The sequence below is a fragment of the Lontra canadensis genome, unplaced genomic scaffold (genome assembly GCF_010015895.1).
Source record: "Lontra canadensis isolate GAN:19392208 unplaced genomic scaffold, GSC_riverotter_1.0 scaffold12, whole genome shotgun sequence".
Lineage (NCBI taxonomy): Eukaryota > Metazoa > Chordata > Mammalia > Carnivora > Mustelidae > Lontra > Lontra canadensis.
In genome coordinates, this window is record NW_022631006.1 from 5,215,272 (window position 1) to 5,359,450 (window position 144,179).

Below are 144,179 nucleotides of genomic sequence, written 5' to 3' on the forward strand. Positions count from 1 at the left end.
TGATTATATCAAGGTACAGAATAATATATATAGTATGAACACATGTGAAAATAGTATTTTTTGTGTGTGTCTGTGCAAAAAAAAATTTCATATTTGCACATCAAAATAGATACCTGTAAGATGTAGCTTTGAAAGAACCCAATCTGGTAAAGAAAGAGGAGTTTTTGCTTTTCACTTAATGCCCTTCTTTTGGATTTTTATAGTTTGTTCCTTCCCCACCTGGAGCTTGACATTGCCCCCCTACCTCCCAAAAATCAGTCTGGAACTCTCTCTCCTGCTGTGATCAGGCTTTCCTAGATCTGAGGGTCTCATGAATGATAGAGTACACTTCCATTTGTTGACAATTCATTTTATGGCTTTGGAAAAGTCACCAACCTTTTCTGGGTCTCTGATCTTCAGTAGATTATCACAAAAAAAATATCTCTTTCAGCTCTAGGCTTGATTCCAATTCTATAGCAAAAACTAGAAAGGGCTATGCTGGGATGATAAGACTTTAATTTCAGAGGCAAAACAAGTTTTGGTTTCCAATAAATAACATAAAATGGATTCCTGAAACATAAGTGTGTTTATAAGTGAAGCCTGATCACACGTGATCAAAAACCAGTAAAAATACAGATTTGGAAAATTTTTGTACAAAAAACACAATTTTGACTGAATTTTGCTTTTGTTGTTAATCTTCTATGAATTCATAATTTGTCTTTCATTTTTATTTTTCTTATTTTCAAGGAGGACTTTACTGCCTCATGTTCACTTCTCAGAAAATCTGATCAAAATTTGCTGCTACCATCCGGGTGCAGATGCGTCTTACACCCACTAGGGGTCAGACTACTACATTAATACAAACCAATCCCAACTTGAAAAGTGGTAATAATTGGTTGAGAGCTATCCCAACTTATTTTCCTGCACAAGGACAGAAGACTGGCCGTTTAAATTAAACATTACATAAAGAAGATAATGAGAAAGAATACATTTGACAAGAAAGATTTGGAAAGTTGAAACTATCATATATAATAAATATAATATATTAAAGAAGTTTCATCCTTAATAAAAATTTCAATTATTCAACTTGCTCATTCTGGTTGGCAAGATATTGCTCTGGTCTAAGTGGGCTCAGATTGGGGGATTAATCATTGAACCGGGCAAATGCTACGAGAGCAGAAACAACTGAAATTATTAAACTGTCAGAAAAAAAGAAGAAATCCTCATTTTTAAAGGATGAACTGCATGATTAGCAGAGGATTGAGACAGATGGGAGAAACATTTTTCTAGTAGATTTCATCCATGACAATAATAAATCTGAGTCATCCTACAGCAGTGAACGCACTCAGAGAGATGGGCAGAGGCCCGACTGGGCCCCTGCTCAGTCTCAGCTCTGCCACTGCCTGGCCCTCTGTCTTGAGCAAGCAACTCATCTTCCCTTGGTCTCACTAAGGCATCTTCAGAATAGAGAAGTAAAAGTGCATGACTTATAGGGAAAGTTCAAGCCCTAAATTAAACAGATTATTAACCATATTGCCAAACAGAAGATAAGAAAGAGGGAAACGTACCAAAGTCTAAAAATGGAAGGTGTTAACTGTCAAGATAGATTACTATCAATTGTCATCATTAAAAACATAGAACAAACTGAGATTTCTAGATCATATTCATTGTCGGAGTTAACATAAGAAACAAAAAGTCAAATTCCACTTCATTTACATTTTGGGTGACAGTATCCTAAAGTAAGGGGTAACAGTGTGTATGGGAAAATCTATGCAGATCATTGTCTGGAATGATAAACAGGCAATTAAAAAGTACAAATATGTTGGAGTGTGGTAGAACTGGATGGCTATGGGGGGTTGCTATAAGAATATGAGGTATATTTCTTTTTTTTTTTAAGATTTTATTTATTTATTTGACAGACAGAGATCACAAGTAGGCAGAGAGGCAGGCAGAGAGAGGAGGAAGCAGGATCCCTGCCGAGCAGAGAGCCCGATGCAGGGCTTGATCCCAGGACCCCGGGATCATGACCTGAGCCAAAGACAGAGGCTTTAACCCACTGAGCCACCCAGGTGCCCCAGGTATATATTCATATGTTTGTTGTATCTTTACCCATGTGAATATATCATCTGTTAACATTTTTTAATTTAAGAACTTCATGGATAGGACAAAAATGTGTGTCAATATAAAAACAAACATAACCGAAAGTTAAAATACCCCATGATTTGAATGGAGATTAATAATGATATTATAAGGGGTACCTGGGTGGCTCAGTGGGTTAAAGCCTCTGCCTTTGGCTCGGGTCATGATCCCAGGGTCCTGGCATCGAGCCCCACATCGGGCTCTCTGCTCAGCAGAGAGCCTGTTTCCTCCTCTCTCTGCCTGCCTCTCTGCCTACTTGTGATCTGTCTGTCAAATAAATAAATAAATCTTAAAAAAAAAAAAAGAATGATATTATAAGTTGGCAACATAAGTTGGCAATAAAAGAATGATATTGTGTTCTAAAGGGGCTGCATTAAATTGGCCACGTCGAAATGGCTGTGTCCAAAGGTTCTGTCCAGCAGTTGGGTCACCTGGATCCCGAACCCTCACTGAGCTATTTGTCCCTTACCTTGTCTCTCCAGGGAGGCTCTGAATCAAGACAAGTAACATTCCATTTTCCTTCTTTCTTTACACAGCACACACTTACACACACACATTTCTTAGCAAAGTTTTAATGTATATTAACCTACACAAATAAACAATGGAGAGGGTCACAAATGAGTTAAAGAGCTAAACACTGAATCCCAGACTTCTTAATATACAGGTTTAATGCAATTCCAATCTAAATTCCAGCAAGATAACTTACAAATATAGACAAGATTATTCTAAAATTTATATGGAAAGGCAAAGGAACTACAATAGCTAAAGCAATTTTGAATATAAAGAAGAATGTAGGAGAAATCAGTCTACTTGATTTCAACTTCTATATAACTACAGTGATCAAGAGTATACAGTATGATGTAGAAACAGACACACCAGTCACTGGAATAGAATGGGGAACCCAGAAATAGAATCACACAAATATTTCCAATTTATTTCTGACAAAGGTACAAAAGCAAGTCAGTAGAGGAAAGATCACCTTTTTCAAAAAAACAATGCTGAACAACTGGACTCTCATAGACCAAAAAGATGAACCTTAACCCAAACACATTAAACAAAAAGGAGCTCAAAATGTATAAATGGCTTAAACGAATATATAAAACACAAAACTTCTAGAAAAAAAAAAAACCACACAAGAGAAACTCTTCGGGATCTAGGACTAAGCAAAGAGTTCTTAAGGTCAATACCAAAAGCTCAATCCATAAAATAAAAGCACTGATACTGGACTTCATCAAAATTCAAATGATCGCCTTGTGGAAGACACTTTTAAAAGGATTAAGAGACAAGCTACAGAGTGAGAGAAAATACTCACAAACCATGTACTTGACAAAGGACTAGTGTCTACAATAAATAAACAACTCTCAAAACTAAACAAGAAAACAACCCGATCAGACAGCAGGTGTAGACATGAACAGTCATGTTACTGAAGAGGCTACATGAATGGCAAATAAGCACACAAGAAGATATTTCACATCACCACCCATTACAGAAATGCAAATTAAAACCTCGGTAAGATATCATTACTCACCCATCAGAAAGGCTGAAACAAAAAATTGTGACAACACCAAATGCAGACAAGAATGTGGAGGGATCAGATCACTCAGACATTGCCGGTGAGAATGTAAAATGCGAAAACCACTCTGGAGAACAGTTTGGCCGTTTCTTAAAACAAACACACAATTAGCATACAGTCCAAAAATTGTACTCTCAGGCTGTTAGCCCAAAGTAAAGAAAACTTATATTCACACAAAAGCCTGTACAAGAATGTTCTTAGCTACTTTATTTGTAATAGCCTAAAACTAAGCACAGCCCAGACATCCTTCATTTAATGGATTGTTCTACAAACTCTGGTACATTCATCTCATGCAATACCACACAGTAATAAAAAGGAATGTTACAGAAATAAATAAATAGATAGATAGATAAATAAATGTAACAGTTTGGATGCACCTTCAGAGAATTGTGCCCAGACAAAAAAAGCCAGTCCCAAAGGTTACATACATAGAATAGGGTAGGGATGGTGGGGGAAGAAAGCAAGCCTGTCCATAAAAGGGCAACACAAGAATCCTGTGGTGATGAGAACCTTCCCTACCTTGACTATATCGATATCAATATCCTGGTTGTCACATGGTACCACAGTTCTGCGATTGTTGTGGGTTAGTTACCATTGAGAGCAAATGGATAAAAGGTATATAGGATTTGTCTGCCTTATTTCTTGCACCTGTATGTGAACGTATAATAATCTCAAAATGGTAAGTTCAGATTAATAAATATGTATACATATATGTGTGTGTGTTTACATACACACATACAAACCATGGCCATTACAGAAATACCATTACAGAAATAAGGAACTTTAGCAGTTATGTATATTTTTTCCTTACAGGTTATGGATGAATTATTCAGCTATTATCTATAATTTCAAAATTTATACTCTCTCTGCTTTGCGTTTTCAGGACTGGGAATCTACAGACCACATTTCTGCTTTTTTAGCTTCTTCCCTCTGAAGGCACCAAAAGGAGACAACACAAGGAGACCAAACGCTGTAGAAGGAAGAGATGTGTTCCTTCCCATGTGCCTCCTGTGGGCTTCCTCCCCCTGTCATGTCCCTCCAAGCATCATACAAGAACATGTCTTCCTCCCCTGAGTGGAGAAGTCCTTCTAGCACTTGAATCTAATTGCCTTTTTCCACACTTGCAAACCAGTGGCACAGAACAAATGTCAGCAAACGTTTGATTTTAAGTCTTGTCAGACAGTGAATATTTGACATTTTGCTGGGCGCGCAGTGTTTGTAGCCACTATCCAACTTGGCCATTGTTGCATGACACCAACTACAGACAATACATAAACGAATGAGTGTGGCAAGTGTCACTTTACTCGTGGACACTGAAATTTGCATACCACATCATTTTCATGGGTCACGAAATAGTATCACTGTTCTGAGTTGAATTGTGTACCCATAAAGATAGGCAGAAGTCCTAACCACCCCACCCCCACTCCTGTACCTATGCATGTGATCTTATCCGGAAGTAAGGTCTTTGCAGATGTAATCAAGTTAAGGTAAGGTCACGAGTTTGGGCTTTAATCTAACAGGACTGTCATTCTTCTAAAAAGAGGCAAACATCTTGTAAAGATGCAGACACAGAGAAAGAATAGTATGTTACATAATCACCAGCCAAGGAGGCCAAGGGTTGTTGGGCACCATGGGAGGCTAGAAAGAAGAGAGAACCATCCCAACCAGACTCTCAGGGAGCACAGACCTGCTGACAATTTGATTTTGGATTTCTGGGCTCCAGAACTGCATAAGCATACATTTCTATGGTTTTAAGCCACCTAGTTTGTGACACTTTATTACGGTGGCCTTGGGAAAACAGTACAATTATTCTTTCCATTTTTATTTTTTTTCAACCATTTAAACATGTACGAACCATTCTTAACTCGAGAGCCATACAAAAAACAGACTGCGGGCTGAATTTGGCCTATGAGCTATAGTTGGCAGACCTCTGTCATGGAGTCTTCCTCACCCCCCAGATCTCAAGGCCAGCCACGCAGTGCCCCCTACAGGTATGTTTCAGCTCCACACTACTAAATTTTTTTTTTTTAAGGATTTTTATTTATTTATTTCAGAGAGAGAGACACAGCAAGAGAGGGAATACAAGCAGGGGAAATGGGGAAGAGAGAAGCAGGCTTCCCGTCGAACAGAGAGCCCGATGCGGGGCTCGATCCCAGAACTCTGGGATCATGACCTGAGCGGAAGGCAGACGCTTAACGACTGGGCCACCCAGGCACCCCACACACTACTAAATTTTAATTAACTCCAACCTCATTCCTTTCTCCTCCGCTCTTAAGGGAGGGCAGCTGTTTTCTGTAATTGCTGGCACGATACCTTGCTCTTCTCCTTTCCCTCTTCAGTTACCTAGTTAATAATTTTTTTTAAGATTTTATTTATTTATTTGAGAGAGAGAGAGAACACAAGTAAGAGGAGCGGCAGGCAGAGGGAGAGGAAGAAGCAGATTCCCTGCTGAGGATGGAGATTGATTGAGGCTCCATCCCAGGACTCCAGGATCATGATGTGAGCTGAAGGCAGACATTTAACTGACTGAGTCACCCGGGTGCCCCTCTAGTTAATAATTTTACTTCTAGTTAACAATTATTTATATTAGGCTCTCTCTGTTACGATAACTGTATGATTTCTATCTCTTGACTGGACGCTGACTGCTATAATTTCCTTTTTAAGAAATGCTTTGAGATTTTGTGTGAAGTGTATTGACCTTCAAGGTTTTTTGGATGTCTTGGTAATTATTAAATTTAATTTTAGGTAATTAAGGCAACTCTTCGCAGGGGTGGAGTTTCTGACATAAAAATTGCATACCTTATTTGTCATAAACTTTAATTAATAATCATTTTTGCTTAATAGACATTCTTGTGAGGATCCCTCAAGTGCTTCAGAAAAACTAAGGAAATGATACTATGTTACACTAAAGAAAGAATGAAGCAGCCAATGTCCCATAAAGTCTAGTATGCACCTGCCGTTGGCCCCCAGCAATCCCATCTTACATATTTACCCAAGAGAAACAAAAGCATGTGTTTATGAAAAGGCTTATAAAATGTTCACAGCAGCCTATTCATAACAGCCAAAATCTGGCAACAACCCAACTGTCTACTAACAGGATAATGGATAAATAAATTGAGGCATATCTATATAATGAACTAATGTATGCAGAAAAACATGGATAAATCCCAAAAACCATTATGTTAAACAAAAGAGACAAGACACAAAAGGGTATTTGTGATCTCGTTTATAAATCTAAGAACAGTCAAGACTAAGGAAGGAAGGCAGGGAGGGAAGGGAGATCTAAAAACAGTTAAGACTAATCTATGATGATAGAAATCAGAAGAATGGTGCCTTGGAGCAGAAGGATGTTGACTAGAAAGAGGGAGGAGGAAGAAATCAGAGAGGGAGACAACCCATGAGAGACTCTGGACTCCAGGAAACAAACTGAGGGTTACAAAAGGGAGGGGACCGGGGGGAAGGGGTAGCCTGGCCATGGGTATGAAGGAGGGCACATGTTGTGATGAGCACTGGGTGTATTATGTTACAATGAATCATTGAACAATACATCAAAAAACTAATGATGTACTACATGTTGGCTAACGGAACATAATAAAAAAAAAAGAGACAGGAGGGAATTGGGGGAGTGATAGAAATAGGTCTTGATTGGGGTCAAAGTTACAGAGGCTGATACATTTGTCAAAGCTCATTGATCAGCACCCTTAATGTACATTCTACTTTATGGAAATTTTACTTAAAATTTTCAAGAATAAATAAAAGAAAAAATTAGTCTCCAATTTTCAAACTTGAAATCCATAGAATAACCTTGAAAATCATAGTCTATAAACTTTTAGAAGGCAAACACAAAAATGACCATGTTTATTTTACATATATTTTAACATGATATGACACATATCTTGACCTACTAAACATTAATGTTAGAAGCGTGAGCATTTTCAAACATATGAGGAAGGCATAGATTTCAAATGAAATCTGTGTACGTAATTCAGGTTTGACCTCCCAACCCTCCCTCCCTCCCTTCCTTCTGTCTTTTCTCCCCTTCCTCCCTCTCTCTCACTTTGAGTCTTCAGAAGCAAATTTATTCTAAAATTAATGAAACCTGTACCTCATTGCTCATGCTCCCATAAAGCTCAGGAAGGAGCCCTTACAATGTGTGGCCATAGTCGTATGTCTTTGTAAAATTTCATGAAAATTAAAAAATTAATCATAATGGGTTAAAACCTGTCTCTTTCCATTTTGCCTTTTCCCTGGGTCACATATCCCTCTATATCAAGTTTGTGGGAGTGGCTGCTGACATCCTGGGGATTCATTTGAGTTGGGAATATATATATATATATTGGAGTTGGGAATATATTAAATTAGGATTTCGTGTGACATTGTAAGGACCTATTTAGCCAGAGCAATCCCATCCGGTTAAACAACGACTTTGTTGTTTATACAGTAAAACTTAATCTGTCCCTGCGCCCCCTCTCCCCCAGGGGACTTACTTAAAAACAAGTCCCAGAAACCAGTCCGAGGTAACAAAGCCCAAATACAAGGGTGGGTCAGGCCAGGTGGAGGTATTCAATCAGTGGGGGCACATACTGTCTCCCTAGCAACCAAGGAGTATGGGTCCTGCCCTTTGGGCACCTTTTGGGTGCCAATTCTGACCAAGGTGATAGGCTAGTTCAAATATCTACTAGGGTAAATTGTAATTCAATTGGTCACTTACGTGTGACCTAGCATGACTGTGCAGCTTTCTCTGTGTATTACAATCTCATTGGTCACCTGTGCGTGACCAGGCCCAACCACATGGCCTTTGCCCTTAAAGGCTAGTCTGTAAAGCAGAAAGAGGTCACCTCTTTGCAAGAGATGGCCCTGGTCGGTCAGTTTGATTCTCAATGCTTGGCGCGAAATAAAGCTTTGCTTGACCTTCGCTTTGTATCAGTCTCGCGCCTTTGACCATGGACCCAACAACATATATATTTATGTTGTTTACAGTCACTTCTTTGTATAATTAGTTGCCAACCATCTCATATAGGAACGACTTCCTGGAGCATGTCTACTACTCACCTTGCCAGTTTGCTCTGAAATCAGAGATTTAGGCGCAAAGGTCACAGTGCAGTATGAATGCGTTCTGAGGCAGCCAACACTAGTGAATAGTAGAAAAGAGTGAAATATGCCAAAGTGGAGGCTGGTCTATGAAAATTCTTTCAATCCTCATACATACAAATCCGGCAATAAAAGAACTGTTACCAACAACTAGTCAAAACAGAAGCCTTTCTTGTTGGGAATGTATTTGATAATGCAGCGTATACAATTATAAGTATATGATTTATACAATTTTGTTCTTTCTGGTGGAAATCGCTTGACCTGTTATTTATTTGAATTTGTGTATTTGTAAAATGCAAAGCTATAAAAGCGTTAAAATATTGAATGTATTTGCATGTGAAGTTCATATTTTGTGCATTCTAATACTACCAATAATAAGTTTTAACTTTTAAATCATCCAGGTAGAAGAAAGTCTTATTTCTTATTTAGGAAATAATTCTTATTCTTATGAGAATTACAAAGTTATCCTATAAAGAGATGATCAAAAATATACAGCCAAGAAAATGTAGAAGAAAGGTTTTTTTCAGGCTATTAACTAATCAAATTGGACTTTGTGATGTTTGTGGTATTTGTCTATATTTTAAAAATTGGAACGTCTTATTTCTTTTCTCATTTTAAATAAACATGCATTTTTTAAAATTTAGATTTTTTTTTTTAATTTTGTTTATTTATTTATTTGACAGACAGAGATCACAAGTAGGCAGAGAGGCAGGCAGAGAGAGAGAGGAGGAAGCAGGCGCCCCTGCTGAGCAGAGAGCCCGATGTGGGGCTCGATCCCAGGACCCTGGGATCATGACCTGAGCCAAAGGCAGAGGCTTTAACCCACTGAGCCACCCAGGTGCCCCCAAAATTTAGATATTTTAAAGCAGGCCGCCAAATTTTATAAGCTTCAGGCCCCACCTTAGTTTACCCCCAGATGGGGTAACCAAAAAAATGTAAACCTTCTAAAAAGAAAAACATAATTAAATAAAACCAATTAAACCAAGCAAACAAGGAAATAAAGATGTAGAGGAATAAACAATCAATGAACTACAGCCCTAAGGGCAATCAGGAACTGAAGCATTCCACACCCCTGTTCCAAGTAGTATTTGCTTTCTCTTTATACCCTGTTACTTAGCCATAATTCCTTCCTTTATGATCTCAAACCCCGGTAACAAAAAAACCTTAAAAACTTAAATATGCTACAAAAGATGTTAAAGGATTTTTTTTTTTTGTCTCACCCAATTTTGGTTCCCAACAATCATCAGCTACATAAAATAATTCAATGAAAGATAGTATTCTCTTGAGGAAAAAAAGTCAATTTTAACATTTTTCATCAACCTGAAAATTATCTAAATGGCATCAATAATGTAATTTAACTTGCTCATAAAATACTGCCTATCTCAGAAAGCGTGGGGTCATATGTTCAGACTGACCCAATTTAAGAATTTTTAGACCCCACATAGTCAATTTCAAGTTGAAATGTGGCCCAAACTGGATGGCTACTTTCTTAAATCTAGCCCGCAGATATCAAGAGTAAACTTCTCCTGGGTCCAGTGGTGCAACATTTGTTTTTTGTTATGTATGGCTGGGGGGGTTTGGCAGTGGAGATGCAGGGCCTCCGATGAGCATGAAGCCCGTCCCAGGCTCCATCCCTGGATTGCTGGGATCATGCCCTGAGCCAAAGAAAGACGCTTAACCAACTGAGCTACCCAGGGGCCCCTCCCCCCGTTTTTAAATTCCAACCTTAATACTATTAATTACATAAATAACACATTGTTCTAGTTGTATTATTAAAAAAACTCAGAATAAATTTAAAATAATCTAAGTGCTCATTAATAAAAGAGTTGATGACACAATTATGGAAACATGCAGCTCTTCTTTCTTATTTTAATGAGGTACATTTAAACAATGGCAGGAAAATTTTTTCTAGGTATATTATTAAGTTACAATAATAACTTATGTAATAAATTATATATTATATAAAATACTGTAATAATGTAATGTATAATATGGTATATTGTGTATTATATTACATACACCTATATGTAAATGTAACATAATATATAAAATATAAATTATAATAAGAGTAGTATAGGAAGTCACATAAAGGCAGAATACGATCACAAATTTCAAAAATCTATAAATATGTGTAAGAAAATTGAACTTATATAAATATTATCAAATGAATAGAGAAAAGATCCAGAAAGATCCATCTATATTATTGAAGTGGTTAACTGGAAAGGAATGTTAAAAAGAGGGTATATGTAAGAGGATTTGTGTTTGAATTTTATAATCATAATCCTTATTTTTAGAACAATGCTTGATAGAACAAAGATACTCAATAAATAGTTGATGAATGAATTAACAACCAATTAATGAATTAATGGATTCTATAACTTTAAAACAAAAAAATAAAATGTAGGAAAACACAAATAAGTAAAAACAAATGGAAACCACCTCTATTCCATTTTGATAGGTATTTATATACCAATATATTTATCTTTCTTTTAAAATAGTATATGAAGGGATGCCTGGGTCGCTCAGTTGGTTAAGTCACTGCCTTCAGCTTAGGTCATGATCCCAGGGTCCTGGGATTGAGTCCTTCATCAGGCTCCTTGCTCAGCAGGGAGCCTGCTTCTCCCTCTGCCTCTACCTGCCACTCCACCTGCTTGCATTCTCTCTCTCTCTCTCTGACAAATAAATAAATAAATAAAATCTTAAAAAAAAAAAAGTATGTGAAAACAATACAAAGCATTTTTAAATTTTTTTTCAATAAAAAATACCCAGGCATCTTTCCATACCAATAAATATATACCTAAATAATTTCTAATGGCTACATTCTATTCAACCATTCATAGTTTTTATCACAAAATTACTTTAGTTCCTTAATTTAAATGCTAGTGATGTTCATTCATTTATTCAATGCATAGTTACTGAGAATCTATGATATTTCAGGCAGGCAGGAACCCAACCAGGCACAGGGGATATGATAGTGGGAAAAAACGTCCTCATGGCAACTTGAGTCTGTGAAGGGGGAAAGAAGCATATGAATAAATACAAAGATAAATACATGGTCTTAAGATATAAGACACTCTGTAGAAAAAAGATGCTGTGCATACAAACAGAATGGGAGAATTAAGTTGAGATCGAAGAATCCAGTGATTTCTCTTCGGGAGTATGCACTTAAAGCTAAGCTTGCAGAATGGGTTGAAGTTAGCCCAGCAAGGAGAGCAGAGAGCATCACAGGCCGTGAGGGAAAGAATCAGGCAAGAGTATTCCAGAACTGAAGGGACCTCATAATTAGGGGAGGGGGGGCACTGGGTTAGACTTCGGTGTAGAACTCTGAATTTGTGTTCAAAGTGCAAAGGTGAGACCCTCAAAAAGGTTTGCTTTTAGGTTTGGGGGTTTCGTTTGGCTACCCCTCCTCCCATTGATGCATCTAGATCAAGAGTTTCTCTGAAGTTCATTAACCACTGAGAGGAGAATGAATTGGAGGAACAGGAGTGAAAGTACACAGATAAAAAAGCACAACATGAGGGTCACCAGGCCTGGAATCAGATGTTCAAGGAGCAAGAACAGCAGTTGTTGCCAAGTGATTTGACAAAGGAAGATGGCGGGCAAAGAGAGCGGAAAGTGTCTTTAAACAGCAGAGTCCACACGTTTCACACGTGTTTTCAGGGTCTCTGTAGAGCCCCCAGGTTGAAAACCACAGAGTAGGCCAGGTCACCCTCCCCAGCTGTTGCTTTCTTCCAGAAGCAATGTTGGAGAGCCTCCAACCATTTACCACAGCTTCTGTAACCCACTCTTGTTCTTACTGTTCCTCTTGTCCCCGCTCCCATCCCCTCAGAAGACACAGGGACCCTAGGAGCCATGGGAAAGAGAACCCTTCAATATTATAACTAATCCACTTTCTCTGTGCATCTACATACTCATTAAAAAAAGAGGAGGGCTGGGGACAAGATAGTCTAGACCTCGGCACAGTTTACATGATTATTAGATCATCCTGGTACATTTGTATTCTGAGCCCAGAACGAGTCCCGGGAGCTGAAAAAAGCCAAGGAAGTGCTGTTTCCTTACCAGGAAACCTTCAGAATGAACTGGTACAGGCTGGCGAGGGATGGAATGCATGCCTCTCCATTCCCCTCGGGTTGACTTTCCTTGTCTGGCCCTTTACTGTGGCACTTCTCTAGAGCTAAAAATAGGTGAGCAAACATGCCAACAATAATTGAGTCTGCTTTCCTCCATCTCCAGGGGATGGGAGCCTGATAGGAAGCCAAAAGTATTAACTTCTGAACAGAGAGAGTTTTGTGGCTTATTTTTGAATAGATTCCCCACCAGTCTTTTATGTATTTTTTTTTCAGTCTTTGATACTAAAGACAGAAATGTCATTTCTCTGACCCAGGTAAATATTTTACCATATGTGTTTACAACATCCTATACATATCAGAAAAGAGGACACATCTTTTGCCTGAAGGAACAAGGGAAATAGCAGCTCAGTTTCTAGCGACCTAAAGAATTGGATCTCTGTGTATTTTCTGCCATGAAGTTTAAAGGAAAGGGTTCTACCACAAATCCAAAGTCTCTCCTTCACTGAAATGAAGTGCTCTTCCTTTGGCTGTTCTAAGACTTCGCCTTCTCTGAGCTCATTCAGCCTTCATACGCTCCCTATGATATTAGGTATCGTGAACCATGTTATGTGGGAGGCCCTGGCTTTGCAAGATCCTGGAGGGCAGGTATCACCTCTTACACTTATCTCTGTTCCCCAAAAGACCCGTGCAGTGCTTGACAGATCATAAAACTCCTCAAATTGAGGGGAGGCAGGGCAGATAGGAGGGTAGATTCTTAAAAAAAAAAAAAAAAAAAAAAAAAAAAAGAGGATGGGGGAAGCTCCAGAAAAACAAGAACACTTTACATGTTTATTAGATCATCCTTATACATTTGTATTCTGAGGTCGAAAGCCTAAATGTGGTGTAATCATTAATATTTGTCAGGAACCCCTTGGCCAAACTCTGGCTCTGGATTTGTCTGGATGGGAGATAATGAAGCCTCCATCCCCAAGGAGGGTACAGCACCTGAGAAGTCATTTGAATCCCTTATCCCACCAAGCCCTGCCTGGGGTGGATAAAGATACAGACACCCTGAGGAACTCCGGGTCCCACAGAGGGCCTGGCCTTCCCTCAAAAGCTGACACAGAAAACCAGAGCTGTTGTGCCTGGTTCACTCCATCTAACTTCACCAAGTTCATCTTAACTGGTCAGACCACCACAACCCAGTCAGCTTCTCCTCACAGGAGCAGGCCCAGACCCGGACAGCCGTGTTCATGGTGCGGTAACGCCCACGGTCAAAATATGAGAACCCCATGAGCTCAGCCCCACACCAGCCTCGCCTGGAAGGGCACCAGAGGAACCACAATATTAGGAAGACATGTTACAGTGAGATGTGAGGAATGTGAAATACCCAGCAGCTTCATGTTGAGGAATCGTGAAGAAACTGATGGTGTTTAGCCAAGAAGAGAGAAGCCATGGTAGCTGTCTTGTACAATTTGAAGGAAGGAGTTATATGAATGAAATCAACCATTCTAAAGCCAACCAGATGGCAGGATTAGAAGCCGTGAGTAAAGCTCATATAAGGCAGATGTCTTCGTCTGGGTTCCTTACAGAGCAGACTTTAAGGAAAAGCTTAGGTATTGCTGATTTAGGGGTGCAATCTCAGAGGGGAAAAAAAAAGTAAAGGAAAAGATGCATGAGGGAGAACAAAACAATAGTCTGTTACTAAGCTGCACACAACTTCCCCCCAAACACAGCTGGTCACACAGGACGTTTCTGGTGAGGTGACAGGAGAAGGCAAGGTACTATGGAGCTTAGTACAGCAGGAAGTGCTAGCAATGTAGCTTCTGGATCCTTCCTGGCTCTTGTCTCTCCCCACATGGTATAAATGCCCCTACACCTCTTAGTTATCATCCTCTGCCCCCTCGAGGGACACCAGAGAGTTAGACTTCCCAAGAGTGCGGTGAGATGTGATCAGGGCCCTAGAGCAGCTGCAGCTTTGACACAGGAAGTGTGAGAAAGGCTGCGCCACCGGCCAGGCCTCACTTGGGGGAGGTCACAGATGGCTGGAATGAGCAGCCCAGGGCTAGGGACAGGCAGGCTGGCCCACAGTCCACACCAGAGCAGCAGAGTTTTGTCCCATGTTATTTTCGGATACCCACGACCATCCAATAATGGAAAAGCCCAGGGCTTCTCAAACATCAACTGGTTATGATTACCTCCAGATTTTGTCAAATGAAGGTTCTCATTCAGCAAGTCTGGTGTGAGGCCTCAGATTTATTTATTTATTTTGGAGAGCGTGTGCACGCAAGTGGGGGGAGGGGCAGAGGGAGAGACTCTCCAGCAGATTCCCAGCTGTGCACAGAGTTCCAGGCAGGGCTCCATCTCACAACTCTGAGATCATGACCTGACCAGAAACCAAGAGCTGGATGCTCCCCTGAAGGTGTCACCCAGGTCCCCCATCTGGCATTTCTAGCTAACTTACAGCCCACACCCTGCTGCTGCTCCCGAGACGCGCTCTGAATGTTAAGTGGAGGGCCTGTACCACGCAGTAGTGTTTCCCATCTCCAGGTGTGTTTCAGCAGACCCTGCACTGATTGGTCTCCTGTCACAAAAGTCAGGGATTTTGCAGAAAGTTCTGTCTGGGGTGAAAGATGGAAGCACGTGACCACTCCAGAACCTTCCAAGTGTAAGTACTGACTTACCTTCCAAAACCTGATAAATACCAAACTGATGAGGAAGGATAAAAGAGTTAACAAAGAAGTGCCTCACTCTGACCTTACTCCCTGCTCACTTTTCAGCGACTCCTTCTCAGACCCAGAGCACAATGAGGCCAGACCCTGTCAGAAGGTTCGAGCTTTGCCTAATGACAACTGACCAGGAACAGCTGTGATTCAGTCTGCAGCAACATGACTGCTGCTCTTTTCAATGCCTCCTTTCCAATATCCATCTTCACACACAAGAAACTCCAGGAGTAAATGCAGAGATGTTAAAAGGTATAGATAGGACATCTAGAATCATTAGAGACTCTCTCCTCCAGAGATTCCTAGAAACAGAATTAAATTTCAAGGGGCGCCTGGGTGGCTCAGTGGGTTAAAGCCTCTGCCTTCAGCTCAGGTCATGATCCCAGGTCCTGGGATCAAGCCCCATATTAGCCTCTCTGCTCAGCGGGGAGCCTGCTTCCTCTTCTCTCTCTGCCTGTTTCTCTGCCTACTTGTGATCTCTGTCTGTCAAATAAATAAATAATTAAAATCTTTAAAAAAAATTAAATCTCAAGCAGAAATGCAATCATTTCACTTCATTCCCTGATGAATAAAAACAGAAACAAAATCTCCTCAATCCAGAAATGTAGGGAATGGGAGTTTCTAGACAACTGAGTTTTCTAGAGAGACAATATCGACTTTTAAGAATTACCTACTTTTTTATTCTAAGTGTTCATAACCACTTAGAACTGCTTTACAAATTTGAATTACAGATGGTTACTACTCATTACTTTTCAATTTCTCAAATTCTTGTATTGTCTCCTACCAGAATGCAGGGCATCAGCCTCTTTAAGCCTCTCCACGTACACACCGTCCCCAAGTGCTAGGGCTTCCAAGTCTGGAGAGATCTTGCCACTCAGGTTTCTCCGCTCACGCAAGACTGGAGTCTGATCAGACCATAACTGCCATTACTCCTCTCTGCCACATGGTGGCACTGTTGAAGACGGGTTCCACCCAGTGAGCATGTCCACTGCTGCAAAGAGCCTTTGCTGGCAGAGACCCCTATAAAGATTTCCGTGGTTCCCTAAGGAAGGAGCTCTCCAGCTCCTGGTGCTAAGCTCAGCCACACAGTCGCAGCCCTTTGCTCCTTGCTCTTTCTCATGACACACACCCACTTACCAGGACGCTAGCCAGAGTCCAGGGATGCTTTTACAGGGACAAATTCCAACATCCACTACCTTGCAAATCCAGAATCCTTTCCTCTCCCCCGCAAAGAGGGATGTACAGTTACCATTTAAGTTCTCACAAGACAAAAGGTCTTATTCCACCCCCTCTCTCTTGCACAATCTACACCAACCTTTCTTAGGAAATCAAAGTCTCTTATTCACTTCCTTGACTTCTTAGACAAGATATACTGAATGAGATTTAACTCCGTATTCATGTCTCAAGGCCACCATCATGAACATCATGATTTGGTTTGACTTGGGTTAGTATTTTTTATTTTAAGGTGAGTATACAAGTGCCTTTTACAATAGGAAAATTAGAGGTTTGCAGAGCTTCATTTGACTTAACTTTTATCACGGAGTAGTATCTGGGAGAGACTATCTCTAACTCAGAGCCATGTTCTTTTCTCACCACATGGCTTCCCTGCCTCCCCACCCAGGGCTCTCTGACACTGGCCATCATGCTTCTCCTCAACCTTAGTCTCCTAAATTTTTTTGACATGCATATCTTTATGCTCCGGCCAAATTTACTACCTTTTCTCCCAAGTGAGCTATACTTTCCCATCTCTATGCCTTTGCTCATGTTTCCATTTTCCTGAATTGCTTTTTAGTTCAGCTCTGCCTTTTGAAACTGCGACCAGAGCCAACCCACACGTTAACCCCTTCTTTGAGTCTTTTAAAATCCTTCCCACCAAATGTGATCTCTTCATTTGCACCCCCAGAGCATCTTATGTGTATTTTCCTTTAGTAATTCCATTCCTACATTGCAGACATTGCAGGACATCTAAATGTATCTCTTTCATTTTTTTCTTGCAGCATGTAGAATGGCCTCTTATATTTGTAAGCATTTAATAAATTCATGTTGAATGGAATTTCATTCCCAAAAGCATCCCTAAATTTTTAGTAAAATTCTCCCTCCAACATGAACTTGTTCCCATGCAGTGCCAATTCCCAGGAATATTCACTATAAAAAAGGAAATACAAAACAGGAAGTATAGGATAATACTGAGGGCATTTTTTATAGCTTGCAAATTTCCAAATGGTACAAGGACTAGGAACTTCTGCTGACACACATGTTCAGTGACCTCACAGCATAGAGGAAAGTCATCCATTCCCATAACTGAGAAGGACAAGTGGGCAAATGTGGAAGCTGAGAATAGGGATGTCATTGCATAGAGCTGGTCACACTCTCTTCCCTTGGGTACCATGATGCCATGCTCACTTTGCTCTCCTGATATCTCACTGATCCCAGCCCTCCACCCTAAATATCCTAGTGCCTGAGCCCCAGGACTTGGTCTCACCTCTTCTATTATTCTCTCTATACACCTTCTCCCTTGGAGGCTGACTTTTGCCACTTGAGCAATTTACAATCCACTGGAACTGACTAATGAGGGTGGTGGGGGAGACAGGGACTGGCAATGCCATTCTTCCATCATAACATATTTTCAGCTTTTAACATTGGCAGTGACTTGCAGACTGTGAGTAACAAATAGCCATGAGTGGATAGAACCAGAACTTTGTATTTAGGTGCCTCCTGGGACATGTGATAATTTGCAAGACTGGTAGATAAAATCAAGCACATGCTTGCTTGAGTGGTATTTAAAAAAAAAAAATCCAACCACCCTGAACCAATGTCTCTCTTTCTGCTTTTCTTGATGGTAATCAGAAAACTCTTAGGCTTAGACCTCACAAGGCAAGTCACTGTTTGCTTACACAGCCTAAATGTTTTGTCCTTTGGGGCCCTTTTGAACATAAAGAGATTCAAAAATGCAATAGGCCTGAGTACTCATTTATTGTACCACCGCAAATTTGAACCCTGCCACTCAAAACACATAGACCATTGATGGCTGTGTATTCTTCTACTGTGGAAGGAGTGGCTAGGTCTCTGGTAAAAAGCCAGAAAAGTTTCCCCTAGGATACATAAATGCTGGTATGCATGTGTGTTTGAGTGTGTGTGTGTGTGTGTGTGTGTGTGTGAGGGTGTTTGTGCCTGTATGTATGTGTGTGAATGTGTACATACGTGATGTGTATGAAGCTCTCTCCTTACCCAGTTCATCCCCTGAGTCTTTGGCTGCATTCAACTACATTCTCCAGGGGTAGCTACTAAATCAACTAACTTTCTTCTATGCAATGTACCCAAAAAGCCTGTGAATACATAGGTTGGTGAGGACCTTTCCCAATTTTTAGGTCTGTGAGCGGATTTTCTGGTCATTGTGAGAATTTTTTAAATGCTACTGAATAGAAGACAAATGTTGAGGGAAAAAAACAACAACAAAAATTAGTTTCTATATAGAAGCATATTTAAGTCATTTTAGAAACTGTCTTTAAAACCTGAAACCCAGAAGGAACAAGATGGCAGAGGAGTAGAGACCAAAATATCATCAGGTCCCAGGAGTTCAGCTAGATAGTTATCAAACTATTCTAAACACCTACAAACTCAACAGGATATCAAACAGAAGAAGAGCAGCAAGTCTAGGAACAGAAAATCGACCAATTTCCAAAAGGTAGGACATGCAGCGAAGCAAATCTGAAGCAATGGGAAGATAGACCATGGAGGGAAGGGCCAGCTCCTGGCAAGTGAGAGAGCAGCAGAGCACAAAATCAGAACTTTTAGAAGTCTGCTCCACTGAGGGACGTTGCTCCAGAGGCTAAGAAGGGGGGTGGAGCCCTCACAGGGACACTGTAGTCTTAGGACCTGTGGGGACACAAAAAGACCAGGGGGTATCTGAGTGTGGCAGATGTCCCAGGTATCAGAGCAGGGAAGCTGGCTTCAGAGAGAGAGCCAACGCATGAGCTCTCAGCTCAGGGTTACCTTAAACGATGATCCAAGGCACAGTTGGGCCACTGCTCTTCAAGCAAGGACCCCACAAGTGGCAGACCCAGAGAGACCCCCTCCTTCCTCCTCTGGGAAGAGCAGCATGGGAGCACATTGTAGGAATCTGCTAGGCTTGGAGACTCAAACAGGGCTGTGTGCCAGAGATAGAAACTGCCGGTCACAGGTCAGGTGAGCTTAGAGTGCAGCCAGAGACCAGGGAGACAGGAAGGATTGACTGCTTTTTCTCTGAGGGTGCACTGAGGAGTAGGGCCCTGAGCTCTCAGCTCCTCTGGGCTGGAGATTGGGAGCCGCCATTTTCATTCCCGTCCTCCAGAGCTGTATGGAAAGCATTCAGGGAACAAAAGCTCCTGAGAGTGGAACCCAAGCAGATTTCTCAGCCTGGCCCCTACCTAGGGCAGTGCAATTCCGCCTGGGGCAAAGACATTTGAGAGTCACCACAACAAGCACCTCTCCCAGAAGATCAGCAAGAACATCCAGCCAAGACCAAGCTGACCAAGCTCCCCAATCAAGGAGAAGAGCATAAATCCAGAGCTAGGGGAAAGCAACACATAGAATTCATGACTTTTTCCCCATGATTCTTTAGTCTTCCAAAGTTAAATTTCTTTAATTTTATTTTTTATTCTATTTTTTATTTTCCTCTTTCCTATTTTAACATTTTTAACTATTTTATCTTATCAATGCCTCTTTAAAAATCTTTTTAAATTTTCATTGTTATAGTCATATTCTATCACTTCATTGTATTTAACCTTATTTTTTGTACACATATAGGTTTTTCTTTAAAATTTTGGAATACAATTTCTTCTAAAAGATCAAAATACACCCTAAATCTAGTGCATGGCTCTGTTCTAGTCTCCAGCCTGATCACAGTCTTTTTTTTTTCTTTTTTCAACCAACTTCTTATATTATCAATTCCCTTTTTAGAATCTTTTTTAATTTTCACCTTTACAGGTGTATTCCATCCCTTCATCATGTTTACGTATATATATATACATATATATATGGTTTTCTTTCTTTAAAATTTTGGGAGGTAGTTTCATCTAATACACCAAAATACACCCAAAATCAAGTGTGTGGCTCTATTTTATTCACCAGTCTAATATATATATATATTTTTTCTCCCCCCCCCCCAGTTCTGGGTCTCTTCTGATTTGTTTGGTGTATATTTTTCCGGGGTCACTGTTACCATTTCGGTATTTTATTCTCTCATTCATCTATTCTTACCTGGATAAAATGCCCAACGCAGAAAAACTCACCACAAAAAAAGAAAAAAAAAAAAGAGAGAGAGAGAGAGAACTAGAGGCAGTACCAATGGCTAGGGACCTAATCAGTATGGACATTAGTAATACATCAGAACTAGAGTTCAGAATGATGGTTATCAAGGTGTTAGCTGGGCTCAAAAAAAGCATGGAAGATATTAGATAATTCCTTTCTGGAGAAATAAAATCCCTTTCTGGAGAAAAAAAGAACTAAAACATAACCAAGTTGAAATTTAAAAAGCTATTAATGAGGTGCAATCAAAGATAGAGGTTCTTAAGGCTAGGATAAATGAGGCAGAAGAGAGATTCAGTTATATAGAAGACCAAATGATGGGAATAAAGAAGCTGAGCAAAAGAGAGACAAACAACTACTGGACCATGAGGGGAGAATTCGAGAGATAAGTGATACCATAAGACAAAACAATATTAGAATAATTGAGGTCCCAGAAGAAGAAGAAAGGGGGGGGGGGAGGAAGTATACTGGAGCAAATTATAGCAGAGAATTTCCCTAATCTGGCAAAGGGAACAAGCATCAAAATCCAGGAGGCACAGAGAGCTCCCCTCGAAATCAATAAAATAGGTCCGCACCCCATCATCTAATAGTAAAACTTACAAGTCTCAACGACAAAGAGAAAATCCTGAAAGCAGCTTGGAACAAGAGGTCTGTAACATACAATGGTAGAAATACTAGATTGGCAGCAGACTTATCCACAGAGACCTGGCAGGCCAGAAAGGACTGACAGAATATATTCAGACCACTAATTGAGAAAAATATGCAGACAAGAATACTACACCCAGCTACACTGTCATTGAAAATAGAAGGAGAGATCAAAAAGCTTCCAGGACAAAAACTAAAAGAATTTGCAAACACCAAACCAGCCCTACAGGAAATATTGAAAGGGGTCCTCTAAGCAAAGAGAGAGCCTAAAAGGAACAGACCGGAAAGGAACAGAGACAATATACAGTAATAGTCACCTTACAGGCAATAATGGCACTAAATTCATATCTTTCAGTACTTACCCTGAATGTAAATGAGTTAAATGCCCCAGTCAAAAGACACAGGGTATCTGAATGGATAAAAAATAAGACCTATAGATATGCTGTCTACAAGAAACTCATTTTAGACCCAAAGACACCTCCAGATTCAAAGTGAGGGAGTGGAACACAATTTACCATGCTAATAGACATCAAAAGAAAGCCGGGGTGGCAATCCTTATATCAGATAAATTAGATTTTAAGCCAAAGACCATAATAAGAGATGAGGAAGGACACTACATCATACTTAAAGGGTCTGTCCAAGAAGATGATCTAACAACTGTAAATGTAAATGCCCCTAATGTGGGAGCAGCCAATTATATCCACCAATTAATAACAAAATCAAGATAATCAAAAATAATACAATAATAGCAGGGGATTTTAACACCCCTTCACTGAAATGGACAGATCATCTAAGCAAAAGATCAACAAGTAAATAAAGGCTTTAAATGACACACTGTACCAGATGGACATCACAGGTATATTTAGAACATTCCATATCAAAGCAACAGAATACGCATTCTTATCTAGTGCACATGGAACATTCTCCAGAATAGATCACATCCTGGGTCACAAATCGGGTCTCAACTGGTACCAAAAGACTGGGATCATTCCCTGCATATTTTCAGACCAAAATGCTCTGAAAATAGAACTCAATCACAAGAAGAAAGTTGGAAAGACCTCAAATACATGGAGGCTAAAGAGCATCCTACTAAAGAAAGAATGGGCCAACCAAGAAGTTAAAGAAGAATTTTAAAAATTCGTGGAAACAAAACTGCTCAAAATCCTTGGGACACAACAAAGGTGGTCCTGAGAGGAAAGTATGTAAAAATACAAGACTTTTTTAAGAAACAAGAAAGGTGTCAAGTACACAACCTAACCCTACACCTAAAAGAGCCAGAGAAAGAACAGCAAAGAAAGCCTAAACCCCCTGGGAGAAGAGAAATAATAAAGATCAGAGCAGAAATCAATGAAATAGAAACCAAAAGAACAGTAGAACAAATCAGCAAAACTATGAGCTGGTTCTTTGAAACAATTAATGAGATTGATAAGCCCCTGGACAGACTTATCCAAAAGAAAAGAGAAAGGATCCAAATTAATAAAATCCTGAAAAAGCAGGAGAGATCACAACCAACACCAAAGAAATACAAACAATTATAAGAACATATTATGAGCAACTATACACCAGAAAATTTGACATTCTGGAAGAAATGGATGCACTCCTAGAGACATATAAACTACCAAAATGGAACCAGGAGGAAATAGAAAACCTGAACAGACTCATAACCAGTAAGGAGATTGAAGCAGTCATCAAAAATCTTCCAACAAACAAGAGCCCAAGGCCAGACAGCTTCCCAGGGGAATTCTACCAAACATTTAATGAAGAATTAATACGTATTCTCCTGAAACTGTTCCAAAAAATAGAAATGGAAGGAAAACTTCCAAACTCATTTTATGAGGCCAGAATTACCTGTATTCCAAAACCAGACAGAGACCCCATCAAAAAGGAGAATTACAGACCAATATCCTTGATGAACACAGATGCAAAAATCCTCACCAAAATACTAACCAATAGGATCCAACAGTACATTAAAAGAATTATTCACCACGACTAAGTGGGATTTATCCATGGGCTGCATGGTTGGTTCAACATCTGCACATCAATCAACATGATACAATATATGAATAAAAGAAAGAACAAGAAACATATGATACTCTCAATAGATGCTGAAAAGGCATTTGACAAAGTACAGCATCCTTTCTTGATCAAAACTCTTCAAAGTGTAGGGATAGAGGGTACATACCTCAATATCATCAAAGCCATCTATGAAAAACCCATAGCGAATATCATTCTCAATGGAGAAAAACTGAGAGCTTTTCCCCTAAGGTCAGGAACACGACAGGGTTGTCCACCATCACCAATGCTATTCAACATATTACTAGAAGTCCTAGCCTCAGCAATCAGACAACAAAAAGAAATTAAAGGCATCCAAATCAGCAAAGAAGAAGTCAAACTCTCACTCTTTACAGATGATATGATACTTTATGTGGAAAACCCAAAAGACTCCACTCCAAATCTGCTAGAACTTATACAGGAATTCAGTAAAGAGTCAGGATATAAAATCAATGTACAGAAATCAGTTGCATTTCTATACACCAACAGCAAGACAGAAGAAAGAAAAATTAAGGAGTTGATCCCATTTATAATTGCAGCCAAAACTGTAAGATACCTAGGAATAAACCTAACCAAAGAGGCAAAGAATCTGTACTCAGAAAACTATAAAGTACTCATGAAAGAAACTGAGCAAGACACCAAGACATGGAAAAATGTTCCATGCTCATTGATTGGGAGAACAAATATTGTGAAAATGTCTATGCTACCTAAAGCAATCTACACATTTAATGCAATCCTTATCAAAATACCATCAATGTTTTTCAAAAAAAATATGGAATAAATAATCCTAAAATTTATATGGAACCAGAAAAGACCCTGAATAGCTAGAGAAATGTTGAAAAAGAAAACCAAAGTTGGTGGCATCACAATTCCAGACTTCAACCTCTATTACAAAGCTATAATCATCAAGACAGTATGATACTGGCACAAAAACAGACATGTAGATCAATGGAACAGAATAGAAAGCCCAGAAATGGACCCTCAACTCTATGGTCAACTTAGCTTTGACAAAGCAGGAAAGAATGTCCGATGGAAAAAAAGACAGTCTCTTCAACAAATGGTGTTGGGAAAATTGGACAGTCACATACACAAGAATGAACCTGGACCATTTCCTTACACTGCACACAAAAATAGACTAAAAATGGATGAAAGACCTTAATGTGAGACAGGAATCCATCAAAATCCTTGAGGAGAACACAGGTAGCAACCTCTTCGATCTCAGCCCCAGCAACTTCTTCTTTCAAATATTGTCAAAAGGGAAGGAGGGGCAAAAATGAGCTATTGGGACTTCATCATGCTCAAAAGCTTTTGCACAGCAAAGGAAACAGTTAACAAAACCAAAAGACAACTGACAAAATGGGAGAAGATATTTGCAAATGACACATCAGATAAAGGGCTAGTACCCAAAATCTATAAAGAACTTATCAAACTCAACACCTAAAGAACAAATAATCCAATCAAGAAATGGGCAGATGACATGAACAGATACTTCTGCAAAGAAGACATCCAAATGGCCAACAGACACATGAAAAAGTGCTCAACACCACTCACCATCAGGGAAATACAAATCAAAACTACAGTGAGATATGGTTTTGAGCCACAGTCAGAATGGCTGAAGGTAACAAGTCAGGAAATGACAGATGTTGGCAAGGATGTGGAGAAAGTAGAACTCTCCTACACTGTTGGTGGGAATGCAAGCTGCTTCAGCCACTCTGGAAAACAGTATGGAGGTTCCTCAAAATGTTGAAAATAGAGCTACCCTACGATCCAGCAATTGCACTACTGGGTATTTTCCCCAAAGATACAAATGTAGGGATCCAAAGGGGCAAGTGCACCCCAATGTTTATAGCAGCAATGTCCACAATAGCCAAACTATGGAAAGAACCTAGATGTCCATCAGCAGATGAATGGATAAAGAAGATGTGGTATATATATACAATGAAATACTCAGTAGTCATCAAAAGAAACAAAATCTTGCCATTTGCAATGATGTAGATGGAACTAGAGGGTATTATGCTAAGTGAAATAAGACAATCAGAAAAAGGCAATTATTGCATGATCTCTCTGATATGAGGAATTTGAGAGGCAGAGCGGGGGGTCGTGGGAGGTAGAGAGGGAAAAAAATGAAACAAGATGGGATCGAGGGGGAGACAAACCATAAGAGACTCTTAATCTCAGGAAACAAACTGAGGGTTGCTGGGGGGAGAGGGCTGTGGAGAGGGTGGTTAGATTATGGACATTGGGGAGGGTATGTGCTATGGTGAGTGCTGTGAAATGTGTAAGCCTGATGATTCAGACCTGTACCCCTGGGGCTAATAATGCATTATATGTTAATTAAAAAAAAAACACCTGAAACCCATCAAGAAATTCTTTTTATTTAAATCTTCATAGGAAAGTATGAGTCTTATAAGGCATAAGCATTTTCCTTTCTGAATGAAACTTTGGTTACTGAAGGACCTCTATAGTCTTGAAAAATTGTTCTATCGTGTTGTGAATCTGAAGGACCTCAAGGATTCAGGTTTAGAAGGAAGGAATCAAGCCACATTATCACGGCCAATGGTTCCCTAAACATTTTTAATTACATACCCCATCAAAAATATATCTGAACACTCATGCATACTTATGTATACTTATTTATTTATAAATTATGTACATATATACTACTATAAGACTATCATATTAACTATAAAATAAAATAGAGATATGAGTTAATCTCCAAAATAGTTAGAGAATGAAATAAAATAAACATCATGATTTATTTTACTTATTAAGGGTACAAAAAACCTTTCTGCCCCTCCTAGAATCTCATAGTAGTATTGTTGGTGATAGCCATGATTGAACACATTTCATTGTTGGTGAACTTTTGGGTTGTATTCCTGTGCTGATGCTCAGTTTCAAAGGTCTTTCTAGTGTTAATACCTTCTCAGTGTCATTAACTCACACCTCAAGGCATCATACCTAATGACAGAGGCCCACTGCTAACTGAAACTGGATGCGAATCTGTTCGTCAGCTCAGGCTGCCACAATGAAGTACCACAGACTGGGAGCCTTCAACCACAGGAATTTATTTTCTCACAGTTCTGGAGGCTGGAAGTCCGAGATTGATGAAGGTGTTGGCAGGATTGGCTCCCTCTCAGAGCTGTGAAGGAAGAATCTTTTCTGGGCCTCTCTCCTTGGCTGGTAAGGGGCCATATTCTTCCTGTGTCTTCACATGGTCCTCCCTCTATGCATATTTCTGTATCCAAATTTCCTCTTTTTATAAGAACACCAGTCATATTGAATAGAGCCCACCCCAATGACCTCATTTTAACTTAATTAACTCTGTAAAGATCTTATCTCCAGCAAGGTTATGTTGTGAGGTATTGGGGGTTAGGAGGTCAACCAAATGAACTGGGAGATGGGGGAAGATGCTGAAGTCACAATCAGCCCATAGCAAAATCCATATTTCAAGTAGTTTTGTTCATAATTTTGAAGTTATGGGTCAACTTCATGTCAGAGGGATCTGTTCTGTGATTGGCCTTGAATTATTGCCTAATACTACCTTTATTACAAGGTTTTTACAACATAAATCTTTTAAGACACTTGTTCACTTAATCAAGCCCACAGAAACTGCAATTCATCACAAGATGCTGGAAAAAAAAACTAATGAATGGTACCCACGCTATGCGACCAGTACCCTTCCCTCATGATACCCTTACCAGCTGATAGCTAGACCAGTTAAAGTCACTCCTAATTTCTTTATTGTCTGGAGTAGAACTCCAACTCATTCATTTCAATATATCAAGTAAATATCTGATTCTTTTTTTTAAGATTTTATTTATTTATTGGACAGAGAGAGAGCACAAGCAGGGGAAAGGGGCAGAGGGAGAGGGTAAAGCAAGGTCCCTACTGAGCAAGGAGCCCAAGGTAAGACTCAATCCCAGGACCCTGGGATCATGACCTGAGCTGAAGGCAGACACCACCCAGATGCCTCAAATATCTAGGTTCTAATATCTTTTTCCAGTGTGCCAATGCATTGTCTTGTAGTTATGCTCACTCTCCAAGGGAGAACTCTGATCTGGACCATACTTTGGAGAAACTACCCACATATATTCAAATTTAGACTGGCAAAGTAATTTGTAAGAAGGGCCCCTGACTATGAAGTAGGCTGTAAAATCACACTCACTCCAAAGGGCCCATAGATAAATGGGGCGCCTGGGTGGCTCAGTGGGTAAAGCCTCTGCCTTCGGCTCAGGTCATGGTCTCAGGGTCCTGGGATGGAGCCCCACGTCGGGCTCTCTGCTCAGCAGGGAGCCTGCTTCCCCCCTCTCTCTGCCTGCCTCTCCGCCTACTTGTGATCTCTGTCAAATAAATAAATAAAATCTTAAAAAAAAAAAAAATCAAAGGGCCCATAGGATTCATGGTCGGAATCCTTTTCTCATCATCTCGGATACAGGTATTTAATTTTTCCTCAAGGTTCCAGGCAGCGGCCTGAGAGTAACACAACAGCACCATGCCGGCCCCAAGGATGGTGCTGGGCCATCCACACAGTTAGGAACATTTGTTGAAAATGTCATTCAGCAGCTATGAATACCGACTGAGTCACAGTCTGATGGAATTCATAGAAATAACATAATAGGAACTGTGTTTTCCACAAAAGTCACGAGGCAATAACAACAACAGGAGTTGAGGATGAAAGACACCAAATATTCTGTCCAGTTTGATGAGGCAAACAGACAGGTTAATGCACCTGGTCCACAGGCATCGATCTCAGTGGGGGGAACATAATGGTACCCAACTCCTGAAGAACGGTAGGGGCCACATCTATCATTTATGCCCAGTGTGGCCAAGGGAACTCTAGCCCTGGGGGCCTAAGTGGACCATCGAAAGAGCAACAAGGCAGAGGCCAAATACTCTATGCAGAGGAAATCAAAGGCCTGCCAAAGGTAAAGGAGCCCTCTCCAGGAGAGCAAGTGTCAAGGTGCCCCTGGAGCTCTCGGAGCTGGTGATGCAGCCCGAGTGCAAAAACAGCAGGAAAAGCCAATTAAATGGGGATTGTGTTTGATGTTTTTCATCCTCAAAGTACATTCTAAACTGGCACAAAGTAATTACTTTCTGCCATTCTGGGGAGTAAGGAAATGGCATGGGTGGGCATTACAACGGTATCTAATCAGGATATGACAAAAGCAGAGGAGGCTGGAGCCTGGGCTCTCTGGGACCCAGTGATACTGACCTCATGTGGGCTCCACCTCACTGACCCAATTCCCAAGCACACCATGCTGCCTTGTGTTTTTACAATTTTTATGGATAGTCAAAGGATAAGCCCCTGTCTCTGCTCTGCAAAACTTAAGCCATCTCTTAAGGCACTTTGACTACTGCCTCTCTTGCATATCACAGATTTCTATGACTTTGCACAATGAAGTACAGCAGGATTTTTTTTTCAAATGCCAGCCTCCCTCACTAGACTCTGAATTCATTAAGATCAGGGACCATGTCTAATTTTCATATTTCCAGTGCCAGCACACGTCTTGACACTTACTAGGAACTCTGTAAGTGCTGGGGGTGGCTGGAGGTATGTAATGAATACCGACCTGGTCTGCTGTTGAAAATGGCTCACAGTATAACGCTGTTGTACACAGGGCCTCATGGACTTCTCATAACACGCCTGTGAATTACCAATGTTCTCATTTTTAAAAAGATTTTATTTATTATTTATTTGACAGAGGGAGACACCACGAGAGAGGGAATGCAAGCAGGGGGAGTAGGAGAGGGAGAAGCACTCTTCCTGCTGAGCAGGGAGTCTGATGTGGGACTCATCCCAGGACCCTGAAATCATGACCTGAGCCAAAGGCTGAGGCCCAACAAACTGAGCCACCCAGGTGCCCTGTTCTCATTTTTAAAAAGATAGTAAATGTGTACTCAAAGGAGTGAGTGGCTTGCCCAAGGTTACAGACCTTTCAGCAATAGAAGTAGGACCTCCCCTCTGGTGACTAACATAACATAATAAAAGAAGAAGTTGAAGAAGGAGGACCTCCACCCAGAGTTTCTGATGCAATTCTCATCCAACAACACAACTTAGTGCTGGCCTCAAGTGTGGGGTCTAAAAAGTCCAGAGAAGGCCAGAATGACTTTAGGACTGATTCTGAGAGAAATCATGTGTGAGGTAAATAAATTCTCATTGAGACTTCTGACTTGAAGAATGGCACTGTGTTCCTTCAGCTTATGAATGCCACTTTTGCTTTGAATTTCCTCAAGAAACTATAAAAAGAATAGGTATGAGCCCCTGCCTGCCCAAAGATCATTCCTACACAGTTGCCTGAGTATTCTGGACAGATCACCTTATAGGGGTGAGGGTCCCAAGAGATCTCAAGGAGAGAGACTTTGGAGACAGATGGACCTGGAATGGGATCCTGGTTCCTCTCTCACTGCCTATATTGGGGCTGGGCAAATTCCTGAACGCTGTCACAGCCCAGAGCCTCGTCTGTGAAGTCAGGCTGATGCTAGCTTCTACCTCGTAGGGTTTTTGTGAGAATGAAATGAGGTAAAACCTAATTAGATGGTGACTCGACCACTGTTTCTCAACTTGGAGTCTTAGGGCCTCTGAAGGTTCTCAGATTTTCCCCAAATCCAAAATGCTTATGAGAATGTAATTGTGTGTTTTCATTTTCATGGTAATCTAAAGATAAATATTAATGTAAAATAGTCCGTGTCATCTGGATGAATATGAGTTTCCAATGAGTGCCTCTGTGCTCACGTTTAAAATTGAGGGTATGCCAAGCCAAGGACAAAGGGTGTTACCACACATTGTGCAAGAATTTCGTAGCTACTTGAACAGAGTGATGGGAGACTGAATCATTACATGGCACAGGACTGTTGGAAAGAAAGGCATCCAAATTCCTTGGCTGTGGTAGTCAAGTGCTCAGTTTATGTCACCAATAAATAAACAATTAGCCTTCTTTTGTTAAAGAATACTGTTTTCTTCAGTGTGGAGAGTATATTTTCTAAGTGAGCCAACCTTTCACAGTTTAACACGACTTTATTGTCAAAGTAGCAAAATAATAATAATGAAAATGACTACAATTTATGTAATGTCTGGCAATGATTAAACAGAAAACAGTCATAAGTAAAACAGTTATGACAACACTTTTTGCATTAATACATCCAGCTTTGGCAATTTAAGTTCAACCAGTATCTGCTCTTCAAAGTTATTTATTTGAAATTATCAGTTGTACTTTTGTCTCTATTTAATTTGTAAGGAATGAGGGGGAGGGGGGGTTCATGACTGTATAACACACATATTTGCATACTAGTTTTATATTTTTTTACCTATCTAAGGAATTTTATAATAAAAAGTGTTAAGAGGTATTGCTGGAAATCTGCAAGAATGCATTTCCTTTCAAAGGATTCTGTATATGCCCTGAAATACTCAAGTCAGACATTGAACCAGACAGCTCTTCCGGGTCCAAAAACCTTCTGATCAGAACGCTGATGACTGCAGGGTGCAGGTGGGAGGAAGAGGAACCGTGGGGGGGGACCTCAGATCATTAGAAGACTTCTCATTATAATTACTCTATGGCTTTTCTCTCTGCTTTCCTACATGGAGAAAGAAAAGAAGCAGAGAGATTCTAGATGATCAAAAATGGAATGCTATCATGCAAATTCAAAAACTATAAAGGGAAGCATCTCACACTTGGCACGGCTGGATCTCATCACTCTGAAATTGGTAAATAGGGAAAGAGCTAGTAGTTACTGCTTAGTCCAATAAGCGCGGTTTTGTCTGTGGAGCATTCATCACAAAACTCCCTTTACTATCTGGGAACTGCAGAATCCACACATCTGAGCACATTAACATAGTAACTCTGTTGCCGGAAACTAGCCCCAAAGTGCTTCTAAGTGACCCATATCAGCTCCTTTTTCTCTAAGCCTAAACAATCACAAAGGTATTTATTTTAAAAGTTCCAGGGAGGATGGGGAGGAAATGACTTTTTAAATGAGTAATATTTAGTCAGAGGTTGGCACCCTCTGCCTCTGTCAGTGAGCAGCATGTCTTCCTCCTGCTGACCTTCCCTGCTTCAGAGGTCCTACAGCTCCAGACGGAGGGGCCAGAAGGGACAGTCATCATGTGGCATTGTCTCCACTTCTGTAATCCACTCACTATATTCAAATGTGATCCATTCATGTAAAAATAGGTTTCCAAATTGTTTCCAAAAATAGGTTTCTAATTGACTCAGACACAAAATGCCATCAGTAGATGGTTAGGCGGTTAGGGCCAACCTAAGAGAATTTGTCCCCTGGAGGTTCCCAGGGCCTGGGACTAGCCGAGTGTCCTGCTGGTACTCATGAAGTTGGAAGAAACTTCAGTTGGAAGAAAGGAAGGCAGGGATGAGCAGCGCCCATTCTAAGAGGATACCACCCTTAAAAGGATTTTACACCACCCTGGAAGGAGCCCTCCACCCTTTCCCACGTGATAGAGAAAAGACAAAAACCTGATGGGGTCAGGTGCATGGAGGGTTCATCGATCAAAACAGCCCACCAAAAAGCCCATAAAAACTCCTAGATCTAAAAGCCAAATTGGCAACCCTCTTGGGTCCCCTCCGTCTTTGAGAGCTTAGTACTATCACTTAATAGACTTTGCTCTGCAGCCCACCACTCTTTGTCTGGTCTACCTCTTCATTCTTTGAAGCGGTGTGACCAAGAACTGCAGGCACTGAAGGAATAGAAATCCTACAACAGTACAATACCACGCACACTCTCTTCCTCTCTTTAGTTATAGCGTGAAGGGATCTTCTGAGTGAGTGAGTTATCATGGACCAGAGGAGAGCATCTAAGCCCCAAAGAGCAAATATACAGGATGCCCACAGATACTTGGTGGGAGAGCTTGGCCCAGGAACATCACAGTGACTCACCGCAGCAATCTGGGTATCTTTCTCAAATACATGAACTCAGGGTTTAGACTGAGAGTCAGTTGTGGTAGATGCATCTAGAAGCAGGAGGGCACACCAAGGCAATAACCCCAGCTTTGGTGTGTGAGCAGTTATAAATCTATAGGGTAGATACAATTAGTATTCCTACCTTTCAGACAAGAACACTGAGGCCAACAGAAGTGAGACAAAGCACCCCAGGTCATACAGATAATGAGCCAGAATGCTAACTCCAGCAGCCTTCTTCCAGAACTCCAGCTAAGCCACTTGCCACAGGCAGAGGAAGAGATCAGAGTCAGATTGATAGTATGGCACTGGTGGAAGAAACCAGGAATTTCTGCAGGTGGGCAAACAAAGCGTCAGCATGGGCAGTCACTCCAGATCCTGAATTCCACACCATGCTCTAGACTACCACCCCAGGTCCTGGGATGCCTTGCGGTGACCCAGCAGCTAATCTCAACCATCCTGCTGGGCCCCCTTTCCTGGGTTTCTATGAAGCCTGCTCTCTTATTTACCCCAATATCCTTGTAACCAGCCCTCTGTTGCCTTAGATATAAGCTGGGGGATCTTGCCTCTCCAAAACCCAACACCGAAGTGAGGGTGAAACTGTTACCTAGCAGTGGTTCTCAAACTTCAGTTCCATCCGGACCACCTGGAGGGCTTGTTAAACCCGATAGCTGGTATCCACCCTCTGAGTTACTGATCTACAGGACAGGGATTGGGCCCAAGAATTTGCATGCCTGAAAACTCCCTGATACCGCAGATCCAGAGACCACACAGTGAGAACCACTGATCTAGAGCCTTCCTCCCCAAAATGCGGAGAGCAGTGGAAGCTGCTAGAAATGAGACTTTCAGCACCAACACAATCTTACGGCATCAGAGTCTGCATTCTAACAAGAGCTCAGGCGCTTTCTAAGCTCGTGAAGTTGGAGAACCTTGGCTGGAGCAGCAGTTCTCAAGGGGCCACGTGCCCTGGAAAGCAGCCTGCCACTCTCAAACACCCTGAAGCCCCATCCATGCCCAGAGATGCTGATGTAGCAGGTTGGGCTTGGGCCACCCCATGCTGGGATTCTCATGAGCATCCAAGGTTGTGAGCCATTGATCCAGAGATGCTGTCGTTGGCCAACCCACGGGCATTTTGTCTTGCCCACAACTCATTTACAAAGTCTGTGCTTCCAGAAGGAAAAAGAGTGCTCACTATAATATTTCTTAAACAGACAGAAGAGGAAAGAATGTGGAGATACCTTCATGTCTGAAAGCTGCATTTTGGTTAAGACGGGCCTCAGATTGTAAAGGGTGGAAGAATAAAATGAGACCAACAAAATAAAATCATTTCTAAACCCTGCACTGCCACTGCAGCCGACCAGCTGACCCAGCAGTAAGAAAACACTTCCCAAATGTGTATTTGTTCTCAAGAGAAGGTACCTCACCACTGTCTCTTTTCCCTTTAAAGCACTTTTTCTCCTCTACCTTTTTTGGTTTAGTTTTGTTTTAATAAGATGTGTGACGTTTTTTTCTCCTTTACCTTTTTTGGTTTAGTTTTGTCTTAATAAGATGTGTGACGTTTGGGGCCCCTGAGTGGCTCAGTCAGTTAAGGATCTGCCATAGGCTCAGGTCATGATCCCAAGGTCCTGGGATGGAGCTCCCTGCTCAGTGGAGAGCCTGCTTCCCCCTCTCTCCCAGCTGCTCTGCCAACTTGTGCTCTCTCTCTGTCAAATAAATAAATAAAATCTTTTTTTTTTTAAAGTTAAAATTAAAATAAAATAAAAAAGATGTGGGACTTTAGACAAATTATTTCCAATCCCCTCAAGTTTTTCAACTGAAAAATCGAGGCTGGTCCTTAGCTGATAGCGTGTGAACACTGAATTGGGTTCCATACGATACACCCTGCCTAGCCCTACAGTGAAAGCACAATAAATCATCTACCTTGGAGAACTCCCCAGTTAGGAACGTTGATGTTAGGTAGCTAATGTCCTGTACCACCCTCCTGAGTACCTGCTAATCTCCCTTTAAGAAGAACGTGTCCAGCTTTGCAAGGGAAGCCATGGACACTGCAGAGGGGAAGCTGGTGGGCAGAGGCCGGAAAGCCAGGAACCGAAACAGTGAATCAGAAAGGTTTTCTGAAGCTTCCATGGCCTGTGAGGATGAGCAATGGGCATCTTGCTATAGTCAAAGTATTCAGGACATGAACCCCACTCAGAAAGGGTGAGGTGCAGCCTTTTAAGGATTATTTTATCACCAGGAGAGTGGCGTAGATTTTGAGAAGGCAAATACTTCTACAAAATCTCATGAGAGATCACTTTGGATAGGAAATATGGCAGGGAGAGGGGTTGCAGTGAAAAGCGCAACCCCTTTTTCCAAAGGGTTTCCTCCTAGCTTTTCCCTTATCCTCCTTCGGAGCTCTTGGATGGCTGATATTTAAGAAGGCATGGGTTCCAACAGAAATTTTGTAATGCCTCTGAGCTGACTTGGAGTCAATATATATTGTATACTGATGAGATACCTCGGTAAGTAATTAGCTGTGCACAACTAGTTAATTAAGAGACACTGCAGTACCTTGGCCTCAGGCATTAAACAAGTCTAGCTGATAAGCTAGAGACTGGCAAATGAGAGAATTGACAAGACCCAAGGGGATAATGTGTCACTCACTCAGGAATTTGTTTTTCCAATGGGTACATGGACATAGCCTAGAGGAGATCAGATGGGTGGGCTCTTCTTGAGGCTTAAATATCATCAGGAAAGCAGAGATTTCCTGCTCTTGGAAGATGCAGCAGTAAACAGAGTTCTTCCTAAGTTTCATTCTGTTTTCTCTTTCTGTCAATCTAATACCCAGTTCAGGGACATCAAAAAGGGCATTAAGACTGAGAGAAGCTTAGGGGTGCCATCTGGCAGGGTCACAACTAGCAGAGAGCTTGTGTGGATTTTTTTTTTAAGATTTTATTTATTTATTTGAGAGAGAGAGATAGTACAGAAGAAGAGTGAGAGGGAGAAGTAGACTCCCCACTGAGCAGAGAGCCTGAAGTGGGACTTGAATCCAGGACCCTAGGATCATAACCTGATGCCTAGCCAACTGAGCCTCCCAGGTGCACAAGCTTGTGTGGATTTTTAAAAGGTCACACTTCCTCAGGCCAGGCACAGCCGTTATCCTTGCCCCAACATCCAGCTGGGCAGTGGGACCTGCCTTGGATTCCAGTCACACTTGCCCTTTCAGAACAAACGCACAAACTGCACAGCCACAGGCAGAGCCCCGACCTTCTAGCCCCAGCCCAGATGAATGGAAGACTCGACTTTGGAGAGCAATGCCTCATGGAGAAGGGACTAGGTCATCTTTCACTAGCTTCAACTGGAAGGAACACGCCCAACTAGCAAAAGTCACGTTTGCTAGTTGCCCAAAGTGCAAGAAGCACGGTACCCAGAATGTTAGCAAGTTTCCTCATACCCAGAGACTCCCCACTAAGAGACACTTGTTTCTCTCCAAGCTAAGAATCACCTGCTGGTCAGTGGAGTGGGGAATAGAGGAAATATCAAAATCCGGAAGAGTGCCCCACATGCCCATGTGGAGACTCTGGTAAGTGAGCCCCCACACCACCACCCTAGGACCCCGTACTCTCCCAGACCCTCCCCACATAACTTTCAAGTTCCTATGTAGTAAGGTAGCAATGAAAGAATATATAAATGTGAAATGTAGAAAAAAATGTTTGGAAGTTACAGCTAACCCTCCATGTCAAAACACCAGAACGTATGAGTGGTGTCTCTCTCTGACCCCAGTAGCTTCTAGGCTCTTCCATTAGAGTGGGCTCCATGGACTGCCTGCAGAAGAATCACTTGGGGCACATGTCAAAAATACATCCCCGCTCTACTCCATCAGAATTACCAGGAGCAGAGCTGGAAATCTGCAATTTTTAACAAGATCCCAAGGTGGCTTTTATGTATTCTCAAGTTTGTGAGTGACTAATCTGCTAGGACAGGGAGCTTATATAGGGAGTATTTATTCATCTAATTTGTCTGCTCATGACTTCTTTCACATTTAGAGAGTGGACAGTGAGTCCCTGTTGTCATTTACACAGTGATCTATTAATCTATTAGCCTAAGCCTAGCATAATACAGTTCTAGTTGGCTATGAGGATAGAACAAGCCATCCAGCTTCCAATGGCTGTAAACCACCAATCAAACTCATAAGGCGTCACGCGGCCAGTTCTGCGGCTGCCCTAAAACCAATCATGTCTCAAGCACATGTCTTGTCTTACGTGTCACCACAGCCATTCTGTTTCCTGCTCTTGAGATGGAGCTGAGAAGGAGCTGTTGTTGAAAAGAAGCGGGAGTTGAAGGGGGAACCAATGAGTCAGTCAAATGGTCTCAATTGCCTGGACAGTCCTCTTCCTGGCTACATTCAGAACCATCTTTTGGTGCTCAGTGGGACCACATGAAGCCACAAGGTTCTAAGGGCCTTGGGTCCCACCAGGAAGGACACCTCAAGTAAAGCAGCCAGGGTGTACTAGCGTCCTGTTACTGTTGTACCCAATCACCTCAAATTCGATTTCCTCCCTGTCTTCCTTTTAACCCTTACCCTTTTTTCCAAAGCTAAATGAAAGGAAATCAACTATACATACAATGGGAAGAAAATTAACCTCCCTGTCATTATTTTCTGAGTTTAATTTCATCCATATACTACACGCCAATGACAACTCCTCCGGGGGCATTCATCAAGGAAAAACCTCACGAAAGTTTTGCACGTTATTTCAGCACCTATTATAGAGAATCTTACAGTGTCGTGAACCCACTAAGCATTAAAATGTAAATTGAGAGGAAGAGAAAATATTAAAAAAATAGCTTCAGGGGGAGAAACAGGAGGTCAGTCTGAAGTTCAGATTCAAAGGAATTGCTGGGGAATAGGAAATAACGCTACCAGGAGCTTGGGCTAGAATAACTGGTAGGTGGGAGAAATTAGATGCCTGCTCTGCCAGCTGCAGCCCTGCCTGGAGCGGTTTTTTTGGCTTCCCTAAGTGGAGCAGATTTTAGCCCGTGTCTGTATTTCTGTGGTAGGCGCTGGTACAGAATCACGCATGACCTCAAGTCGCTGTCCTTGGCCTCCGGTTTAGAAAGATAATTGCCTACCATTGACTGTTCCTTACTTTTATTTTATGAATTTATTTTAAATTATAACAGCAATAAATGTTTAATAGATCATCTCAAATTCAAACCACGAAGAAACATGTGAAGAGTGAGGGTCACCTCAACCGTCCCTGCCCCCTTCTACCTCTCTCTCCTTTAAAATAACCACTGTGTGGTATATGGATCCTTGCTGATCTTTCTTCACTCACTGGAGTATATCCTTTTTTGTTGTTTTATTAGTTTGCTTTTGCACTCCTTATATCCTGGATACCCTTCCACATAAGCATAGACCATTCAACCACGTTTTTAATTGGCTTCATCGTACTCATTAGGAGCAAATCTGCTGTAATTTAACTTTTTTTATGGAAGGATATTTACTTGGTTTCAGTTTTTAATTTTTTTAAGATAGTATTTATTAATTTGTGTGAGAGAGAATGAGAGAACAAGTGGTGAGGAAGGGCAGAGGGAGAGGGGGAGAGGGAGAGAGAGAGAGAGAAGCAGACTCCTCACTGAGCAGACAGCTTGATGCTCAGGCTCGATCCCAGGACCCCAAGATCATGACCTGAGCCAAAGGCAGACACTTAACTGACTGAGACACCCAGGCACCCCTCAGCTTTTAATTTTTAAACAGTTCTGGAACAAATGCCATTGTACACATATCCTTGCATACTTACATAGTTATTTCTATAAGGTGAAATTTCTGGGTCAATTTTTAAAAAGGCTGCTAGCTTCCATGCTTACCAACAATGAACTGGAGTTCCATTTTGTCTATACTTTCAAAGACACTGGATATTAAAATATTTCTAATTTATCTCTATCTGATGGCATGAAAATAGCATCTAAAGGTTCATTTGATTTGCTTTTACCTGATCAGTTACAAGATTAAGCATCTTTTCATATTTTACCATAACATTTCCTTTAAGGGTCCTATTAGGGTCCTGAGGACTCTTTGGAAGATGGCTATGGGCACAAGAGAAAGCTCAAGGCTGCCAGGAATTAACCCAGAACGTAGCATGCTAAGTTCCTGGGAATATGGGACAGGACAACCTTCAGACTCCTAATTAGGCAGCGTCCTATCTACCCCCAGGCTTCCTCCTCTCTCTGTGAACTAACAAGAGGCCTATGCAGAACACATCAATCATTCTCATCCTGCAAGCCCTCAAGGTTGGGTCATAGACTTCTCTAACGCTCGCCTACTGGAAGTATAATGGGCAGCAATCCCTGAAAAGCCCCCAAAATGGTAGGAAAGATATCATAAGGATTTTAGAGAGTCAGAACTACATCCTCCACTTAAATTCATGATCTTGGATCAAATCATTAAACCTTCTGCGAAGAGTACTCCCAGGTTTGCTTCAAAAATTAAACAAAGTATATGGAATATTAAATGCTCAGTGAATGTGAGAATCCCTTACCTGTTCTCATCTCCTCTGTCTAGGCCTCTTGAATGCCTGGGGTCTCTCTTCTCACAGGGCACCCAAAGCCAGCTAGCAATCTTGCCCTCTGCTTCAGTCACGGACCGATGCTTGCTTCTTAGTCTCTGTCTGGCCAGCTGATGCCTCTGAAGGCTGGGTTTTATCCTTGCTCTTCTTCCTAATATTTCAAGAGGTTTTTTCTTAAAAAACATTGCTATTCTTCATTGTTCCATCATCACATCCCTAGAGTTTAAAAGCCACATCCCCTTCCTCTGGATTTCAAAGCCTGTGTGAAACTAGAACAGAATTGCCTCTCCCAAGCTTGGATGTGGACTTGACCTTCTATTATGCACCCTCTCCCCCTCATAATTCAGTTTCCACTCAGGTGTCTGTGTCCCCACCCTCCGATCTCAGCTCTTGCTTCCACCCTACCAAAGTTTTCCTTTGCTAGAGCAAAAACACATCCCACTGCAGTTGAACAGGCCCCCCAGGAGTCCGTGCTGATGGCTTATCCAGGTTCTAGCAAATGATGCTATAGAAGAGAAGGAAATAAATTTGCCCCAAGAGAAGGGCATGACTCTCATTCCTATTTCTCTTTCCCACCAACTGACTTTTATAGAGCCCCTCATGGTGCAAGAAGCTCTGCCTTCTCCCCAAACTAGGACAATTGATCAATCTCTACAGAAAATTCTCTGACAAAGCCAACTCGATAACATGGCGCACAATATCCCATTCAGGAAACAATGCACGGGAGTGGAAAACAAAACAATTGCCACTAACACTTCACAGGTTTGGGATCAAGTTAAAACCTTAAAGAACTAATCAAAGCTTTCACCTTTTTTATAATTGCGTTTGGTCCCAATTGTTTAAATTAATTTATTTATTTAAGAGAGAGAAAATGAGAACAATAGCACAAGTGGGGAGAGAGAGAAGCAAATTCCCCGTTGAACAGGGAGCCCCATGCAGGACTTGATCTCAGAACCCTGGGATCATGACCTGAGCTGAAGGTAGATGCTTAACCAACTGAGCCACCCAGGGGCCCCTGATCCTGCTTTTCTTTTTTTTTTTTTTTTCAAGTTATACCTAAGTATTTTTGTGAAACACAAACATCTGATTGCCAAACCCACAGAGATGATGTTAAGCATTCAGTTTTTATACAAATCTTCTGTGGAGATTTGCTACTTAGTTTTATCATTAAGACCATCAGTATGTGTATTAGATAACCATAAAAATAAGGAATGAAAATTTTTATATATTTTACACAATTGCTGTCTGTATGGGTTAGTATATTAGTTCAGCTGTTGCAAAGGAGGCCAAATCATGATGGCTGAAGACAAGACAGAAGGTTCTATCTCCAGTTAAAATTCCATCTGATAGGTGCAGCAGGGAGAAGCTGTACTCCACAAGGTCATCCTGGGACCAAGGCTCCTTCGATCTTATTGTTCTGTTATTACTTAGAGTTTTGTTCTTGTCCTCATGGTCAAAACCAGTTCACCCACTGCTATATCCAGACACTAGCCTTTGGAAAGGAGGAAAGAGGACATAGAGGGCGAACCGCTTTCTTTTAGGAACATAATCTGAAAGCGGCATACATCATTTTTGCTCACATGTCAGGCCAGAGCTTGCTTCTGTGGCCACACCTTGCCAAGGGAAATGGGGAAATGTAATTGTAAGAAATACTACTGAAATTAACATCTAGTATATTAATCTTTATTTGCTTTTCTGGTAATTTCCTTGGGACTTAGTCCTACAGGTAGGATTGTTTTACTTAGAAGATATACCAATTAACTATTTTCTCAGCAGCAAATGAACAGGGTCAAATTTATGCCACTATCACTAGCAATAATTTGACCTTTTTTAATCTTTGCAAATTTGATTGATTGAAAATGGTATGTAATTGTGATTTTAAATTTCATTTTATTATTAGTGTGTTTATTTCATTACCTGTGAATTTTAACAAGTTCCAAATGTCTATCAACTGCTTGTATGTCTTCTCATAAGAATTGTTCTTTGCTCATATATTGTCTCAGGTTATTTTTTTAACTGTAAAACAAGATAATAATATCTGCATAACAGAGTGTGGTAAGGATCAAACTCTGTTTCTCCTACCCCACCTCTTCTTGTTTCTTCCAGGCAAATCCTGCGGCACTGGGCCCAGTCTGTGTTGGGGTCACAGTGGATTGGTCTGAGGAGTCCCATGCATTCTGCCTCACCACCCCATCTTATTTTGTTCACAGCACTGATGATTATCAAAAATGACACTTTTCAGTAGTTTGCTTATTCTTTTTTTTTTTTTTTAATTTTATTTATCTATTTGACAGAGAGAGAGATCACAAGTAGGCAGAGAGGCAGGCAGCGGGGGGGGATCAGGCTCCCCGCTGAGCAAAGAGCCCAATGTGGGGTTCGATCCCAGGACCCTGAGATCATGACCTGAGCTGAAGGCAGAGGCTTAACCCACTGAGCCACCCAGGCACCCCAAGTTTGCTTATTCTTGTCCTTCTCCCTCCACTTACTCCCCAAGCTTCCCTAGTAAAACCAGACCCTAGTTTCTCTTTCTCACTGGTATTTCTCTACCACCAAAACAGCATCTGGCATATAGAGTAGATAATAAATCCTCGCTGGTTAATGAACCTTCTTGTCTCACTGCCAGGGTCTTTGACTATGTTCAGTACTTAGGCACAGTTTATAATAAGCCCTTTTCCAAAGACAAATAAGTCATAGAGCCCCTGCCTGCCCCCTCCTGCCTTCATACACACTGTCATGCTTCCAGCTCTTTCATCTGCCTCAGTCTGTCGTATTTACGATCCCAGCAGAGTGCACCACCACCGATCACACCCTAACATGTCACTGTGCTGACACATCTCGCACAGTTTCTACCAAGACCTCTAGTCTCTAATCAAGAACGAAGAGGAAAGGAAGAAAAGAGGGGGAGAGCCCTGATCAGGCCGCCTAAAAAATACTGTCCTTGGGCAGAAAGAAATGTGGTTGCCTGAATTTTTGGTTGGAATGCCTGAGCTAGGAACAGGCTGTAGGGTAACAGAGAGCTTTTTGCTATCTTCCGCCAGCTGATGTGCACTTTTCCAAAGCAGAGGTTGGAGCAAATAGAGTCCACAGCTGTGGTTCTCAATCCAACACCACTGACGTGGTGGTTTGTGAAAATCCTCCCAGAATCCTGCATATTGTTTTCCTGTACCCTAGTCATAAGGAATATATAATTTTTTAATTTGTTTAAAGATTTTATTTATTTCTTTGAGAGAGAGAGAAGACAAGTGGGGTGGAGGGGCAGAGGGAGAGGGAGAAGCAGACTCCCTGCTGAACAGGGAGCCTGATGCAGGGCTTGATCCCAGGACCCCAAGATGATGACCTGAGCTGAAGGTAGATGCTTAACTGACTGAGTCACCCAGGCACTGCTGTACAATTTTTTTTAACGTACTTGTACATTTTCAAAGGGACTTTCATGGAATGTTGGGGGAGGACAGATAATGTACCTCTAGCATGCCTCTATCTCCATATTAAACCAAAAATCTAGCTAATGTCAAATTTTAAATTCATTTTCTTTCACATGAAGTAAAACACAGGTATTGGACATTTTGGGGGACATCTTATCCTATTTTACTTTTGTTGTCTCAGAATTATGATGATTCTAATATTTTAGAATTAATTTCACTTTAATTAACATACTATTATGGTCTATGGTTATAAGAGTAACCTTTTTTGAGACCAAATAATTAAGTAATTAAATTTCAGAATTTATTTGGCAAATTAAAAAGCAGGGAGGACATATAAACTGTATCTAGAACTTGGACTGAATGTTCTCTAATGACAATAGGAGCTGTATTTCTCAGGGAAAGCATAACCCCAGCTCTCCAATCGCTTAGCCTCTCTCAACCTCTGACTCTTCCTGCATCCCATCAGCATCCTTTGTGAATTGACTGCAAGTCCACTGCAGTAAACCTACTTCAAAATTATATCCTGACCACCCTCAAGCCCAGATCTTCCTATCTGGAAACAAGGGGGAAATGCTCTCTTTCTCCTGTGGCCTTTAAAAGACTCTACTGATGCATGAAAACACCTGTGTGTTACTTTAGAGTTACACGAGCTACATGTTCCCTGGTTTGGGGATTCATTGGTAAGAGCATGAGAATGAGCCAGATAACCAAATCCCCTCCTGTGTCCCATCACAGTACCCCGTCCTAAACATCTACTCGAGGGGGCTGTCTGTTGTGGCTGACATCAGCACGCCTGGAAGTGAAGCTCCTTTAGTCGCCTCCAGATCCAGCCTGGGCTCAACATCTGGGGAACAGGAATATCGCAGCTGAAAATAACGAGGTGGGGAGAGAGATTCACGATGATAAAAAGGTACTGACGTGGCAAGCTAACCAAAATAACCACGGTCAGGGATATGATGAGAAACTGTGGCTCTCTCCAAGTCCTCTTGTCTGTTCCTGTCTGAGGGCTGGCCTCTCATTCTACCTCCACGACCTTCCTAACCTTAACCTTCACGTTCCTCACAGACTGATGAGCTCATACTTCATGCCAGGATATTCTTGGCTAGGAAAACATTAGGAGCTTATAGAAATTAGAACTTATAAAACCTAACTTGTTCAGAGAGCATGCTGACTTGGTCCCTAACAAAAGCATTCTTTATTACCACAGTACCCCAACGGTACACAGATACAGTTGCTTGAAAGGAATAAAACCATAAACATCGATACCCAGCACCTGAAGCATACGTAAAAGTGAAAGAAAATGACATACAAATACACAAAGTGCTAAAGAACCTCTATGGGAAGATGTTTAACAGTTTTCAAAGTCCTCAGTTTATAAAAACCAATTTTTAGAAAGCCTTAGTGCATCCACAAAAGTTTCCGTACCTCGGTAACACCCAACCTGGTAACTAATGAATGTGGAGGATTCAATATAGACAGAACTCTCTTTTGTATTTTCCACAGTATTTTAAAAGACATTAAATCTTAGATGTTCCCAGATTATTCTTCAGAAGAGTTCAAAGAAATGGCTTTGATAAAGACGGCTTTGAATGTGAGCAGATTGTCATTGCTAAGAGGAAATTTGAAACTAGGTTGAGGCAGTGACGGCAAGGAGCCAGTAAGCAAGGTCAGGCTTCAAACGTGGCAAGGAACCTGCCTCAGAGGTGCCTTAGAATGAGAACAAATTGGAAATGTTAAGCCGGCTGCAGAAGCAAGGGCGCTTCCAAGTTATCCTGCAGGACTTGTAGTACCTACGTAGAGATCGATAAGACGGGTTCCTCCAGAGGAGATATGGAGGGGAGATTAAATGATTTTTTTCTCTTGAAGAAGGAGTTTTAGAAACCCCTAGGAAAGGACGTATACTGACCTGAATTTCATTCATAATACTGACCTAACTGTGAGCAAACCACAGATGCACTCTAACAGGCCTTAGAGGCCATGTAGTCAAAGAACCTGTATCAGTGTTTTCCAAAAGCCAGCCTGTGAAAGAGCTCTATCAAGATTAACCAGGGAAGACATTTTTAAATATATAGATTCCTGGGCCACACCATGGAAGCTTCTGATTCCATGGGGCTTCTGACTCAGTTGGTCTAGAATGAAGCCCAAGCATCTCTATTTTAAATGAGCTCCACTGCTGGAAAAGCAGCTTGGAAAGAGAGGGACAGATCAGACTGACAGAGCTCAGGACCTAGGGATCTGGCTCACTGACACCGGACGCAGGTACTTGGTGGGCAGTGGTGGAGTTGCCAGTGAGGAAGTCACACCAAGGGGCTATTGGACAGGGTGTCCCAGTGAGAGGCTTGGGCATGGTGACATGTAGACAGGTAGGTCAGCAGAGGCCAGCAGTTCCATCTAAAAGTCTGAAAGAAGGAGCGGTCACAGCCACAGTCTGGGTTCAAAGAAAGATCCTCAGTCCAGAAAGTTGTCAAGCCCCAAGGACATTATCCATGGAGGGATATAGGCACAGAAGGACCAAAGAGGTACCCAGAGGTGCTCACTTCAGCAGCACATATACAAAGAGGTACCCAGAGGTGGGCAACTCTGAGGTTTGTTAATGAGAATTGAGTAGAATCCCAGTCTCTAGAACTCAGCCAGGAGCAAGGGGAGTTAGTATTTATCAAATGCCTTCCCTTTGGAAAGTATTTTTCACAGGCTGGCTCATTTCCCTTGCATTTTCCTCACACACACAGACTTAACCCAGACCTGATAGTGAGGTACACTTAAAAAGTGACCATGGGTCAATCTTTATCTCCCTGGACCACAACATCATCTTTAAAATGGGTGAAACCATTCTTACTCCACAAAATTTGGAAAGGATAAAATACATCAGTATGGTCTGAAAGGAATTTTGCAGTTTCTAAAAGGAAATCCTAAATTTCCGTTGCACTATTTTGCAAGATGACACGTTCAAAAACCCACCAAGACTTTCTGTATCTGGCTAACTTCCCTTTTAAAGTTCTTCATTAATGAATCACACCCTCTGCGCCATCCACATTTCTCTTGGCTTGTCTAAGCCCTGCACTCCATACCAGCCCACCTAGAGGGGCACTGGGCTCCTTCCTCATCCTCACCAGCATCTAGATTGTTGTTCTCACCCGTATGTCCATCCCTTCCTCCTTCCTTATATAAACGACTAAACTGCATTGAGCACATACACTGTGCTAAGCATGGTATTGAGTATTTTATTGTTATTCATTCTTTGATCAGCTATGATAACTCTATTAGGTAGGTACTATTGTTTTAACCCTTTCACTGACGAGTAAATTGAGGCTTTAAAGTAGAGAAGTAGTGTGCAGAAAATCACATGTAGTAGATGACAGAGCCATGACTCGGACCCAGGTTCCTCTGTGGCCAAAGCCTTTGTATGCTCTTTGCTGTTGACAGAGCCGTCTGTCACTCAAGGCTGATCTCAAATCCCACTTTCTCCATAGAGTGGAGGGCAGCTCTAGGTTTCACTGGATCAAAGGCAACACCAAAAACTTTATTTAAGTACATCGCAGTCTAGAAAATCAGTGAGACCCTTCATTATCCCTTGCAAAAGGTGCCTTCCGGGCAAACAGGAATATGTGATGCTCATAGCATACTTAGCTGGAGTCTTCCCAGTAAGACATCAGCTGAGTCTCATTTATTTTTTTTAAACAGTTAGTCAGAAGCATGAAAACAAATAGTGATACATGCTTTAGGAAAATCACTCTAAACTTTGGTTTTCACAACATTTAAGTGGAGATGGTAACTTAGGACAAGCAAGTCAGTCTGATGAGTACTCATCTGTCTCTGAATCTTCTCTCTCTCTTTCTCTCTCTCTTTCTCTCATATGTCAGGACCTCCCCCCAAGAGGGTTTGAAGAGCCCTGGCCTCACATTCTCTGACTGAGGACTGTCACCACTTACGTATGCTACTCTGGCCCTGATCTTGTACTCAGTTTCAAAAACTAAGAGACAATAGATAAATGGTTAGATAAATGTAGAGATAAGTTTATACAATTATACGATTATGCATAGATCTATGTATCTATATCTATAGAGATCAATTTAGCTATCTATATAAATACATCTGTATGCCAGTCACCTGATAGGTGACTTGGCACAGTTTAACAAACATTTATAAAGGGCCTACTACGTGCCAGCTTCTACATTAAACACTAGGGAAAAAGTCAGAGTAAGATCTGGTTCCTGCCCTCAAATAGTTTATAGTCAATATCACGAATCTAGATGTTACCTCATTTAGTCATTAAAGTAACTCTGTGATTCTGTTATTATTTTAAACAGAATAAAGAGAGACCAGGGACACACTTAGAAATTAAACAATTTGTTGAAGGTTATGCAGATGTAAATAAGTAATAGAAGTCTCTGCCCCCAAAACAAACACGTCTACCCTCAGTCTACTGCCTGAGTCTTTTCCAAGATCTGATCTCCCATTTTGATCCTGTGTCTAGCAGTTCAATCAACCCGTTGACCATCTTGCCTGATTCCTTTTCCAATAACCCTTACCCTTATCTCTGAAGTCCCACACCCAAGTAAGGGGAGCTTTTCCAGGGACTGAAATTCTTCTCCTAAACTCCAGGTGGCGCTTTGCCACTTGTGGTTGTGCTTGCTGGCTGCGGGGGCCCTCCATGTCAGCTGTACTCTTTGTTCAAGAGGGAGAGGCATAATACTCCATAGTGTATATGGACCACATCTTCCTTATCCATTCGTCCGTTGAAGGGCATCGTGGTTCTTTCCACAGTTTGGCGACCGTGGCCATTGCTGCTATAAACATTGGGGTACAGATGGCCCTTCTTTTCACTACATCTCTATCTTTGGGGTAAATAGCCAGTAGTGCAATTGCAGGGTCATAGGGAAGCTCTATTTTTAATTTCTTGAGGAATCTCCACACTGTTTTCCAAAGTGGCTGCACCAATTTGCATTCCCACCAACAGTGTAAGAGGGTTCCCCTTTCTCCACATCCTCTCCAACACATGTTGTTTCCTGTCTTACTAATTTTGGCCATTCTCACTGGTGTAAGGTGATATCTCAATGTGGTTTTAATTTGAATCTCCCTGATGGCAAGTGATGATGAACATTTTTCATGTGTCTGATAGTCATTTGTATGTCTTCATTGGAGAAGTGTCTGTTCGTATCTTCTGCCCATTTTTTTATATGATTGTGGTGAACCATGAGAGACTATGGACTCTGAAAAACAATCTGAGGGTTTTGAAGGGGCGGGGGGTGGGAGGTTGGGGGAACCAGGTGGTGGGTATTAGGGAGGGCACAGATTTCATGGAGCACTGGGTGTGGTGCAAAAACAATGAATACTATTACACTGAAAAGAAATTAAAAAAAAAAAAAAAAAGAGGGAGAGGGTCCCACTGGCCCATCAGGATCCCTCTTATTCCAGTAGTGACCACCCTATGCTCCTAGCTTCAGTTACCTTCAGTTACCTGAATTTGTCCAGTTGTCCGTCTCTCTGCCCTCTGGATATCATGCCCAGTCCTGGGGCCTCATAGCCCTGCCTGGGTGTGCCATAGATAGGCCTTTAGCTCCCCACGTGTGCCCCAGCCCAAGGTGGTTAATCAGCTTATGCCTGGCCACACCCTAAGATAAAACAGGAAGTGCCATAAATGCATTCAGTTTTCCTGCAGCAAAGTTTGTCAATAAGTAACAGTGGATATAAAATGCCAGAAAGGAAAAGGGTTCCATGTCAGAGGAGAGAAGACTGGCAGGCCGGAGGGAATAGTCTGAATCAATCTCACTCCTACACACACACACACACACACACACACACATGCACACACACGCATGCACGCGCACACACACACACACTCTGCCTCTCTTTCACATTCACAAATACAGTTGCACTATCTCACACACACATACGCACCCTCTCTGTCTGTCTCTTTTTCTCAGGATTGCAGTTCTCTGGAACTGAAGGCCAGAGCACAGAGCTCTCACCCAGAGTCACAGGGAAGGGATCAGAGTGACCTTACTCTGAATCTGTTGATACTTAGTGATACTGAAGCCTCAGGGTCCTCACATGCACTGGTCTCCATGAGCACAGGGAGTTGTCAAGGCTTTCTGAGAGGCACAAGGAAGTCAGACTGCAACAGAAAGCATTTCATAGAAGCATTTCTGATAAATTGCCCTCTGAAACCAGGAATATAAATCTCTAAGGAGCCATGTCCTGACTTTTTTTTCCCACTCTAAATATTTATGTAATTTATAGAATTTTTTTTTTAAAGATTTTATTTATTTGTCAGAGAGAGAGGGAGAGAGAGCGAGCACAGGCAGACAGAATGGCAGGCAGAGGCAGAGGGAGAAGCAGGCTCCCTGCAGAGCAAGGAGCCCGATGCGGGACTCGATCCCAGGACGCTGGGATCATGACCTGAGCCGAAGGCAGCTGCTTAATCAACTGAGCCACCCAGGCGTCCCTAATTTATAGAATTTTTAATAAGTATTTTTATGTGTATGTGTTAATTTCGATACTTTTGTGTTATACTAGGAAACGTCCCCAAATTGAATCAACTATGGGCTCTCAGAGCCTAGATCTCCTCCTGGGGAGGAGAATGCTGGTACTGAAGAAGCAAGGAAACTCAAAAATTGTGCGGAGACCCAAAACATCAGAAGGGAAGTCTAAAGTGTCAGTCTACCAGAAGGAACAAAGGCAGTTAGGATAGTACATGTGTGGAGTCTGGGATCCAGAAGTCTAATCCCAAGCAGACAAAGTGAGGATTCAGAGAACTGCCTGAGTAATTGTAGCTTGCTGTGAAGATCCCCCAGTCAGAGCAGAGGCCAATAGGAGCTGACATGGGTAGAATGGTCAGGCAAAGCAGGGTGTCAGGGACCCAATCGAGAACACTAGAGTTGGTGGTGAGGCTGCAGTCCAAGCAGGAGAAACCAGGACATGAGGGCATGTGCGCCATTAGGCAGACAAGGTGGGGGACGGTGGGGAAAAACTGTTGACCAATGGGCACACAGGCTCCATTGGCTCACCTTAAGACACTGTACCCCAATAGTGGAGCTGGGCACCTTACACTCTTTTAGGCTGCATCAGGCATCCCTCAGCAAGAATGCAGTGCTAAATTAGCAGGACTGGGGAAGAGAGGCAATGACAGGCAAGCAAGATGAGCAGTAGAATTTCACTATAGAATGGGGCCTAGATTATGACTCATCTCATAACATTGCTGGGATGATTCGATCAATGCTGTAGTAAAGCATGTAACCTTATTCAATCCCGGAGAAGACTCAGCCTCTCTTGACTATGATGCTACCTTGCATGTAGTCAGCAGAAAAGAAGTTAAAAAGTCTCCTGGTATGAGAGTTGCAAATTCATTCGAGGAAAGAGCCCCTAATTTACTTTAAAAAGAAATCTGCAAAATAATGCAAAAATGCAGTTTATGTTTTTCCTTCCGATTTAATGAATTTCTTGGTAAATTTTTATCTGCTTCCTTGGTTAATGATTGGTTAGTTGTCCCTTATAGTACCACAAGTAGTTTCAGTTTTCCTTATGGTAATGATTACCATTATTGTATTTTCTAAGTTGATATACTCTAATATCACTCTGTTATGTTTCCTAGTGGGAAAAATTAGAAATTTCCTTCCATTTCAAAGCTCACAAGATGTTTGTGAACCTCCCCCCACTGCCCTTCTCCTCAGAATGTGGGATGTCCTGTGAGTTGACTGCTCAGAGATAATGTCTCCAGCCCCTGGTCCGTCACCTAGAGATCCCTCCCTGAGTAGGGCACGTTGATCCCCAGCACTGACACCTGTCTGCTAAGGCCTTTGAAAGTGATCTTATCCTCATCTGAAATGTGAGATTCTAATCCTATCTAATCACAAAAGGTCAGGGCTCAGTCTTCCAACAGAGATGCTTACACCAAAGCAAGAGATATATGGGTAAACTGCCAAAGTATGTTAGAAGGTCAGAATCTGGGATTTTTTATTCTGTTCAGATGCAGACCCTTTTCTTCTGAGGGGAAAACATATTTAATATTATTAAGAAAAATTTCTAGTAACCTGAGTCATGTTCAAACACAGAAAATACTTTGAACCACAAGGTTGCTCTCAGAGAAGAATATTCATCATTGCAGAGGGGGAAAAGGAGTGGGTCATACATTTTTTTTCCCACCCACCCTAGGATCCGCAATTAAGGGAATTAATGTGGTTTGCCTAACCTCCATGACGAAGCAATCCTTGCCTGACCTCTCAAATTACTCTCAGTCTGGAGATTGTAAAACCAGACAGAGTGGTAGTAAATTCTCAAGAGACAGCAAAGGTGCCAATGGGCTCAAGTCTGGAGTCAGCAGTCACTACCTACACTTGCCAGTTCTTGGAGTTATCCTCAGCTGTATCCATGAGCCACAGCAAGATGTTTAAATGTCTCCCATGTTTTTTATTCTACTATTGATAAATTGTATTTCTTTTGAAAAGACAGGAAACATCTCCCCTTGCTCTTACTTATTTAAATGAGAGATATTTGTTACATGGAGAAAAAAACTGCAGGTGAAAACCTGGCTAACCTACCAACACTATATATTGTTTCCTAATATGATTTATAGCATAATACTCAGCATAAATCACAGTCAAAATCAAAAGAGAATCCTAAAGTGCAAAATGAATCCAACTCCATAAAATCAAAGCCAAAGCATTATTCTTTAGTAAGTGTTTACTAAATCCCCCGAAAATGTACATGAAGTGAAAAACTTCAGGAATAAAACAATTGCATTCAGAATTCAGTTTGGTGCTCCGTATTCAGTATATGACAAATTGATCTTTACCAAATTTTTCACCAACAATTGTGATGACCAATGCATGTACAGAGGATCTCAGGTGAAGTCTACACAGGCTTAATATAACTCAGTTAATTCAGTATTATAAATGTCACCACTAATGTCCCAAAATTAAACTGTGCATTCCTCCTTCTTTTTCTAGAAAAACAGGAAATAATAAAAAGAGATTAAATAATTCTCATAATCCTGACTTCTAGAAATGGTCCTCTATACTTAGCTCTTTGGTGGTATCACAAGTAACTCAGATCATACTGTGTATGTTCTGAAATATGCTTTTCCCCCCTCCAATGTTCTAATGTAGGAGAATTGGGATTATTTCTCCAGGTAATGTTAATGACTGTAGAATATTTTAAGGACCGATTATAAATCACCTAACCATTCTCTTACGTGACATTGAGTCCATTTGTAAGTTTCACCAATTTAATGTCATTGTGGACGGATTTTTGTATGCATCCGTGATTCTGTTCTTAAAGGAAATTTCTATAAGTTGATACATCAGAGTTTTCATATTTTTAAAACATCTGCCAAATTTCCTTTCAGGAAGGTAATTCCAGCTAGCTGTGTGTGAGTACCCCCTTTTCTGCAACAGTGCTGACTTTTATTTTTTTATGTTTATTATGGGGCTATAGTTGACACAGTGGTCTATTAGTGCTAGGTGTACAAAGTTTATTCTATTACTATTAATGACTCACTGCTCACCATGATAAATGTAGTTGCCATACATCATAATTAAAATTTTACTATATTCCCTGCACTATACTTTCATCTCCATGACTGACTTATTTCATAGCCGGAAGTTTGTCCCCCTTTATCCACATCACCTATTCTACCCAACTCCCCCCATCCCTACTTCCCCTCTGGCAACCATCAATTTGTTCTCTGTATTTAAAAGTCTGGTTTTTGTTTGTTTGTTTGTTTTGTTTTGTTTTTTAGATTCCACATGTAAGTGAAATCATGTGGTATTGTGTCTTTCTCAGTCCGACTCATTTTATTTAGCATCCTACTCTTGAAGTCCATCCTTGCTGCTGCAAATGGCAAGATTTCATTCTTCTGGATGGCTCAGTAATCTATGAGTGCGAATACCCCACTACTTTGTCCATTCATGTCTTGATTGCCACTTGACTTGCTTCCATATTTGCCTATCATAAATAAAGCTGTAGTACATAGAGGGGTGCCTTCCTTCTTTTTCTAACTGATGTGCCGTCCTACATCCCATTTTATATCTGATCTCAGGATGACATACAAACATAATGAAAGTGAAAACTGAGAACACTGGCAGATGTGTTTCAAAATCTAAATCCAACACAGTGTGGGCAACAAGAACAGAAGAACCTATGCCAGCTGCTCCCCAGGGATCAAGGGGTCAAGAGGTTGTCCTGGCAGCCAGGCCTCCACGTTTGGAGGAGGAAACCAACAGACTGCCATGCCTCCAGGCAACCTGTGCTCTGCTGTGGAGGAAATCCAATCAGGACGTTACCTGATTGGGCACATCGATTTCTGCCCTAATAAGTATAGATTATCTGCCAGGCCAAGGCCTCCTTCTAGGTGCACTACAGAGAAGCCAACAAATGTTCTTCTCACACCAGGCTAGTCGCTTAATAATCAGTGGCCAGGGCAGCCTCTGATTAATACAGTTCAGCCAGTCTGGGCATCTGGTTGGAAAGGCAGGTAAAACTGTTGAAGTTCTTCAGCAACGATTGACTCTGAGATACCAGGGGGAAAAAAGACGTGCTTTTAAAAAAAGAAAAAAAAAATAGGTACAGATAAAATTGTTGGTAGAGGTGACTATCTCTAAGTGTTCATAAAATAGGCAGACCTCCTGCCCCCTTTGAGAACTTTCAGTAGTTGGCTTTGAAATTGGCCCAATTTTTATCTTGGGTTTCTTAGACCTCCATCAGTGAGAATGAATGCTTTTACAAGAACTGGTCCTGCAAGCTTTGGGTAGTTTCAGCCGTAATTTTAGGCAACAAGGAACACATTCCACAATGCCTTGTAGGCGGGAGAGCACCTGACCGTGAGTCACAAGACCCAGGTCTGGCCCCGCCCCCACCAGCCACAATCTTCATCCCACGGTCAATGCCCCTATCTTCAAAATGGGATTGATGGGCTACTCTCTGCCTCATCCAAAGGGAGCATTGAGGGCAAATATTAAAAGAGAGTTCAAATAATTTATAATTCTTGGGAAGTGAGACAAGCACACACTGTTAAGATAGTCAGGGAGCATAGGCTGTTTGCACACAGAGGCAGAGAATGAAGGCAATTAGTCAAACAATTACTGCAAAATCCACACCCCCATCCCACAAAGAAGAGAAAACAATGCACACACACACCATTACCAACACTTATCTCACTAATCTGAGTATTTCAGATAAAAGGGAATTTTTGGCTGCCTGAATTAGGAAGACAGTTCCCTTAAAAATCTCAATTTCACCGGGGCGCCTGGGGCTCTGTTGGTTAAGCATCGGATTCTTGACTTTAGATCAGGTCAGAACCCCTGGGTTATGAGATTGAGCTCTACGTTGGATGGAGTCTGCTTGAGATGCTCTCTCTCTCTCCCTCTGCCCCTCTTCCTGCTCACTCTCTCTCTAAAATAAATAAATAAAATCTTTTTTAAAAAAATCTCAATTTCACATGTGCAGTGATAACATCAATAAAGACAGTATTTTCCTCCTTAGGGAATGAGGTGGCTAGACATATACCCACTTCTTTCCCTTTGAATTTAATTTGAAGGAAGACATGTTCACCCCAATGGAATCTGAAGACTTCAGAAGACCACAAGGACAATCTGGAGTTTAGCTATGGGGTTAAGATTCAGAGTCTTCCAGAAAGTGTCTCTTCAAGGCATCTCTCTAGGGTGACAGACCGAACCTCGAGGATTTCTGGGTGACTCTTGCAAAGCATTATAATTTTGTCCTGTGGCTGTGCTGCCAGGAGACATACATCAAGATTGCAATAAATTGCAATGCCTCGGGCTTAGATAAGCTTTGGGGGTTTTATTGTGGTCATTAGTTTAATTTCTGGAAAGAGTTTCTGAAAGTCCTTCTCAAACCAACAGATAGGATGAGAGAATGATGCACCAGTTTTGCACATTCAATTTAATATTATTTAAAGGGGAAACAGTAGGTAATTCGTTCCCTATGTGCAGAAATGAATCTACATTCCTAATTTTTCAAAGACATTTGTTACATGTATCTGGAATCCCATATTCAATTGTTTCTATAACTCAGGTATGCCATTTAGCATGACAACTTCCTCATCTTTGTAAAGTAGGTCATTTTAATAATGCATAATAGCTATTGAGAATTTTAATTCAAAACCCTTTATTTATGTTTCATCTTTACAGTAGCCTTGAGTGGGAGACAGCCAGCGTTCTATATTTATGACTACAAGATGTTATATGTAACTTCCTGAGTATAACCTAGTTGCCTAGTGAAAAAAAAATTGCTGTTTCTAGACGCACCTTCTGTTAAAGTATCTTATGTCCAGGAGAAATTGACTGAACAAATGTGGCAGTACAAACTTCATACCTACTTACCTACTTGTGCTACTACTTTATAAGTCTTGGGCTCTGAGTGTCACTTTCCATTGCTCCTAGAAGCTGTCACATTCACCACCAAGTGCCATAAAGTTGGGAATCCAAACTAGCTTATAACTTGCTGTGTAAGTCTTACCCCAAACCTGAGTCCAGGTAAGGGCTCCCCCTTTTCCCTCAATGTTCTACTCTTACATCCAAGCAGTGGCTATACCCTTGTCCTGAGAGAAAGACTCCCCTTTCACCTGCTATCTCAGGCCACCCCAGGTAACTAACCCTACATCCACCGCTCCTGCCTTCAGCAGAACCACAATCCCTCTGGGTACTTCCTGGATCCTGATTCAGAGTAAGAGCAACACAATATTACACAGGAAACTATAGCAGCAAGAGAAAAAAATTTGGTCCCCTAGCCTACAGTACCCTGATCTTGCTCAGTAAGGTTTTCTTAAAGATGTAACTTGAAGCATACTAAGAACCCAGTACTGTAATTATGCCTAGAATTCCAGACCAACAACACTGATTTGTTTTAGAGAGTCAAGGAAAAACATGATGCAGGAAGATAGGTCAAAATCAAGGATCTTTTTCAAAAATGTAATGTTCTGGGGGCACCTGCATGACTCAGTTGTTAAATATCTGCCTTCAGCTCAGGTCATGATCTCAGGGTCCTGGGATCAAGCCTCACACTGGGCTCCCTGCTCAGCAGGGAGCCTGCTTCTCCTTCTCCCTCTGCTGCTCCCTGCTTGTGTTCTCTCACTTTCTCTGTCAAATAAATAAATAAAGTCTTTTAAATATATAGATAGCTAGACAGATAGATAGATAGTCAGGTATCTATCTATCTATCTATCTATCTATAATGTTCTGACTCAGAAAGTAAGTCAAAGCAGTATGACTACATATCAGATTCCAACATTTTAAATATTTGTAGGAGACTACCTTCCTGGACCTATGCAAGTCTCCAAATTAAATGTGTAAGTATATATGTAAATAGGGATGTATATGTATATCTTGACCTCTTATCATTGAATAGCAGGTTTAAAAGAGGTCTTAGCACACTGAAGCTTAAATGCTGAACTACATGCCTATTACATCACTATTGGTATTTGCAAGATCTGAGCAAAAGGTGAGGAAAAATTTAATGTGTGTGTGTGTGTGTGTGTGTGTGTGTGTGTGTGTATTATTATAAGATTACTACTGGCCTTACCCAAAAAGATCTATTCTTTTTCTATGTCCTTCCTACCTTTTTTTTTTGGTAAAATTATCCTTTTTTTAAAAAAGATTTTATTTATTTATTTGACAGACAGAGATCACAAGTAGGCAGAGAGGCAGGCAGAGAGAGAGAGGAAGAAGCAGACTCCCTGCTAAGCAGAGAGCCCCATGTGGGGCTTGATCCCAGGACCCTGGAATCATGGCCCAAGCCAAAGGCAGAGGCTTTAACCCACACAGCCATCCAGGCACCCCTAAAATTATCCTTTTTTAAATGAAATGATGATCACAATAGAAAGTTGCTTTGCTCTTTTGTTGTTGCTTGGTTTGTCTGTTTTTTTTTTAAGATTGATTTATTTATTTTAGAGAGAGAGAGCACACATGCATGCAAGCAGGGGAGGGACAGAAGGAGAGGGAGTCTCTCCAGCAGATTCCCCACTGAGCGTGGAGACTGAGGGAGGGCTGGATCCCATAACCCTGAGAACATGACCTGAGCTGAAATCAAGAATCAGACACTCAGTCAACTGAGCCACCCAGGAGCCCCTCTCGTTTTTGTTTTTGTTTTTTTATTTGGCAAAATGAAACGTTGAAAACCCAACATGAGTCTCAAATCTGGGGAGTGACATGGGATGTTACTGAACTTGAAATCCTTAAATCTGGATTGTAAGATCTAGGCAACATATACCAAACTCTGTCTGATGTTTGAATGCCTCTTACTAACTTTCACCCACTAGCCTTTCTTCTAAATTCTGCTGCCATGGAGTCTCACTTGTCCTTCTTCCACATGAAAGCCCTTTATAGAGTTGAAGACTGTTCTTCTTCCCCAAGACCTTTTTCTTCATAAGAAATCTTTTACTGTCTTCAACTATCCTTTTGAGCCAGGCCTCTAAAAAGAGCCTGTGAAAAGGAAGAAAAAACTTGAAAGATATATGTATATACTGTTATCATTAATATGACTATTACCATTGAAGGTAGGAAATCACATCTCTCCTATGTTTTATACATGAGGCAACTGAACCCAATAAGTTAAGAGACTTAACCAATTAAACAGCTTGTAAAAGACATTCAGTACTCAGCCAATCAAACTGTCTTGCCCTTGATAAATATATGCATTAAGACAAAGGACAGACATTGTAGCAGGTATATATAAACGGATTTGACAAACATCTCCACTGTGTAAGCTCTGCCATGCATTACTGTAGCAAACAAGGTTACAGAAAACATGGTAGAGTCCCTCCTGTGATCACAGTCATGACACAGTATATAAATAAAGGAGCAAAGTATGAAAAAGTTTCATGAGAAAATAGAAACAGAAACAACTGACTTCACATGGAAGAGCTGGAAAGGCACAAGAGAGGCCATGACATTAGGACAGGCCTGAAGGATAAGCAGGAGTTTGCCAAGGAGAGTGAACCATTATCTAAGATAATTTACTGCAGTGGGAAGAATGTATTTGGAGGGAAGGTATAATGAGTCCAGTTCCAGAGCTGAAGTGCAGGTAACTTTGAGACATCCAGTGAAGACAGCCAGGAGGCAACTATCCCACGTAAGCAAAATGAAAAAGCAGACCTATGAGGTACATGCACACAGAAAGCTGAACTGGAAAATCTTTTTCACTCTCTACCAAATTGGAAATGCTTTGTATAGATGCTTAGGATGAGTTACTTTTAACTCTGTGATTCCAGAGGGTTTTCTTTCCTTAATCATGGTGCAGAAACTATTATTTATTATTATTTCTAAATTATTATTTACTAATAATAATGGAATGAGAAAGAGAATAAGAAAAATATCCTCCAAAGAGGTGAGTTTCAACAATGTGAGAATAAAGTTATTCAACGTCAAACTATCTTCAACTTAGAGATGCACCGTTAATCTACAGCCAATAGACTCTCAAGTTTAAAGAATATTTACTTAGTTTGCCATAAGAACAGAACTAAAGGGGTAGGCTTAGCTTGAAATTCCTGTTTAAGATTATTTTCATATATGGAAATGACTACTTGATAAGCACACTTATTCAGTTCATCCTAGCAGAGATCGGGGGTTTAGTCTGGAAGCTAACAGATTCAAAGCATGTGTCAGGGATACTGAGATAGGGACTGGCCACATTAACCATGACTATAAAGGCATATGGCTGGTGGACTCAGAAGACTGCTAAGCAGCGTCTCTCTGATAACTGTTCTGTTCAGGCAAAAGGAGCTTATATCAGGGTTCCTCAGTGGTGAGAGCATCTGCATACAACAGGCTGCACTTGCATGAGACAATTCTGGCATGATCTCCTCAACCATGTGGTCACGAAGCCTACCTCTCCCATGAGCCACACACCCCACCCCCCGACCGTCATCATTCACAGATTCCATTCCTGGCATCTCATGGAATGGGAGTTTGGATCTCACCATCTTAGCTTCCAGCTACTCTTAACCACAATGCCAAGCACATAGTAGTAGCTCAATAATCGTTTCTTGTTTGATGGAGGCAGCCCAAAACAAGTACAAATTAAAAAAAAAAAATTGAATCAACACTGCCTAGCAACACGGTGTGCTCCCATGTTACAATACATATTTGGAGGTCTTCGGCAGGCATTGCCCAAGGAAACTTCCTGTAGGTTTTGTTGGCTCCTTCCTTTGTATTTATCTCCTGAAAGTTTCCACTTGGAATTTTGAACAATAAGCTGGGTAGTCAATTTGGTGTATTTTAACCTCTAATACTACATTTAAACTTACTGAACAAAATCATCTCTCTCTGTCCTGAGGCTTCTATTTTGAGTTCTCTTTTGGCACCACTATAGCATGCACTTAAAACTGGGATTTTTTTTTTTTTTTTTTGAGCTTGGATGAGATGCAGAATAATTTTCTCTTATGCATGACTGAGAGGCAAGAAAAATATTTCAGAGAGAGAAAGCTATCTCTAAGGGGTTATAAGAATAATCTGGGATAGGACTGATAGAGAATTTAATTTTAGCAGATTAATATATGAAACAAAATACTAAAATCTCACTCTCATACTTTACGGTGTGTTGCTAATCACCCATAATAGTTCTGATTAATACATATTTTGGTTGCATCTAAAGAATTCTCATCTATGTACCTGCATTATTCTACAAATACAAACTGAATAAGAGTATTTCAGTATGCTGCTGTTCCTAATCTATCCCTCAATCATAGATAGAGCCCAGGAGAAGAGTTCTTTGTAAATACATTCTAATAATGACCATAAAACACTTAATTTAATCACAAAAATTGATATAATTATTTCTGCTGGTGGTTTTTTTCACACATTGATGGCAAGAAAATTAAGGGTCTCCATTAAAAATATAGTGCTTCAAAATAAAAAACCAAGACTTAGATATAACATTCAAGGATATTGTTCTCTTGGGCTATCATTGGTCATCCTCTCTCTAGTTTAATCTGTCTCTCAGCAAAAATGCCAATATTGTTTCAGAGAATATCACACTCAGAAATATTGCTTCGATATATATTGGCAAGAAGCATTGTCTGAGAAGGAAAATCATCTTGTCCCAGAAGCTTGCAGAAATTGTCCAGTGAAAAATAATGAAGTAAATCCAATGTGGCAAACCAAAACAATGAAAGTAAAGACACGTTTTACAAAGGCTTTAGAAATAAATTTGAAGTTTTCCTTTGAAAAATTTTGAGTCCTGCACAGACCCTACTCATCAAAGCAGGGGGAGGGGAGGTAGGAATGTTTCCCCTTGGAATGAAACCTTCTATGTAAAATCTGAGCAATAATTTGTGGTACTGTAGGATAATCCATTCAAAAGCTAATTGTGAAAGCAAGACCATAATTTAAAGAAAATCAATGGAGAGTTTCCCAATTAGCTAATCATGGAGTTGATGTATTCCTTGTTCTTTGTACCACTAAATACAATTGAAAATCTTTGCCTTCTTAGCCTCTGGTCATAGAACTTGCCTTGTTCTTTTCCTTTCTTTCCAATCATGTCTTGGTTCCCTCATCTCTGTGTTGCCTATTAACCTCCTCTAATCATTAACTCATCTCAAGGCCTCGCTAATATACAGTTACAGGAATCACTCTCTTTAATTTTATAATTTTCCACATCAAATCTAATGCCTAAAATCATATAAATCATCTTGTTTTCCTAAAATCTCTCCTGACTGTTGTGGTTCTGGCAAAGGCACATGGACCCTTCTAATCACTCAGACTCCCAACCCCAGGCAAATGATCTTCTCACACTTACACCTCATATGCAATTAGATGCACCCCCCCCAACCCCACCAAGATTCTCTCGCTGTAATATCATCTAACAACCTTTATCTCTGGGAGAGGGAATTTCATGATCAATACATGTATATATATGAATCATTGAAACACACACATACTGCATCTCTAACACACATGTAGACAATACATTTGCCTCTCTATATCTTGTACCCGCCTCTTTATCTTGTTGCTAAGCTCAGTATTAATCTTTACAACATTCCTCAGCTCATCTCACCTGTCCTTAACCTCCCACTTCTCTCTGGCCCATCCTAAGCAGAGAACCTCACTTCCCACTTGACTAAGAAGATTGAAGGCTTCCAGTGTGTGTTCTCCCCCACTTTCATTCTTAAAACCCTCAAAATTCCCCAGAGTCCACAAATATTCTTCCTTCATGTTCTGCCATCGGCCTTGATTTTTGGTCTTTATGCCTGTTCTTGGATTTTGGCCCATCAATTGATTATTTCTATTGCTTTCTGGCAGGCTCTACCTCTTTCTGTGAGAAAAAAAAGAAAAAAAATCTTCGCTTCTAGCTCCAACATTTTCAAGTACTTCATCTGAGAAAACAAACAAACAAACAAAAAGCCTTCTTTAGCTCTGCTAATCTCCCAAACTACCAGACCAAGTCTCCCCTGCCCTCCCATCAGCCTTTACCTCATACCTTCCCCCTGATTCCACAGCACTAGTTTTAGTCTTCGGCTTACTAGTGAAGTTCCTATCTTGAAGATAATCATGTAACTCCTAAAAACAAAACTCAATAATCTTATTATTGTTCTTGGCCTTCTTGGCTTCTTGGATAAATTTGCCATTGCCCAAAACCCCAATTCTCAAAATTTTCTCTTCCCCTGACCTGTCACTCTCCAGTCTTCTTATTTTCTTGACATCTATCAGGTTTTCCTTTTTGGCATGTCTTCCTCTTTCTGTCCCTTAAATATAGATTTTTTTTCTCCCCAAGGTCCCATTGTTAATCCCTTCCCTTCTCTGTCCCTATTCTTTTTCAGGTCAATTTATTGGCTCACATGGACTGGCTAGCAAACTTGTGTAATCTTCTCTCTTGAAATAAGCCAGATTTCTAACCACTTCCCTGACAGCTCTACTTGGTTTTTTGCAGACATCTCAAACTCAACACAGCCAAAATGTAGAATACCATCTTCCCTACAAATTTCCTTTCTTTGCCTGGATTTCCTGTCTTATCAGTTTTCTTCCATACTAAAAAAAAAAAAAAAAAAAAAAATCGTGAGATTGTTCTATTTACCCAACCCTTTCTTTCTTGATATTTTAAGTGATTCTCACTATGGAACTATCTTTTCTTCTTTCTTTCTTTCTTTTCTTCTTTCTTTCCAGCCATCCAAATGCTGTGCAACTTCTCAGACCTAGGTGTCAAGTCCCTACTGTACCACAGCCTGACCACCCCCTCCTTTGACTCCTGCATCACTTATGATGGTCCATTCCTTTGATTGAACATTTAATAACTTATAATTTGCAATTCATTTAGTTCTGCATCATATATTCATTTAACTTTTTATGCATTTATTTCATTTACTCAATTATATTAGAATTTATTTCAAAAGCATGGCTCATTTATTACATTTTCTCAATCTGTCTCCCTCATTCATGTATTCAAGATATATTCATGGGGTATGTACTATATACCAAATATAATTAGATACTGGGAAAAGATAAATATGATGTGTTCCCGGCCATAGAGGTATTTGCCATCTAATGGGAGAGTCAGAAATAGAATAAGTAAGTACAGCAATGTGATGAGTGTTATGTTAGATGTGTGTGCAGTATGCTTTGCGCACCCAAGAAAGAAATGCCTTATAGGATTAAAAATTGTTTCAGATAATGCCACACACATTTATTCTTAAAGGAAGACTAACAGTTAAGAAGGTGGACAATGATGAAAGGGCACTCTAGGCAGAGTAAAGGTAAATACTTAAGTAAATACTTAAGAAAACATACAATTTATTGGTAGGTCACAGGCAACTAGGTATGTAGACTGGGGTAGTGACAGGAATTTGGAAAGACAGGAATCACAAAAGGTTGCAAATATCAAGCTAAGGATTTTGACTCAATCCTGGGGACAATGGGAAGCCATGGAGAGATTTTTAAGTACAACCTTTTAATTCAATCATATATACAGAAAGGTGCATGACTCATATGTCTACAGTTCAATGAATTTTCACAAAGCAAACACACCTGTGTAGACAACACCTAGAGTGAGAAAGAAAACACACCCCAGAACCCATGGAAAGATTTTAGGCAGTAGAAACATAGTATCAGACATTTTTAAAAGATCATTCTGGTGCACTGGAGGAAGAAACTGGCAGAGAGATCATTTAAATGGTAAAAGTAAAAAATTATAGGCTTTGAAGTAATGGCATTGTAAATAGGGAGGAAGGAACATGTTTAAGGGATATTTGAGAGGCACAGTCAGTAAGTTAAGAGGCAGTTTTTTAATAGACCGTTATGTCCATATGGTGCTTACTTTCTGGTTCTTTGGTAAAGACCTTGTTTCGTCCAAAGAGACAGAACTGACAGGATGTGTGCCTTGTGTGTGTAGAAGATATGCATATACAAGATACAGAGAGAGAAAGAGAGATTATAGGGAGTTGGCTCATACAGTCATGTGATTATGGAGTCTGAAAAGTCCCAAGATCTGTAGTCAGCAAGCTGGAGACCCAGAGAACCAATAGTGTAAGTTCTAGTCCAAGTCCAAAGGCCTGAGAACTGGAGAGCCAGATGGTCTAAGTTCCAGTCTCAGAGCAGGCAGGCTGAAGACCCAGGAGACCTAATGTTCCAGTTCGAGTCAAAATGCAGGAAAATACTGATGCTCAGCTCAACAAGTCAGATGGGAGGAATTGCTTTTTACCCAAGGAAGGCTGTTGTTTTGTTCTGTTCATGCCTTCCACCGCATGAGGTCTACCCACGTTAGAGGTGACAATCTGCTTGACCCTGTCCCAATTTAAACATTAATCTCATCCAAAAACAACCTCCCAGACACACCTAGAATGAGGTTTGACCAACTATTTGATACCCCGGGCCCTTGAAAGGGCCACATAAGCTTCATCAGCCCAATTCCCTCTCTGCTAGTTGTTCCTTGAATGAGCACTAGAACTGGACTCTGTGACTTTCTTCTTGCACTGACTCTATTCTGACTTCCTTTCTTTGACATACTCTTTTCTTAGGTGGTCTAGCAGCCCTTTCTTCTCTTCAAAGTAATTTTCAGTAACTCTTTTCTTGTCCGTGTCACATAGATTTATTCTTTTTTTAGCTTAATTATTTCTACATCAGTTCCCATACCTCCCATACTACTTCTATCTGGTATATTTGCCAAATAATATAATAACAATAATATTTATATTTATATTATATAATAAGGGAAAAGCTAGATAGAAAATGCAATAATATAAGGATGAAAGCAGAAGTGGTTTTCATAAGCTATAAATCAGTTTTTAACAACATTTATTTCTATGAATCTGAACACATGAAAATATATTCTATTGCTTCTACTTTATTATTTTTTAATCACTTAAAGCAAACATGCTGTGTTGTACATATAGTGTTCTTTTACATTTTCCCCTCTAGCTTTATTGAAATATACTTGATATATAGCATTATCTAAGTTTAAAGTGTACAAAGTAAAGATTTGATATACGTACCTACTGTGATAGTACTTCTACTTTAATTGTCTGTTTGTCTTTAAATATTGAATTCTTTTAAGCCAAATAAACAGTACATGACCTCAGTTGCTCTCTTTTTATTCATCTAGTTTCAGGAGACTTCTTATTTCTTCCTGGTAAATTTTTACTTTCATGGTGCCTAGAAAAAAGTTCTGGAATGAAACAATCAGTGATGGCCCATTCTGGAACACCATTGTCCTTGGTTGTCTGGCTGCTTATCTGATCACTCTTTTTAGCTTTCTTCCCCACCTCCACCCCCACCCACTCTCTTTCCCACTCCCTAAATATTTATGCTCTGTACTCATCTCTCTTTGGTGTTACCTGTTCTCATTCTTTGGCTCCCCTCAAATAACTAATCGACTCCCATGGCTTCAACCATGTGTTAGTCTGAGAAGCAGAAGCCAAGACTAGAGACAAAGTGAGAAAGGAGCCGGTAGGGGCTGGGAGAGCCACAGGACTACCACACCATTCTGACCCTAAGTGAGAGACCAAAGGAGAGTAAGTCTTAGGCTGCTGTGTGATTCTAAAGAGTATTTGTGAAAGTCACCAGAGAGTCCTCAAACCAAAATCACTTATCAGAGGAGACCCCCATCTCCCTCTGCACAGTGACATGATCGGGTCGTGGCCCATGGGAGTACTGGCCACCATGCAAATACCAGAAGGATTTCATGTATGGCACCTGGAGCCACTGGCCAATTATGCCACCTACAGTGACTTTCCTCCACCACCTCTCAATTCCCAAGCCCTAATAACCAGCCCTAGCTTCTATTCAAAGTTATTATTGATTTTTTTGAATTTTATTATTTTATTATATTTATTTTATTATATTTTATATAGTTTATTATATATAATCTATATCACATAATATATTATATAATGGATGGTATAAATATGATTTTTATATTATATTTATTTCATTATTGAATGTATTATTAAATCATTAGAATAATAATTGGATTGCCACTAATTACTTTCAACTGAGCCCCCATACGAACCTCATTCATGTGTACCGTAAATCTGAGTTCCTATTATAAGCCAGACTCTGTTTTGTTTGAAGAAACTCGTAGAGTAGACAGGGAGATAAACATGTAATAAATAATTACAAGTCATTTGTTTTTTCAGCAGCACTGATTGTGTGCCTATTGTATACCAGGCACTGGGACAAGGGCTGGAGAGACATAACAGTCCATAAAACATGGCCTGTGCCCTAAGGAGCTTACAGTCCATTTGGATAAGTTGAACATATAACCACATAATTACCATACAGTGTAGGACGAAATGGGAAAGGCAAAAATTGACATCTTAAGGTATAACTAGGAGGTATGCAAACCACACGAATAAGGGGAAGAGAGGGTTTTCTAGGCTCTCAGAACAGTGTAAGCAAAGACACATTAACAAGTATAACAACATGGTGCGGGAGAAACTACATGGTCTTATTGTTGTAATTGGCTACTTCAGTAATTTAAGTGAGAAATAATAAATACCTGAGCTAAATGTCTGTGAGATGAATGAAGGTCTATGAAGTGGAGAAAGGAGGTATGGGGAAGATATTTAAGAGACACAGTTGTGGGAATGTGGCGACAGACTGGATATTGGAGGGAAGAAAGGAGTGTTCTCGATCTCAACGAGTCCAACACCTGTCATACTTCAGTACTTCACCTCTCTCTGACATCACCGTTCACAAAAGTGCTCTAGCTGGAAAGCTCAGCCAGATCCTCACGCAGAGCCAGCTAAGCATACAATAAATGCATCCTGAGTAAACTAATTAATATCTGTAATTCCAGAACATGAACTGGCATCACTGCCTGTCTTATCAGCATTCTTAGCATCGACCACAAAATCCATTCTGGCTAATTTAAGCAGAAAAAGGATTTATTAAACAGTATTACGTAGCTCACCAAAAACAAACAAACAAACAAACGGGAGAGCTAGAAAGGCAAGAGGCTAAAATTCCAGGAAGAATGTTCAAGACCATGTCACAGAACTAGTCTGAGGAGCACATGGCGGCTGCCGCGTCCAGTGCTAAGTGTTAAGTGACAAATCTTGACCAGAATGGCTCTCGCAGCCAGCACCAGGGCCGTGTATCAGGCAAGTGGCCTTGCCAACACTGCTGCCACTGCCACCATGAAAAGTGGGCACCACCCATATGGAGCCTGTTTCCCTAGCTGCTCACTGCTGGCATCAAGTCTCGGAAGGTGGAGCCCACTGGGGGAGCCTGGGTCACTCACATGAGTTGTGGCTGCAAGAGAGACTATGGAGTAGGGGGTTCACCTTCAAAGTCAGAATCTCTATGCTAGAAAAATGGGGCTTTTAATGTGGAAAATTCCTCAAACATACGAAGTATTGAAGCTATAAAGGGCAGCCATCTCCATGACGCGCATAATTTCACTTACCTTGTGATTTTACTTAAGAATTAATTTAGGGGTGCCAGGTTGGCTCAGTTGGTTAAGCATCTGCCTTTGGCTCAGGTCATGACTTTAGGGTCTCGGGATCGAGCCCCACTTTGTAGGGCTCCCTGCTCCATGGGAAGTCTGCTTGTCCCTCTGCCCTTCCCCCTCCTCTTGCTTGCTTTCTTTCTCTCTCTCAGAAATAGATTTAAGAAAAAGAATTAATTCATGGGGCGCCTGGGTGGCTCAGTGAGTTAAGCCTTTGCCTCAGGTCATGATCTTAGGGTCCTGGGATCGAGCCCCACATCATGCTCTCTGCTCAGCAGGGGGCCTGCTTCTCCCCCTCCCCCTCTGCCTGCCTCTCTGCCTACTTGTGATCTCTCTCTCTCTGTCAAAGAAAGAAAGAAAGAAAGAAAGAAAGAAAGAAAGAAAGAAAGAAAGAAAGAAAGAGAAAGAAAGAAAGGAAGAAAGAGAATTAATTCCGATCCCTGTTTAGGAAAGGCACCAAGCGGACTGTCCAAAGTGAAAAAGCAACAGTCCCTGTCTTGAAGCACACATTTCAGAAGCTGAGAGCCCCTGAAAGAGGGCGGGACTCTTTTCAGCGCAAACAAAGCCTCACAAGTGTCGGTTGCAACTGCTATGTGATACCGCTTTAAATAAACGGCGAGGCAGGCCTTCTGCAAAATACATTCTCCTTTTCCAGGCTCACCAAGCTGGTTGACAATTGCTTCCATTTAGTGGGTTCCACTTTTATCTTGGATTGGATAATCGTTTGTTTTCTTCTGCCTTCTTCAAATTGAACCATTTGGGAGTGCTGTGTATCATTCTGTCAGCTACCGCTGCTAGTTTTTGAATAAAATTTGCTCAGATGTTTTATAGTCTAAACGAGTGCTTCTAGTAGAGCCCTCTGTGAAGATCGAAATGGTCTGTATCAGTGTTGTCTAATCAGAAGCCACTAACCGCAGGAGACTCCGGAGCCCCTGAAATGGGGCTAGTACCACTGTCGGACCGGAATTCTCATTTTATTTCATTTTAATTCCTCTAAATTGAAATTTGAATAGCCACATATGACTAGTAGCTAGCAAATTGGACAGCATAGGCATAAATCTCAAATGTTCAAAAAATGACTTCAAATATTCAAAAATGATCCTAGGCTCTTCCATCCCCAACATTCTTTCCTTTACTTCTCCTTTTGCAAAGTATCACTATTCCTCCTATTGAGGATTGGGTCATTTTCCTTTTTTAAAAATGTCATTGACGGTCTTGACACAGACTTACATAACTGTCTTCTTTATTGGAGTCTGTCAGAATTGGACACAATCCAAGTATATAAAATCAGGATGATCTAGACAACTGGGTAAAAGCCTCCCTGATCAATCCCAGTCTCCACCAGAAAAAGAATTTAGTGATTAACAGTGAGGTGTGATTAAACAAGCAAATTTTAGGAAAGGACATATATATATCCTTTCCTAAATTACATATATATATATATCTGTTAAAACAATAGAAAGACAGATAATACGTATAAATTACACATGTGTCTTTAAAGTCTAGTTACAGGCAAAATGGACACAATGCTATTACTGCAAATATGTAGCAATTGTAGGATTAGGCAAGAGATCTTAATGAAAATAAATGGATAAAATTAAATCAAACTACTAATAATATATGTTTAAAAGAAAATTGAGGGGCGCCTGTGTCACTCAGTTGGTTAAGCGACTGCCTTCAGTTCAGGTCATGATCCTGGAGTCCCGGGATCGACTCCCGCATCGGGCTCCCAGCTCCACGGGGAGTCTGCTTCTCCCTCTGACCTTCTCCTGGCTCATGCTCTCTCTCATTGTCTCTCTCTCAAATAAATAAATAAAATTTTAAAAAAAAGAATAAAAGAAAATTGAAATCCACCCCAGTGCAAGTCAACACCTCATCAGTATTGAAGCAACTGTCCTACAAAGTAACTCTCACACGCACACGCTCAGCAGGAATCTGCTATACTGCCAAACAATGAACAGCAACCTGACTTCTTAACAGAACACAGATATTATTTCATTTAAAATAATAAAATTGGGGGGCACCTGGGGGGCTCAACCCATTGAGCGTCCAACTCTTGGTTTCAGTTCAGGTCATGGTCTCATAGAGATCACGCTAGATCAAGACCAGCGTCAGGCTCTGTCCTCAGTGCGGAGTGTGCTTGGAGATTCTCTCCCTCTGCCCTTCCCTCAACTCATGCTCGCTCGCTCTCTCTCTCTCTCTCTCTCTCTCAAATAAATAAATAAATCTTTAAAAATTTAAGAGATACAATTACAAAGCATTAGAACTCATCTGAGAGGACAGTCAAATCGAATACAAATATACCATCCCATAAACTGTTCAGCATTCACTCAGAAAAAAGGAAGGGCATGTTTTGTTTTAGATTAGCCCACAGCTCAAAGGACTCTCACACTTTGAGGATCCCTGCCCTAAAGAGGAACATCACTGAATTTACAGTCTTTGTTCTCTGACACCACATTCCCCCATTTGGGCCATGATCTCCCAAATTTAAATACGTAAACAAGGAGATGAGTTACATAACTGAAAGGCAGAAATCTAACTTCTCCTAGTCAACAATATGGACTATTTATAGGCATTCCCCCAGCAAGTCTTTCCAGTGCTTGGAAATAGAGAAGAGTAAACCAATAAATTAATTTTAATGCATCACATTATCTTTGTGAAAATCCTCAGAAAATTTTTGGTGACACATTCCTGACAGATTCTAAGATATGCTGTTCATATAGTACAAAAACATTTATATAAGTAGATTGTAACCTAACACGATATCTATATACAAAAATACGGATATCCACATGTCCAGAGGGACCACTCCTTATACATTCACATCTAACATACCTTCCAGCTTTGGAAGTAGACACAAGCAAATCTTTTGAGCTCCTTTCCCATCTACATTCAGATTCTACCAGTAATCTCCAACAAGAGGCGCATATATACCTGAAGACTCTGTAGAAATTCCATGGAATTTGGGAACAAGATATCAGAACATGTGCTTATATATTTATGAAAAATAAATAGTTTAAGGGTACTAATATTGTCCACACTAGAGCCCTTGCATGCCCTATACATTAGGTGGTCACATGGGTGGGAAGCCGGGAACTCCTGATAATGAAGAACTGGTATTGACAACTTCGCCCAATCTCTGCTTCTAAAATCCTCCAATCAGTTGTAGCTCACATATGTTAAGTGGAATTAAAAGTTATTTTATCTTCATTAGTAGACTCTAAAGCACCAGAGTCTATTCGTAAAAAGCAGCCTCTAAAGCCAAAATGGCTAGTTTCAAATCCTGCTTTTGAACATTTTTTCAACTTGTCTCTGCCATAGTTATCTGTAAAATGGGAATGAAACCTAACTCTGAATGCTGATATGAGATGAACTGAGGTAATATTTGCAAAGGGCTTAAAACAGTTCATGTAAATGGTAAGCACCATATGAATCTCTGTTAGATAAATATGTGCTCAGAAGATGAGAGTTCATGAAAATATACTGCAGAGAGGTTCACTGGTTATCTTATGGCAAAACACTTCAAGTTCTCTGGGGCACTTGGGTGGCTCAGTGGGTTAAAGCCTCTGCCTTCAGCTCAGGTCATGATCCCAGGGTCCTGGGATGGAGCCCCGCATTGGGCTCTCTGCTCAGCAGGGAGCTGCTTCCCCTTCTCTCTCTACCTACTTGTGATCTCTCTGTCAAATAAATAAAGTCTTAAGAAAAAAAAAAAAAACACTTCAAATTCTCGTCAAACTTAAAGAAGAATTTCATAATTTTTAATAGAAAATATATGATCAAAATTTTCTGATTTTTCTGCAATGTCAAGTACCTATCGATAGTAAGCCTCACACAGATATTAAAAGAAAACACACCACACAAATACTGATATGCCCCATCAAGATAAAGGTGGTATTTTAGCATTGAGTAAGAAACCAACTGTTTCTTTCTTAGTGCTACAAAAACACTTCTGAGGGGCACCTGGGTGGCTCAGTGGGTTAAAGCCTCTGCCTTCGGCTCAGGTCATGATCTCAGGGTCCTGGGATTGAGCCCCACATCGGGCTCTCTGCTCAGTGGGGAGCCTGCTTCCCTTCCTCTCTCTCTGCCTCTCTGCCTACCTGTGATCTCTGTCAAATAAATCAATAAAAATCTTAAAAAAAAAAAAAACTTCTGGGTGCCTGAGTGGCTCAGTGGGTTAAGCCGCTGCCTTCGGCTCAGGTCATGATCTCTGGGTCCTGGGATCGAGTCCCGCATGAGGCTCTCTGCTCAGCGGGGAGCCTGCTTCCCTCTCTCTCTGCCTGCCTCTCTGTCTACTTGTGATCTCTCTCTGTCAAATAAATAAATAAAATCTTAAAAAAAAAAAAACTTCTGAAAATGGGTTTAGAAATGTTTGTATCATTGTGTGACTGTGTGAAAACGATATGTCATCCATTAACATTTTTATCTCTTCACACAAAAAACCCCCAGAAACAGAATTTTCTAACTCCTTTAAAAAAAATCTAGAGTTGCATTGCAATTGGGAATTGTTTGAAAAATTATAAATGCAATGAATGTCCTATTTGTACTTTATATTTTTATTCATTTTTAGGTTGTACTTACTTCATCTTTGTCACATTCCTTTCAAATTTTACTTTTATGTTCATTTTATGCTGTTATATTAGGAAGCACATGTATGTAATTTAAAAATAAAGGCTATAGGATGAAAATATTTCTACTGATATGGGTGCATGATAAAGAAAAAAGACTACCATTTCATTCTCTGGAAATGGTTATTGTGACAAAAATTTGTATTGATTGATCTTAATCCTCACAATAACTCTAAGAGATAGGTATATATATCATTCCTATTCTACAGTATAGGAACCTAAAAGTAAACATTAAATAATTTCCTCAGAGCCATAGAGCATGCAAGTGATTGAATCAGGACTGGAAGGCAGTTTGATCTGGCTCCAAGGGCATAATGATGGCCATGCTGCATTGCCATCTTCCTAAATACAGAGCAGAGGGATTACAGTGATATTTTGCACAGCAAAATAACTTGAGAAGAATAATTGCAGAAAATTCAGATTGGTTAACTTAAAGAAAAGTTTTTTTTTAAGATTTTGTTTATTTATTTGACACAGAGAGAGAGAGAGAGATCACAGGTAGGCAGAGATGCAGGCAGAGAGAGAAGGGAAGCAGGCTCCCTGCTGAGCAGAGAGCCTGATGCGAGGCTTGATCCCAGGACCCTGAGACCATGACCTGAGCCGAAGGCAGAGGTTTAACCCTCTCAGCCACCCAGGCACCCCAAGAAAAGATATTTAACCATATTTTGATTACTTATGTACAAGCAGTGTTCAAATTTCGAATGGCTTTTGCTCTAAAGTTGGAAATACAGACTTGCTGGGAATGTAGAAAGCATTTTCTTCTAGAAGCAGGATTCAAGATAGTGGCTGAATTTCTGGACTATACAGAATCCTATTTGCTCATAATAGATCTAAATTACTAGACACTAGCAATGAAAAATAAAACCAAACTTCTGCAATGTCAGCAATTAGACACACACACACACACACACAATCAGAATATTGCCATTTAAAAAAAAATATGTTCTAAAGGACTGTAATACTACATAAGGAGATTTTGTGCATGTTTTCAAAGGAACAGTTCCCCACTTTCATAGACTTCAGAAATTACTGTCAATTCTTCACAACACTTAGTTTAACTTCAAGTATATAAATTTAATTTTCTTGATAGAGGTGAATAATTAGTGTTCTTTTTTTTAAGATTATTTATTTATTTGTCAGAGAGGCAGAGCACTAGCATGGGGAGTAGCACGCAGAGGGAGTAGCAGGCAGAGGGAGAAGCAGGCTCCCCACTGAACGGGAAGACTGATGTGGGGCTCCGTCCCAGGACCCTGGGATCATGACCTGAGCCGAAGGCAGACGCTTAACCACTGAGCCACCCAGGTTCCCCTTTTTAATTTTTTTTTTTTTTAAGAATCTATTTATTTATTTAAGAGAGAGCATGAGAAAGCACAATCCAGGAGAGGGGCAGAGGGTGACACAAGCAGGTTTCCTGCTGAGCAGGAAGCCTGAGGTGGGGCTCCATCCCAGAAACTCAGGATGATGACAGGAGCCCAAGGCAGATGCTTAACCCACTGAGCCACCCAGGTGCCCCCTTGTGTTCTCTTATTTTTATCAGAATTGATTATGAGCTTACCAGTAACATCTGTATACCTGTGAAAAAACATTGCCTTCATTAAAATTGGCTGGGGCATGGGATGGAGAAAAGATAGGAGCAGGGCAAGTGCTTATTCAAACCTAGTCCCTGTGGTTCTGTTAGAGGCGCGTTGCAGTTCTACATTATTATCTTGTTTAGTATTTTTGATGATGTTGACTCTCCTTCCTCAAAAGTTGCCAGAAGCTCAGGTTGGCCCAGAGCAATTTGGTTAATGGTTGATAGTGAGTGGGAAGGATGGACATCAGGTATCATGATGGATGGAAATCAGATATTTCCTGATTTCTGCAAGAACAGCCTCAAGGTGGCTTTAAGAGCAGTGAATGGGCAACACCCAAATTATGAGTCCAGAGTTTTTAATTCAGGAAGCACTTAAGATGCAACATTGTTCTTTTTGGCAATGAGTTAAATGAGTAACCTCCACTGAGAGAAGTACTTAACTAATCATTCCTTGAAATCTCCCAGGATTCTCTAGCTCCAAGAGGAAGAACATTAGAATTGGGATAGTTTTTCAGGGACCAGGTCACTCTCTTCATCTTGAAGAGAAACATATTTATTTTCTGTCAGCTTCCCTAGATTGCTGCACTTAGAAAGGCACTGGCTGCATCCTCTTCTTTCTTACAATGCACTTTTAAATTTATTGTCATTTAACTTCTTGGTCTTCATCTTCCCTAACCTTAAGAAAGGGCATTCATTGATATTACTTACCTCCTTCCTTCTTGAAATTCTCATCTCCCACTTAACGCTTCTCATTCTCCTCCTACCTTTTAAAATGCTCCATTTCTGTCTTTCTCTCTCTCACTTTCTACTTGCCACTCTTCTAAATTTAAGTATCCCCTAACATTATTCTTTCAGCTCTATTTTTTTTACACCCTCCCACGGCATGTCACCCACACACAACTTGAACAATTACCACCATTGAATAAGCCCCACAATGTATATTTCTTCGTTCCCATTTGTATGTCTTGACCACTCAAGTCCCAGGACTCCATCAAAGCCTGATAGTAATTTAACCTACTAAATTCAGTAGATTCTAGTTCCTCAATGATTTTCCCTTCCAATCTCTCTGTCTAGTCCCATTGTCACCTCAACAATTTGGGAGCAAACTTTATTTCTATTGGGAGCTATTAGACAGCAACCTAAATACTCTCCCTACTTCCAGTTTTCTTCTCTGAATTCCTTTTGTATTTTTTTGCCTTCTGCAAGCATACTCTGATATATAATGTCCTTGTTCAAATACACTTTATAGACCGAGCCATGCTGTGTTGAAAACCTGAGCTAATAAATGTGCTATTTTAAGTTGCTAAATTTTCAGAGGTTTGTTACAGAACAGAAAACCAACATGGCAGCTTATATTCCCCAGAGTAAGCAAACCAAGAAATGAGGTAACCATGATACTTTTTTTGTTTAAAAAAAAAAAAAAAAACTATGTAGTCTATTTGTGAGAAGTCACTAAATCCCACCCACACTCAAGAAAAAAGAAATTAGGCTCCACCCTTGAAGGGAGGAATATTAAAGAATTTGTGGATACATTTTTAAAAAAACACCAAAATAATAGTAATAATTTTTTTTCTTATTTTTACTATTGCTAGATAATAACTTACTTAATGAAATAATGTAGGCAGTATTTTTACACACATTTTATAGATCAGGAAACCCGAAGCACAGAGAAATTAAGTAATTTGTCCAAGGTCACAGGTAGTAGTTGGTTGTGTTGGAGACCAGTCACAAAATCTTAACTCCAGGGCCTGAGTTCCTAGTCACTATGTTCATTTTAGCAATGCAGTTAAAAGTATGCCTCCTAATAAAATCCATGAACAAAATAATAAAATCTTGGTCAATGAAAATAAAAATAAAATTAGCTGAATTCATAATTAGTTCAATGACTGTTTCTAGAGATGACCAATTAATGACTAATTCAAAGTCTGCCTGAAAGGGAAATTATAGCTGTTTGTTTAAAATTATATCATCTACAATTTCCTCTAAAATATTTTATTTAGCCTTGAATACCAACATCAAAGCCATGCTTGCATGAATGGCAAGAAGAACTGTGGAGTCTTAGAAAGTATGTCATAAGAGAAATATTTGAACAATTAAAGGGCCCAGAAGGGAGAAGATAAAAGAACATATATCCTGACTCGAATACTGAAGATCTGATATGGAAAAAAAAATTTATTTATTGTGGTTTCAAAGGCAGAACTAAAATAAATAGATAGAAATTGTGGGCAGGGGCACCTGGGTGGCTCAGTTGGTTAAGCGTCTGCTTTCAGCTCACGTCATGACCCCAGAGTCCTCAGATAGAGCCCCCTCTAGGACTCCTCATTCAGCAGAGTTGGCTTCTCCTTCTGCCCCTCCTCCTGCTTATACCCTCTCTTATTCTCTCCCTCAAATAAATGAAATCTTCAAACAAACAAACAAACAAACAATAAGATCCATTTAGCAGGTGAAAATTTGGGGATAAGAAGTATTTCTAAATCATCTTCAAACTCTAAATGTCTTCAGTCCTTTCCTATGTGTCCTTGAGTCTTCCCCAAACTTCACTACCATTGTTTGGCCTGTTAAACTATGCCCTCCAGCCAAGCCAGCTACTGGCATTCCCCAGTACCTTGCATTTCTTGGCTCTGTGCTTTTCCCTATCTTCTACCCTTCACCCAGGCCAGCTGTTAGCATCGACTGTCACTGGCAAAATCAGACCGGCCCTTGAAGACCAAGTATAAAGCTACCACATCCCTGATGCTTCCCCCAAGAATTAATCTAATTATCCCCTTCGTTTCCTTCACACTGTGTTCAGCTCTCTTGTATGGCTTGGCATTGTCTTGCATGAGACATTTTTTATAGTTACGTTAATTCCCTATAAAATCGAAAGCTTCTTGAAGACAAGGACCATCTACTACTTATTTCCCCACTCCTGTTCAGTTTTAAGTATGACTGCCTATCATTGCCCTCATAATACATGCTTATTAAATCGGACTGGCACAGTAACTGTGTGAAATCAATAGCGATATTGGGAGGATAATCTAAACACACTTTCTTATCAAACATTACTTCTGTAGTGGAGTATTTGTGCCTCTCTTTCATTCACTAGTTCTTTTTTTTCCTGCCTGACTTTTTTTTTAAGGCATGGTAAAATATATGGCATTCACCACTGTACCCATTTAAAAGTGTACAGGAGCATTTAGTACATTCACAGTATTGTACAACCATCACCACAAAAATTCCAGAATTTTTCATCATCCATAAACTCCATACCCATTAAAGAGTCCTCTCCCCATCCCCCCAGCCCCTGACACTCACTAATCTGCTGTCTCTATCCTTAGTTCTTCGAAGTTCTGACACAAAGTCTTGTACTAAGTGGTTATTCAGTAAATACTTGTGAACTTAATTTGAATAAAAAGGCACACCCAGAAAATATATATCCTACCAGAGAAATAAACAGCAGGAAAGATTTATTTTTGAAAATATAAATTATCTTTATAGGATGCTATCTCTGAATATAACATTCTGTAGAATAATGTTAATGATTTTATCCAACAAGCGCTTTGAAATATAGTGTTCTGTGTTAATGTTTTAAAAAAAAAAAACAAAAAACAAAAACATTTAATGTGCTAGAAAAACATACCAGACATTAGTTGTATGAAAATATTTTGGAAGAAGGTCTTTCAAAGTCTAATTTTGTGATAAGAACTTCCTAACTCCCTCCAAAATACACAGGAATGATTAAGATGACAAAAAGACATCTTAGGAGCTGGTCTTTTTTAAAGATTTCTATTGATTTATTTGAGAGAGAGAGAGCAGGAGCAGGGAGGAGGGGCAGAGGGAGAGAGAGAAGCAGACTCCCTGCTGAGCAGGGAGTTGGACATGGGACTCAGTCCCAGGACCCTGAGATCATGACCTGAGCAAAAAGCAGACACTTAGCCAACTGAGCCACCCAGGTGCCCTTAGGAGTTGGTCTTTAAGAGATTTTGGGTTTTCCATTAGCTCTTCACTGCAATGGCTTTTTCTGTAATATTCAAAATATTATCATTTTTTTATTTTGCCTTCTTAAAACCGTTTTGAAGGATTTCTTTTTGATGTGTTTGTGTGACTTCTGGGAGTTGGAGGAAGCATGGGTGAGGTCCCAGGCCATCAGTCACTTCCAAGCAATCATCCTACTGAAAATTCTGGCATTAGTTTGTAATCTCACCTATTAGTGATTACAATAGACTGAGTTTGGCCCATGAAAATGTTCCTTTATCTTAATATTTCTCTTTGTTCTTAGTAGCAGGCTTACCTTTATAATTTTATGATACTTTCATACTCCTGCTGCTGGAGAATCCACTGCTTTATGACTTGGTTTTTTCACCTAATAAATTAGTCACATAGATCTTATAACTTCTGAGAGGAACTGTGCACTTTCGGTGGTGGTGTTGTTCAGTGCTAAAAGCTCACTGACTGAGGAGGGTTTGCCACAGTATAATGATGTGCAAATGACAATTTAAGTTAATTAAATTCAGTGACATTAAACTCACGATAAAACTCCCAATGTGTACAAAATGACTCATTTCCAACAAGCCCTATTAAATAACATGAAATTGTAAAGGTTATGATTTAGTTAGATATTATTCCAAAGAATCTTGAGGCCATAATTAAGAGTAATTTTTTCTTCCTGTAAAAGAAGACTACTTTGCTGTGATGATTGTTCTTAGTTATGCATTCAGGACTTTTTTTAAGTCATGTTTTATTCTTTATATGTCACAGGGAGAAAAGGGAAAGAAGGAATTTCTCAAATTACCCGAAGTGGAAATAGAGTAAAGAGTAGACACATAAAAGAAAACAGATGAGGGAGAAACATCTTTCAAAGAGCAGTACTGAGTGTCGATTGGAAGATACAGCAGAAGTCTTTTAGCTGGAGGGAATGTAAATGGGTACTGCCTTTCTGGGACTTGTCTTGACAAGGGTTTTAAACATTTACATTTCCTTTGCATTAGCAATATCCCTTCTAGGAATTGATCCTAGAGAAATAATTTGAAAAGTGAGAAAAATATATGAACAAGAAAGTTCATGCAATTGTTATTTATAATGGATATTTTAAAAGAAAACTAACTCGCAAACAAAATAAACATCCAAAGATAGGGGACTAGTTGATAAGTTATAGAGCGTGTATTTTATTAACTACCAGCCAGTCATTACAAATGATTATGTACCTCTATATTATCTTCATGGAGAGAAGTTACAACATAATGATGATAAAAGCAGTTGACAGAAGAGTATGCACAGTATGAATCCACTGTAATTAAATATATATAAAAATACACACAGGCACACATAGAAAAGAAGTTTTGTAAAAATAAACAAGGCGATTTTAATAAAGGTTATCTCTAGGTGGTGCATTTATGTAGGGCTTTTTTTCTTATTTGTTTATATGCACTTTTGAGTTTTGCTTCAATAATCATGGATTTCTTACATAATTTGAATGCAGAAAATATAAGAAATTTTTCTGATTCTAAATTCTAATATGAATTATCTAAAACCTACTGCATTGTTCCTGAATGACTATATAAACTGCAAAAAATAATGAAGATGGATAGGTGGATGGATGGAGAACTGATTGCATATATGAGCGTTGTTTCAGCTCTGATATTGCTCACACAAAACCACCTTATTCAAGAACATTTGTGCTGGAAAGTTCTCCTGCTAAAAAATATTTGAAAATAAAATGGCTTTTTAATTTTGAATGGCTTTATTTATTTTCAAATTCAATGTATTTTTATATAAGTTCCATTTTATATAGAAATGTACGATGATGCCAATTCATTTCAAACTCAGTGACATGAGTAAGTGATTTTGATGCTGTCCTTTCCAAGGGTTAGACTAGAAGATGATTAAGCTAGATAAGTAGCTTTTCTGCACTCATGTTTATGTCATAATTCCTCTAAGTATATGTATTAGTCAGCTATTGCCACAATACTGCTGCATAACAAACTACCCTAAAACTTGATTGCTACAAGAACACACATTAAATGCTCATGGATCTACATGTGACTATGGCTTAGCTAATCAAGTCTAGTTTGGCTGGGAAAGCAAGATGGCTGGACTTGGCTCTAGGCTTTGGATTGGATTCAGGTCTAGTCCATTGGTGCTTGTTTTGAGGTTCAGGATAAAGTAGTAGCAGCTACGTAGGGCATGCTCTTCTCGTGGCAGATCACTGGAGCATGAAAATCAACCAAAATTACAATAGAGCATTCCATAGTATTAAAAATATCTGTTCATTTAATTGGTTAACTTCATAGCAAGTCTATCCCCAAGAACAACCAAAACCAGTTGAAACGTTTTCCAAAAAGAGAAGCTGGTTTACGATAAAAGAGAAGCAAGTCATAGAAAGGTATGCTTTCCCTCTTTGATATTGGGGTTCCTCTAGTAGATAAAAGGAGAAATGCAAGTTACACATGCTGTATTTAAGTCTCTTTGAGCAAAAATTAAGAGTCAAGGATGTTACTAGAAAAATCCAATTATCCTTCCCTAAGAGTTCTTGTCTCGGACACCATAGCACCTGCCATTATAAAAGCCTTAAATACACCCTCATTTACATTCTCCCATACAGCCTCCAGAGTTCTCCAACCATCCCATATACCTCTTTAATCCCCAATGCTGCACAGATTATATTGTGTCATCCATAACACAGATAGAAAGGATGACATATTTTCTTGAAACTTATCTGAATATGCCTGATGATATAGATAAGAGGTGGACAAGTCAGAATATAAGTGAGTAACATGGAGACCTATCCTGTCTCATGAGACATGCAGCATGAAAGTGACCTTGGACTAATTCTGGCAAGCATAACAGAGTTGTAGAGGGTTACAGAAGGTAATGTGCATGAATTTGATGTCTTGCCAAGAAGAATCTGTGCTTGAGGTGAGACTACTATCTAACAGTGTAATTAGAGCCTTTAGGTGGAACGTTGGGGGAAGTGAATGGAGTCCTGCCAATTTTGCTGAGACCTGTCTTTTTTAGAGGCTCCTTCCTCTTTCTGTTTTCCTATGCATGAGCACCACAGGGTGATGACTCTCGAGTCACTGTGAAGAAAATGAATAGTCAAGGGATTTAAGTGGAGGGTGGGGGTTTGTCCCCATCCAACCCCTCTGGGCCCCAAACTGGAAAGATACTACTTCCTGTCCAAATCATCTCACTTCCTTTCTTTAGTTCCTGAATATAATATCGTAATGTAAAGAGGGGAAAAAAAGCCAAAACAAAACAAAACAAAAAAAAAGGACCATCTTGTTCGGATACTTTGTCATCTTTGCCTCATTGCATAGCTGCCAAATTAAGACCAGAACTTACCTGAGTAAGGTGGTTTTGGGTTTTTTTTTGTTTTATTTTTTAGGAAAGGGATACTGTGGGCAAAACTCTATAAATAAACTTAAAGGAAGAAATAGATAATTTGTTATAGGCCATGCAAAACTCATATGAAGCAAACAATACATTCGATGTAATGTTTGTAAGGCAGGGTCTTTGTTCATTTAGTAGTTGTGCTTTTAGTGGGGAGGGCTAATCAGGTTTTAAAACTTCTGAAGTTTTAATCCTAGACTGTAGATATGAGAGTTATCAGGTTAATATTTAAGATGACAATAAATAGATGCAAAAACAGAAGATGATTAACAAAGAGCTGGGGATCATCATAGGTACTATCCTGCTGAAATTAAGTCAACAAAATGACCCATTGTTAACTAGGCTTTCATTGTGAAATAAAGCTTAAACATTATAACAAGACATATACTTCTAAAACCACCACCTGAATAAGACAACTATTTTTTATCCATGGGAGCACACCATCCTGCCTGACCTCTCAACAGTATTCAACACAGCTGATCACACCTTCCTTCTTGAAATACTATTTTCTTTGTTCCAGAATTACCCAACAAATCCCCAGCCTGGAAGTCACCTGTGATAGCTCTTCCTCCTCAACAAGACCTCTTAATGCTGTAGCGCCTTGGGAGTAAAAGTGGGTTTTCTCCCCAGACATTCTACGCTCTTTCTGTACACCAGTGTCAAATACCATCTGAACGCCAGTGGCTCCCAAATACCTAATTTCCAACCAGATCTATTTTCTGATCTATTTTTTCAAACCTGTACCTATTTGACTATTCCACTTGGTTCTCTGACAAGATCTCAATCTCATGTCCAAAATGGATTTTTTAGTTTTCTTTCCTAAATTTCCAACTATATGAAATATGTGACTGACGTTTCCATTTACCCAGTGGTTTAAAAAAGCAAATGAAGACTGTAGTTCGTTTCCAACCCTACTCCCAATCCATTAGTAACATTTTTCTCATCTCCGGAATATAGTTTAATCTGTCCCCTTTTCCTCATCTTCCCAATTTTAAATCTTATCGAAGCCACTTTCATCTCTCTCACTCAGACTGCTATGATAGTCTTCAGAGTGCTTTCCTTCCTTCTACTCTTGATTCATTTCCACCCATTTCCCACATAGCGCAAAGTGGTCTTAAAATATAAACAGGTCCCTGATACCTTTCCACTTGAGGAAATATAACGGGATGAATAAGACAAATCCTGAAGGCATTGCATGAACCTGTTCCTCAGGGCACACCACTTGCTTCTCAAGAAGTATGGTCCAATCAGTCTGGTCCTTCTTCCACTACAGTAATGGCATCAAATCCTTTCCCACATCTGGGTTTCTGCTCCCCTATTCCTTCTATTCTACCTAGAACACTCTCCCCAGTATCTCCTCACAAACTCTTCTTCCTTAACTTCCCCAGAGTTTCCATGACAAATATAACCTTTTCCCCAAACCAGCTTAGGCTCCTGTATCGTATACTAACCTCTTACTTGATGGCGTGAGTCACAATTTGTAACTATATGTCAACTTGTTAGTATCTTTTCCTGCATCAGACTCTGAGATCACTATATCAGGAATCATATTTGTCGTTTTTACTGATGCATCCCCAGTGTCTAGTACAGTACCTGGGCATGTGATTAGTTTCAATAAAATTTAGACAATTTCATGTATTAAATTTTTTTAAAAACTAAGCTGATTTCATAAACAGTCTCCAGAGAGTTATCCCATTTATTGTTTATAAAAGGTACACAATATTTCATCAAATATGACCAATTATTAAATATGACCAAGTTAATGTGATTATTTTGACAATGTAATTATTAAATTCTGACCAAATTATTATCAAATATGACAAAATTAGTTCCTGTTTCCTGAGAAATATTACCAATTTTTGCTAGTACAAGTAATACTGCTAACTAGCATAGCTGTTTACTTAAAAGAAATTCACAGAGGTAGAAACCACAGGGCTATTGTTTCTGAATATCCCCCCCACAGGAACATCAATTTTTCTTGGAAAACATTATAACATAGGACAGTACCCCCAAAATGATTGATCTTGAATAATGTAGTCATACTTTTTAATGCTCATCAAAGAAAACATACCTACTCTGTGTAAACTTCAGTCCTACAACAAAGTCTCCCGTGCAGGTCATATACTCATTTTATTAGTCACAGCAGTATTGACACTAATAAAGTCTAATTTCTTATAAGACCTAGGAGCATTTCCCATTATATTTTATGTGTGGTAAGATTATAATGACACCAAGATGTCTCTCAGGAAGACATATTTATTCTGAATATGACATCATAAATCTCATCTAGAGTCAAGGTTTTTAATTGACTCAGCTATCAATTAAGAGTAATAAAATGACTTGTTCTTTTAATTTGTAACTTGCAGCCAGAAACTCATTGCCTTTGTTCAAGGATGCATTAGGAAAACTTGAATTAAAAACACTAAATTTTTTCTGTAAGATTTCTTTCTAAAGAAAAAAATGAATCTGAAGGATTTTTGAAAATACATTTTTTCTTTAGAAAAAATTAATGTATTAACTATCAAGTGGGAATAGACACAGGACAAAAAAGTGGGCAAAGAAGTAGTCTGTTCAGAACCCAGAGCATAGTTAAAGCCAGGGACCAAGGCTCTAGCAGAGTTGCGATTTTATTCTAGAAAGAGCTCTGCTTTGGACCAGGTCTAAATGAGGAGTGCTGTGATGGGGTGTGTCTGAATCTGATCTGATCCCGTTAACTTCTGGAAAACTGGGACATTTCTGTGTCCGGTGTATTGGGGCTCTTTAAAGATGAATGTAACATGGTTCCCAGGTTCCTGTTTCAAACAGGCTCAAGGGCATCCCTGGGGCTGCACTCAGTTTTTCAGGGACAATTACTTCATGAATGTAGCTGTTTCTTTTTTCTTTCCCTTCCCTTGTTTCAATAAATAAATAGGCTTTTACCCCCAGGGCCCACCACTCTAGAGGATATAAAGATTCAGGCGAGTCCCAAGCCTTGAATAGGATGGATTAGACCTGTGCAAAGATACTTGCACGGTGGGAACACACTGTGGTAAGATACAGGTTAGTGAGTGGAAGACACCTCTGGCAGTCGGTGGAGCTTTCCAGAGAAGGCACTGGGCTCAAGAAAGACAGGGTAGGACTTAGGTACACAGAGATGAAGCCTGGAGACTGGAGGAAGAAAGGGCATCCAGGGCAAAGCAAATGCACTTCACCTTTATTTAAAATGCTTTTTGTTTTTTCCCCTGTCTTTCTTGGCTGGGTGGCCTGGGACCAACAGTGCTTCTGAAACTTTAATGTACAAATGAATTACCTGGCAGTCTTGTTAAAAGGCAGATTCTGATTCTCAGGGTCTGGGGTGAACAGGAATCTGCATTTCTATAAGCTCCCCAGTAATGTTGAGGCTGCTGGGCTGAGAAGGCCAGGTGTGTTTGTTTGTTTGTTTGTTTAAGATTTACTTATGAGTAAATGAGAGAGCGCACATGAGCAGGAGGGGCAGAAGGAGAGGAAGAGAGAATCTCAAGCACCCCACGGTGAGGGCAGAGCCCCACGTGGGGCTCAGTCTCATGACCCTGAGATCAGGGCCTGAGCAGAAACCAAGAGTCTGACACCCAATGGACTGCACCACGCAGGCGCCCTGGGAAATGCAACGTTAAGTAGTAAAGCTCTGGGCCCACGTTTCTACAATGAGGCAGCAACAGCAGAAGGGCCTGGGCAGGTCCTTTGGGCCTGAAGAGCCTCTGGGGACAGAGCAGAAGGAGCTTCTTTCCGTGTGACTGTCTTGGGAGGGCCAGGGGACCAGAACATACAGAACAGGAGGAGGAGCATGTGTCACAGAGGAACCCCTTCCATCAGAGAGAGGGATGGAGCGCAACATTCTCTCCTCTAAGCTAGCAGCACAGAAGCTGAGAGAGAGATAGCAACTCTGCGTGGTCACTGGCTTGCTTATGTTCTGGCAGAATAAAGGACTCTCTGTTAGCTCTGAGCCTAGCTGCTTTTCTGGATCTTGGTGGAGACAGTCACTTTAAACCAAAAACAGGTCTTTCAAAAACATTGCTGAAATAAAGGAAGGAAGATGTTCAGTCTGACAAACTCCAGACTTAGTACAACAAACCAAGTTTGAGTTAAGGGGGAGTCCCTGTTGCAGCAGAGTGTGATCAAAACAATCTTTGTGTGTGTGTGTGTGTGTGTGTGTGTGTGTGTGTGTATACATATATATGTGGTTTTTTTTTCTGCTGAAGACTACTCTTCAAGACTTAATTCATGCAAGTCAAGAGAAAAGAGAAGAGCCATATTTAGCTATTTGTGATAGAAATTCAGAACTAGTCTCTGTTTAAATGTGTCTATGTAATGGCTTAGTAAATCTCAAGTCCTAACTTCATAAATACAAATGCTAAAATCTTTAAAGTATTAATTTATCCCTCCCTCACCACCTTTTCTTTGGAAATATAGTAATAGGTGGAAACACTAGGATAACTAGACAGGAGAAGGTAAAACAATTTTAAAACATTTTCTATGTATATTAAATCTTTTTTTTTTTTTTTTTTTTGGGTGAAGACAGGAATGCTATACTGGATCTGGGGAGATAAAGTATGATTCCTAGGCTTCTAAGAAAGAGCTCAGACTGGAAACTCAAAACACATTCTGGGTTTCCCCCTCCCATTTTTCTGGCAGTTACCAAGATGGGTGGTCAGGAGATGAAAGCAGTCTTTCAGCAGCACTCGCTGTGGGTCAGGTACTGTGCTATGTACATTACACATGTGCCCTTTTAATCTTTCAGTGAATACCATAGATGGTAATACAAGACAAGAAATCTGGTATCTAGAGAAGCTGTACACTTGGCCCGAGGTTATATAGCAAGAATGTGAAACAGAGGTTCAAACCCAAATCTGTCTAAAATCAAACCCTTGCCCTTTCTACCATGGCATGCTGCTAAACACCATATTGCTTTACGTTTCTCACTGAGGGCAGTTTGCTTCCTCATGGAAGCTCTTCTTTCTAAATGTTGAGTTATATCAAAAGTCCATGGGGTTAGTGACTGGTTAAAGACCTCTAAGATCGCTCCTACCACCGTGCCTTTGCACATGCAGTTTTTAAAATTCTGCTGAAATTCTCTTTTCCTTTTTTTTTTTTTGCCAATTAATTACTTCAGGTTTCTCCTGCAGACCTCAGTTTGGACATCATTTCTTCAACAAAGTCTTCCTTTCCTTTGCTCACTATTTCTTTTTCTTTTTTATTGCACTTTATTGTGCTCCACAGGTAATGTAGTTTTTACAAATTGAAGGTTTGGGAAAATAGCAAGAAAACTAGAATTCGAAGTGGAACCCGAAGATGTGACTGAATTGCTATAATCTCATGATAAAACTTTAGCGGATGAGGAGCTGCTTCTTCTGGATGAGCAAGAAAAGTGGTTTCTTGAGATGGAATCTACTCCCAGTGAAGGTATTCCTTGTAGGATATCACGCTCCAGATCAACTAATTGCTACTTTGCATATTTCATCAACCAGGCATTGGGCAGTCATCACTGAGCTTCTCCTATAGCTGCTGCATCGTCAAACATCCTTTCTGTGTCTGGGCAGTCGTAACTTAGCCCATATTCTATGGAGTGTGGATGAACATCCTCTCTGTCCTGGCTGAACTTCTGGAGATGTTGCAGCCAGGCAGTAGCATGGCAGGTGGTCATCTCATCCACGGAGGCTGCTTTGAGCAGCTTATGCAGTGCATATCCATCAATCAAAGAATGGACCATACTGGCCTATTTGGAGACTTTGGCCAGGGAGTTGCACAGGCTGACAGACTTGGGACTGTTGATATAAACAAGGCAGCGACTGCCCACTGTCCACCGCTTGGTTCCTCCATCTTCCAATTAGAGTTGCTCTGGAGCCGCTGTCTGCATCCAGCTTTTTTCAGACTCAACCCAGCCTCTGGTTCCTGTTCGTCTCCCACTACTTCTATTATATACTTTTAATAGCCCATACCTTTGATTGTGCAAGTTATCACAGATCCAATTTTATACTTATGCATGTGTTCAGAATAGATTCCTTTTTTTTTAGAGGTCAATTATTAGTCTCCTGTCCCTGAACAGTGACAGCTGGTAATTCTCATTTGTTGATGGGCTCCTGCTTCTGAGCTAGCATTGGATGAGGGAAATTGAAGACTTTTAAGACCCGTTCCCTGCCCACAAGGAACTAACAATCTGATTGGAAACACGTGGCAAACATATATTAATTAGTAAATTAGGGCCAGAATGTATACCATGGCAACTCAGTGAAAAAAGGTGGACTCCATTTATAAACCAGCCAGAAACCTGGAAAAGTAAAACCCTACACCAATACTAATTGTGTGCAAAACAGAATAGAGTCCCTAGCATAAGCACTCAAAGCCCATTTCGGTGCTGTGGGTCTCCCAGACCCCCATATTATGTCACTAGAAGTGACAGGTTTCATTCCCAATTGATACATACATGCAACAGCCACAGACTTATCTCTAGCCCAAGGGTGATTCTGTTATTGCCAGGGGAACCACTGGGAATCACAAACTAATATTGCCAATATTCCAGGGACTATGGCCAAGAAAAATGGCAGTTTCCTATGAATCAACCTAAAAGTTGAGACTTCTTCAATTTCTTATCTGAAAACACATTATCAGAACAAAGAACTGGAAAAGATGTTAGCTACATTGTGTAGTAGGATTTAGAAAAAAAAAATACAGACCTTATTAGTCTAGAAGACATTGATTGATGATGCTAAAAGTGATGCTGTTAAAAATAGTTACAATGCACAATTTCCTAGATCAAGCTGTCTTTGTCCATATCAGTTCATTCCATTTGTTATTTAGACAGCCTTTCCTTCTACACTCCTGAGCAACCTAGAGCATCTAAATCTGTAGGTGTTTTAAGTTGATGTTAACACGAGGCATTATAGGTTTCAGGAGAACTCTAGGCGAACTCAGTTTTTTTCTCACACAACCTAATGGTCAGAACCAGGGTTTTGCCATGTGACCTGCTGTCCCTATGACCATGAGTATACTTGTGCCACAAGAGAAAACTGCTTTCATGTTTCCCTTTTCTATTGCAGAACATAACTGTAATTTAAAAGTCTGTAATTTGGCATTTTTCAGTTTTATGGTTTCTTGATTAGACATCAAGAGGAAAAATTCTTGCTCTCATGGGAGTGGGATATTTTTGTAACCAGATACAAAAAAAAACTGATAACAATGCTTCTTGGAAAGGGAAACTTTCTCTTTACTGAGACTTTTGGACTGAGTTTCCTTATAATATTATGTATTATTTACTACCAATAATAAAAATTACTTTAAAAACAATTTAAAATATAAGTAGACAAAGCATTTTACTCAGAAAAGAACATGTTTCGATCCTGTTTATATCCTTTAGAAATGTTTATGTACTGTCCTGGTTCTTCTTTATGATTTTATCATTAGTGCGACTTTTTAGAAATAATTCTTAGGATCTGTGGGTGGCAGAACAGAAGATTCATATGATATAAATTGCTATATATTCTGCAAATATTTGTAACTACCTGTTATGTCATAGGTCAGGCCTAGGTATTTCCACCTTTCCATAACTTCTGGAAGGCTTCTTGTGTAAACACCCAAGCATTTTTTTTTTCTTTGAGATTTCTGTATGCTTAAAATGCTTTCCCGTAGACTAGTGGTGGTTTGTTCTCCATGAATGCAGCAACCAAGGAACTCACCTGCTGTGACAGTGATCCAGGGCAGAGAGGTAAGTCCCAGGTGTCTCATTAAGGCAAAGACTGCATTGATGACCTGCAGGTGAGAGAGAGGGTAGCCATACAAAGGGTGGGGGTCATTTTGAGTGACTTGCTGTAGAGACGAGTACAGAGACACCTTAATTCACAAAATTGTCGAATTACCCAAAAGCTGATTCCAAATTTCTGTCAACGGAATCCCACACACACAAAAAGAGCTTGTTAAATCAAAGAAGCTTCCTGCTTAAGACAAATTTTGTAAAGCCGCAGAACTTCTTCGTTTAATTCTATTTCATATAGATATATAGGTAAGAACAATGCCTTATATTTGCTTAAACTATTAGTTTTCAAAGCCCTTAGGCATACTTTATTTCTCTGAATCCTCACAAAAACGTTCTAAGAATCTCCCAACAATTTAATACACAAGGAAAAGGCAGCTTAGAACTGGACTCTTGCCCATGGAAACCTGGTAGGAAATGGCTGAGGTTTAAACCAGGACCTGGGAGTCCTACCTTCAGGCACTCAGCTAGCCCCACCACATGCCTCTCCAATTATAAGCAAGCTACATGTGACTTTGTTAGGGAAATGGGTTGGATTTTCATAAGACCACAACCATGAATGTGCCCCAACTACCCCATTTCTCCTATTCTTCCCCTCCAAACAACCTTCCTGGATCTGTAGCAGCCCATCTTCCCAAAGTTGGGTCAGGATTACGTCACTGTCTTCCCCCAGTATCTTTGCTAACAACTGGTTGAAGTTCAGGCTCCACAAACTGGCAGTCAAATGCTCTGCCCCATTGCGCCAACCCCCTTTCCCATTTCAGTATGCTATTTATTGCCCCTTACACTCCAACTAAGCAGACCAGTGTACCACCACCGTAGCACCCCAGCAGGGCACAGGCTAGGGTGAGGTGTGCCGCAAAACTCAAGGGGATGGCAAGGAACTCAGAAACCAATACAAATATTTTGATGGAATATTTTAAAAATTAATGCAAACAATGCATGATGAAAAATATCAAAATTTCAAAGAAAGACAGGGTCAGCATTACTGGTTTTTCCTTTTTCTTCAGACTCCAAAATTCCTCTGCTGTGCACCGTTAACTGATCTTGCAGCGACTTCTCCCTTGGCTACTTTTATTAATGATGTTTCCCAAAAGTTAGTTCTCATTACCCCTTTCCACACCAGTAACTTCTATTCTTCAATGCCCCAGCATTTATCTGTAGCCCTCTTCTGTTTTGAAAACCCATTTCCCTTAGTAACTGGTAGGACTTTGATAGCCATCTGAATCATTTTGGATCCTTTCCAGTGCCTTCTAAACCACAGTTGGCACTCGACACCTCTTTGCTTAAAAAAAAAAAAAAAAAAAAAAAAGCAGAAATCACAATCCTCACATTAGTTTTCTGTGGGGCCAAACAGGGAAGGGACCCAGATATAATTTGTTTGGTCCAGTGTTAAAAACAAACAAAAACCTGCACTTATTATCAAGATGTAAAAATCAGGATGTTTTCCATGAGAAAAAATCGAACTCTCTGCCATTAGAAGAATCGGAAAATTTAGCAAAGGTGGGCCTGAATTCTTCCATTACCGCACTGGGAGTTTGTATCAGAGCGCGCCTTTAGAGCCCTCTCCACTGCTTCGCGTCCTAGGCGGCTCACTTATTTGTATTACCTGCCAGGCCCCGTCGTTAGCCCTTTGGGTTAGCGACCCCAGGCTTGAGTGCACTGGATAAAACCCATGTGCTGGGCCCACTCTACTGTTAGAATAAATACTTCCTTGTCGTCCTTTCAGAGTCGTGCAGAGAGACTCACAGAAGCAGCTTACCTTTCCAGCCCACAAACTTCTCACAACCCGTGAAACTTGGCATTGCCTTCCGCACACCGTTTTTTTATCCCCCCTTGGCCCTTTGCTCTAGGGCCCCCTCCGCGGCACTGGCTCGTCCCTCCCTACCCTAGCCCCACATCTGCAGTCCCGAGTCCGGGCTGGATCTCCGGCCCCCCGCAGCCGCTCTCTGCCCCGGGCCAGGGCGCTCGGGCTCGCCCACGGCGGCACTGGGCATGCTCAGAGGCGGCCGCGGGGGCAGGTTTGCTTCGCAGGCGCTCGCACTCGGTGGCGGGCGGGCGCGCGGCTGCAGCTGGAGCTCCAGCGCCCGGAGTTGGAGTTGCCGGGAGTTTCCCCCCCTCAACCCCTCCCTCTTGGCGCGCGGCAGCGGGAGCCGGCGCGGGAGCCGCGAGCGGTGGCGAGCCAGCGCCCGGGCCGGCCGAACCTTGTCCGGAGCCCGGAGCCCCGTGCGGGGCAGCCCCCGGGGAGGAGTCTCGCCGGCTGGGACGCGTGCCGCACACTGGCACTGCCCCGGCACTAGCCGGGCTGCACGGTAGGGCCGGGGCGTGGGGGACCGGGCGGGAGAGGCAGAGGCCAGGCCGGGTTTTGGGGGGGGGGGGGGATGCGGCTGCAGTAGCCGCGGCGGTCGGGGCACCCCGAGCTCGGTCCAATGCGGGCGGCCGGAGCAGAGACCCCACTGCGGGGCCCTGGGAGTAGGGAGGCGCCCAGAGAGATGCGTTCAACTTGGCGGGCGGCGGGAGAGGGGGCTGCGCGCCCAGGCGCAGCTGCTTTGTGCGCGCAGTGAGGGACTCGGTCCCTGGTTCTCCCCAGACCTGGGACCCAGTGTGCGGGGAGGATTAGGCAAGCCGCGGAGCGGAGCAGTTTTCTCCGAGAAAGTTGAGGATGGAGCCCTTCTTTCCGCGCTGTCGCCGCGGTAGGGTGAGTCCCGAGGGTGCCGCCCCGAGACCCTGGTGTGGAGGAGCCGAGTGGGTCGCTGCGCCCCTGGCCTGAGTTCCTTCATCCCTGGTGGAAATCCGCGATTCACCAGATTTCTTACGTGGGGTCTTCTAGGAAAATCATTCCTGCCAAAAGTGAGATAGCCTGTCCGGGCGGCACTGCTCCCTACCTCCAGATCGTGTAGCTGGGCGCAGCCCCCTCCCCAACCTCCGACGTGGTCAGGGGCGCCCGGTTCCGAGTTAGCGCGGGTAGCGCGGGTCGGAATCGAGCCCCACACACCTGGGGCGATATGGCTGGGGTAGGCGGATGGTACAGTTTTTCGTCCAGCCTTCCCTCAGGTTTACAGCACCCCGCCAACCCCACCCTGCTCATCTTCGCAGAGGACAGGACTTAAAGGGAAGGACCAGATGGAGGGTTTGAGTTGACATTCTGATCCTTAGGAGAGGGTGCCTGGATTTATCTGCCTTGGGCTCTGGCCCCAGGACTTCATAAGGAATCCTCCCTTTAATTATTCTTCCTTGGGGACTGGGTGGGAAAGAACAGGGCCAGTGCGTCCACCAGAATGTCCGCCTCATTCCACAGGCTCCTAACATCGCGTTGCAGGCCATCCCAAGACCCTGGAACTGGCATTGTGCAGGTTGCCCGGGTGTGGAGGATGCTGCCGGTTTCTTCTAGCTCCACTTTTTTCACTTCTTGTTTTGAGTTTTGGGGTTTTGCCCGCACACGAGTCAGAGCTGTGCTGTCATAACCCCTGGGGTGGGGGTAGGATGGGGAGGGGGGAGTGGTGGTGAAGGAGCTTCAGCCAGGCAGTGAGACGCTTTTCGCCTCAGAGGCTGCTAGTGGGAATTGGTCCAGAAATGATTCTGCGGGCTAGAAATATGCCTCTCTCTCTCTCTCTCTCTCTCTCCCTCCTTTTTTTCTTTTTTGGCTGAACACCTTGGCTGTTGGATTTGTGTGTTAGGTTCTTAAAGGGGCACCCACACACTGCTCGGGTGCTGTGCTTTAGGGGCTCATCGTTTCTGCTGCATGTTTTTCTTTTTGCTTTTTCCCTGGGGTTAATCTGCTTTGGGGTGGATTTCCAGCTGTGGGACTCACATGGCGTGGGTATACAGGTTCTAGAGTCCAACCTGAGGTCAAGTTTTGGCTTGACAGCTGATGACTGTGCTGATACACAAGTAACCACTCTGACCTTCAGTTTCCTCTCTGTCAAATGGGGACGCTAGGGGCCTTCTCTCCTTTCATTGCAGGATTGTTGTGAGACTTGGGTGAGATAATAGAAATGAAAGTTCTAAGAAAACTTGAAAGCACCATTCAGATCTTACTGTGCCTGTGCTCTTTACTCAGTTTTTTTCTGAATTAATGAATACTTTTAATTATAATAAGACACCTAAGCCTTCTCCCCTCTACCCACTCCTCACTGAGATGCTTAGTTGCTCAGTTCTTTGGAAATAGTTGTTTATCCTTTTTTTTTTTCTTTTCCTAAAATCCACCTCTCTTGATTTTAAGGGTTGAGGTTGAGCCCTCATATTTATCTGAGGAAAGGAGCCTGGTGTAGATTAGGAGATCTCCAGGGTTGCCTTATCAATGTTCAGAGTCCTGGGCCCCAAAATTGGCATATCCGCTAGACCCCTATGAAGACAATTAAGGTTGATGAGTCAGCAGACCCTGGGCTGGAGCTCTGACTTGGCCTCCAACAGTGACCTTGAACTAAGGATTTAACCCCTCATCAGTCTGAGATTAAGAGCCAGTAGTCACCAAAAACAAGAAAGGGTGGGATTTCCTCTCACTGGGCTAATAAGGGTTTAATCCAGCTCCTGCGCCTCCCAGGTGCTGCATCTTCCCTAATCCTAGAGCAGGGGTTCTCAATCCTGAGCATCAGAGTCAGCTGGAGGGCTTGTTAAAACAAAGTGCTGGGCTGCACTGCCAGAGTCTCTGATTCTCTAGGTCTAGGATGGAGGAAAGGGGGCCCAAGAATTTGTATCTCTGACTAGTTCCAGATGATGCCAGTGCTGCTAGTCCAAGGACCATGCCAACAGAATCACTAACTTACAGCAGGGAGGTGTGTGTGCGTGAGAGAGAAAAAGAGAGAGGTGAGGTTTGTTCTGAAATGCGATTATTTTAATACTTCACATACAGAGCTAGGGTGTTTTAGGAACTTACCTAAAGCATTTTGTATTTCCAGTACCTGTGTCACTTACGGTGGTCTTCAAATGAATGAATCTTACCCACATAGGAAGATAGGATTCCACCGTCTCTTTCACACTGTAGAATACTCAGCCTCTGGTTTCTAGGTGACTCCTGAGTGGACTGAGATTGGTGACCCTGCTATTGACAAGTCCTTTCTTTGGGGATCTCGGACATTTGTGCGGGGGGTGGGGTGCATAAAGTTATGGCAGCTTGAACCTTAAGATTGGATACCAGGTCGAATAGCTATAAGCAAGTGTTTAAAACAAACCAAACCAAAAAAACCCTGGCAATGTGCTGCCTTCTCTGAATGGACAGCTTACGCAGAACTGGGGGGTGAGGAGAGAAGGTGAAGTATACTTCATGACATGTTCTGTGGTGGTCACACCTGGCAAAGGCCTTCCATTCCTCTGTCAATGGTGGTGTCGGAGGTGAATGAGATCCTCTCTCTCTGAGGGGAAGGAAGGCTGACTTCGGGGGCAGCTGTGCAGTATATCAGCCTCTCTGTATCATTTTGCTAATAATCAAGGACTGTTTGCGCACAACCCAATCTTACGCTCTTCTTGCCCCCCAAGCTAGGGTGCTGGGCTGAGAATCCACCATGACTAGTTGCGGCCTTGAACTTTAACTGCTTTGTATCAGAGAGGCCTTGGGAGGGTGCCTGCTGGAGTTGGGCGGGCCCCTAAGATGACATCCTAAAGAAAGAATAAGGTTTATGTAGCACCCAAATGACTAGTTGTAAGAGGAGATCCGAACTTTAATAAGTTCTTATGTTGCCTTGCCAAATGGAATCCCAGCTGACCACAGGCTTTATCTTAGCCTTCCATTTGTGCTTTGTTTTCATTTTAAGATGATTAGCACTAGAGAGACCTATCAGTAAAATCAGAAACCTATTCAAAAACTCAAGTGTACCATTTAGTGTTTTAGTAGATAAAACTGCAAGGCCCATGCCTGTCTTCCTGATGGTAATCAGCACACGGTGAAGAAACACCTTCCGGTTGTAATTCTTCAGATTCACTAGCTAATTTAAATGGTTTCTCCTACTTAACATGAGTAGGGAACATTTCTATTTTAAAATTCTTTCCCATAACTTGATGTTTATATTTTGGGTGTTACCCCTACTTTTCACTGCTAGGATTTTTTTTTCCAGTGTGGGGGAGGCTTCTTTCCTTATCCCTGTCGTTAGTTTTTCTTAGCACGTGACCACTTTGTGTCTTCACTCCCTTGGATAAGTCTGTTGTGAGACTGTCGTTATGAGACCTTAGTTCTCTTTGGTCTTTGGACTGTTCGGGGTTGTAGCGAGTCACAGCCCATTCCTGGAACACTGGTCTCCGCAACCCTCCTAGAGAGTGCTTAAACGAAAACCCGGGTTGCCTGATACTAGCTCAATTCTAAAATACACCCCCCCCCACATTATATCATTTTTCAATTTCAGAAATCTGGATGGGTCTTCAAAACTATGAACACTTTTAATGTATGTTTTATTCTTTTTCTGTAAACCTACATGGAAATAGAGGGACTTCCAATTGACAATATTTTAAAACAAAGCAAATTTGGTTCCTTACACGGGTAGAAAATATGGTTTCTACTCCCTGCTGTCCAGATGATAGAATTAAGCAGCAATTGAATTAGCTCAGCAGTTTCTGGAGTACATCAGAAAAATCCTATTGGGGTGGCCATTAATAGGTATGTTCTTGAAAAGGGCAGATCAATTTGGAAGTGCTTCCTGTTATTTTTCCCTCTTAGAGATTCTCAACATGTGCATCATCATATCAAAGTCTCTGAAAAGTACCAGAGTTAACAGCCTCAACAACAACATCTTGGTTGTATTTATTCAATTAAACATTTCCCAAAATGCAATGTTTTTGAGGTTATGTGTGGATCTTCTAATACTCCATTACCACATTAGTACATCCCAACAATTCTAATATGCTAATTAACCTCAGCTATGGGTGGGCTGGTTTCACCTAGTTTCCATGGTGGGGATAAACTGTGAAAATGTAAATGATGGGTGGTTGTACTTCTTTAGAGAAGAGAAGGGGCGTTTTAGGTTGGTGGCATAATGGAGCAGGAGTATGAAGGATTGTACTTGTGCCTGCATGTCAGTAATTTTCAGAGCACACAGGAAAAGGATCATGCCTCGCACAGGATAAGACTGAGTCTGTGTTGGTGGTCAAAGAACCTGCTGTTCTTTCTCGATTCTTTGAATTCACTGAAGTAGCCATGAGTTCTGGTGACCACAGAAGAGCTACTTGTGGAGAAAGAGGAGGGGGGCCCAACACTCAGGTTAAAAACAAGGAAGGGCACATGAGACACAAAGAGAATCAGTGTTTCTAGGCCTTTAGAGGACAGTGGGTCCAAGTACAGAGGGAAGTCCAGCTGAAGAGTCTTGGGTATTTGGAAGAAGAGCTTTCCAGGAAGAGAGGGTGTGCCCAGAGTTTCAAAAAATAGCATGAAGGAAGAAGTCTTACCACTCAGTGATAAAAAGGCAACCCAATTTTAAATTAACATTAAAATAGACATTTTTTTAAAGATTTTATTTATTCATTTGACAGAGATACAGAGACAGAGATGGCGAGAGAGAGCACAAGCAGGGGGAGGGGCAGAGGGAGAGGGAGGGAGAAGCAGACTCCCCACTGAGTTAGGAGCCCAACATGAGGCTCAATCCCAGGACCTACAGATCATGACCTGAGCTGAAAGCAGATGCTTAACCATCTGAGCCACCCAGGCGTCCCTTAAATAGACATTTCTTTAAAGAAGATACACAAATGGCAATAAGTGAATGAAAAGATGCTCAAAACCATTAGTCGTTAGGGAAATACAAATCGAAACCATGTAATATCTCACACTCATCAGGATAGCTGTTATTAAAAGGATGTAAAAGACCAATTGTTGGTGAGGATGTGGAGAAATGGGCACCCTTGTACTTTCCATTGGTGCTGGGAATGTAGAATAGTGTAGCCACTTTGGAAAACAGGCAGTTCCTCAACCCACTACACAGAGGTACCCAAGCACCAGTTTCATTCCTGGTCATATACCCAAGAGAACAGAAAACATGTTCACATAAACACCTAGACAGAAATGTTCACAACAGCATTATTCATAACAGCCAAAAAGCGGAAACAGCCCAAATGCTCACCAGCTGATGAATGGATAAACAAAGTGTGGGGTATCCATACGATGGAATATAGTTCAGCTATACAAAGGAATGCAGTTTGATTCGGGCTACATGCTTGAAAACATGCTATGTGAAAGAAGCCAGACCCAAACGGCCCTATGGTGTATGATTTCATTTGTATGAAATGTCCAGAATAGGCAAATCCGTAGTGACAGAAGGTGTATTAGTGGTCGCCAGGGGCTAGGGAGATGGGGAGAATGGGGAGTGATTATTGATGGGTACAGGTTTCTTTTTGGGGTGATGAAAAATGTTCTGGAATCAGTGGTGATGATTACATAACTTTGTGAATACAAACTATTGAATTGGAGTCTCTAAAATAGTGAATTTTATGAGGTATGAATTCTATCAGGATAAAAAGGCAAGAAGGCTGGAACAAAAATAGTAAGAAAAAAATGGTCAGAGAGCTGTAGAACTCTAGCGTATTCATTTCAGGACAGATTTTCTTTTTGGGGAAAAGAAAATATCTAGATGATTCCTTTGTCCTTGCTGTCTTTGAGTCTTCTAGGGTTTTCCTGTTACTTTATGATCCAGATCCTTCTCCTGAATTAATGGCGCTTTGCTCCAAGTGGCTTCTGAGTCAGTGAGATAGGTTTTGTGGCATGAGCCTTGGGATCACCAGATCGGAGTATGTTTCTGGACTTCCCTCCAGAGACAAATTCCATATGCGGACTTCCTTGCTGTGACCCACCAAAGGGCAATAGGCTCTTCTGACTGGCAGCTTACGTTTAGCTCCTCCCTTAAGATTTGACTGTGACAGATGTCTTAGTGTCATCTTCCAATTTGTTTATGGAGGCCTGTCAAGACTGCCCTTCAAAAAAATCTCTGTCTGAAGCAGAGTTCAGGTGCCATTTGGCATTACACAAGCATCAGTGTGTTTGGACCCAAGAGTCATGATACTATAGGAGTTTTTAACTCCAGTGGAGCTGAGGCTACCATCCCCCTAGGAGAGATGCTTCTTCTCTCTTCAGCGCTGTAGCATAGCTGGGCTTCTTAAACTCATGGGCAGAAACACCCTGGGGATCTTGTTAAAGTGCTGAGTTTGATTCAGTAGGCCGGGGCTTGGGGCCTGAGATCCTGCTGTTTGAACAAGCTCCCACTATGTGCTTGCTGCTGGTCCGCGATCACTCTGAGTAGAAGCCAGTGCAGTGTGGAACAGATGGCCTTGGACTAAAGCAGAGCTGAGTAGCTCTGAGTAGTGGCTCTGCCGCTAATTTACTTGGGGAACTTGGGCGAGGTAGGTCACATCTGAGCTACAACTTTCTTCTCTGTAACATCAGAGTAAGACATAACTCACAGAAAAGTGCCTAACCTAGTGGGCCTGGAATGCTGCCTCTTTGCCTCCTCCTTCTGTAAAGGGCTAAGAATTCCACAGTCAGGACTAAGGGAAAGAAACATGTGGAAGAAAGCCAAGGGCTTCACAGGGGTTTTTGATTTGCATGGATGGGGTTAGGGTGAGGAGAGGATGTAGTAGATGAAGCATGAAACCTGGTCCTCACGATTTGAAACCTGATTGATTTTCAAATTACCATAGCTTTGGTAAAGTCACTGTGCTAGTCTCAGCTGAGTCCAGATAACTTTTAGGTGTCAGGTCTTTACTTGGCTTTGATGTGTTGATTTTTCCTTTTTTTTTTTTTTTTAAGATTTTATATCTCTGAGAGAGAGCGCACAAGTATTTTATTTTTTAAAAGATTTTATTTATTTGAGAGAGTGAGCACAAGTAAGGGAAGTGGCAGAGGGAGGTGAGCAGGGAGCCCAACACAGGGCTTGATCCCAGGACCCTGAGATCATGACCTGAGCCAAAGGCAGATGCTTAACCAACTGAGCCACCCAGGGACCCCAGAGTTGGTTTCTTTTTGACCAGAAGGTCATCTCTGAGCTGTTCAGTTGGTGGTCTCTGCCCATCCCTGCCTAGCTGCCTACTCCCTCCCTTAGTGACCTTTATCTCTTTCCCAGACAGGAAATAAAGGAAGCTAAAATGCAAACCGCTGGACTTCAAGAACAGCATGGATGAAAGTTTCTGGGGATGAGGGTGAAAGTATTTGTGTCATTATCGACTTTAGAAAATCTGGGCGTTTTGTTAATTTGCTTTCCATGAATCTATTAACTCTGGGAAGGTTGGATTGAATTAGGTTAATGGGGAAAAAGGGATGAGGAAGAAGTGGGAACTAAATCTTGGCACTGGCTGTAATTTTCCAATCTGGAGCTTGTGTTGTTTGCCCACCGTGTCTTCATTTTCCTGCCAGCCTGGCTCGTGGGGCTGGTTTTGAGGCTGGCGTGAATGACCCCTGTGAGAGTGGTCTGGGCTCTAAGAGGGCGCACCAGCACTCCCCAGGGCTGGCTGAGGTAGCAGCATCTGTGTAGGGTTACACAAGGTGAGTCAACGTTTGTTAACTTTTGTCTCTATCTCCTTTATCCTCATTTGAAGGGAGAGGAAATAAGAGATTGTGTTTACACTTCAGTGAAGTGGACAGATCCTTTTCACTTTCTGCTGGGGACAAAAAATAGACACGAGTAGTTCCTAAGGTTTTAACAAATCCCTAAGTGCAGTAAGTCAGACTAGTTTCCAAGCCTTCACAGCCCGAAATTACTTGCTTTCCTAAGGACGGCGATGTCACCCTGTGAGGCCCAGTTTCACCCTCTTGTTTGACTGTTTGGTGGATTGGCCCGTGTGGCTCTTTCATGCCCGATTTTGAAGAGAATGAGATTATTCACTTAGTTATGGTGCTGGGGCTGGGCATTTAATCTGATGTTGCACCAACGTCAAGCAATCAAAGATAAGATTCCGGCTGAAGCCCAACACACTAGGCCTCACTGGCACTTCCTCCAGAAGGTGGAGGAGGAGTGTTGCTCAGAAGTGGGAAAGATCCGATTTCGGAGGCGAGTGAGCGTGTGTGCTCTAATCTCCTTGCCGCTCATGACCACTGTGCATAAGGAAGCTTGGCCAGAGAGGGTCTGGCTCACCCAGCTCTTTATTTTGAGACTGCCGGGAAAAATGTCGCCTCACACAGGGTCAGGTGAAAGCCAGCGGTATCTAGTGGTTGAGAAGTTACTATTCTTGAAGTGATTAATCTACCCTATCATTAAGTCACAATAAGGAAGCGGTCCTGCTGCTGAGGAGGAACGAGGTATATAAAGCTGGGGGTTCCTGAAGGAAGGCCTTTTCAAATTAAATCCTTGTGCAACTATAACAGTAGTTAAAAACAAAAAACATCTGGCCCTGCAGGTAAAAATTTGGTGCTTATCAGAAGAGCTCAGTGGTCATAAAATGGACATACTTCCAAGTTCATCCACATTGCCAACCACACAGCCACTGATTTTTAAAAATGGGACAGGGAGTCCTGAATTTAGGCACCTGGTTTTGGAATAGCCCTTGTTCTCCAGCCCCACTGGGCTGTGAACGCCTCCCAAGGCTGGGATCTTCATTTTTGTGTCCCCGAGTCCTAGCATGTCTGACATATAGGGGAGAATCAATAAAAATAGACTGAGCTGGGCAGCTGCTTTCTTCTGGGATTTCCCTCCACTGTGCTGTCCATTAGTTTTTCTCTTATTTTTCGTATTTAACATTTCCCTGGAGATTGTGATGTGCTAACATAGAACACAGTTCTAAGCACTTCACAAATACTGATTCCTCTTGTCTGCATGACCCACCCTCAGACGCAGGTAGTGCTGGGTACTTCCCCTTACTTTCCAGTTGGAGGGTTTGTAGTATTTCCGATGTGAGCTGAAAAGCACTGTTTATGATGGAAAGCTTATTACAGAGCAGTTCATGATACAGCTGTGCAAACGGAAAGTCTACTAACTCAAGTTAGCATTGAAAGGTAATTTCATAAATAAAGAACCTATGCTACCACCCTAAAACTCTTGAAAGGAAGCCCTGCCACCTAGAGCTCCTCAAAATTTCCCTGATTCTCCTCAGGTTCTCCTGCTTCTCAATGGCGTCCGCTGTAGGACGTGATGATGTCCTGCCAGTTTGTGGTCTGCAGAGTGTCCTCACTAGATTTTATCTGAGACTCATCATTACCTAGCTGGTTTCTCTAAATGAGAGCATTGAGGCCCAGGGAGTCAAACTCTTTCTGAGTTCTGGGCTCCCCCTGGTCAGGGCAGGGAGCAGGCACAGGTGGGAGCAGGACCCAGTGCCTCTTGCTGTTCTCACTAGGCCCGAGTGCGGACATACATTTACACTAAGGGAAGTTGAATGGGTTTGCCCTGTTTGGCATTGCACAGGAGGAGGCATTTAGATGGGTTTGCTTTAAAAAAAAATTTATTTTTTAAACTTAACATAAATGCAGAAACAAGGACAGGCTACACGGGTCCAGTGTAGGGAATTTCTACTCCATGAGCACATCCACTTAGTCTTAACGCACATGAAGAAAGAGAGCCACTAGCACCCCAGAATCTCTCCTTGGGCTGGCTGGTAACCTCCTTCTCCGTGGTAGCCACTGTCCTGACTTCTAACACTGGGGATCGCTTTTGCCAGTTTTTGAGTTTCATCTGAGTACAGTCCTCCTTTTGTATTCTTTCATGTCTGACTCCTTTTAGTGTTGTGAGATTCATTGCTATTGCTCATGGAGCAGAATCTTGACTGTATTCTGTTGTTTTAATATACCACAATTCTTAATTACAGACGTTTGAGCTGTTTCCAGTTAGGGGCTGTTATAAAGCTGCAGTGAGCATTCATAGACCTAGGTCTTTTGGGACATACGAGTATGCGTCGCTGGTGTGTGTGTGTGTGTGTGTGTGTGTGTGGCCGTTCTTGCTGGGTCTTGTGACATGAATGCATTTAGCTCTAGTAGATAGAGCCAAGCAGTTTTCCAGTATGTCACTCAAATTTATAGCCCCATCTGGTGCAAACGAGAGTTCCCTTTTTCCACGTTCTTGCCAATACTTAGAGAAGTCATTTTCATTTTAGCTATTTCAGATGTTTGTGTAGATGTCTCTTCTTACGGTTTTTAGTTCATATTTCCCTTATCACCATGTGAAGCTTAGTGTCTTGCATGTGTATGTTGGCATTTAGGTATCCTCTTTTGTGAGGTCTCTTGCCTGGTTTTCAATTGTGTGATTTGTTTTACTTTTTATTTATTTTTAATATTTTATTTATTTATTTGACAGATCACAAGTAGGCAGCTAGGCAGGCAGAGATAGGCAGGCAGAGAGGGAGGAGGAAGCAGGTTCCCGCAGAGCAGAGAGCTGGATGTGGGGCTCGATCCCAGGACCCTGGGATCATGACCTGAGCCGAAGGCAGAGGCTTTAACCCACTGAGCCACATAGGTGCCCCTATTTATTTTTTTAAATTTTATTTATTTATTTGACAGAGTGAGAGTGGTATCTCACTCTGTCAAATAAGGTAGACAGATCCTTTGCCCTTTGCCCGTATGTTAAATAAGCAGGGGGCAAAGGAGAGGGAGAAGCAGGCTCCCCGCTGAGCAAGGAGCCCCATGTGGGACTTGATCCCAGGACCCTGTGATCATGAACTGAGCTGAAGGCAGACACTTAACCAACTGAGCCACCCAGGCACCTGTTTTACTTTCTAAAAGAAAATGAGAGTTCCATAGAAACATCTATGAGAAGTCCTTGAAACCTATATAGTAATGGGGGTCACCTGTCAGTGGTGTCTAATTGTTTTCTCAAACATAATTTCTGGAGAGTCCCCACTGTGGGAGTCACAGCTCGATGAGGTGGGATGAGGATATGAAGAGGCATAAAGCCCTTAGTGGGAACTTGCTGAAAAGTTGGGGAGTCCCAGGGTATGTGACTCATCGCAATTATAAATCGTGAGGTCACCTGAAAGCTTCAAAGTACCTAGCCTATAAGTGAATTTGCCTTTTATGGCAGTCTGGGTGATTGTACATCCAGCTCCAAAAGTGTTGCTGAAAACATTTTGGAATTTGAGTACATTGTTTTGTCTATTTTTAGCTTGTTTCCAAAATGCCCTTCGAGCCTGTATTTGATTTTGGGAAATAGCAGAAGACCTCCAAGAACCCAGTCAGTGAATTGGGAGGGTGTTTCATGGCTGACTTAAAAACAAAACCTTATTTTTGAGGCTACACCTATAAGGGAGGAACTTCCCTGCAGGAGTAAAGAGGGTAGATTTAGCAGGAGACAGCATGGTTCTGAGTGCCTGCCTCACTTTCACAATCTCTTATCCTTACGGTAACCTAGGAGCTGTTACTGCTCTTGAGGGTCCCACATTAGAGATGGAAAGTCGGAGATTTAGAAGGAGACAGAGAGCATGATTAGGAGTCAAAACTGGCTCTGCCTTATCTGAGGGCCACTAGCTTTGCTTTTCCCCACCTTACCTCCCTTCTGACAAAGTGATGAAGGAACTTTGGACTGTGAAGATCTAGTTGTCTCCTGTCCTGTTATAGACCCCCAGAAACTGCCCCAGGGGACAGAAGTCAGTCAGGCTTCAGGGCACTTGTCCTTCCCAAACACAGTCCCTGAGGCCCTGCTATTCAAGAGAGCAGCTTCAGGCTTTACAACGTCCTGACCAGACTAGTCTGACCTGTAGGCCTTACCCTGCCTGTTCTTCTTCCTGGCTGGCAAGCAGCCACCCAGGAAACCCTCTTATAAAGACAAGACGTGTTGATGAATATTGTCACTATTGGAAGCTATATTCTGCAGAGAATGTAATCTTTCTCGAGATGGGTACTTATATAAGATATAAGTGTGTATATATATATGTGTGTGTGTGTATATATATGCTTATATGAGCTTATATAAAATATGACCTCTGACCAACAGAGGCAAAATACTGCTGAGCTCTTTAATAGTCATTTGTTCCTAATCTTAAAGTCATCTATTAGTTTTGTCTGAAACTGAGTGGGTTAATGCCTTTGGCATGTGGTACAGATTTTCCAAAATAATCCCTGAAAAGAATACCCTGGGTAGACTGTTTTCTGATAGATCCTGGGGCATCCAGCTGCCTCTGAGATGTGGGAGTCCTAGGAGAGCTGTGGAATAAATACAGTAAACCATCCCAGAGGCTTATTCTCACCCTTTTTTGGCTCATGGACCTCAACAAGCTGGCCTTCTTCCATCAAGATCAGGAAATGTTGGGTGCCTGGGTGGCTCAGTGGTTAAAGCCTCTGCCTTCGGCTCAGGTCATGATCCCAGGGTCCTGGGATGGAGCCTCACGTCGGGCTCTCTGCTCAGCAGGGAGCCTGCCTCCTCCTCCTCTTTCTCTCTGCTTGCCTCTCTGCCTACTTGTAATCTGTCTGTCAAATAAATAAAAATCGTTAAAAAAAAAAATCAGGAAATGTTATCTAAAAGCTAAGTACATAGGAGGGCACCTGGGTGGCACCGTCAGCTGAGCATCTGACTCTTTGTTTTGGCTCAGGTCATGTCTCAGGGTTGTGAGATCGAGCCCCAGGTCGGCTCCAGACTCATCACAGGATCTGCTTGAGATCCTCTACCTCTGCCCCTCCCCCCACTTGCACACTCACACGTGCGCACTCTCTCTCTAAAATAAGTAAATACATCTTAAAAAAAAAAAAAAACCTGAGTACATAGAAAGCAGAAGCTACACCAATTATTCTGGCTCAAAGCAGGGGCAAAGAAGCCTCTGGACTTCTCTTACAATGGCACAGTAGAGTGGTTTCTTTGTTTGGTGGCTTTCTTTATACTTAGCACCTATATCCTACACAGCCTCAGTTTTCAGGGCACAGCTCTGGGTGATGGGTAACCAGATAACCAAATCATTTCCTGTGCATATTAAAAATTTATTTTATTTCTCTTCACACAATTTTCCTGGATAAAATGAGGTGTGTGAGGGGAGAAAAATGTGCAGCTGTTTTAATGAAAACCTTCCTGGTGAAATATTCATTTTCCTTGCAAATTTAATTCCTGTAGAGAATTTCAGGGCAGGTGTGAAGAGCCAGGTGTTACTAAGGAGCAGTTGTCCCCAGTGGCTGTGAAGATCTACCTGCTGGGGCTGCCTTCCCTGTTTTCTTAGCAGATTACATTATCCTATATACATGTGTAACTTGTACGTCTCAGATTTGGACTTGGCAGGTGGATGTCTGAACTTACTCACCTCCTGCCAAAAAAAAAGAAGCTTATAAATAGTACTTTGTATTCTGAGTTTACAGTACACTGAGTAAACACAAGATATACATTGTGATGGCGGGGGAGAACCACCCCCATCCTTATTTTTTGAGTGGGTGTGACTAATGACTAGTTCCTGGATGTGTAACTAGGATGTAGGTCATGGTTCCACTGTTGTTTGGCAGAGCTACAGCAAACGCTGTCTCCCTATAGGTCACTGTGTTACCTTACAAGTACAAGTGTCTAGAGTTTTTCTACCCTGAGAATTTTTCTACACAGATTTTTTAAAATAATCCTCTTTGTTTGGGGATAAGGAGCTCATTTCAGTGAATACCTGAGGCTTCCTTAATATATTAATCATACTAATAGTTAATCATCACACACATAGTGTGTCAGGCACTGTGCTAGGAGTGTTTGGTGGAGGAGAGCCTCCCTTCTTGTGAGAGAGTGTACTGCCCAGTTCATGAATCATTTAATAAAGCCAGTTAGATCTTCCAAAAGGTGTTTCATGGATTCTGACAACTCTGTTAGTGAGGTGCTGTCATTCACCCCATTTTATGGAAAGCAGGGCCACAGTTCCTTGGGCCTGGGGTCCACAGCCCAGCATTGTGACCCTGAGTCAGGCTCTTGACCACCATTCTGTGTTGTCCTGAGGCAGTGAGCAACTGCAGGGGCCGGGCAGAGCCAAGGGCCACTCCTGAGACATTGGGTATTAGAAGAGGGACAAGCAAACATTTCTTAATAAGAGGTGTATCAATGTGGGCCGCTCCTGCATTTTAAATATGTCTAGTTTAGATGGGTGATGGAGAAATTAATTGCAGCAGATTTTCAAGAAGAAATCGATTGTTGAGGAAGGAGAAAAAATTCTGTCATCATTTCAAGGAGGGACAGTGGTACTCAGTCCGTGTAAGGTGGCTGACCTACACCCTGGAAAGGCTTCCAGAGAGATGATGGATTTGTCAGGGGTTCTTAGGAGCAGTTTCACCCAGAACAACTGTTTCAGTAGGTTTGGGGGTGTTACCTCCTTGCCCTACTTTTATTAAAGGCAAATATAGACAGGGCCACTCTCCTTCTATACGGGAGCCCTACTTCTTCCCTTGCTTCCTTGATCTCTGGACTTGGGAGAGGAAGGGACAGCAAAAGATATGATAGTTCCCCTTCTCTTCCCTTCCTTATGTGGACACCATGTCACAGTGCCATGTCAGGATGAAGAGACCTTGAGAAATTCCCAGAAAGGATGGCTTGTGAAAGGCAAGAAGTCTGGTTTAAACCCAGCAGGAGTCATTTGCATCTTTCTCTGGGCACCTTTTCCATTTTGGTTCATATTGATCTTATCTCTGTCTTTTCACTCAACAAAGTACCTACGGAACCCAGACACAGTTTCTGCTTTTATAACAATTTTTAAAAGAAACTATGTACAAAAATAATTGCATAAAATGTTAAATGACAGCTATCCCAAGGGTTCTACAGGAGAGGTATGTGTTTGAGGGTACCTGGCATAGTCAAGGAAGTCGGAGTATCTTTCCTCAGAAGGTTGTGCAGAGCTGTGATCTGAAGGGTGACTCAGGGTCAAAGAGGCAGGAGATGGCATTAGAGAGGTGACCGGATGTGTGCAGTCCCTGCAGTGGAAGGGACCTTTGTTTGAGCGATGGACACCAGAAAGCCTCTGTGGCTAGGAATGGACAATGAGGAGTATGAGTCAGAGACTTTTCCTAAGAGTCACAAGCATTTCTAAGCATGGGTTTGAAGTGATCCGATTGACAAGGTATCACTTTGGTTGCAGGGAAGAGGATGGATGAAAGGACCAGAGGAGTCCAAAAGGAGATATGGTTAGACAGTTTGAAGTTTTTGTAGTCATTTAAGAAGAAATGATGATCACCTGACCAGGGAGGTAAAGATGGACAGAACTGGGTGAATGTTTAGAGGAATAGAGGTGATAGGACTAGGTATGGTGATGGGTTGGAAGTATAGGGTGAGAAAAAGGGAAGCATCTGAAACTACTTCTTGGTTTTTAGCTTGCATGTTTGGGTAATGGTGGTGCCATTCCATAGACCCTGCAATGTCTCCTCAAGTAGACTCTGCGCTGTTTGATAGCAGGATCTTTTTCTAATTTAATTTTGAATCCTCACAGTGTTACTCTATGGTACATACTCAGCTTCTGTTTACTGTATTATGTGAGTAGGAAAGAGTTGTTTAGAACTATGGCACGTGTGCATTAGGAGAAGCTATAGTTAGTACCAATTTGTATGGTTGAGGCAAGAGAAAAGTTCCATAGTTGGAGTAGAACTCCAGAAGCATTTAGCCATATAGAGATATGTCTTCAATTTTCAGGAACACCAGCCTTCTGGGGGTGGCTGTGAGGGTGATAATAACTTTGTGAAATGCATAGGGTTTTACATTAATTGAAGGAGTCTGTCATCGTGTACCTCTTTTCCCCTTGTGTTCCTCCCCACCACTAGTGGGAGCTGTTGCTTAGAGTGCACTGGCCACTGTGAAGACTGTTGACTCTTGGTAGGTGGGTTATCTCTTTGGGTGGCCGCTCTTGCACAGGTAAATGGCTGTGTTTCTTTTTTCACCCAATGCTTCTGTAAAATGGTGAGTCGATGGGTGGGTTTTAGTAGATGTGACTCTGTTGACTTGTCTGTAGACTGAGGGAGGGATGAGGGAAGGATAGATGTAGTTTCTTTTTTTATTGAGATTGTTTTAGATTTCAGGTACTAGGATGCTCAAAGCAAGCCACAGCCCCAGGATGGAGAGAGTTCTGTGGACACATGATTTCTTAATCTCCATCCTCAGTGTGCGTATGTGTAAGATGCTGGTTCTCACCACCAACTTTCTTGAATGCTTGAGAGAAGAAATTCTGGAGTGGTGGTTGTCCTTAGGAGCAATGCTCCCACAGGGCTTTCCACACAAAATAGAATGCTTCCATTATGTTGGTGATCTTGTTCAAAGTGATTTGCCAGTAGTTGGTCTATTTTGCTCTTATTTGTCTCTATTGTCTTACAGGTTTTATATTTCAAGCCTCTCTAGGTTTCTTATCTCTGTCATTTCTCTGTCATGCCAGACATTCTGGAACACTAGTTTCTTTTTGTCTTTACCACTGTATTTATTTTGTAGTTTCTACTCTTCACTTTCTCATGGATTTCAGTGGTATCATCATCCTTGTCATCCTTTATTTGGAAGCAGGGCATATCTTGAGCTCTTTTTTTTAGGGTCCAAGAATAACCTGGCAATATATCTGCTGTATTCTGCTGGTGTGTTGTCCTACATGTGCTACTGATAAACATGTTACTCTCTTAAAATAACTAGTGAGGATGGGAAATAATAGTATATGCCAAATTGTCATTGTTTGTCCTGTGCATTAGGACATACAAAACTAAGCAAAAAATTGGGAAATCCATATAGGCATCTTTCAAAACCACTTAGTCATTTTTATTTTATAAGCTGATATTTGCATAAAAATGGAAGTTTACTTTTGTGCTGAATTGATTGATGCACTTTCTTTGTCTTCCATTTTTATTTTCCTTGGTTCTGAAGCTTTTATCTTTTAGTTGAAATGGAATTCTCTTTCTAGAAAGGATCTATTCTGTGTATAATACAAAATTCATTGAGCTTTTTTAAATCAGGAGGTCTCAGATATCTAATTAACCCATTGTCTTCTCTTCTACACTCTCATCTCTCTGTGTACTCCATTTTACAGACAAGGAAACTGAGGCTGTACCAACCCACCATGAATCAGTAGGAAACCCAGGACTCTTCTTTTTTTGTTGTTGTTATTTTAAATCCAATTTAATTAACATATAGCATATTATTAGTTTCAGAGGTAGAATTACATGATTCATCAGTTACACCTAACACCCAGTGCTCATTCCATCAAGTGCCCTCCTTAATGCTCATCACCCATTTACCCCATCCCCCATGCACCCCTTCTCCAGCAGCCCTCAGTTTGTTTCCTATGATTAAGAATCTCTTAGGGTTTATCTCCCTGTTTTTGTCTTATTTTTTCTTACCTTCCCCTATGTTCATCTGTTTTGTTTCTTAAATTCCACATACGAGTGAAATCATATGATGTTTGTCTTTCTCTGATTGACTTGATTTTGCTCAGCATAATACCCTCTAGTACCATCCACATTGTTGCAAATGGCAAGATTTCATTTTTTTCGATGGTTGAGTAGTATTCTATTATATATATACATATATACATATACATGTATATATGTATATATACATTTATATATATACATATATACACACACACACCACATCTTCTTTATCCATTCATCTGTTGATGGACATCTGGGCTCTTTCTATAGTTTAGCTATTGTGAACATTGCTGCTATAAATATTGGGGTGCAGGTGCCCCTTCGGATCCCTACGTTTGTTTCTTTGGGGTAAATCCCTAGTAGTGCAGTTGCTGGATCGTAGGGTAGCTCTATTTTTAACTTCTTGAGGAACGTCCGTATTGATTTTCAGAGTGGCTGCACCAGTTTGCATTCTCACCAACAGTGTAAGAGGAGGAAACCTAGGACTCTTAATTCTGGTCTTTGGATTCCTCAGCTCATTGTGATTCTCTAGAACTTGAGAATATTTCTATGATTCTTCATTTTTAAATCTAACATTGTTTAAGGTCATTGTTTCGTAGAAGTTATTTCCTTGTGATATCTAAAACTTAAGTTGCTTCAGTACAAGGGAAGACTCAGTGATTTTTGTCTTGTTCTGAAATTGATATAAAAATGTATAGCTCTATATAAATAGTATTCACTGCATTTGCAATATTATTTGTATGAAAAAATAATCTTGAAGTGATTCAGTATTTTATGTCTGGTTTGGCCAAATTTCCACTTGCATTTTTTTTTTAAGATTTTTATTTATTTATTTGTCAGAGAGAGAGGAGCTAGAGCGAGCACAGGCAGACAGAGTGGCAGGCAGAGGGAGAAGCAGGCTCCCTGCCAAGCAAGGAGCCCGATGTGGGACTCGATCCCAGGACACCGGGATCATGACCTGAGCTGAAGGCAGCTGCTCAACCAACTGAGCCACCCAGGCGTCCCTCCACTTGCATTTTTTGTTCAAGCATATTGCCCTTTCCATATCATCTTGGTCTTTATGAAGGCTGAATTTCTGGATTCGTGATTTTCTTTATTCTGAGTTTGTGCAGGAAATCAGTATGTGTCTAATTATCCTGTAGGGTGTCAGGAAACTCTCATAACAGTTCGTTTAAATCCACCTTAGTTAAAAACAACAAGTTTTACAGCAACAGGATTTTGTTCTTTCTTTTGAAGAGTCAATGAAAATCTATGAATCAGATGACTGAGACAAGCTATAGCAATTTCAGAAAGCATGGGATTATTGCTTTAAAGGCCCAGGAGGAGCTGATAAAGACCCAGCAGCTCAGTCAGTCTTTATGGTGCGCTGATGTTTAGGTGGATGTTGAAGCTCTCTCTAACTGGTGGTCTATGATCTTGCTATTTCCCTTTAAAAGCTATCTATTTAAAATCAGTCCTCCTGCTCCCTGCCCAACTCAGTGAACATTTTTTTTTCTCCTGTGTTGCCCACAGAGCTGCCCCTTAGGATGAAGAGTGTCTTGTCCCCAGTGTATTAGAGTCACAATTAATTGGCAGATATTGGCCTCAAAAAAGGCAAGAGACTAGCTCTTAGAAACCACAGGGCTATGGTAAGAGCAAGGATGCTGGGAGGGGTGTTGGGAAGAGGTGTCCAGGCTCTCTTGGTGAGTTGATGAGAACCTTTCCTTCTTTGGGCAATCAGCAGCCCCATGTCCTCCCTTTTCCCCTTCCCTTAGGGCAGGGTACTGTCCTAGGTGCTGTGGTCAGACAGACACAGAAGACTAAACTTTGGGGACTGGATCTTGTTGACCTTTGTGTCAACAAGATCCAGTGGCCTGTGGCCCATCCTTCTTTCCCAGCTTCATCTCCCCATTGTCATTTTTCACTGTCTTGAAGGACATGGAGCACTAAGATAGTATCATTCATCACTCTTTTGGCCTAAAATGCCCTTCTCTTCCTTGTCTGTTTTGCATCTTTGCAATCATTCTTCAGAGCCAGTCAAAGGTTACCACCTCTTTGAAGACCTCTGTGACCATTGAACTTGCACCCTGAGCCAGAAATGATCAGTGCTGTTCCTGTGCCATAGGTAACTTATGCTAAGGTATGATTATTTGCTTGCATGAGGAAGAGGACCGTGACTTACACATTTTGTACCTTCATTGCTTGGTATATGATAGGTACCCAAAAGGGAATGGATGGATGGAGGGATGGATGGCTGGACAGATGGGGCACAGTCAAGGAGAACTTCTGAAAAATGGGGCAAGAGAGAGAGACAGAGAGAGAGGTGGAGGGAGGGAAGAAGGGAGGGAACACATTTTCATCTGAGATGCATGGGAAAGGGTTTAGGTGTGGACAAGAGTTATTTCTGCTACATGCTTACTGAAATGGTGTCTAGGAGGGGATGAAGTGTGAGCTACTGCAAATGAGCTATGCCACTTTTATCAGAGTAGAAGCCAAGTAATTGGCAAGAGATAACATCATCATCATTTGGTTTTCCTTCTTAAGAGTTCTGGGATCTTTCCTGAAGGATCTAGTTTCTTATGTGTAAAATGGGTTGATAACCCTATAAGGTAGGATCTGTTATTAACATGAGGATTAATGGAAACCTTCAAAAACTCAGCACCATACCTCGTATGTAGTGGAGGATCAGTAGGGTACATGGTGGCTACTGCTGTTAGTATTGGCCTCTGGTATGCGATGGAGTCCAGAGGTGCCTGTTAGAAATGTTGAGGCAGCATTCTCCTTCTCCCTGAAATGAAACCTTTTAGATTCATAGGTAACCACAAATGGGTGTTCCGGTGTTAGAATTCATTGGAAGTGGGATTATGCATTCTCCTTCCTCTTTCTTGTTATTTTGTACTTCTTTTTAGAAAGTACAAATTCCCTGTTTCTTAGAAAAAGTTTTATTCCTGTTAGCATTTGGTTCTAAAAGAAGTTTTTCATATGAGGCATTACATGGGGATCTTTCTGGTTGTTTAGAAGAATATATGTATTTATCTGTATATATTTATTTGCAAAAGGTGTTATTCCGTTCCTTTCTGCAGCCCTAGAGAGCAGGTGGCATGCACTGCTGTTTCTGTTTTCACATGGAAACAAGTCAGGTTGGTCTGGAACAGCTCAGTTTTGGCTTACAAATGCCACTGTGTGAGCACATCTCTGTGCTCACGGTTGGAGAGCCCTTTAGAAATCAGTGATAGGACTTCCTAACAATATTATTTATTTGCTTACAAAATCATTTATACCTTCATTTCCTGCTCTGTGGACTACCACTTTTTCTACCTGGTCCTCCAGGTCCTCCAGTGCTGGATTTAGCAATTTTTGTAGTTGTTGTTTTTGTTTCTGTTTTGCTGTCGTTGTCAGTGATGATGACCATGTGTGGGTGCCTCTGAACCCCTTTGAGAATATTTTATGGCCTGCCTGTTGATGTTTGGGTGTATGACCACTTGTACTTGTTGCCTGAACATAGGTCAGTCCTGCTGTAGTGTATTTCTGAGCAAACAAGAAAATGAACTTGAAAGAGCTATGTATACAAATCAGGTGGTATGGATCCACTGTCCCTTCTCTCTAATTCCAAAATCCAAAAGGCTCTGACCCATTTGGTGGTGAGATCTGACTTGAACGAATGAGCCTGTGTATTAATTTATCTCCTTTAGCATGGTTATTTGTAAGTTCCCCTGCAGAAGTATAACTGTGTTTGCGTACGGAGTGCTGACCTACACTCCACTGAGAACAGAAGGTACGTTTTTACCTCCCTAAAACATCAAAAATTTTGAATTCCAAAACACATGTGGCCTTAGGGCATTTGGATAAGCGATGTGGACCTGTAGGGGTTTTATTAGGGCCTTTAAGCCTTTTTTCAGTTGACAACCTTCCCTTGAGATTCTCTCCTTGGCACCATTTTTTGTGGTATGCAAATAAGGATCTCCCTTGCTGTCACTGAAGGAATATTTACTAAGCTGCTGTAAGTTGGGTTTTGTACAAGGTATGGGGAAGGAGAAGGCGTTGCCCCACCACCAACCCCTTTCTTGCCCTGGACAATGTCAGAACCTCATGATAATGTGGCAAGTACTGTAATAGCAGTCTGTGGAGTTCTGGATGTGATAAGATAATCACATCCAAGAATTTCACCAAAATTGCAAAGGCAAACAATTGTGTAAGAGAATATGATCAGTCAGCCATTGTTGCTTGTTGTGGTCTTTGAGAGGTAAAACCAGGGGTGGGGTTGCCAAGGAGCCAGTTTTTGAAGATCTTTATCTACCAAGCCAAAGAGTTGAGAATCTATCCTTTGACCACAAGGCATCTTTAAACCAGGACATGAATGATCAGGTTTGCATTTTTGAAAAAGCCCTCTGCCTTCGTCTTTGAAGGGACCTCAAAAAGAAATCCCTGCAATATTTTTGGGCAGTAGGACATTTTACTACTACCCCTAATAATGCTTTACTTTGTATCATGCTTTAGAATTTGCAAAAGCCTTTCTCCTACCTTAATTTATTTTGCATCAGCCCTGAGGGATGAGTAGGTAATAACTAAGGAAGCAGATTCAGAGAACTGACTCTTTCAAGGTCATGTCTAGCAATGAGCTGGTGTTGCTCCTAACTAACTAGCTGCTGCTCTCCTAATTCTACATCCATTGTGGGTTGGACATGATATTAAAACATTTGAGTATATTGCTCAGTTACAAGCATACCCAAAGATAATCTGCTGCCTGCATATCTCTTATGTTTGTACTCACTAGACTGTCAGCTCCTTGAGGACTTGCAGTATTAAATTTGATGTGCCTTTTGTACAAAGATAAGCTCATAGTAGGCACCTCCAAGAATTCACTAGACTGTTTCTCTGCCAGAGCCAGAATAGACCTAGGAAGAAGCAACATATCTCCTTTTTCTTACTGCTTATTTTCACATGTGTACTTAGTAGGCAGTTTGTGTTTAAGACACTGTTCTAGGTGCTGTGGGGAATAGAAAATGTAAAAACAATTACATTTAAATAAACTTGGTCATCAATTCAGCCTTTTCTATCTTACCTAGATCCTACACACCATATCCCTTGGCTTTTGCAACAGTTGTTTCCAACAGTTTTTGTTGTTGTTTTGTTTTGTGGGGTTTTTTTGTTTGTTTGTTTTTTGTTTTTTACTTTTTTAAATGAATGTCAGATGTTCTAAAGGCTTTTTGTACAGACTGATTAAAACTCTTAGGCTTACTCATTTGCTTTGCAATAGTGTATGCAGTAATTAGATAAAACATGGCCCCTTTCCAAATGGGTATTTTTTGAAACAAAGAAACAAAATCATTAAATAGGCATATTTCATTACAAGAAATGAAAGTTTTAGCTTGACCAGGTGCCCAGTAATATCCCTTCACAAGTGAAAATTGCCTTGTGAATTATACTTAAAATTTATAGTCAACCATAAGTTTCTGTGCCAGTCCTACTGAATTAGCGGTGAAATTGACGATGTAATCCTCTTTCTTTCTTTCTTTCTTTCTTTCTTTCTTTCTTTCTTTCTTTCTTTTTTAAAATATTTTATTTATTTATTTGAGAGAGAGACAGAGAGAGCATGAGCAAGGAGAAGGTCAGAGGGAGAAGCAGACTCCCCATGGAGCTGGGAGCCCGATGCGGGACTCCATCCCGGGACTCCGGGATCATGACCTGAGCCGAAGGCAGTCGTCCAACCAACTGAGCCACCCAGGTGTCCCTGTAATCCTTTTTCTTACACACCTGACGCATACTGCTATTTATGCTAGCAGTATTTCCCAGGCAGTCTAGGAGCAAGAGAAAAGTTCTCAGTTATCCGCAGTCTTAGAATCCATGTCAATTTTAAAAGCATGTATTGAGTTGACTCTGTTCTGATTTTCCTTCACCAACTTTGTATCGGAAAACCTTTGGGGCTCCAGAAGAAACTCTAGAGGTCATTCAGACTAGAGACTGGACTGGGATGGGGGGGAAAGAGGAAACTGCTTCCCATAGGTGCAAGTCCATTCTTCAACTTACCAATTATCACTTTGAGCAAGTCTCAGAGCCTCTAATTCCTTATCTGAAAAGTGAGGCTTATGATAATGTTTTTCCAGAGATTCTAAGACATACATTTTTGTTTATTTTACATTTTAATATATCTGAAAACACGATATGTTTCACTATGCATGATAGGTTTTAATTTAATTTGTGGTGTTCTTCTAATATAGTGGTACATAAAATAATGTTGCATCTTAAAATAAGTGATTGCTTAGATTGATGAAATGTGGAAATATGCCTTACCAACCTCCTGGGTTGTTAAGGATCAACTCTAATAATACGTTTGCTAGAACATTACAGTTGTGCTAACAAACAAGCAAGCAAAAGAACCTTTGGATGATCTTGACAATCTTTCTCCCTTTGGTATGAAACTCTATTTCTAAAATGTCTTTAAATTGGGAAAAAATGGAAATTGCAAATTTAGATGAAGTAAGATTAGGTAAACGTAAAAGTAAGATATCAAATGCCTTTCTTGAATATCTGAAGTAACAAAAGAATTTCAATGGAGTCTTACATTTGACTTCCTGATTGTTTTTTTCTTTTAACAATACCTCAGTCACGTTGGTCTTGTCTCCCCTTACCCACCCCCACCCCTGCAATAAGAACTCCTGTTTTGGGTGGGAGGGTGTAGAGGGTCAGAAGGTCATTAATTTCGTTTTGGACAAATTGAATTGGAGATGAGTTTGAGGCATCCAAGTGAAGATGGTGAGTAGGCAGTTGAATTTATGAGTCAGAGATGAAAATGTGGCATTTTTGGTATAGAGATGGTAAATGAAGGCTCAATCTTGGATGAGATCACCTAGGAAACAAATGGAGAAAGGAGAATTGGAACTGGAGGTTGACAAGCCACCTTCAGCCAGCAAGCCTGCTTTATTTGGCCTGTGTAGTGTTTTTAAAATATTTGAACAAGTTACTGTTGCATGTTTATGGTTTTTTGGCTGCCTAGAATATATTTTTCTCTTTTGATGGCAGGCCCTAATATCCCTTTAAGAAATGTCGTATCCTCCGATCTCAGACCTTGTGCTTTAGATCAAGTTCCACCCCTGACTCCCAACGAAGTGTGTGACCCAGGGCTGGCCAATCACTCCTGAAGTAGCCTGACCCCATGGTTGGTCCAAGAATGTCCTTGTCATCTAAGTTGGTGCAATCATAGGGAACGTTGAGACTGGGTGAGATCCAAGAAGAGAGTTGTTCTTACATTCTGCTTAAACCTGGCAGGATATAGTCCAGAGGTCTGGAGGTCTAACAACTGCTGTACTATCATCAGGGAGAGCTTCTCTGAGAACAGGGGTAATAAACAAGTGAAATCTTAATTAATGCAGCTGCCAAGATTTAAAGAACAGGAGTTCTCCTATAGAACTCAACACTTCTGGCTAATTGTTGTTCTGGTAGGAACATCTGCTCTCCCTTTTTCGTAGTCTGTACCTCTCCCTATTGTTATCTTACCCTGAAGCCTGGGGTCTGTTGCCAGGTATCCTGCTTGTTCTGCAGTGTCTCAAAGTAGAGTTGAGAAGGAAATGAAAGTCAACTTGCCTTCACTTCATTGTTTCACTTGCTTACCCTCATGGGTATTTGGGCTTTTGATCACTAATGTAGAGTGAAGAAAAAAGGAGGCCCCAGGTTCAAGCTTTGGGGAGTTTCAACCCTAAAGAACAGGTAAAGTAGGGTGAGCTGGTGAAGAGAAACGAGTGAGAGCAATGGGAAGGAAAGCATTGGTTGTGAAGGCCAAGGTAAGGAATATTTCAAGGAGAGAGTAATGAACATTGCCAAACACTGTCAAGATGTCAAATAAGATGCATGAAAAGATTCTCATTTGAATTTGGCAACAGAGGTCATTATTAACCTAGACTGGAGCTTTTTCAGGGAGAGCTAGAGCCAAGCCAGATTGGAATGGGTTGAAAAAGTGAAGGGGAGATGCCCTCAAGGAGGGCAGTTTTTATTTTTCCATGAAGGAATTAAAGCAATAAGACACCAGCCTAGAGACAGGGAGGTTGAGGTAGAGTGTTTTAAAAGGTAGGACCTGAGATGTTGAAATGTTGATGGGAAGGATCTTGTTGAAAGGAAGAAGTTGACTGAATAAATAGGAGAGAACAGAGTTAAGTGAGTATATGAGGCTGAGCAGGTAGAATGGGGTGGGATCTAAGCCCAAGTGGAGTGGTTGACCTTGGATGAAAGGAGGGAATAAGAAGCAACAGGAGGGAAGAAGCTGAAGGCTGGTGGAGATGAAGGTTGATCAGGAAATTGCTGAGTGATGGGTTCCATTTCTCTGTTAGGAGGCCAGGTCATCTGAGAATCGGGGAGGAGGAGTGTGGGTATTTAGAAACAGAGTTTGAAAGTGATGAGAGGGAAAGAGTGAGTCTGGGGGAGATATGTGGTGGGATCGTGGAGCGTCGCAGAGGACTCATTTGTAGTTGGTGTTCATATAGCGAGACACCATCTGGCTGTGTGCACTTTTTCTCCCATGCCCAGGTGCTCAGCGGTGGGCACAGACATAGGTACGCTGGGTGTCCTCTGAGGCTGGGGTTTGGCAGAAGGCTGAGCAAGGTAAGCTTAGAGCATTTGGCAAGGCTGTTATGGAGAGTGTGTTATGGGAATGATGGCCTTAGAAAGGCAGCTGAGTAAGAAGGGGATATGAAATGACACTTTTGAGGGGGCCCTAATGGTCAATCCCAGTGAATGGGATTTTAATAAGGAAACCAAAGCAGAGGCTATTTTCGTCAAAGGGCAGGATGTTCGACTGGGCCGTGGGTGATTTGTGTGGCATGGAGGATAGGGTCATTGGAGGTGAGGCAGTGGAGAGAACAGAGACAAGGTGTCTATGGGTTTGGATATTCAGGCCACCCATGCTGGCCGCAGGATTAAGGGAGGAGAGAGGCTTTCGTCAGGGTTCAGATGAGGTAATGGGCTTGACTGTTTCTTAACAGTTTAGCCATTTCCTCTAAACCTCCTCACCTTTGGTTTCAGTGGACATGCAGCTGGGAGAGAATATTTAAATGACACGGGGCCCACCTCCCTTTTGGTAGTATGTCCTGACAGTCATGAATTTATCAGGAAAAAATGTGTCTTCTATCACTTTGTGTTCCTACAGAGAACATAAATCACTTAAAGCTCTTGAGTTCGTAGCATCTTTAGTTGCTGGAATGATTTGGTGCTCCTTTGCCTTACATGGTCTTGTTGCTTCTGAAGGTGACTGACAGAGCAATCCAGACCTTCCAGAGGAGGCCAGGTTCGACTGAGTCCCCTGCGGCTCCCACTGTGATGAGCTTGGAAGGGAGGGTAAGTCGGGAGCAATGTTAGGAGGCATCTGTTGCCATTGGTAATGTGTGTCGTGCTTTGGCAGGAACTAAAGCCAAGCAGGCCCACCAGTCTGTAGCTTAGAAGCAGTAATCCGAGAGCCCAAAAAATACTTCTCTGAATGGTAAGGTATCAGAGCCAGCATTCCTTATCCTGGTGAGGGAAAAAGAGTTTGAAAGGCTCACCAAGAGAAAAACAGCACTTGGAATTTATAATAAGATGCTAAATCAGATAATCTCAAAACATCCAAAGTTCGTGATAAAAATCCTCACCTAGTAATCAAGATGCACAAGCTTAAACTCTCTTAAAAGAGAGAGAGAGAGAGAGAATTCGAGCATGCAGCCTTTCAGATTTTGCATCTATTTATTACTGATTCTGGAAAGATTAGGTAAACGACAGGCCAGTGTCCATGTCTTCAGGCTGAGCACGATGAGGAGCGATAATGAGAGAAGTCCCTCGGTGCTCAAAATACCAGCCACAGAATGAAATGTTTTGCAGCCTGGAGGGCTCTGCTGCCAGCCAGCTACTCACTGTGCTCTGTGTAGGTCAGTCTCCGTGTTCTTCCCCAAGGACCTAATTATTCACCCCTACTCTGCCCCACTCCTCTCTCCCTGTCTCCTTCATTTTTCTCTGCTCAGTGAGGCCAAAACCAAGTCCAGGATGATGTTAGATCTTCCCTGCCTCTGACTCCTTTGTGTTTATTGTTTGTGGAATTTGGTAAGTTAGCTCTGTGATGGGTTTATAGGTGATTCAGGTTGTAAGAAACCTTGGATTTTTTTCCCCCTGCTCAAACTAGTCCCAAAGCAAGAATTACTTTACCCAACACAAGTTCCTTCGGGCCCTGGAGCATTCAAGACTCAAGACTTGGGTTCTCTTATCTGGGCCTTTAATGATTGTGTCATTTTTCTCCCATAAAGGGAACAGAGTTGCTGGTGAGTGTTGCATGTCCTTGACATCTGCTGTTTTATACTATTGTACCCAAGCAATAGTTTTGGCCCTGCCTTGATCATTTTTTCTTGGTTTCAAAATAACTAAACTACCTGCTTTGTTCTTAGCAAATTTTTTTGAAAGCCTTAGTTCATTCTACAGATGAGTCTCCTTGTAACTGATACATTTCTCCTGTGCTTTTGTGTACATCTTTAGGAGGTTTTGTAAGGCTTATGAAGTGGAAGATAAGGTGTAGGTCCACCAAGCATTGCTCTCAGGCTTGACAGAGCAGAAGGGGGCTGAGTTAAATTGCAGCCAAGGAGCCCTAGCTTCCAAAAGATTCTTGAGGAAGTCTCCGTTGCGTTTGTGAACTGCTAAGAACAGTGCCTAGCATGTAGTAGGCCAGCAATGGTAGCTATTCTTATGGGGCCTGGGCAGCTGGTCAGAAAGATCCCAGCCTGAACAAGTTTATAAATTGAGAACTTATCTCCTGCATCAGTTGAACTGCAGCATTTTCATATCTCAGTAGTTGCCTACACTTAGGCCAGCCAAAAATAAAAATGGGGACCTGAAACTCAGCGTGTTCCAGCTGGCAGGAAACAGAGCTCAGCATCCAAAACATGATATAGAGGGAAGCCAAGGCTTAGAGGCATTGGATGACCATCCTCAGGCCACATTGTTTATATTGGCAGATTGGACCAGAATGTAACCCTCTGGGCTCTAGAACTGGGATTTTCCTGCCACAGAGTGTGTGACTCTGAAAAGTCACTCCTGAAAAAGGAGTATGGAAGGACAGGAGGACAGGGATAGTGTCCAGAGGGTGCCCTGATGCTGGCCATTAATGTCAAAGAAGAACATAAAGTAAAGAGGTTTGACCCCCTGATGTTTTATCACATCACTGATGGCTGGCTTCTACATCTGTTCTTTTTAAATTAAATTCTGGGTCAGTACTTTGAAAAACCAGGAGAGCTAGGGGTGCTAGGAATAGTGATAGCCTCCCCTGGTATTAAAGGTCACTGCTTTGAGAATGCATCTGGCAAAGAGTAAGAGGGAAGAAGAGCCTGGGCTCAGAGAGGCCCCTAGGCCTCACGGGAAGTCTGCGGTTCTGGAGCATTGCTGCCTGGGCCTGGGTTAGGCACTCAGTTCATAGTTGTGTAAGGCATGAGCTTCATGCCAGTGAGAAAACACTGGCATTGGCAGAGGTGTGAGATATATCCAGAATGTCTGGGAGTCCCGTTTGTGTATACCACAGAAAAGATGGGAAAATAAAGAAGTCATACAGGGCCCTGATGATAGAACAGAAAGGCATACTTACAAAGATTGGGCTCACAGTGGGTTTTCTGAGTTTGCTGAGATGGGGCACAGTGTATAATTGTGCTGTATGGTGCAGAGAGGCCTACAGTTCCTCCCTTGAGGAGAAGGGCTGTTAGTGACCTGCCACCGAAAACATTTGGACAGAGAGAAAATTGAGAGATGGATGATTGAGCAGACAGAACAAGTACTGAATTGAAGGTTGCAGATAGCAAGCTGAGGATCAAAGCCAGGCACTTGAGCTTCCCAGTTGGAGATCTCAACACTGTGCCCTCTGTCCCTGCTGAGCTGCCGGCTGTAATCTCAGCCCTTGGAAGGCTCCACCCTCAACCAGGAAGTCCTGTTCTCTGGTGGGCGTCCCTCAGAGATTCCGTAGAGCCCAGTGAGTCATTGGGATACGTTATGGCCTAGGGCCACCCTTAGTCAAATGACCATGATATCTAGGTTTTCCCAGAATTCCGATGTTCAAAGACTTTTGCAAACTTTTCTTTTGCAGCAACTTTTTATCTTGGTAGCTAAGAATCCATGGGCTTTCCCTGCCCTCCGGAGATTTTCTAGTTAAACTGTGCTCAACTCAAAGCCTCCTGGTGATCCTACATGTACCTGTGCCTTCACTCCTCATGGCTCCCCCTGCTTCTGAACCTCTGAGTCCTTAAAGAGGACTGTGAACGCACCTCTTCTATCCACCCGAGCTTCTAGGACCCATCTTGTCCCATCAGGTAGGCGTTAGTGAAGACTTGAAGAGTCACAGCTCGACCCACCAGATCTTCCACCAGCTTTATTGGTTCTGTCCCCACTACTTGCTCTTCTTTCTCACTCGGATATCAAAGTTCTACCCATACTGGGGCAGTGGTGGCACAGGAACTCCTCACTTAATGCCCTAACAACCAGCCACATAAATAATGGTTATTTTCCAAGAAGTTCACTTAGTCAATTACATGTACTTCAGCTTGGGTGCAAATATACAAAATCAGAGATACTGCTTTATACCTAATGTCCAACTGACTACACCACTAATTATGCAATTGCTGGAGTATTGGTATTCCTAATAAATGTTTTTCTGCTGACTCAGCTCTGTACATTGTACATCTAGACAGCGTGCACTTTAAATTTCTTTTTATCTCCTTCATCTGCTAAACTCATTTCTTCACTGTAAGACTTAGAACTTTGCTTTTACCTCTTACCCCAATTACCATGTTTTTAGAGCCTGAAGCATGTGTGAAATCCATTCTCTCTCTCCTTTCTTACTCCTTGTACCCTGGAATATATTGATTTAGGGGGAGTTTCAATTTTGTGCCTTCCTAGGATTATTTTATGATTTCATCAGTCCTTTTCATGTCCTCTTAGTTGAGTTCAGAACCCAGGGATCCCCTTGATAGTACAAACATCTACCATTTTTTTAAAAATTAACATATAATGTATTATTTGCCCCAGGGGTACAAGTCTGGGAATCATCAGGCTTACACATTTCACAGCACTCACCATAGCACATACCTTCCCCAATGCCCATAACCCAAACACACTCTCCACACCCCCCTCCTCCCAGCAACCCTCCGTTTGTTTTCTGAGATAAGAGATTCTTATGGTTTGTCTCCCTCCTGATCCCATCTTGTTTCATTTTTTTTCCTCTCTACCCCCTACAACCCCCCACCCTGCCTCTCAAATTCCTCATATCAGAGAGATCATATGATAATTGTCTTTCTCTGATTGACTTATTTCACTTAGCATATTATCCTCTAGTTCCATCCATGTCATTGCAAATGGCAAGATTTTGTGTTTTTTTGATGGCTGCATAGTATTCCATTGTATATATGTACCACATCTCCTTTATCCATTCATTTGTTGATGGACATCTAGATTCTTTCCATAGTTTGGCTATTGTGGACATTGCTTCTATAAATACTGGGGTGCACGTACCCCTTCATATCCCTACATTTGTATCTTTGGGGTAAATACCCCAAAGTGTGATTGCTGGGTCGTAGGATAGCTCTATTTTCAACATTTTGAGGAACCCCCATACTGTTTTGGAGTGGCTGCACAAGCTTTCATTCCCACTAACAGTGTAGGACAGTTCCCCTTTCTCTGCATCCTTGCCAACATCTGTCGTTTCCTGACTTGTTACTTTTAGCCATTCTAATTGTGGCTCAAAACCATATCTCATTGTGGTTTTGATTTGTATTTCCCTGATGGCAAGTGATATTGAGCACTTTTTCATGTGTCTGTTGGCCATTTGGATGTCTTCTTTGCAGAAATGTCTGTTCATGTCTTCTGCCCATTTCTTGATTGGATTATTTGTTCCTTGGGTGTTGAGTTTGATAAGTTCTTTATAGACTTTGGGTACTAGCCCTTCATCTGGTATGTCATTTGCAAATATCTTCTCCCATTCTGTCAGTTGTGTTTTTGTCTTGTTGACTGCTTCCTTTGCTGTGCAAAATCTTTTGATCGTGATGAAGTCCCAATAATTCATTTTTGCCCTTGCTTCCCTTGCTTTTGGCAATATTTGTAGGAAGAAGTTGCTGGGGCTGAGGTCGAAGAGGTTGCTACCTGTGTTCTCCTCAAGGATTTTGATGGATTCCTGTCTCATATTGAGGTCTTTCATCCATTTTGAGTCTATTTTTGTGTGTGGTGTAAGGAAATGGTCCAGGTTCATTCTTGTGCATATGACTGTCCAATTTTCCCAACACCATTTGTTGAAGAGACTGTCTTTTTTTCCATCGGACATTCTTTCCTGCTTTGTCAAAGCTAAGTTGACCATAGAGTTGAGGGTCCATTTCTGGGCTCTCTATTCTGTTCCATTGATCTACGTGTCTGTTTTTCTGCCAGTACCATACCATCTTGATGATTATAGCTTTGTAATAGAGGTTGAAGTCTGGAATTGTGATGCCGCCAACTATTGTTTTCTTTTTCAACCTTCCTTTGGCTACTCAGGGTCTTTCCTGCTTCCATATAAATTTTAGGATTATTCCATTTTTTAAAAAAAAATTGGTAGTATTTTGATAGGGAATGTGTTAAATGTGTAGATTGCTTTAGGTAGCATAGACATTTTCACAATATTCTTCCAATCCATGAGCATGGAACGTTTTTCCATTTCTTGGTGTCTTGCTCAATTTCTTTCGTGAGTACTTTATAGTTTTCTGAGTATAGATTCTTTGCCTCTTTGGTTCTGTTTATTCCTAGGTGTCTTATGGTTTTGGCTGAAATTGTAAATGGGATCAACTCCTTAATTTCTCTTTCCTCTGTCTTGCTGTTGGTGTATAGAAATGCAACTGATTTCTGTACATTTATTTTATATTTTGACCCTTCACTGAATTCGTGAATGAGTTCTAGCAGTTCTGGAGTGGGGTCTTTTGGATTTTCCACATAAAGTATCATATCATCTGTAAAGAGTGGGAATTTGACTTCTTCTTTGCCAATTCAGATGCCTTTTATTTCTTTTTGTTTTCTGATTGCTGAGGCTAGGACTTCTAGTACTATGTTGAATAGCAGTGGTGATAGTGGACAGCCCTGGTGTGTTCCTGACCTTAGGGGAAAAGCTCTCAGTTTTTCCCCTTTGAGAATGATATTCACTGTGGGTTTTTCATAGATGGCTTTGATGATGTTGAGATGTGTACCCTTTATGCCTACACTGTAAAAAGTTTTGATCAAGAAAGGATGCTGTGGGGTGCCTGGGTGGCTCAGTGGGTTAAGCCTCTGCCTTCGGCTCAGGTCATGATCTCAGCGTCCTGGGATCGAGCCCCGCATCGGGCTCTCTGCTCAGTGGGGAGCCTGCTTCCCTCTCTCTCTGCCTGCCTCTCTGCCTACTTGTGATCTCTCTGTCAAATAAATAAATAAAATCTTTAAAAAAAAAAAAGAAAAAAAAAGAAAGGATGCTGTACTTTGTCAAATGCTTTTTCAGCATCTATTGAGAGTATCATATGGTTCTTGTTCTTTCTTTTATTCATGTATTATATCATGTTGATTGATGTGCAGATGTTGAACCAACCTTGCAACCCATGGATAAATGCCACTTGGTCATCATGAATAATCCTTTCAATGTACTGTTGGATCCCATTGGCTGGTATTTTGGTGAGAATTTTTGCATCTGTGTTCATCAAGGATATTGGTCTGTAATTCTCCTTTATGATGGGGTCTCTGTCTGATTTTGGGATGCAGGTAATGCTGGCCTCATAAAATGAGTTTGGAAGTTTTCTGTCCATTTCTATTTTTTGGAACAGTTTTAGGAGAGTAGGTATTAATTCTTCATTAAATGTTTGGTAGAAATCCCCTGGGAAACCATGTGGCCCTGGACTCTTGTTTGTTGGGAGATTTTGATGACTGCTTCAATTTGTTTACTGTTTATGGGTCTGTTCAGGTTTTCTGTTTCTTCCTGCTTCCATTTTGGTAGTTTTTTGTTTTTTGTTTTAAAATATTTTATTTATTTATTTGACAGAGATCACAGGTAGGCAGAGAGGGGGTAGAGGGTGGGAAGCAGGCTCCCCACCAAGCAGAGAGCCTGATGCGGGGCTTGATCCCAGGACCCTGAGATCATTACCTGAGCCAAAGGCAGAGGCTTTAACCCACTGAGCCACCCAGGCACCCCCCCCCATTTTGGTAGTTTATATGTCTCTAGGAATGCATCCATTTCTTCCAGAATGTCAAATTTTCTGGTGTATAGTTGCTCATAATATGTTTTATAATTGTTTGTTTTCTTTGGTGTTGGCTGTGATCTGTCCTCTTTCATTCATGATTTTATTAGTTTGGGTCCTTTCTCTTTTCTTTCGGATAAGTCTGGCCAGGGCTTTATCAATCTTATTAATTGTTTCAAAGAACCAGCTCCTAGTTTCACTGATTTGTTCTACTGTTCTTTTGCTTTCTATTTCATTGATTTCTGCTCTGATCTTTTTTTTTTCTCCTGCTCTGTTTAGGCTTTCTTTGCTGTTCTTTCTCCAGCTCCTTTAGGTATAGGGTTAGGTTGTGTACTTGAGACCTTTCTTGTTTCTTGAGAAAGGCTTGTATGGCTATATACTTTTTCTCTTAGGACCGCCTTTCCTGTGTCCCAAAGATTTTGAACAGTTGTATTTTCATTTTCATTTGTTTCCATGAATATTTAAAATTCTTCTTTAATTGCCTGGTTCACCCATTCATTCTTTAGTAGGATGCTCTTTAGCCTCCATGTATTTGGGTTCTTTCCAACTTTCCTATTGTGGTTGAGTTCTAGTTTCAAAGCATTGTGGTCTGAAAATATGCAGGGAATGATCCCAATCTTTTGGTACCGGTTGAGACCTGATTTGTGACCCTGGATGTGATCTATTCTGGAGAATGTCCCACGTGCACTAGAAAAGAATGTGTATTCTGTTGCTTTGGGATGGAATGTTCTAAATATATCTGTGATGTCGATCTGGTACAGTGTGTCATTTAAAGCCTTTATTTCCTTGTTGATCTTTTGCTTAGATAATCTGTCCATTTCAGTGAGTTGGATGTAAAAGCCCGTGCTATTTTTGTATTACTTTTGAAGCGTTTCTTTGATTTTATTAATTGGTTTACATAATTTGCTGCTCCCATGTTAGGGGCATAGATATTTAAATTTGTTAGATCTTCTTGTTGGATAGACCCTTTAAGTCTGATACAGTGTCCTTCCTCATGTCTTCTTATGATCTTTGGCTTAAAATCTAATTGATCTGATATAAGGATTGCCACCCCAGCTTTCTTTTGATGTCCATTAGCATGGCAAATTGTGTTCCACCCCCTCATTTTAAATCTGGAGGTGTCTTTGGGTCCAAAATAAGTTTCTTGCAGACAGCATATTGGTGGGTCTTTTTTTTTTATCCATTTGGATACCCTGTGTCTTTTAATTGGGGCATTTGGCCCATTTACATTCAGGGTAACTATTGAAAGATATGAATTTAGTGCTATCGTATTGCCTGTAAGGTGACTTACACTTTACTGTATTGTCTCCGTTCCTCTCCGGTCTACTACTTTTTGGCTCTCTCTTTGCTTAGAGGACCACTTTGATATTTCCTATAGGGCTGGTTTGGTGTTTGCAAGTTCTTTTAATTTTTGTTTGTCCTGGAAGCTTTTTATCTCTCCTTCTATTTTCAATGATAGCCTAGCTGGATGTAGTATCCTGGCTGCATATTTTTCTTGTTTAGTGCTCTGTATATATCATGCCAGTCTTTTCGGGCCTGTGGGGTCTCTGCAGATAGTTCTGCTGCCAATCTAATATTTCTACTCTTGTATGTTACAGACCGCATGTCCCGAGCTGCTTTCAGGATTTTTTCTTTGTCACTGAGACTTGTATGTTTTACTATTAGATGATGGGGTGTAGACCTATTTTTATTGATTTTGAGGGGGTGCTCTGTGCCTCCTGGATTTTGATGTTTGTTCCCTTCACCAAATTAGGGATATTCTCTGCTGTTAATTGCTCCAGTATATTTTCGGCCCCTTTCTCTCCCCTTTTCCTCCTCCTCCTCCTCCTCCTCCCCTTCCTGGGATTCCAATTATTCTGATATTGTTTCGTCTTATGGTATCACTTATCTCTCAGATTCTCCTCTCATGGTCCAGTAGTTGTTCTTTCTCTTTTGCTCAGCTTCTTTATTCTCCATTATTTGGTCTTCTATATCACTAATTGTCTCTTCTGCCTCATTTATGCTAGCCGTAAGAGCCTCCATTTTTGTTGCACCTCATTAATAGCTTTTTTGATTTCAACTTGGTTAGATTTTAGTTCTTTCATTTCTCCAGAAAGGGATTCTTTAATATATTGCATGCTTTTTTCAAGCCTAGCTTGCGCCTCAATAATCGTCATTCTGAACTCTAGTTCTGATGTATTACTAATGTCCATATTGATTATGTCCCTAGCCATCGGTACTGCCTCTTGTTCTTGTTCTTTTTTTTTTTTTTTTTTTTGTGGTGAGTTTTTTTGCCTTGGCATTTTATCCAGATAAGAATAGATGAATGAGAGAAATACTAAAAGGGTAGCAATGACCCCAGAAAAATATACACTAACCAAATCAGAAGAGACCCAAAACCAGGGGGAGAAGAAAGAGGGAAAAAGAAGAAAAAAAAAAATATATATGTATGTATATGTATGTGTATTTATTAGACTGGTGAATAGAACAGAGCCACACACTTGATTTTGGGTGTATTTTGATCTGTTAGAAGAAACTAACAGATCTTTTTTTTTTTTTTTAAAAAAAGAAAAACTTACATACGTACAAAAATAAGAGTAAACACCATGAAGGGATGGAATATGAGTGTAAAGATGAAAATTAAAGATTCTGAAAAGAGAATTTGTAAGAAGTTGTTTGAAAAAAGAAAAGGAAAAGAAAAAGAGGAAAGAATGTGATCAGGCTGGAGACTAGAACAAAGCCATGTGCTAGATTTAGGGTATATTATGATCTATTAGAAGAAATTGTATTCCAGAATTTTAAAGAAAAAAACCTATACATATACAAAAAATAAGGTTAAATACAATGAAGCGATGAAATATGACTTTAACAATGAAAATTAAAAATATTTTTTAAAAGGTGTTGGTAAGACAAAATAGTTAAAAAACAGAAAAATAGGAAAGAGGAAATTTTTTTTTAAATAGAGTAAGAAAAAAATTTTAAGAATTTAACTTTGAAAGACTAAAGGATCATGGGGAAAAAACCATGGATCTATGTGTTGCTTTCCCCTAGCTCTCGAGTTCTGCATTTCTCACTGACAGATGAACTTGGTCTTGGCTGGATGTTCTTGCTGATCTTCTGGGAGAGGGGCCTGTTGCAGTGACTCTCAAATGTCTTTGCCCAAGGCAGAACTGTACTGCCCTTGCCAAGAGCCAGACTAAGTAATCAGCTTGGGTTTGCTCTCCATAGCTTCTGTTTCCTGAATGCTTTCCGTATAGTTATGGAGGACAGGAATGAAAATGGCGGCCTCCCAATCTCTGATCCTGGAGTAACCAAGAGCTTGTGACCCCACTCCTTGGTACGCCCTCAGAGAAAAGCTGTTAATCCCTCCCGTCTCCCTGGTCTCCAGCTACACCCTGAGCTCACCTGCAACTGTGATCATGCGTTTCTATCTCAGGCACTCGGCCCGTTTGGAGTCTTCAAACCCAGCAGATTCCTACAACACACCCATGCCCCTCCTTTTGGAGGAGGAAGGTGAGTCTCCCTGGATCTGCTGCTTGTGTGGTCCCTACTTGAGCAGTGGTTCCACTGTGCCTCAGATCATGGTTTAAGGTAACCCTGAGCTGAGATCCCAGTGCTCGACTCTGTCTCTGTAGCGATCTTCCCTGCTTGATAACCTGGGAGCTGTGCTGCCCTCAGGCACTGCCAGTCTTCCTGAGACCACACTGTCCCCGCACTCCACCCCTCACTTAGCCTCTAGAGCAACATCCCTCAGTGGAGCAGACTTTTAAAAGTTCCAATTTTGTGTTCCACTGATTTCTCACTTGCCGGGAGCCAGCCCCTCCCCCTGCGATCTTTCTTTGGATTCACTTCTGCGCATGTCTTACCTTTGGAAAGTGGTGGATTTTCTGTTCCTAGAATTGCTGCTCTTCTTCTCTTTTCCTGTTGAGTTTGTAGGTGTTCAGAATGGTTTGATAACTATCTAGCTGAACTCCTGGGACCTGATGATATTTTGGTCTCCACGTCTCCACCATCTTGCTCCTCCCTCCCATTTTCTTTTGAGTAGAAGTTGTTTTAAGACTTGTGTTCCTTTCTCTAGAAAGGAATTTTTCCAATTGTGAATTTTGTGAATTCACAAAATTGTGAAAAATTGTGAATTTTCCCCACTCTCTTTTTTAAAAAAATATTTATTTATTTGAGAGAGAAAGAGAGCGCGATAGTGAGGGAGAGCACAAGCAGGTGGGAGGAGCACATGCCCTCCTGAGCAGGAAGCCCATTGTCACTCTCAATCTGAGGACCTTGGGATCATGACCTGAGCCAAAGGCAGACGCTTATCTGACTGAGCCATCCAGGCACCCCTCCCAATCACTCTTATTGGCATGGATTATCTGAATGTTTGGGTTTTTTTCCTTCTCAAAAGAGCCATGAGAGATTTGGTGTCATTGGAAACTCATTCCCCAGTACAAATTTTGGTAGGATCAGAAAGTTATTCCCTCTAATTCTGAGAATTAACTAGGACTGTAGCAAGTGGGATTCTTTGTAGGTTCTAGGAGTTAGGACTCTGCTACCATTCATTATTGGCACAAAGTGAAGGGTAACCTAATTCCATCCTTGTTTTTCTTTTCCTAGAGAAAAAAGTTAATTTCTGTTCTGGGGAAAATAGAAAAGTCAAGATTTCATAGATTACAGTATTCACTGATGAGACTGAAGAAGTAGAAGTTTGTGAAATCTTTGTGTCTTGGTGGGAAAAAGGGGAAAGAGTAGAACAAAAGTATGTTAGATTATAAAAATAGTAGGTAACATAGTAGGTAACATTTGTAGAGGATGTATTTGATAGATATCATGCTCAACATTTTCCATTTTTTATCTTAGTTACTACAACAACCCTATGACATTCCCACTCTCATCTTTATTTTGGAGGTGAGAACCTCCGACACTCAGAGAGGCTGGACAGCTTGTCCAAGGTCACACAGCTAATAAATGGCAGATCAGTGATTTTTAACCTTGGTAATATAGTCCAAGTCTCATACTCCTAGCTACAAGGTCACACCGCCATACATTGAGTCATTTTGACTTTGACTGTGAGTTTAGCCTCCCACAATATATATAAAACACAGGAGAAGTGGCAGTTTCAGCTTTTTTCCCTTGGCATTTGTTTATTTAATAGCAAGGTTAAAAAACAAAAAACAAAAAACGGCAGTATGCAGTCTAAATCAAGTTTAATTAGACCCATGTGGAAAACATAACAATTATCCATGCCAAATTTCTGACATTTTTCTTTTTTTCATGTTCAGTTTTTAACAGTCACTGGTGTACATATTCTTCCACTTATTTTGTAAGTGATATAACTAGAGCTAGCATAGGGTTCTCAGCTGTTGTCTACTTCTGAAGAATCTTTACCTAAGTGGAACATTTTCTCTGAAGAGGAAAATCCATTCTTTTGTTTGTGGGACACATCTTTGGAGAATATGGTGTTAGCAGACATAGGATCTTGGGGTTAAACTGAACTCCCCTTCTCCTTCCTTGAGCTGCTAAAGGACATAGATCAAGATGATAGGCAGAGCCTCTGGACAAAGCCTCTTGGGTGCCAGACATCCTGTTTGCCCCACCTTCCGGAAGTTGAGGTTTTTAGAAGGAACTGAAGAGATCTCCTTGAGCTGGGTTTTCCACTGGTAATTTTTTTTTATAAAATACACGTTCTCCTTTATTTTGTAGAGGAAAAATATAAGGAAGAATATCTCCCCCTTTCCAAATATAGAAAGGGTATTCTTCTATTGCTTTCATAATTCAATTTAAAAATTCCTCACTGATCATTTTCAATATTTTCTTCATTATTATAATATTCTTTCTTACCCCAGCCACAGAAAGGGTCATAGAAATATAACAAATAAAATACTGTTACTTATAAATAGCTATCTAGGGCGCATGGGTGGCTCAGTGGGTTAAGCCTCTGCCTTCAGCTTAGGTCATGATCCCAGGGTCTTGGGATTGAGCCCCACATCAGACTCCCTACTCAACAGGGAACCTGCTTCTCCCTCTCCCTCTGCCTGCTGCTCCCCCGCTGCTCCTCTCTGTCTGTCTCACTCTGTCGAATAAATAAATAAAATTTTAAAAAACAAATTAAAAAATAGCTATCTATAGAGCCTTGATATTATAAGTGATTTTAAAAATAAAATTTATTTGGTTTCCTCCCACATTTAAAATAACTACAGAAAATTTGGAGAATTCAGAGAGTAGAAGCAAAGAAAAGCAAACTCCCATTGTTCCTGTACTCAAGAAAACCTTACTATTTTCATGTATTTTCTTCTTCTGTGTCAAGCTTTTGTTTGTATTTCTTGGTTATGATCATATTGAAAACACAATTTTGGTTCTGCTCTTTTGGAAAGATGTCTCTGGTTCAGAGACACCTGGCTCAGGACTTCTTTGCCGACTCTGCCCCGTCCCAGGTCAGCTTTGCAGATCTTTGGCATGCTCCCTGAATAGTACATACTTCGTGTTCTGTGACACTGGGCGCTGGGAGGCAGAGTGCCCAAGTCCTGCCTCTGGGCATCTCACAAAATCACTGAAGAAGAAAACTTTTAGTGGCTACTTTTGTTTTATTATTTTGGTATGGAAAACTTAAAACATATACAGAAGTAGAAAGAATATTATAATGGACCCCATATGCCTTCCTCCTAACATCAGTAATCATCTGTTTGTGGTCTTGCTTCACCTAGACCCCCACTTCCAACCCCCAACCCTGGATTATTTTGAAGTAAATCCCTGACATTTTATAATTTCATAGTAAGTATTTCTGTACACCTCTCTGAGGTAGACTCTTTTTTTTCTTTTAATACTGTAATATCATCATACTTTAAAGAACTTTGATATAATTGAATATTTAATATCTAGTCAGTGGTCAAATTTATCTGTTTTCCTTAATATTTTTCTTCTCAATTTGTTTGTATCAGGATTCAAGTAAGGGCCATACATTGCAGTTGGTTGACATGCCTCTTCAATCCCTTTTAATCTGTGGGTTTACCTTCCATGGTCTTTCCTCGCAATTTATTTTTTGCCAAACCAGAACATTTATTCTGTGAAGTTTACCACAGCCTGGATTTGGCTGATTACATCCCATGGAGTTAAATGTTAAATGTTCCTTTGTTTAACATATTACCCTCGACACCGTATTTCTTGTGAACTGGTAGATATATCTAGAGGCTGGATCAAATTCTGTTCCCATATTTTGTCAAGAATACTATAATGAGTGTGTTGTGTCCTTCGCATCAGGTGGCACTTAAATTAACGTAAGTTCCTTGTTTGTGTGTGTGCATGCGTGTGTGTGTGTGATACATTGATATGTTCACAGTTGGTGGCGATTGTTTCTGCCTAAATCCACCAATTCATTATGGGTTTCAAAGTCTTATTTTATTTCAATCATTTCTTCATTTATCACCTAGAATACTTCTATAAAGAGAAACTCCTACTAGACAGCTCTTCGGTTATCCCAAGGTACAGCTGGCTCCGTTAGCCAGCTAATGAGTAATATTCTCTAAAGGTAAGCATTGAGAGAGACAGAGATAGACAGAGACCTAGAGATTGGGGGTGAGGAAGGAAGGAGAGTATGTGATTCCTTAAGAATTCATGAATTCAAAAATATCAGTGTTTCATCTATTGCATTTATTCCTACTGATACTAAAATTGTCTCATCTTTGGCCAGTGGGAGCCCCTCTGTGCTGACTCCTGAATTTTTTTTTTTAATATGACTCAGCTTCTTTGACAGCTTCCTGATTTCTGTATGTTAGAGTATTCTAGGCTAGCAAGTCTTAAAGTGTGATCTGAGGCTGCCTGGGCATTTCTGAGACCCTATTAAGGGTCTGTGAAGCCAAAAACAATTTTCATTATAGTACAAAGTATTATTTACCTCTTTTACTCTCATTTTCTCACATGTGTATAGTAGAATTTTCTGGAGACCACATGTTTCCACATGGGAATATGTGTATTTTGTGTTTTCTAGAATTTCCTAAGATAAATTCTTTGAAGTTTTCAATAATTTTTTGTTTAAGATTTTAACCATTTATTTGAGAAAGGGAGAGAAAGAAAGCAAGAGTGAGAGCACACGAGTGGGGGTGGAGGGCAGGAAGAGGGACCAGCAGACTTGGAACAGGGAGGCCAATGTGGGACTCCATCCCTGACCCTGAAATCATGACCGGAGCTGAAATCAAGAATCAGCTGCCACCGATTCAACCACCCTGGTGCCCCTGGAGTCTTCAGTAATTATAAGAACATAAAGGAGTTCTAAGACCAGAAAACTTGAGAACTGCTGTCCTAGGATTATCTTTTACATTTTTTACCGTGTGTGTGTGTGTGTGTGTGTGTGTGTGTGTGTGTATAGTCACTGGTGATCCTATAAATTAGCTGCCTCCCCCCCTCCCCCAGTTTTATTTTTATGTGGGAGTGGTCTGTTCCCAGTCTCATAGCTAATAAGTAAAAAAACCAGAATCTGGATCTGGATGTTTGTGCAGTATTTTTCCCCCATAAAATAGAATCCCTATGTCCAAAATTTATGATTAATGAAAGCTTTAGAAGCTGTAAACACTGCCTGCTATGATAGACATGTACATTTTAGGGGCCACCAAGTAAAATTAGCAGTTCTTTTCCTCAAATGGAATGGTGCTCTGAAAGGGAACAGCAGATGTAGAGGCTGGATGAGTGGTTGCTATAGCTCCATGGTATAATGAAAAACAATGCACTGAATATGTTGTTTTTCTGGTCACAGTAGGGAAATTCAAGACGCAGCAGTAACTCATTAGAGTGTTAACTTTTGAAGATTTCAGCCATCCGGAGAAAAGCCATCATGGTGTGTGGAGTTCTGTAGCTCATGCATTTCTCACTTCTTTCTGAACCCAAGATCCAGATGACTGCTTGACCATGTAGAATAGAGATGTTTTTTTCATCTTGTAGTTAGTTGAACCAAATCCTGCAACAAAGGCTCCTGCAGTTTTTCAAAGCTGAGTAACAGTGCCTTAAGCCTGGGACTCTAATTTTCTCCACACTGAATAGTATACAAATATCTAAAAGATGGCTAGTTAAAACCACTGGATTTCATGGTTCTCGGTCCTCAGGGAAATCTTTATTTTGTTTCACTCTGTTGAGCTGAACTTGGTCTTTTGTTTACCATTGCCGATAGGTGCAGCTTCTCTTCGTTGATGAACACCATTAACGCATTTCCCGGGCACAGGGAAGAGTTTCCATCATAAGAAAAGGACGTGTGCTTTCAAACCTGAAAAAGCTTTCAGCTAGCCTTGGCTTTCTGAAGTTAGCAGCCTTACATAATGGACATGAGTATTTACACCCATAAGAGGCATCTGACAGCCTCAGGTGCCATCTGGAAAAGTGTCATCATATAGGAAGCTTAGATCTGAGCCCACATCACCATTCAGGTGCTTCCTGATTACCTTGTGGTTCAATGTGGGAATGAGGCAAAGAATATGTGTCAAGGGTTTCAGAGGTCCTAGGAAAATACAGATTTCTTTGTTGGCGTAGCATTAAATACTAAATTAGCTTTTGTGTTTATGAGCAAATTCATTTTTCACTAGAGCCTTGTTTGTTATTTTTCTCAACATTAAATATGTCACAGTGAACTGATTTCAATACCTGCTTTAGGTGACCTGTTGCATTTAGATTTAAGTACTTGGAAACTCAGATGCCTGGGCTTTTCTAGCAAGTCATCTTGACCGCTGAAGATAGTTTTCGAATACGTGGAAGTCAGTATGAGGCGGAAAGGTAGTCTTTCATGGGAATGGCATTACAATTGGTCATGGCAGAATTTTATTTTCTTTTGTATTTGTCACTGACCAAATTGCAAAAAAAAAAATTTTTTTCTTTTGGTTCTCATTAAGTTCATTAAACAGACCGCTGTCCATGTGGAAAGCATGCGGTGTTTAATGATGTGGGCCTCGAACTTATGACTGGGGAATGCCAGGAACTTGGGGTTCTGATGTCACTAAGGAAAATGACCCTGCCTCTGTGTGCCTTGGTTTCCTCTTTAGAAAATTCTGCTGTTCATAAGGGCCCTGAAATACTAGGAGGAAAGGTGCTTTGCATGTGGAATTTTTCATGAAGTACAGTTCTAACTAAAAGCCTGGGTTAAAGGTACGTGAATGCTTTATAAAACATGTTTTACATATGTATGAACTACTTATAAGTTTATGTCTCACTTACTTATTTACTTAGATATGAAGTAGCCCCAGGCAATTTGAATTCTGATTTAAAATTTAGGTTTTGTCCATATAATTGCCTTCTTTCTCTTCAGGGCAAAGAATATAAAGGCTTGGGAAGTAGACATTGGAATTGATTTTAATTGAGTGAGTTTACTAGAGAAAAAGTTCTATTGAAGTGAAAATGAGGGCTAGATTATTTTTGTCCTTCCTCTGTATCTACTAATAGGCAATTTTGGAGTAGTCCGTCAGTCTCTTAAAAGTCTAACTAAGGGTATCTGTCATGAAGTGAGCCATGACTTAACTCTTTGTGACAATTGCCTTGGATAAAAATCTCTATGGTGAGAACCCACAATTCCAGGAATACATTTGGAGGTGGAATCAATTATACAGATGATTCCCAAAACGATCTGAGCCTATTTCAGAATATCTCAGAAACTCTGAAGACCTCCTCCCAGCTTTGCCAGATATCAGTGAGCCACTGCTAGGAGTTGTGTTTGGTACCTATCAGATTCATACCTAGCTGCAGTTAGGCTGATCTGGAGATTAGGAATAGCCTGTCAGAATAGCATTTCTCTTTGGAGAGTGCCACTCTTTCTAGAAAAGATAAATAATGGCATTGCATGATTTGCAGCTCAAACAGTAGCACTCACTGTTGCTAAATTTAGGACTGTGTCATATACAAATTTCTGGTATTTTACTTTGGTTCTTAATGCGTGTGTGTGTGTGCGCGCGCGTGCGCGCGCGCGGTGTCATTTTGGCTAAGGAGGCTACATACGGGTGCTTTGGAGCCCAGAAACAAACCAGTGGAACTGGAAGATGGGCACTGCTTAGCTGACGGTCAGACCCAAGTAGGAGTGAGTTCTCAAAGAGTAAGTGAGGCTGTGCCATGCCCTGTTCCTCAGTTGGTGGGAGCGGACTTGTTGGGTTTCTGCTCCTCCAAGGGAAGAGAGCTTTTCTCCACATCTGATTATGCTACGTGATTCTGTGGAATCTGACATTCAGGGACTTAGGTCTGGGAAAGAAATGTGTTTTGATCATTTATTATATAGTTTTGTGTAATTTGTATGATTCTTTTTTTACTTTGAGAGGCAAGTAGGAAAATGGAAAAGCGAAGAACCCAGGTGATCTGCAAATGAGATTAAGAGAAAAACCTCTAGGAAATCAAATAAGATCTGAAGATGTAAGTTGCAGTTTTAGAACTTCAAATATTGAAACACATGGATCAGGAGTTCTCTACTTATTGAACAATTTCGAAATTTTATTTTTTCATTGCTGCTTGCCTTAACTTGATGTGTTGTAAAATTTTACAGTTGTGTGGGGTTATTCTGAAATCAAAACAAGTTAACTAGAAAGGATCTTAACTGTCATTCTGTCCATCCTTAGTACATTGCTGCTGAATCCAGTAACTTGCCATGAAAGTTCTAAGTCTCAGAATTTTCCATGCCCAGCATTGGCTTTAATGCATAATACATACTGGCTGGCTCATGCACTGACTGGGGTAATACTTAATAAAAATAAACAACCTTGAAGCAAACCTTTTGGCCAGAGTAAATTTGCAGAAAGTCTTCAGGGAAAGATAGAAAAGTATGGTGGAAAGTGTTAGAACAGCTCTTCTTTTTGTGATTTAAAAACTTTGCTATTCTTCCGTGGGTGGTTAAAACCTAATGTCTACTACTTTTTTTTTTTTTTTAAGATTTTATTTATTTAACAGAGAGAGAGTGAGAGAGGGAACGCAAGCAGGGGGTGTGGGAGAGGGAGAAGTGGGCTTCCTGCCAAGCAGGGAGCCCGATGCCAGGTACATCGATCCCAATCTGAGCTGAAGACAGATGCTTAAGGACCCAGCCACCCAGGCGCCCCTATTCTAAAAACTTATGTGTAAAATGTTCTGTATGTATAAAAACTTCTGATGTGTAAAATACCTTTTGTTACACATTCTCAAGGCTGGGAGTATCTTTTACCATTACTTTAGGAGTGTTATTTAATTACTGTTTGAGAGTCAACAGAAGAATGAATGAGTAGGATCAGTATTGCTATTTAGAGACTATTCTCCAAAAGCCAAAAATTAAATAGAACATGGATTTTAAAGTTTCATCAAGCAGTAGCTTAGCAAATTAATAACGTTTCAGTGATTTCTTTTGGCTTTCCATTTACTTGGATTAACATCTTTCAATAGAATTTTAAAGAGCTCTGTTATATTAACTACATATGTACTTATATATAATATATACTCATATACTATATAATTATTATATAGTTAATACAAGTGGCTTGTGAGATCTCTTTTTGAGATATTCTGTTTCAAAGGATTATATGTTGGGGCGCCTGGGTGGCTCAGTGGGTTAAAGCCTCTGCCTTCAGCTCAGGTCATGATTCCAGAGTCCTGGGATCAAGCCCTGCATCGGGCTCTCTGCTCAGCAGGGAGCCTGATTCCTCCTCTCTCTCTGCCTGCCTCTCTGCCTACTTGTGATCTCTGTCCAATAAGTAAATAAAATTTTTAAAAAAGATTATATGTTATATTATTTCATTACTATGGAGGAATAATTGACATATAAGAAATATGCAATATAGAGGGGCACTGGGGTGGCTCAGTCGGTTAACCATCCGCCTTCGGCTCAGGTCATGATCCCAGGGTCCCAGGATGGAACCCCATGTCAGGCTTCTTGCTCAGTGGGGAGTCTGCTTCTCCCTCTCCCTCTGCCTGCTATTCTGCCTACTTGTACTGTCTCTCTCTGTGGCAAACAAATAAAATCTTAAAAAAATAAAACAAATATGCAATACAGTATTATTAACTGTTGTCACCATGCTGTATATTACAGCTCCCATAACTTATTTATTTTCTAACCGGAAGTTGTACCCTTTGACCCCCTTCACTCATTTTACCCCCCTCAACCCTATTCCCCACTCTCCCCCAAGCAAGCACCAGTCTGCTCTCTCTATGAGCTTAGTTTTTTTGTTTTTTTGGTTGTTGTTGTTGTTTTTTTTTTTTTTTTTAGATTCCACATATAAGTGATATCATATGGTATTTGTCTTTCTCTGTCTGCTTGTTTTACTTAGCATAATGCCCTCAAGGTCCATTCACATTGTCACAAGTGGAAAGATTTCTTTCTTTTTATGGCTTAATAGTATACCATTGCATATGTTACCACATTTTCTTTATTAATTTATTCATTGATGGACACTTAGGTTGTTTCCATATTTTGGGCTGTTGTAAAGAATTTTTGCTATTGTAAACAGGGGGTGGAAGTTGCAGATATCTTTTTGGATTAGTGTTTCCATTTTCTTCAGAGTAAATACCCAGAAGTAGAATTGCTGGATCATATTGGAGGTCTATTTTTAATTTTTGGAGGAACTCCCATATTGTTTTCCATAACAGTCAGTGGTTTCTTAACAACCTAAAGTAATTTATCAGAAAATTGAGTATTTTAACTTGAACACTTTTTTTTTTTTTAATTTTTAAATGAATTGTGGCTATTTCCCATGAGTAGAGCTGGGTCCAGGGTCTGATCATTTTGTTCCTTTGGCACTCAGGCAAATTTCTTTCTGAAACAGAAGGAATTTCCCATCCCCCTGTCTGGCTTCACACCTTGGGTGCAAATGCTAGCTCCATGGGCAAGACTCTGGAATGGTTCTTGTTTGGTGAATGGCTGCCAAAAGGGAGTCCAATCCTGAAGATTCCTTTCTTTATTTAGGGACTTAAGATGGCATGACTACTACTTGAGTTTCTGGAAATCCTGCTCTATGACATAAAAAGTAATTTATCAAGGAGACCTCTTTTTGAGATGGTCTCACTACTAAAAAGAATGTGAATATTCTGAAGCACCGCAGGGATAATTTATTTTGTGGCTAAAATCTTCATATTTAAAGGAATGAATCCAAGTATCTTCTTTTTTTTTTTTAAGATTTTATTTATTTATTTGACAGAGATTACAAGTAGGCAGGGAAACAGTCAGAGAGAGGAGGAAGCAGGCTCCCTGCTGAGCAGAGAGCCCGATGTGGGGCTCGATCCCAGGACCCTGGGATCATGACCTGAGCCAAAAGCAGAGGCTTTAACCCACTGAGCCACCCAGGCGCCACCCCAAGTATCTTCTTTATGTCATCCATTCCCTCCACAAGTATCTACCGAGCACCTCTAATGTAGCAGGCAGTGTTGGGGGTGGGGGACAGCATACCCTCACAGAGCTTCCACAAATAAGCTAAACACATCAGGTGGAGATATGAACTTTGAAGGAAATCCAAACAGGGATGGGAGGTAGGAAGAGTCCCAAGGGGTAAGGGACCCATATGAGGACCAAGGGTCTTATACTCCTTATGGTGAACTGATGGGACCCACCGGCATGAAATAGCACAGTGCTTTACACATTGTGGCTGATTGTGCTGCCAGAAGCACCACAAGCACTGTCGCTATCTCAGCCACATTGCATTTACCACACCTGTTAGCAAGGGTGTGTATGGCATGAGTCAGACAGCTGGGTGTCCTTAGGTAGACACATGTGGAGGACTTATTAATGACTAATGAAAACATAAAATGACTGTATTCATTCAGCAAATGTTTATGGAATGATTGTGTATCCAAGGCATTGTGGAGGACAGCAAGGTAAATCACAAATACCTTTCCAGAAGAGCATATGACCTCACGTTCTTGTGTGTGGTAGGTCATTTGCACGTCGGTGATTTAACATTTGAAGTGAACTCTGAAAGGTCCACTGGTTTGTCACTTTGCCGAGGTGTGGTTTTTAGTCAGGTCTTGTGGGAGGCAGGTGTGCTGTGCTAACCTGAGAGTGTGTTAGCCAAGTGCACAGTGTCCACATTCCAGCAGAGCGTAGTTTCTATGCATTGCTTAATGTGTAAAATGCCGTCAAAGTGAAATATGCTTTCTTTGGGAAGGACTGATCTCCGAAGGAAGCCAGTTTCAGGTGCTGGTGTGATAAAAGTGCAGAGTATGACATCATGCTTCTTAACCAGAAATGGAATCAGTTAGAGTCTCAAGGAAATACTTAGCATTTTCCAACCTTCATATGGGAATTCATATGCTATACTAGCATTGTCAGCTTGGACATGAACCCGGTATGAGGGCAGTATTTGGGTGAATCCTGATAAGGGTCCTAATGGCAGTGTGGACCCAGGAGGACTTATCTCCTTCGTCTGGAGGCGACTGTCTTAGAGGAAGCTAAGCAAAGCTTCTTCAAGAGCTGCATCATCTGGGCCTTAATATGAGGTTTCAGTTATCTTTGTGTGAAGATACTGGGCATTTATTATTTAGATGGCACCAAAGTTTACCATGTAAAAGTATATATACTACTATATATATATATATATGTGTGTGTGTTTATAAATAAATATATATGTATAAAATACTATATAGAAACACATTTAATTCCGTGTGTGTGTGTGTATATATATATATATATATATATATATAAAATATTATATTATATATGTATAGCAAGGGAGAGCTTAGAAGATGAGGGAAAAGCCACATAATACAATGGCAGAGGCTGTTGGCTACCCACCAGAATCCACAATTTCTCCTTCCTGAGCCCACAACAAGGATATATCTTCCAGCCTCCCTTGCACTTAGGTATAGCCTTATGACAGAGTTCTAGCCCACAGTATGACCTTGATGAAGATGGCTGAGCCCATCAGCCTCAATCCCTGTTTCAGCAGGAGGAAGAGGAACACCTCATCCTTTCCCCCAGTTCTGAGGTGTTTGAGCCATTATACGTTTTTGGGTCTATTTGAGCAGTGAGTTGTCTTCCCTAACTAATACCAGCACTATGTGTGGTAAATGAGAGACACAAGGACGACAGTTTCAGTGCCTTAGTTCTGTTTCACTGGGGATATTGGACCCAGTTGTTTCCACCTGAATGGCAGAATCCACACTCCTGGATGATGGTGGTTATTGTGCTTGTAGGTTCCTGCTGTGAGTTTATTAGTGCACCCACAGTGCATTGCTTACAGATATCTGTGCCTTTTCTGTACCCCCAATGGCTGAGGGTGGAGTCCAAGGAGTGCTAGCTGATCCCTGGTTTTTCTTCCTTCTTCTCCTCAGATATTTTAGTGCCTGCCTTGTGCTAGGTGTTACAAGGCATACCTAGAAAGGAAAGAAACATGAACTGTAACCTCAAAGAGCTAACAAGTCTAGGTGACCAGACTATTTCAAATGGGACTACCAGGGCACCTGGGTTAAGCTTCTGCCTTCAGCTCAGGTCATGGCTCCAGGGTCAGGATCGAGCCTCACATGGGGCTCCCTACTCTGCGGGGAGCCTGCTTCTCCCTCTCCCTTTGTCTGCTGCTCTTTCACTCTTGTGCTCTCTCACTCTCTCTCAAAACAAATAAAATCTTCAAAAAAAATATGAATTGTTGTTTAAAACAACATCAAAAACAAATGGGACTATCAGCTGGAGGTAACAAAAAATGTAAGTCAACTTGCTTAAACAATAAGTGATTTTTTTCAAGAACTGAGAAGAACACAGGCTTTAAGTATTGTTTCTCTATGATTCTTTTTTTTTTTTTAAAGATTTTATTTATTTGTCAGAGAGAGAGAACAAGAGTGAGCACAGGCAGATAGAGTGGCAGGCAGAGGCAGAGGGAGAAGCAGGCTCCCTGCTGAGCAAGGAGCCCAATGTGGGACTCGATCCCAGGATCCTGGGATCATGACCCGAGCCGAAGGCAGCCGCCTAACCAACTGAGCCACCCAGGCGTCCCTCTCTATGATTCTTAATCCAGTAGGATTTACCCCTTAAATTTATTTTAGGTAGTCAGCCACAAAAGTCCAGCATTCAGTCCTACCTAGTATTGCCTTCCTTCTCCTCATGTCTGTCATTCTAACATGGAACGTTTAGCAGGTATTGCTGATTGTCTAGAGCAAGTTGAATGGATGCCCTTTTCCCCTTGAATTCCATTGAGCCAGGCCCACAGTGGAAGAGTTGTCAAAGTAGTTACTTTACCGAGTATTGCAAATGGTAGATTGTGAGAAGAGGGAATTAGTGTGTGTAACCTGAGAAAATCTTGTTCACTGTATTTTAGTTTCAACAGATTACATGGCTCACTTCATTTGGCCGATCACTACATTTCATGTTGGAATTGGAAGATCAGCTGTGTTCTTCTTTAGCTCATTACCAATCTCCCTCTTCAATTTTCTCTATTTTTCCCATTTGTCCTTGTTACTGCTGGCTTGTCCTTGTTACTGTCTTCTGAGATGTTGTACTCCTTACAGGTAGGTACCACACTTCAGTTATCTTTGTATTCTTTCCCCAAGTCCCTTACCCAAGAGCATAGCACAGTGCTTTATATATTATGTATGTCTCAATAAATGTTTGATCAATTATTTCCTTAAATTTCTTACACTGGAAGAGCTTCTTGAGCTAGTTTCATGCTTGGTGAATAGCTCTTTCCATGGCTAACATCACTTCCTGCTGCCATTATGTTGCTCTTAATTCTTGTGATGTTTCATCTTGTTTAACTTTGTGACACTGGCCTGGCTTTGGCCAGTAACAGAAGTCACCCAGCATGAGGCTGAAGAGGGAAAGTGCTGGCATGGTAAATGCTTATTGTGTGAGTGTAGCAGGGTGTGTCTTGACCTAGTCCAAAAAGTACTTATAGCGCTTATGTCTGGTCGATGATACCAAACCACATGCCTGTGGTTTCTTGACAACTGTCATCTCCTGTGATATGTAGTGTATGGCTCAACTTAACAAAAGAACAAGAGATTAATCTTTTTCTGCCTGATAGCTAGATTTGTATCTGAGGTCTTATTTGACTCACTGAAGGCTCTGGAAAATTCTTTGAAAAGAGACTCAGGGCACCTGGGTGGCTCAGTTGGTTAAGTGACTGCCTTTGGCTCAGGTCATGATCCTGGAGTCCTGGGATTGAGTCTGCTTCTCCTTCTGACCTTCTCCCTTCTCATGTTCTCTCTCACAGTCTCTCTTTCTCAAATAAATAAATAAAATCTTAAAAAAAGAAAGAAAGAAAAGAGACTCATATATATCCATAATTGGGCTTATTTCTCCTAACAAAATTAGAGCTGAAATCTTTCCCTTGGAGATTTGTTATATTCCCTCATAAAAGCACATGTTAATAGTGGTAACAGAATAGACAGGTGACTTAACAGGATTTAGAACACTGAAGGCTAAGGAAGAAGATATTTTACAGGAAGAGTGCTCCACTCTTCTTTGTGATTGTGGACATATATATTCCTTTGAGCAACAGTAGGATTATATCAGTGTTTTCCTTCATTTTTAAAGTTAACAACTGGTCTTTCCTTCCGCCATCTGAGAGGTGACTTTGAAAAAACTGGCCAGAACTTTTCTCTGAGCTTGCTCTTCTCACTTCTTGTCAGTTTATAAATCTTTTGCCAAAAGTCAGTGAAATAGAGGATCATCTTCACACTTTGATTGGCCTTTACACTTAAGAATCTATATGAACATTTTGGTGCTGACTTGTTACTTAACTTTGACTGCCTCTGTGAAGAACTGTTATTTCTTTAACAGGGCTTAGAAAACTGGAAGAACTCAACTGTAGAGATTTCCTTGTCATGAATTAAATTAAAAATTTTTTAAGTTTTTATGTTGGAAATATGGAGCTGATTATCTTCTCCCGAAATAGGCTGTGATGATTTATAGTGAAGGTGTTAAGTTTTTCTGCATTTCACTTCACTGGACTAAATTACATTATAGTGGCCCAAAAGTATTGGCCCAGTTTCATCTGCTTACAGGATATAGTTTTAGAGAATATCCTCACCAAGTAACAGTATTTTGGGTTACAAGAAAAGCAGCTAGTCTGTAATGTGAATAGTTTACTGCTCTCTGTAACTTTGACTGGTGGTGTGAGCCCACCTTTCATGGTAGCTTTAATGATACTGTTGCAAGTGGTAGCCTGGGAAAATAACTGAGTGACTCTATGTGTTTGTTTTAGACCCAGGAAGGTAGATCTTCAAATAGGGTCTAATGATGAATAAGTTCAAGAATATGCTTTATTATGAAAGATAATAATACCTTCTGCCTATGTTATAGTCACTATGGTGGAAAAAGATCATAAATCATTATTCTAAAGGCCTACTTCCTCACTTCCTGTCAACCGATATAGCATCTCCCACATTGACGGAAAATTACCAGGTATGTCAAAAGGCAAGAAAAAGCACAGTCTAGAGAAACAAAGTAACAAGCAAAAACCATATTCTGATATAACAGAGATTTTAAAATTATCAGACAAGGAATTTAAAAGAACTATGTTAAGGGCTCTAGTGGAAAAAGTGTAAAACCTGCAAGAACAGATGGGCAAGTTAACAGATGAAAACTCTTAAGAATCAAAATAAAATGCTAGAAATCAAAAACATAGTAAGGGAAATGAAGGATGCCTTTGATGGACTCATAAATAGACTTGACACTGCCAAAGAAGGAATCAGTGAACTTGAAGATCAGTCATTAGAAACTTTCCAAACTGAAATGCAAAGAGAAAAAATAATAATAAACAGAACATCCAGAGTCTGTAGGACAGTATACTAAGTTGTAGCATATGTGTAGTTGGAATGCCAGAAGAGGCAGAGAGAAAGGAAAAGAAATATTTGAAGTAATAATGGTTGAAAATGTTGCAAAACTAATGACAGACACTGAACCACAGATCCAGGAGGCTTAGAGATAAATACCTGAGGGTTTTTCCCCTGGTGCCAAATATGTGATTCCACTCCCATCCCCCCACCCCATACCAATTCTCTAGTTCTCTGATACCAAGTGGGTAGCCAGTAATTAAATTCAATTCTGACACCAGTTCCTGGTGTTAGCTTAAACCTCACAGGTTAAGAACTCAATCCCACAAGACTATCCCCACTTCAGATGGTGGCCACAAATAGGGTACTCAGGCCATCCACATTTCTGCCCAGTCAACTATATATTTGGAGGTTCCCATGACCCCTCCCCCTAAGTTGTATAATTTTCTGGAATAATTTAAAAGAACTTGGGAAATAAAGTACTTATAATTTCCAGTTTATTATAAAGGATACAACTCAGGATCAGCAAAATGAAGAGATGCACAGGGCAGACAGGGGCA

General features: G+C 41.1%; 1 long non-coding RNA gene across 1 annotated transcript; it reads right to left on the bottom strand.

The window, feature by feature from the left end:
- Positions 1–38,979: 38,979 nt before the first annotated feature.
- LOC116866987 lies at positions 38,980–89,488 on the bottom strand. The gene is made up of 4 exons (XR_004382540.1): positions 89,390–89,488; positions 87,554–87,626; positions 40,906–41,004; positions 38,980–39,139 (listed from the first exon to the last, which is right to left on the bottom strand). It is a non-coding gene; the product is annotated as an uncharacterized LOC116866987 (long non-coding RNA).
- Between the last annotated feature and the right edge of the window lie 54,691 nt (positions 89,489–144,179).